This window comes from Ochotona curzoniae, unplaced genomic scaffold (assembly GCF_017591425.1).
Source record: "Ochotona curzoniae isolate NIBS_2020 unplaced genomic scaffold, NIBS_Ocur_1.0 contig_4792, whole genome shotgun sequence".
Taxonomy (NCBI): Eukaryota; Metazoa; Chordata; class Mammalia; order Lagomorpha; family Ochotonidae; genus Ochotona; species Ochotona curzoniae.
In genome coordinates this window covers 10,820,751-10,962,350 of record NW_024466389.1, presented here as the reverse complement: position 1 = coordinate 10,962,350, position 141,600 = coordinate 10,820,751, and the positions used below count along the sequence as shown (strand labels likewise).

General features: G+C 54.9%; 1 protein-coding gene across 3 annotated transcripts; it reads right to left on the bottom strand.

Moving 5' to 3' along the window:
* Positions 1 to 38,940: 38,940 nt before the first annotated feature.
* On the bottom strand, positions 38,941 to 127,392 carry PAX7 (paired box 7). Of its 3 annotated transcripts, XM_040987700.1 has the most exons (10): positions 127,233 to 127,317; positions 124,617 to 124,852; positions 124,004 to 124,133; positions 122,991 to 123,119; positions 76,344 to 76,543; positions 70,896 to 71,061; positions 69,535 to 69,737; positions 55,076 to 55,113; positions 45,565 to 45,848; positions 39,054 to 39,169 (listed from the first exon to the last, which is right to left on the bottom strand). In XM_040987700.1, exons 1-10 carry the CDS (start codon positions 127,315 to 127,317, stop codon positions 39,054 to 39,056), a joined length of 1,587 nt encoding a protein of 528 aa, XP_040843634.1. The 3 variants fall into 3 exon arrangements, with proteins under 3 accessions (XP_040843635.1, XP_040843634.1, XP_040843637.1); XM_040987701.1 differs by lacking the exon at positions 55,076 to 55,113 and having other exon boundaries at positions 38,941 to 39,169; positions 45,565 to 45,811; positions 122,991 to 123,125; positions 127,233 to 127,392; XM_040987703.1 differs by lacking the exon at positions 55,076 to 55,113 and having other exon boundaries at positions 45,565 to 45,811.
* Between the last annotated feature and the right edge of the window lie 14,208 nt (positions 127,393 to 141,600).

Sequence of the window (141,600 nt, the reverse complement as noted above, 5' to 3'; positions counted from 1 at the left end):
TCATCGGACGGAAGATCTTCCTCTCTGTCTCTTCTCTCTGTATATCCGCCTTTCCAATACAAATAAAAAATAAATCTTTTAAAAAAATATGTAAGTGAATAAATTCTTTTTTTTTTTTAAACAGAAAGTTCAAACTACTAGAGTTAGCAAATCACAAGACGGGACACTGAGTTATTCTGAATTGGAGCTAACAATGTTTGGATTGTTCTTTGTGCACTCCCCATTGTCTATTTGAAATGCTACAGTTTATCTATCCTTTCTACTTAAAGTTGTTCCTTGGGTGGGACCCAACCAAGACCTCCCTGTTGACCCAATGTACCCTAGCTCTGGCTCCCCAGCCATGTAGAACAGAGCCCCCAAGCCACCCCTCAGCTCAGTCTGGGTCCTTAACATTGGGGGAGGCGGAAGATACCTTCCCACCTCGAAGGCACGTGCAACCTTCTCTGCGCCCTGTGGATGGACAGAGGCCTGCCCCAGGAACCTTCTGGGTCCTGAGCTGGAAGCTCCCATGAGGCCAAGGCTCATGCTGGTATCTCTCTGGCTCCAGTCCCACCCCAGCTCTGCTCCTCTTTCCTTGCCTGTGACCTTGGCCAAATCCCTGTGCCCCTGCAGGTCTGTAGTTTTCTCTTTGCACAGCACAGGTGGAACCCAAGGCGGCAGCGTGGTGCCTCAGTGCAGATCACTCTAGACACGAGGCCCACGATGCACCTGGCTCCAATGCACCTTGCAGGGGAAGAGCTGGGCTGGTGCTTCTCATGGAGTGGTTGGCATTGTCCCCGTGTCTGGAAGGGAACAAAAAGGACTAATCGTGTGGAGGGAGAGAGACAGCGCAGGGCAGGGTGGGCGCAGAGGAAGAGCAAAGGTCATGTCCCTGGCACCTGGGGTGGATGCCCGGGATGGACAGCTGGGAGGGCTGCCCAGTCCAGCCCCTGCTGAGTACCTGCACAGTAAGCACTTCCGGAATCGGTGCCTCCCAGCCCACCGCAGCCACAGCCACAACCACAGCCATGGCCACACTGTGGAATTTCCAATTTTCAGCTAATGTGCAGGTCGTGACAGAAGTTCAGAAGCCCTGGTCGGACATAATGGCAGAAGAATTGTAAATGTCGCCCTGGTGAATGGCAATGTGGGCTGGCGGGAGGGGCCCGCTCGGCGACCACGCTGGTCCCGGGAATGCATTTTTCTCTCTGAGTGTGTCGCATTCGATTTCCAGAGGTGCTCGGGCTCCAGGTACATGTCATTAGTAACACTTTGGGCGATAATGAATCCTTTTATTTCTTTTCCTCACAGCTCATGAATACATAACGAAGCCCTTTGCTGGCGCATCTGGCCTGGCGCGGGTCTCCCCACAGCCTAATCTGTCCCTGCTCCAATATCTAGGAGGCCCAGCTGGGGCCTGCCTTAAAGGAGCCGCTGCTCTTTGCTGCCCCGGGGTACTCTGGGGCAACCCTGGAATCCAGATCATGAAGGAGGACATGGAGGCATGGCAGGAATGGGTCCCCACATCCCACCCTGTGACGCCTCCAGTGGGTGCCCAACAGTGGGTTCAGTGAGCCAGGGGCAGCCAGCAACCATAGAGCTGTTTGAAGATACCACGTACCCATCTCACTGAGCGTGGCTGACTGCTTTCACAGGTGGGGCTTTTGTGATCCCATTTTACAGCTCAAAAAACTGAGGCTTAACAGGGTGGGGGGGTTTATCCTGGCAAGACAGGCCAGCAGGTCGTAACTTAGGGAGCTCCCAAGAAAGCACATTGGACAAGTGACTTTTTTTTTTTTTAAAAGATTTATTTTTATTATTTTTCATTGGAAAGGCGGATATACAGAGAGGAGAGACAGAGAGGAAGATCTTCCGTCCGATGATTCACTCCCCAAGTGAGCGCAACGGGCCGATACTATGCCGATCCGAAGCCAGGAGCCTCTTCCGGGTCTCCCACACGGGTGCAGGGTCCCAAAGCTTTGGGCCATCCTCGACTGCCTTCCCGGGCCACAGGCAGGGAGCTGGAAGGGAAGCGGGGCTGCCGGGATTAGAACCGGCGCCCATATGGGATCCCGGGCGTGCAAGGCGAGGACTTAACCACTTGCGCCACTGCGCCGGGCCCGACAAGTGACTTTTAAATTTTCTTTTAATTTGAAAGACAGAGTGATAAAAATCTTCCACCTGTTGGTTCACCTCCCAAATGCTCTCATGGCTGGGGCTGGGCCAGGCTGAAGCCAGGAGCTGGGAGCTTTCTCCAGATCTGCCATGTGAGTACAGGGACCCAAGCACTTGGGCCATGTCCTGCTGCTTTCCCAGGTGCCTGAGCAGGAAGCTGGATCAGACACGGAGCAGCTGGGACTTGAAGCAAGAATTCCATTTCTGCAGTCACCATGCACCTGTTCTGCTCACTTACCTCACTGAGCAAAAGCTTAGTGGATGACCGAAAGGGCTAGATCAAAACAAACAAACAAACAAAAACCCAAAAAACCAACCAACCAAACAAAAAACCCTGTTTCCTGGATCTACACAGTCTGCTCCAGAATGAGGCTGCCTCCCCCTAGGGGGCTGGGCTGCCGGACCATGCCGACTCCAGGCAGCAAGCTCGGGACCCATGTCTCGGCCTTCAAAGTCCGGTACAACCTTGCACATGGGGGCCCATCTGGCCTTGGCAATGACTTCCTGACTGAACTTGGTGCACGGAGGCAGGGCTATCTGTGTTTCCTGATGTTACACTTGACCAAATGGCTGCTGCCTTCCAGAATCTCTCAGTGCCAAGAGCCAGAGGCCAGAGTGCCACCAGCACATGGCCTGGGGCCTCCTTCTAGAAACCATTTTCCCAGGCAGGGAGCCAGTGGCACAGAGAAGCAAGGGGTCACTCAAGGGTGCAGCAGATACATTCCCAGCTGGGAACCCAGACTATGTGGCTTTGGTATGTAAGTTCTTAAGAATCAGAGGGGTTGAGATGCTGGTTGAGAGACTTGTATTCCTTATCAGGGTACCTGGGTTTGAGATCTGGCTTCATTTCCAATTCCATCTTCATGCTAATATCCAGACTGTGGGTGATGGCTCAGGTGGTTGGGTCCCTGCCGGTCCCGTGGGAGACCCCGATGGACTCCTTGGCTCCTGGATCAGTCCCAGTATTAACCCCAGGCTGTTATGAGCATTTAGTGATGACCCAGTGGGCAGGCGCTCCTTCCCCCATCCCACCCTGTCTGTCTCCCTGTCTGGCAACAAAACCAAATCAAACTGAACCACACATAGAAACCCAGAGCACAATGCCAGCCTGTGACACAGCACATTAAACTGCTGCCTGTGGCACTGGAATCCCATAAGAACGTGGCTGCTCCACTTCCAATACGGCTCCTTGCTGATGTGCCTGGGAAAGCAGCAGGGGACAGCCCCAGTGCTTGGGGTCTTGCACCCACACAGAAGACCTGGAAGAAGCTCCAGGTCCCTGGTTTTGGCTTGGCCCAGTCCTGGGTGTTGTAGCCATCTGGGGAGTGAATCAGCAGATAGAAAATTCCTCTTTTTTCTATATCTCTCCTCCCCTATCTCTTGTCATTCTGTCAAAGAAATAAATCTGAAAAACAAAGAAGCCGACAAGCCCATCTCTGCAACAATGTGCCCCTTTAAGAGTACTTTCTCCACACCACTAAGCTCTTATGAAAAATCCTTGAATATTGCAGGCTGGAGGAGATCAGATGCACTGACGTGGAGTCGGGGAGAGCTGAGTTCAAATCTCGATGCTGTCACTTCTTGCAGCTATGAGATCAGGGCCACCACTCTCTCCTCCATGAACCCGGGGTGATCTGGCAGTGTCTCCAAGGCTGCTGAAAGCTGGTGAGCCAAGACAGACACCTCTGGGTACACAAGGAGGCTCCCTTGTTGTCGGGGGTTTTTCAGAATGCAGGAGGCAGGAGGGGGAAGGACCCAGATCACAGCCTCCTCACTCTGTTCCCCTCTGTTCTCAACACTTCCACCATCCTCCTTATCACCACCTCTGCCACCCCCAATGTCATTTCAGCCCTCACCCAGGACCCCAGTAAGCTCTGACCTGGGGTCCACAAGCAAGTTGAGAACACCTGCTGCCCCAACAGGATAAAGGGTGGTCAGAGGGCCCCAACAGCAGGCACTAGTCTCGGAGCACACAGCACGGGGCTGTCAGGACTCAGCATCCCCTGTGTTGGGACATGGTCACTGAGTCCAGTTTGCAGGCTCTGACCAGACCATGATGTCCTGAATACCTGCTTGGTGCCCATCCCCGGGCAAAGCCACAACAATTTACGGCTGCACGTGATGCTCTCCAAAACCTTCAAGGGAGACACTCTATTCCTAGTGTACAGACCAGGAACCCAGGGCTCAGAGAAGGTGAAGCATTTTGGCAAGGTCAAGCAGCAGGTGCAAAGAAGAGCCTGGGTCAGTTTGATTCCAAAGCCCAGGATCATAGCCAATAAGCAGCGGTGCCATCATCTCTGTACCCATGCCCGGGTCTTGTCCCTGACATTCCACCACAGCCCAGGAGGGGACGTATGCTCCTGCCACCATCTATGCCCACTTGCTCCAGGGTTATCTGGCACAGACTTGATGCAGGGCTTATTCCACAGAGCCCAGCATCTTGAGGGCAGGCTTGGCTGAGATAGATGGGAAAAGGTAAGAAGCTGAGTGCCAGGGCTTTGGTGTCCGGCTCTACCCATTCAGGTACCAACACCCTCGGTGCTGAACCAACCAGGGCTGCTGCCACCTGCCCCGTGAATTTGTTAGGAAGCAGCACAGATTGGAGAAACTCCCTGTTGGAGGAGCAAAAAGGCCCTCAACACGTAGCTCCATGCCCTTGCCTCCAGTGGGCTGTGTGCCTCGTCTCCTTTTGTACCCCATGGGATGTTGACACACAGGCTTCTCACGTTGTGACGTCTCAGCACATGGATGCTCTTGGTCAGCATCAGGTTGCAGTTGCCACGAGAAAGCTCGCTGTCTTTCCTTAGTGTCAGCGCACCCCTGTACTGGAGCCCATTCATTGAGGACGTGGCCAGCACGGCCCTCCCTTGGCTGCCTCCTGCCGTTCACTCTGTTTTCATCAGCCACTTTCGTGAGCACTGGACTGATGACCTTCATGATGACATAGCTCTACCCATGCCAAGGCCTTTTAAACAACATTTGGGGCCAGGCGTGGCTCAACTGGCTAATTCTTCACCTCCACGTGTAGCATCCCATGTGGGTGCCAGTTCATGTCCCGGCAGCTCCACTTCCCATCCAGCTCCCTGCTCGTGGCCTGGGAAAGCAGTCAAGGATGTCCCAAAGCCTTGGGACCCTGCACCTGCACGGGAGACCTGGAAGAAGCTCCTGGCTCTGGGTTGGCTCAGCTCTGGCTGTTGTGACCATTTGGGGAGTGAACCAGTGGATGGAAGATCTTTCTTTCTCTCTGTAAATCTACCTTTCCAATAAAAATAAACTTTAAAAAAACCTTGTATTTATTGTAAAGACAAAGTGGCAGAGAGAAAGAGAGAGAGAGAGAGAGAGAGAGAGAATCTTCCATCTGTTGGTCGACTCCCCAAATAGCTCCAATGGCCAGAGGTGGGCTGATCCAAAGCCATGAGTTTCCTTCAGGTTTCCCACGTGGGCTCAGGGGCCCAAGCACTTGGGCCACCCTCAGCTGCTATCCCAGACACACTAGCAGGGAGCTGGATGAGAAGCAGAGCAGCTGGGACATCAGTCAGCAGTGCTCATGTGAGACACTGGTGCCACAGGCTTACGCACAGCGCCTCGTGCCACGGCTTAACGTGCTGTGCCACGATGCCCGTCCTTATATAGGAGCTTTCAATGGCAGCCAGGGAGGGCCTCAAGACCCCATCCAAGCACTCACTGGCAGTCAAAGCTCTTCACCAACAGCCCCCTCTCCAGTCGGAATCCTTGCCCCCAGTGCCCTCCCCGCTGCCCTGCAGCCACACTTCCAGCAGCCACCCTTCCAGCACTAGGGCCATCTTGCCTCCTTGGTTTTGCTCATGCTGAGCTCCTCTCTCCTCAGATGCTGTCTCTACTTCCTGTCTTTTTTCAGATTCAGTTTCAGGTCCTCTCTGAGGAAGCTGCTCCTTCACTTGCCCTCTCTGAGCCTCAGTATTCTCAGCGGGCAAATGGGCACTTGCCACACCTATCTGCAGTGTTTTCAGGAAAGGCATATAGGGAGAGCTTTGAGAATGCACCCTCTGCGGGGGTTCCCCCGAGTCTGCGGACCTTTGGTCCCCCAGCACAGGGAGCAGCCTGAGCCCCAGGAAGCCCTTTGTCCATCCCAGGGCCTCAGGGGAGGACCCTCGACCTGCCTGACCCCTCCTGGCCTTGCTGTTACCTTCACCTGGGCAACCGTGACCGGCCTGGAATTTCAAGCTGAATTTGATTTGACTCCTTCTCCAGAGCCAGCCCCTAAACCGAACCACATTCCCAGGGAGTTCCTGGTGCCAGCATTTCCTTGAGACATGGGGAAGGACACGGCTGGGCCACTGCCGCGGGTCACTATGCCAGCTCCCGAACGAATTCCATAATCCCACCTCCTGCCAGCCCCCAAGCTCAGGAAGGGTCCAGAGGTCCTCTCTGATCCCACCTTCCTGCCAGGCCCAGATCTACATCCCCTCGCCTGCTTGTGCAAGGGTCCTGCATGGGTCCTGAAATTCATTTAGGTCCATTGCTTGGTTGGCTTAACGTCGCCACCCCCAGACTCCCAGCTAGGCCTTGTAACTGAATCCAGATGTTCCCTCCCCTGTCCCCAGGGTCCCTGGACTAATCCGTGACCATCAGGGGCCACCGGGGGCAGGCAAAGCTGCAGGGTCTGCTGGGACAGACCCTGCATGCTCTGTGTCCAGGACCAGCAGAGGCACAAGGGCCATGCCCCAACCTTGCATGCTCTGTCCATAGCATTCACCCTGCTCAGGGAGGTGTCCTCATCTACAGATGCCCAGGCATGCCTGCTGTGTGACGTGGAGTGAATTGAACCCATCTCTGAACCGCCTCTTCTTCACCCACTGACACCAAAATGCCAATATGGATATTGCAGATGGTGGCTTTGCCAGCTGTGCCACAACACTGGTCCCTCTAATTCTTTTTTTAAAATGCACTCCTAAGTTTCACTCCACCAGTATTTGTGAAACCCTTACCAAGATCCAGACCTAGGATCTGGACATAAAGTAAGTACTAGACTCTATTTTCACTCACTAATGAGGGATCCAGATCTCAAACCTAGTTGGCAGGCTGGGGGACCTGGAGGCAGGGAGGTAGGGGTCAGAGCATTTGTAGAGGAGAGGAGAGGTGTGACCATGCCAGCCTGGCTGCCAATGGGAGGCAGGAGGGCAAGGAGGAGGAGAGAGGAGAGGGTAGGCAGGATGAACGGGAAGGATGGATAAGGAGAGATCTTTTGTCTGGGCGAAGGGGCAGAAGCATGTGGGACAGAGGGCACAGCATGGGCAGGGTCTTGTGTGGTTGAGGAAAGGGGTACATTGTAGGTGGATAGGAGGAGCCGGGAAGGCTGGGGGCATGATGAGAAGGGCTCAGTGGGATATAGTTTCTTTTCTTTTTGCTTATTTATTTATTTAAAAGGCAGCGTGATAAGGGGAAGATAGAGATCTTCTCTCTGCTGGCTCACTCCCTGAATGCATGCAACAGCTAGAGGCGTCTCACAGGAAGTGGCAGGGACGCAAGTACTTGACCCATCATTTGTTGCCTCCCAGCTGCCCTTCAGCAGGAAGCTAGGTCCAAAGTGATGGCAGAACTCAAGCCCTGGTTCTGCGACACGGGATGGGATGTCCCAAGAGGCAGCTCACCCAGCTATGCCACAACACTGCCCTGGCAGAGAGCCCTGCTTTCCATTACGTATCTACCACACACTGGTTGGCAGAGATCGCCCTAGGCTTTGCCCATAGGAGCATTTTTGCAGTCCTTGCTACAAGCCCTTGGGAATGGGTATCATCACCTGTGTTTGAAGGATGAAAAACTGAATTCCCGGAAGAATCCCAGCTGGAGAGTGGAGGAGCCGGAAACCAAACTCAGGCTACCTTTAAAATCCCTCGTATTCTCCAGCTTGAGTGAGGACAGTGCCCCTTGGAAAACCACGGGGTGTTTGGCCACTTGTAAAGCTGTGGGCAGCCGAGCCATCCCTAAGGCCCCAATGATGCAGGTGCAGCTGGGAATGCACTGGGACATGGGCAGGGCATCCACCTGCAGGTGCCTCGTGGGATATAGCCAAAGCGATCGACTCCCAACTCTTTCTGGAGCCACTTGGGGGCGGAAGGAAGCCCCTCTGTGGTCTGTGGGGGGACAGAAGTGAGCTTACTAGAGGATGGCCTCTGAGGGAACAGTGGGCAAGAAAGGCCTTGGGGTGAGTGAGGAATTTTACAGCAGTGCTCTCGGGGAGGGCCTGGGAAGTGTGGGCCTCTGGATCCCAGCATGACAGAAGAAAGCAGGCTCATCTCTGTGAGCGCAGCAGCTCTCTGACCCATGGCGAGGACGTGGTGGCCACTCTGATCCCGTTTCCAGGGAGGTATTTAAAGGACGGAGACTTGCTGAGACTTCCCCCTATCGTAGTGTCCGCCTCCCGGACCTTAGACTCTCCCCCACTCTGCCCTGCCCATGGAGATTCCGTTGCAGGGCCTTTGCACTGGCTGTTCCTTCCGCCTCAGCCGTTCTCTGCCCCACAAACTTCCAGGTGGCTGTTTCCATTGTGTCACCACTGAGGCTGTCGGGCCGACACCGAGGGAAACCCTGCTCTCCCCTCTGTGCACCCTCCGCCCTTCCACTGTCCATCTGCCCCTGATAGAACGAACGGGAGCTCTCTGAGGTCAGGAGCCGTCGCTGTGTCATCCCCTGTAACACCCCAGCCTCCTGCAACAGCCCTGGGCACCTGCAAGAGCTGTTGCATGAACAGAGCAGACTCCTTAACCGTGCGCTTTTTTGTTGCTGTTAAACGTTCGCGAAGTCTTTTGCCTCTTTTCTTTTAAGCTTCCTTGTTCGAGTCTCAGCCGTTAAATACATCCCTGCCCTTGAACCCTCACAAGTGTGTGTGTCCTTAGAGGCTGTCTGCTATGTAAGCACGCTTTGCTGGCAGCAACAGAGAAGCAGTCTGGGTCTGGTTGAGCAGAGCCTGGTGCATCGAGTGCCTGGCAGAGCCTGGTGCATCGAGTGACTCCCAAGAGCCACACGTCCCAAGCTCTTGAACCTTTAGAATTTGTGAACTTTGTACGTTCAGTAGCCTACGATTCAGGAGCAAGAAGACAAAGACATCACTCTGCCCGTGAGTGGGGCCTTCCAGTGCACAGAGTCCGTGGAGTGGAGCAGGCATGCGGTTTTGAGATCTGCTACCTTTTTTTTTTTATCCTAACTGGATTTTTTTAAAAGAAGTATTAATTTTATCAGAAAAACAGGTTTACAGAGAGAAGGTGAAACAGAAAGATCTTCCATATGCTGGCTTACTCTGCCAGAGGGCTGCAATGCCTGGAACTGAGCTGATCCAAACCCAGGAGCTTCTTCCAGGTCTCCTATGCAGGTGCAGGGTCCCAAGGCTTTGGGCCATCCTCTGCTGCTTTCCCAGGCCACGGGCAGGGAGCTGGATGGGAAGTGGAGCAGCCAGGACACAAGCTGGCACTGTGCAGTATCGCAGTGCCTGCGAGGGGAGGATTAGCCAGCTGAGCCATCGCACCAGGCCTTATCCTAACTGGTTTTCTTTCCCTGGTTGGTTACGTATGAGCTGACGGCAGCAGAGAAAGGAGATGTGTCTTCTTGCTCTCAGGGCTCTGGTTGATAATTCCTAGGTCCCTGCCTAGAGTGGAGCTGAAGGCCAGAGAGACCACAGTCTGAATCCCAGCACTGCTACTAGCCCTGGGGCCAGCCACTAACCTGACGTCCGTGTCTACACGGGGACTCATCCACGCTTGCCACTGGCCCTGGGACAAGCCACTAAGCTGACATGCACACACAGAGGCCTGTCCACACCTGCCTGGTGAATTTTGATGAGGTGAGATGAGGTCCCTGGTGGCTCTGTGCCATGCACACAGTGGGTGCTCAGTACCCACCAGCTGCTGTGGCAACATCCTTCATTCTGAGACTAAACCTCACTGCCCAGCGCTGAGCTGGGGCATGGGGTCCCTGGAGGTGGGGACATGGGCCCCGTTGAAACTGAAATTTTCCACTTCTTTGTTTTAAAGATTTATTCATTTTTTATTGGAAAGTCAGATGTACAGAGCAGAGGAGAGACAGGAAAATCTTCCATCTGCTGACTCACTCCCCAAGTGGCCTCAACGGCCAGAGTTGAGCTGATCCAAAGTCAGGAGCCAGGAGCTTCTTCTGAGTCTCTCATGCAGGTGCAGGGTCCCAAGCTTTGGACCATCCTTGACTGCTTTCCCAGGTCACAAGCAGGGAGCTGAATGGGAAGCGGGGCTGCCAGGATACAAATTGATGCCCAATTGGGATCCCAGTGCATGCAAGGCGAGGACTTTAGCCACTAGACTACTGCACCGGGCCTGAATTTTCCATATTTAAAGAGTTGTGCCAATTGCTCAGCACCCGCAGCTTTGGCCCATCGTGGCAGAAAGGACCTGTAGGAGAGATCCACCCTGTACCATCGCCACCTTGTCACCCAGTAGCCTCCGGGTCCTCCATGGGGATCACGGAAAGGGCTGGGTTGAGAACACCCCTCACTGCTCCTCTGGCCCCGAGGCACTCGGGGTCCTGCGTAGGCCCTTCCTCCACTGGTTTTCTTCTGACAGGGGTCCCTTGTGCCTTCTCTGGGCAGCTGCCAGTGAAGATCTGGGCATTCTCCTCATCTTCCTTCCCATGGTGACAAGACATCTACCGTGTTTGGCCTTCGGAACCTCCGGCCATCACAGTAACTGAGCATCCATCAGGAGTGTCAGCGAGTCCTCCTAGTTCCATTCTGTGGGCAGCTCCTTCTGTGAGTCCACACGGCGCTGGCCGCTCCCTCTCCCGCTCACTGGGACGTCTGCGCAGTCTTATCCCAGAGCTGGTCTCCCAGGCTTGCTTCTCTGACTCCTCCTCAAAGCCAGCCCCATTTTCAGAGGTGTCAGGAACATCCGTCTACGTGGCTGTGCAGCAGCCCACTAGGCAGACGAGAAATACCACGTTTTCCTTGACTTGCACCCTACTGGCAACTCAAACTATCCCTTTGAGTGGACCGATTATTCCCTCTCCCGACCTCTGATGTCCATGGAAAGCGGGCTTCATCCCGACCTTGAGGATTGTTGGAACTCTTTTTTTTTTAAGATTTATTTTTTTTTATTGGAAAGTCAGATATACAGAGAGGAGGAGAGACAGAGAGGAAGAGCTTCCGTCCGATGATTCACTCCCCACGTGAGCACAACGGCCGATGCTATGCCGATCCGAAGCCAGGAGCCAGGAACTTCTTCGGGGTCTCCCACGCGGGTGCAGGGTCCCAAAGCTTTGGGCCGTCCTTGACTGCTTTCCCAGAATACAAGCAGGGAGCTGGATGGGAAGTGGAGCTGCCGGGATTAGAACCGGTGCCCATATGGGATCCTGGCACCTTCAAGGCGAGGACTTTAGCCACTAGGCCACGCCGCCGGGCCCTGTTGGAATTCTTCGACAGGGGAAGATGCTGGTAGACCTTGACCCCCAGCCGCACGTGGCCCCATCACCTCGCATGGGCTTTCTGGTCATGTCAGGGTTAACAGGTCCTGCCTCTGCAGGTCACAGCTCAGCCCTGAGAGACGTGAAGTTCTGTGTTCTCCAAAACATTCTTATGATCCCACATTCCAGGAGCATCGCAGCCGGGGCACCCAACTTCACAAGATATCCAGGATGGCCTGGGAGCAGCCAGTGTGGACGGAGAGCTGGGGTGTGGGCTGCGGGTCCCAGGGCCCGCCATCGACACCCACCATCCCTGGCCCTGTCATTTTGTAGCATGTGGTCTCCTGAGCCACATCAACCGCTTGGAGAGCTGGTCATTTTTAACAGCGGCTCACGCTTCCCCGGCGGCGTGCCGGAGTCATCTTCCTCAGGCCACAGCGCCATCGGTGCGTGCTGGATGTGCCGTTGATCACCTGTGGAATGTGGCAAATCACATTCTCCAAGCTTCAGCTTTCTTACCTGTGAATCAGGAACATTCCTAGTAGCCTGAAAACTGGGTGTGAGGGACAGATGATAAGAATGCTTAGGAACACATAGGAAATACCTAACTTGTATTAGCTATAAAGAATAATTACCAAGGGCCTGGCATGATAGGCTAGTGGCTAAAGTCCTTGCCTTGCACATGCTGGGATCCCATGTGGGTGCCAGTTTGTGTCCTGGCTGCTCCACTTCCCATTCAGCTCCCTGCTTGTGGCCTGGGAAAGCAGTCAAGGATGGCCCAAAGCTTGGGACCCTGCACCTGCATGGGAGACTCAGAAGAAGCTCCTGGCTCCTGACTTTGGATCAGCTCAGCTCTGGCCATTGAGGCCACTTGGGGAGTGAGTCAGCAGATGGAAGATCTTCCTGTCTCTCCTCTGCCCTGTACATCTGACTTTCCAATAAAAAATGAATAAATCTTTTAAAAAAAAATAAGAATAATTACCGGGCAGTCATTGCACTGCTGGGAGAATCTCACACAGCGTTGTGGGTAGCCATTTTGCCCCATGTTCCAGATGATTAAATGCATTTAACTGCATTCAAATTCTGCAGCAATAGAGGAAGGAGAGAGGCTGAGCATGGCCCAGGTGGCCCCCGGGGTCGCCAAGGGTTCCTGGGACTTGCTTGACTCTCCCTCAAGATGAGAAGGTGACCAAGGTCTGAGTACCTCTTGGCTGTGACCCACGACTTAGAGTCAGGCATTAGAAACAGGTGACTTGAAGAGTAAAGCCTTCTGTGTGGACTGGACAGGTGGAAGGCTGATCAGAAGTGGTGCCCAAGAGTTAGGATATTGGCAGAGTTAAGGGTGCACATACCAGTGAGTCAGAGTATTAAAACAGGAGCCAGGTGTTGTGCATGGTGCAATGGGTTAAGCCATTGCCTGAGACTCTGGGATTGGGCAGCTGGAGTCCTGGCTGCTCCCTGGGACAACAGTGGAGGATGAAGCCAGTGCTTGGGATTCTGTGACCCACGGGAAGATCCAGATGAAGTTGCCAGCTTCTGGCTTCAGTCTGACCCAGGTCCAGCTCTTACAGCCACTTTTGGATGGAACCCACAGATGGAAGATGTCTCTTCTCTCACTGCCTTTTCCATAAATTAATATTTTTTTTTGAATGTTGGAGTGGCTCTGTGTGTGGGTGTTATAAATTCAGATGGAGCAGTCTACTAGAAAAACTTTGGGTCAGAAGAGCTGGAAAAGGGAATCCGGCCTTTCATTGGATCTGTCACATAGGGAGCCACCACCAACATAAGGTCTAACTGTGCCGGGGAGGGTGTCAGTGGTTGTGGTTTTGCAGGGGAAGACTCAGATCTAAACTGCCATACTCCCATGGTGTCCTCACAGCCTCCAACTAACAGCTGAGAAAAACTCAGGCACAGCAACCAATTGATTTGGCCAAGGTTGGGTAGCTAGATTTTGAATCTCTGGCTATTTGATCCTACGCCCACTTTCCACTAAGCTGTCCCATTCTGTTCCCTGGACCAGCATGTGACAGGGAGCATGGAGCGTGGGGTAGGATGCAGTTAGAGGAGGTAGCTGGAGCCCCGTATCCCAAGGCAGTACCCCAGGAAGTACCTGGCTAACCAGCAGCTGGAAGCCATCCACTGGGTCTGGATACCTGCTTACCTCTTTTGCCAAGGCCGACGGAGGCCCTGGGGTGCAGGGTCCTCCTTACAGCGCAGTTACACCATGGGGGCAAGCTAAAGCCTTGGAGACACTTAGAAACCAAGTATGGCTGAGCAAAAGCCAAGCAAGCCCTGCATCCTGCCTGGATGCGTCATGGACGCGTCTGCTTGAGCTGTTTGTTCAGCTCAAAGAGAAAGCAGAAGGGAATCCATGCTGAAGGGGAGGACCAGACCAGGATGGGCCCCGAGGAAAAGTCACCCAACTGGCTCAGACAGGGACAGAGGCCACACAGCCGTCAGCAGCCAAGACCAGAGGGTGGCAGTCTAGGAGAGGGGTGCTGAAACCTGCTGGCCCATCAGGGATCAGAGCAGGAGGCCCTGGACCAAGAGCAAGATCCAAGAGAGAAGGCCCAGATCTGCTTCTAGACGCTCTAAATGCAGACCCAACTCCCAAGCTCAGCCCAAAGGATGGCTTGGGGTCTTCCAGAAGCAGGAAGAGATGGGTTAAGGTAGAAGTGACATCCATCGATGTCATCAGCTTGGGCAGAGGTTCAGAGACCTCCTTTCAGGGGCCCAAGACTTTCCACCTGCCTTCCTCCGTCACTGCTTTTGAATTCCAAAGTTCCTTGGGGTACAGGCAAAGGTTCAGGCAAGGACTGTTCATGATTTCAACTCCAGCCACAAAGAGGAGAGAATAGAAAAATAATTAAAAATAAGAAAGGAGGGTGGTGGTTGGGGGTAGTGGGTGGATGGGTGGGTGGAGGGAATGCTTGGGCTGCAGAGAGAGAGCCGAGGGCTGGGGGAGCGATTTCCAGAGGGGAGCGGTTGGCGTGGAGATAGCCAACAGATGCGATTCCGCAGATAAGCGTGGCAACTTAGATAAATCCAGGCTTTGCCGCCGGTCGCCTGCGTCCCCTCTCCTCTGTCTGCCTTTTTCAATTTTATCTCTGAGCCAGGGGAGGGGTAGGGGTGAGGAGGCGGGAGGCAGGGAGGCTGGGGAGGGGGCCAGCTTCATCTTCAGGGACTTCAGCTTTTCTTTTTAATGTGTTTTTCCCAGAAGGTGGGAAATGCCAACACACACTCGGAGACCTAGAAGGCGGCCTATGTTTTTTAAAAAGCGGTGGACAAAAATCAAAATATTTGAAAATGTATTTCATGGTAATTATGTCATATTTCATGGGCTGGTGCCACTACTGAAAGAGAGGCTGAAAGCCTTAATTTGTATAGAAATTGTAATCATTTGTTCATTTCAAGGTGAAAATTGCATTTTTTAATTTAAATTGTATCCTGCATGATAGTCTATTATCTAGTAAAATTGTCTGCATGTCTGAATGCCTTATATGCAGCTGCAATGCTTGTTACAAATCCACTTATATTCATAAAAGCAGGTGGACATCTCAGGAAATGGAAGCCGGTGTGTGTGTGTGTGTGCGTGTGCACGCGTGTGGATGCATGTGGATGCGGTGGCGCTTCTGGCCTTTCTCTCGCTCCAGTCTGCTCAGCACCCCGCCTCACCCCACTTCTGGATCAGCATTCCCAGAGATGCTTAATGAATGATAATTAAAATAAATGAGGAAGCTGCACGAATTGAAGAGCCAGCTCCAGACCCAGCTAAGGGCAAGCAGGATGCTGCCGTACACACACCTACCCCGTTGTGTGTGTGTGTGTGTGTGTGTGTGTGTGCGCACAGGGGGAGGCTGCCACCTTCACTGCTCTCTGGGCCTCAGTTTACCCCATCTGTAGTCAGATGCTTGAGTTCCTGCAAGCAAAGGGTCTGTGTTCACACAGCCCAAGAGTAGATAGGAGCCTGGCTCTGGGTTGTCCACTCTGAAGCTGTGTGATGCTGCACAAATGCCTCATGTTCTGAGGACTCCCTTTTATCATCTTTGAAATGGGTAACAACAACAACAGCAAATCTATGTCATGGGCTTGTCTCAAAGGCTCAATGGCTAAATTCTTGCCTTGCAAGTGATGGGATTCCATACGGGTACCACTTCATGTCCTTGTTGCTTCACTTCCCATTAGGCTCCCTGCTCGTGGCCTAAGAAAGCAGTAGAGGATGACCTGACGCCTTGGGACCCTGCACGCATGTGGGAGTCCAGGAAGCGGCTCCTGGCTCCTGGCTTTGGATCAGCTCAGTTCCAGCCATTGCAGCCACTTGGGGAGTGAACCAGCAGATGCAAGATCTTTCTCTTTATCTCTCCTTCTCTCTGTAAATCTGCCTTTCCAATCAAAGTAAATAAATCTTTAAAACAAATGGATTCAGTGCCTCATGCATCAGTCCCCAGCGTCTCTGACGGCCCAGGCAGCGTGGAGGGTAGGCCTCCCTGGCGGCCTTTCTTCAGTCCAGGCTCCCTTTGGGAAAGGAAATCTGCACGGACTGTCCTCTGACTGGTGACTTCATCTCTGGGCCTCAACTCACCCTTCCAAAAATGGAATCATTTTCCTCTGCTTCGTAAGATTCAAACAGATGGAGCCCGTCAGGTGCAAAGAGCCGCGGGGTGGTTATTTTTTAAAATTCTTGCCCATTTTATTGGCTTCTTATTTTAGACTATTTCAAATAACACAGAAACTCGTAAAGATGAATTCAAGGAGCACACAGAGATTTAACAATGTTTAGCATTTTGGGCTACACACGTCATGTAAACATCACAGCTGCACATACACATGCTAGTTTTTGAAAGCCAAGTTGAATACATACTATTACATAATATGAGATTCATGCAAAAATTGTAAAATGGAAAAAGAAGAGCTTATCATTATAAGAGGTATAATCGGCCAAGATAGCACTTATGAATATTAAATACTGCAGTATCCTCTCTGTATCTCTCTCTTTATATGTATGTATTTATTTACATGTATATGAACTTCCACATATGAAAGAAAACATATGACAAGCAATTGATGCTTTTTTAATTGGATTTATTTATTTGTGTGAGGGGTAGAAACAGGGAAAGACAGAGTTCTGGGGTCGCTGTTGTGTCACAGCCAACCAACTCCTCGCCCGTGGGCCGGCATCCATGAAGTCACTGGTTAGAGTCCCAGCTGCATCACTTCTGATCCAGCTCCCTGCTAATGGGCTGCAGAGGCAATGGAAGATGGCTCAAGTCCTTGGGTCCTTGCACCCACAGGAAAGACCTGGAAGAAGTTCTTGGCTCCCAGCTTCGGACCAGCCCAGCTCTGATCACTGCAGTCATTTGGGGAAGGAGCTAGTAGACAGAAGCTCTCTTTCTGCGTGTCCTGTAATTCCACCTTTAAAATAAAATACATACGTTCATACATACATAATAACTCCAGAAAAGCAAAGAGAGAGAGAGAATTCTTCCATTCACCCCCTCAAATGCCCCCCAGCAGCTGGCTGGAGTTAAGCTGCCTTGGGTGCAGGGGCCCAAGAGCTGGGGCCAGCCTCCGCTGCTTTCCCTAGCTGCTCGCTTCTGAGCCAACGGCCTGCTGATGCACCTGGCTCTTGTGTCTACCTGGAGAGTGAACCAGCAGGTGGAAGATCTCTCTCTTTCTTGCTCAACTCTTTCTTTCAAATAAATAAAATAAATCTTAAAAAGAAAAAAAAAAGTGGAGCAGCCAGAACTCTGATGTGGCATGTGGTTTTCCCAAACCACGACTTAACTCACTGTGCCACAACACCCACCTTGGCAGCTATTATTTAATGGTTTACCCTTCCCAGGAATCAGGTTGGAGACACCTGTTCCCCAGATCACATGGCTGAGTGCGCAGCAAAAACATGTGTACGTACAAATGTAATGTTTACCTCAAGTGTATATCCCAGGGCAGACGAGACACATGGCAAGTGATGTGAGGCCTCAGTTTCCCCATTAGCTGTACGTCAGAGCCAACCAGAAACCTACGCTGGTGATAATAACCACGGTGCCTGGCCCGCTCCAAACTGGCAGGTTTAGATCAGGGGCGGGGAGGGGAGCTGGGCACTGGCATATTTTTCCCTCCCCCACTGTGCCTGCACACTCCTGCCTCTCATTTATTGTTACTGCTTTACATTTTATTTTTGAAAAGCCGCATCATGATCTGCACATCTTGGTGGGGTTCCGTGCAGAGTTTCAGCACACAGATGCGATGTAGGGGGATCAGATCGGGCAGTCGGCGTTTCCACTCCCTTGTCCTTTGTGTTTGGACTCTTGCGCTGCTTTCCCTCCCTCTCTCGGGCAGTGGATGGTGTGTTTCCACACATGGCAGCCACCCACTGTGCTGGGGGAACACCAGGACCTGTGACTTCTCTCTGATCACCACTGGGTTCCTAACGGCCAGCCTGCCCCCTCCTCCTTCCCTCCATCCTTCTCCATCTCTAGCACTCCCTAGTCTATGTTCTGAGGAACAGTTTTAAATTCCACCCACTAGAAGGAATAGTGGTAGCTAGTTAACTTAACATAAAGACCATTTGGAGGCAATGTCAGAATGTCACTCTCTTGGTGGCTGGGTAATTTCCCATTGTGTGTATGGATCAAATTTCCTGCATTCAGTGGACACTAAGGTTGATTTTTAAAAATGTATTTATTTGATTTTTATTTGAAAGTAAAGTTATACAGAGGAGAGACAGAGAAAGAGATCTTCCATCCATTGGTCCTCTCCCCGAATAGCCCCAAGGGCTGGAACTGAGCCAATCCGAAACCAGTGCCAGGGGCTTCTTCTAGGTTTCCCACTTGAGCGTAGGGCTGCAAGAACTCGAGTCATCCTCCACTGTTTTCCCAGGTTACAATCGGGGAGCTGTATTAGAAGTAGAACAGCCGGGGCCCAGCATGGTAGCCTAGCAGCTACGGTCCTAGGGTCCTCGCCTTGCACGCCCGGGATCCCATATGGGCGCCAGTCTAGTCCCGGCAGCTCCACTTCCCATCCAGCTCCCTGCTTGTGGCCTGGGAAAAGCAGTCGAGGACGGCCCAAAGCCTTGGGACCCTGCACCCACATGGGAGATCTGGAAGAGGCTCTGGGCTCCAGGCTTCAGATTGGCACGGCTCCCGCCATTGCAGCTGCTTGGGAAGTGAATTAAAGGATGGAAGATCTTCCTCTCTGTCTCTCCTCCTTTTTGTATATCTAACTTTCCAATTAAAACAAGAAGAAGAGGTGGAACAGCCGGAACCAGTGCCCATATAGGATGGTGGTGTGCCAGGTGAAGTCTGCTAGGCCACTGTGCCAGCTCCTGTGTTCAGTTTTTTGAAGAATCTGCATTCGGTTCTCCCTAACAGCTATGGTAATTTGCATTCTCACCAGCAGTATTTTAGGGTTCTCTTTATCATTTGTGATTTTTCTTGTTGATAACAGTTACTCTCACTGGGATAAGATGGTACTTCTTGTGGTTTTAGTTTGCGCTTCCATGATAGCTAGTGATAACTTTTTCATATATTTTTTGGACATCGCATCTGTTCTTTTGATGATGTCTATTCAAATCCTTTACCCGTTTCTCAACTGGGTCATGTGGGTCGTCGTTGTTGCTGCTGAGTGGTTTTAGTTCCTTATCATCCGTCGTCAGAGGAACAGCGTGCAAGTGCTTCCTCCCGTTCCGCTCGCTGCCTCTCTGCACGTGACCGACTGTGGCCTTGCTGTTCGACATCAACCTATATGTCTAGTTTTGCCTTTGCTGCCTGTGCGTTCCGAGTCTGAACAAAGAAGTCATTGACCTGTCTCCTCTGTGTTTTCATCTAGAAGCTTCAGTTTCGTGTTCTTCACTTGGGTCTTTGGACCAGAGTTGACTCTTGTGTGGGATGAGAAGTGGGGAGTTGCGTTTCCACATTTTACATATAGGAATCTGATTTCCCAGCACCATTTACTGAGGAGACGATGCTTTCTCCAATGTGTGTTTTCGGTGCCTTTGGTGAGGGACAGTTAGCTATAGATGCATAGATACAACTCTGCAACATTAGTCAGTGTGTGTTTGTATGCTGGTACCACACTGTTTGGGTTATAACAGCTCTGTCATATGTCTCGATGTCAGATATTGTAATGTTTTCAGCTTGGTTCTTTTTATTCAAGATCTCTTTTGGCTGTTTCAGAATATTTATTTATTTATTTAATTCTCAGACTGAGCCTTAAGTTTTTAATGAATTATTTATTTTCATTGGAAAAACAGATTTATAGAGAGAAAAGACAGAAAGATCCTCCATCCATTGGTCCATTCTCCAAATAGCCACAATGGCCAGAGCTGAGCCAACCCAAAGCCAGAAGCCAGGAGCTTCTTTTCAGTCTCCCACATGGGTTCAGGGTCCCAAGGACTTGGGCCATCCTCTGCTACTTCCCTAGGCCAGACGCAGGGAGCTGAATGGGAAGTGGAGCAGCTGGGAAATGTACTAGTGCCCACATGGGATGCTAGAGCTTGGAGATGGAGGATTAGCCAGTTGAGCCACTGCACCAGTCTCTACATCAGAACTTTTATACTTCCATATGAATCTCAGGATTGTTTGGCCTCGTTTTATGGAGTGCATCAGTTTGGTGGAGATGGCATTGCACCCGTATAATACTTTGGAAGCTATGGATTTTTTCCAGTGTTGTTTGTTTTTCCAACCCATGCACACGGAAGGTATTTCCACTTTTTGATGACTTCTTCAGTTTCTCTCATTGTTTTACGATTTTCATTGTAGAAATTGTCCGTATCCTTGGTTAGATTTATTCTGAGAGAGTTTGTGTAGCTGCTGTGAAAGGGGCTGTTCTCATACTTTCTTCATCCCTGGGTTGGGTACAGGTGAAGAGACTGCTGCTGAGTTTTTTGTGTTCCTTGTGTAGCTCACAATATTCCTGGATTAGTTCAAATAGTTTTTGGCGATGTCTTTAGGTTTTTCTATGTATAGAATCACATCTTCTGTGAACAAGCATTATCTGACTTCTTCCTGTCCTATTTGTTGCCTTGCATCTTTCTCTTGACTCACCTCTCTGGCTTAGACTCCTGGTGCCGTATTGAATGAAGAGCAGGGAAAATGGGCATCTTTGTCTGATTCCAGGTCTTCCATGAGACGTGTTCAGCCATTCCCCGTTCAGTGGGATGCCTGCTGTGGGCTTGTCAATTAGAGCCTTTATGTTGAAATATATTCCTTCCAATCCTGATGCTAGGATTTTAAACCATGAATGGGTGTTGAATTTTCTCAGATAACTTTTCTGTGTCTATGAAGACAATCAAGGTTTCTCTAGTTTGTTCTGTTGATGAGACATATGACATGCACCGATTGTGTGTGCTAAATCATCTTTGCCGCCTTGGTATAAATTTCACTTGATTGTGTTGAGTGAGCTCTTGGACATGTTTGGGATGTGATTTGCTAGGATGTTGTTGAGGACAACAGCGACTGTGTTCATCAGGGATACTGATCATTGACTTGTTTCCATTGTTCTTGGGTCTCTGCCTGGTTTTGGAATCAAGGTGATACTGGCCCCGTTGAATGAGTCTATGGTAAGGGTGTTACACTACCCCAAACCCCATCAACTCCCCAGTGATGTAGATGAGTAAACACAGTCTCAAAGAGCTTCCAGAATTTCCACCAGGAGTCCACCAGGGGTGGATGTAGCTAAGAGTGGATCTTGAGCCTGCTAGGCCTGGAGCTGGGAGCCTGACCTTGGTTACCTTTCCTGGGAGCTCCTAGGCAGGACAGGAGGGGCAGGGCTCCAGTGATTCCCTTACAGCAGCAGGTGTCTGCAGGTGTGGAGTCTGCAGGTGTGGAATGTTCTTGACAACTTTCCAAGCAGGTTCAAGTGTGGTAACAATGACCATGACTACAGGCCTCCCGGCTCCTGCATGCTCTGCTGGGGGTACCTCAAGGAAGACTGACTCTGTGCTGGCTGTGCTGCCTGCAACACCCTTCCCTCTTGGGCTTAAAGATGTCTTCCCACACTCTCTCAATCCTGCTCTTGTTCTCAGTTTCTCTCACTGGATTCTTTCTAATCCAAAGGTTGGAAATCTCTGGCCTTGGCCCTCTGCCTCCTGTGTCATCCCTATTTCCCTTTCTCCTTCCTTCCCTCCCTGCTCCTCTTCCTGCCTTCCTCCCTCTGTCTTTGATCCCCACACTGAGCCTCAGTGCCAGACAAGCTTCCAGACTTGCAGGTGGACACCATCCTCTCCCCTATACCACAGGGCTGCCAAGCAGTGCCACCTTTCCCAGGATTCTGCCAGGGAGCTCTCAGCATTAACACAGCTCAACAGACCTGCTGCTTTCCTCTACTCCCTGCCTCTGACAGGTTCCTCCCACAGTTTTCTCCCATTTCCATAAATGGCCTCCAAAATAACTCAAGTGTGCAGACTCCATGCCCAAGGTTATAAGCCCTCCCCGCTTTCCTAACTCCCTCTCCATCACACTTCCTGAGTAGGACCTGTGACGGAATTCTCCTGCAATAGTCCTCTCCATCTCCTGGCCAGTACCTGGTCACAGTGCCCCGGTATGCCTGCCTCTCCTCTCCCTGCCCACCACCTGTTCTCCATACATGGCAGTTGACCAGTCTTCTCCTAACATAAATCAAGTGTCGCTGAAGACCTATGTGGCTTTGGTTCTGCCAGGGTTTTGAGAGCCCTTCATCATTTGCCCCCTGCCCAATCTCCTTTTCCGATCTCCTATCACAAAAGCACAATTGATTGACAAAATGAGTGAGTGAATGAACAAGTGAGTAGGGCAGAGCCTGAACTCAGAATGAAGGATCTTCTGGGACCTTAGATGACCTCCTCTGCCCTGGCTTGGCCTTTGCTGTCAGTGTTTGTTAGCTACATCCTCACAATGCCCTGTAGAGCCAGGATGGCCACACACATGGGTTACAAGAAGAAGGCAAGAACTCTTGGACGGATGGAGTTCCATGCCAAGGTCACCTAGTGGTAACTGAGGGAGCTAGGATTTGAACAGCTGACCACCTGGTTCCAAGGACCATGAACTCAGTCCTAAGCTTCTACCCTGAAATGCCTCTGGTCCAGAACTTCCTCCCCTGACTCCCACATGTCGATCCTGGTTAGGATGAGTAGCACGCTGGTCTAGAACTATGCACGTGCTCTCTCGGCCTGTGGAACCAATCCAATGCCAGCATTACAGGCTTGAGAGGAGACTTTATAAAAACGGAAAGTGTAAAAAAAATACAAAGTGTACCCCAGTGAGAATGGGCATCTGGCACATCTGGCTGGAAAGAGGCAGATCAAGTACTACTCACTCTGGTCCAGATAGAAAACATTCCATTCATTTCTTGGATCTGAACACAGCCTTGAGTAACTGAGAGAGTCTCCTGACTTGGGCAAGGAGCTAACCCCCTCCCCGAGTCCCTCCAGTCCAAAGCAGGCCAACTGTGGCACTCCCATGTTGTGCCAAAGCATCATGAGTTGTGGGAAACTGTCCTGTACGTCCCTGGCTTTTGCCCACTGGACATGGCACTGGCCTCTGGCTCAGGTGTGACAAGCATGTCCAGACATCGCTCAACACCTCTAGGTGGCCCTCAGCTGAGAACTGAGGCTGTGCTCTGGGGCCCAGCTGATCTAGACCTGTGTGTCTCACGGCAGAGACCCGCATCTTGTTTGGTGCTTGTCCACACGGCAGGCTTCTCACCAACCATACAGCAGGGACCTGACTTCAAACATGGACTGGCCCACTTCACCCATCAGGCACAACAACCCCTTGGGACTGGTGCTATTGTTGGTCCATTTGGCAGATGAGGTAACTGAGGTGCAAAAGGACCAGGTGAAGTATCCATAGCCAGGTTCTGTATTGGTCATGCACCCACATTCAGATTCTCTTTCAACCCTAACAATGTGGTGAGTCACAGAGCTATGATGCTTAGATTCTATAGCAGGCAACAGGTTGGCAAGGTTTCCTTGCGCTCATCCAGCAAAAGGCAGAGCCCAAGCTTCTGGCAAAGCTTTGCATTTTTCCACCACTCCTGACTGCTTGACTCCTGGCTTGAGAGGTCTTGAAAGAGCCTTTGCTTCTGCAATCCTACCCAAGCTTCTTGGACACTCACTTGGGGCCAGGCTCTATGCTTCAGGACTTGGGGTCTCCCTTAACCTTCCAAGACATGAGCCAGAATACCTAGAGATGAGATAATGTGAGGTCTGGAGTTTGCCCTAACTAACCCTGGGTGTGGAAGGGAGCCAGCTGGGAAGTGGGACTGGAAGTGAACTAGTAACTCTTGAAGCCCAGGAAAGGTTGTCATCGGGTGGTGCTGTCACAGCCGGTGGACATGGAGTCCCTTGTCTCAGCTCAGACTGGGGCTCCCTGAGGGGTTGTTTTTGCATCTCTCTGCACCTGTAAAGGGGGATAATGATGTCTAGCCTGACAGACTCTTGTGAGAGTGAGGTGAGATCACCCATGCAGAGCCCCTGCACACCACGAGGCCCTGGCCTGTAGCTGGCCCCTTGAGGTTCACAGAGCCTCCCCCTCACCCAGACAAGGATCTCACTGTGAGCTGGGGACAGGGAACACTCAGCCTCACCGCAGCATCATCCAGGGATCTCCTCCAACTCAGATTTCCAGGGTAGCCCTGGGCCTTGAGGTCGCCCCGGGGACTGATCTTCAGTCTCCTGTGGAACAGGATAAAGACAAAACTCCTAATCCCCATGAATCCGTGTGGGCCCTGCATCCCCAAGTCACAATGGAACTGAGTTCTTGCCTGCGCTTGCTGGTGACAGGGCTGCCAGGGAGGTCCTCGCCAAAGCTGCTGAGGAACTATTCCACCAGCCTCCCTTCCATCACTGCGTGGAGCCTGGCTCCTGGCGTCCTCCAGGCTCTCCGGGGACCCGTCTCAGCTGTGTTTCTGGATTTCCAAGAGTTAGCATGGAGTGTTGCCAGCCCTCTGGGAATTTCCGCCCCGTCCAGAACCTGGATGCAGTTGGCAGGTGATCTATTTGGTGCCCATTCACTGACTGTGGGCTGACAGAAAGAATCGACTCATGCTCAGAGGGTGGCTGCTTTGGGCCATTGCCTCCATCCATCAAATACTCATGTGCTTTCCTTTGCTTCCCAAATTCCCTTGCAGGAATGCATGGGATCTGTGGGACCGATTCCAGCCAAGAGGCTCTAAGAGGAAGTGGCTATGCAACTTCTGGCCTGGGTAATTGAGAGCCAGTGCTCCTCGGCCTCCCTTCTCTCCCCAGCTGCTATGACCTGAGAGGCCCTATGTTCCAAAGCTTGCAACTTTCATGGAGAAAACAACTCTTGGTTGTGCAGGTGCTGGAGATTGGAGTGAGCCTGACTGATCTGACAGGGCAAAACTCAACCTTGATCTCTGCAGACTCAAGGTCAGCCACAAAGCCTATCCACCATGGCCACCAGAGGAAACTCCAGGGCAATGCTTACGTGGCACTACTCTGTGTGGTGTCACACACACACACACACACACACACACACACACACACACACACACACACACACTGTCCCTGAGTCCACAGGCAAAGGTCAACTGGATGTTCTCCTGGGTTCTGCTGCCATGTCTTTTCCCTCTGCTGAATTCAGTCTGTCTTTTCACTGTAATAGATTGTAACCATGGAGACGGGCGTCATGATACAGCAGGTTAAGCCATCCCCTGCATCCCTGCATCACTAGAATCCTGGCTACTCCACTTCTGACCCAGCTCTCTGCTCATGGCCAGCAAAAGGCAGCTGAAATGGCTAAATACCACGAGGGAGACCTGGATGGAGTTCCAGGTTCTTTGGGGAGTGACTCGGTAGATGGAAGATCTCTCTGTGTCATCACCCGGCACCTGTCGAGAGGCGACCCAGGGGCTGGGCTGGGAAAGCAGTGATGAGGATTCAAGGCCTCCCCGGCGGGTGGTCTGCAGGGAGGGAGAACACCTGCAATATCTGGAACGGATGCTTCTCCTTCACCTCTCTGTCAGACCACTCACCATGTGTCACTTTTGTTTTCTATTCGTCCCTTCCTCAACCACCCTGCATAGACCCCAGCTCAGGCTCTCAGCCAAGTGATGCTTGATTGTGATGGTTTGTGTGTGGCTTGAGTGACCCCCAAAACGCCAGCCCGGGATGGTGGTGCAGAGAGGAGACAGAACTTCCTAGGGATGGTCCCGGCGGGAGGCAATTGGGTCATATGAGCAGCACTCAGGATGGGGTGGGACTGGATCCCTGGCATGAGTGGGTGCTTACAGAGTGGGACTGGCCATGCCTCCCAATGTGCTTGTCCCCTTCAGCACCTGCCTGCGGCTCTGGGAGCCCTGCTGAAGCTGGCGCCATGCTCTTCAGATCATCAGGTCTCCAGGACCATGAGCCTGAATACAGTCCTCTTTACCCAGCCCCCCAGCCTCATGTCTTCAGTCAGAGCCACAGAAAATGGATCAAGATGGGAATGAGCTACACTTACAGGGTCACACAAGGATGGCATTACTCAGGTCTCCCTGGCACCACCTGGTCAGGTGTTTTTTGCTTTTTTGCTTTGTTTTGTTTTGCCCCAAATTCAACTCCTAAATCCCCAGCTGAGTCTTGTGCTTTTATTCACATTGAAAGAAAAGTCTCTCTCTCTTAATTTCCAGGAACACCTGATGAACCAGGAAGGCAAGCAATTGCAGGTGCAGAAGCCTGCAGCTGGTGGCAGACAGTGTCTGGGGCCTTCCAAGGATCATTGGAAGTCCAAGTCCCAGTGCCAGTTCCTATGAACCTCATTTCCTTGAGGCTGCAACAGATTCACAGGCCCAGGACAAGAAGTCCCCTGAGCTGGGGAGTGTGACAGAAGATGGATAAGCCCTCCCCAGCCTAAGACCAGCCCCAGTGGTGGAGCCGCACCGCTGGAATGGCAGGTGTTACACACCGTTCCTTGGAGCTAGAAAGAAAACCTGTGTCCCTGGGCTACCAGTCCATGGAATGTGTGGGAAGAGGGCAAAGGTCTTCCCCCAATCTCTTATCTCTTGTGCTCAGGCCCAGTCTCCCACACCTGCACTGGTATGACTATGTGAGAGGCTAAAGCTCCAAGAGAACCCAGCCTTCCAGGACAGACTGACTAGAAAAAGGGGTTCCAAGGGCCATAGAGGAAAGGGATTGAGAAGAGAAATTGCTGATTCTGCATCTGGGCTGACACGGGTACCAGTCTTACCTTCAGTGGAATGTGCTTTTTTTTTTTTTATAAAAGATTTATTTATTTTAATTGGACAGTTAGACATACAGAGAGGAGGAGAGACGAAGAAGATCTTCCATCTGCTGATTCACTCCCAAAGTGGCCGCAACGACTGAAGCTGAGCCAATCCAAAGCCAGAAGCCAGGAGCCTCTTCCGGATCTCCCACACAGGTGCAGGGTCCCAAAGCTTTGGGCTATCCTCTGCTGCCATCCCAGGCCACAAGCAGCGAGCTGGATGGGAAGTGGGGCGCCCATATGGGATCCTGGTGCATGCAAGGCAAGGACTTGAGCCACAAGGCTATCACACTGGGCCCACAATGTGAGGGTTTTTTTGTTTGTTTGTTTGTTTGTTTAAAGAAACAAAGGTTTCCGGGGCTGGCATGTTGGCTTGTCAGAATAATCCTCGACCTGCAGTACTGGCATCCTATATGAGCACCAGAATGAGCTCCAGCTGCTCCTTTTCCAGTCTAGCGCCCAGCTAGACCTGAGAAAGCAGCAGAGGATGGCCCAAGTCCTTGTGCCCCTGCACTCATGTGAAAGACCTGAAAGACGCACCTGGCTTCAAATCAACTCAGCTCTGACCATTGTGGCTATTTGGGGAGTGAACCAGCAGAGGGAAGATCTCTTTGTCTCCTAGGCAGACTAGTGAGTGGCATTCATGGGAGAGACCTGAAGATCAAAATAGAGGGCTGAACCAAGCAACACTGTCCTAGAAGGCAGCCTGAGTCTTAAGTTCCAAAGCTAAACAGTTGACAGGTGGCTCAATACAACTGCTAGCAAAGCAAAGAAACAAGCACATTCAGTTCTCTAGAGGACTGCAACACAATCCAAGCTCTCCCAACATATTCTCCCAAATGTCCAAAATTCCCTGACCTATCAACAACCTGGAAACTAAACTCTAAACCAATTCTCAACGATATGGTCATTATACCATACCCTATAAGGTGCAGGTGGACATTCTTGAAATGAATGAAAAGAGAGAATTGTAGAAAATGAGAACACACCTTATCAACATTTTAAAATGATTGTGTGAGCTTAACAGAACAGAAATATCAGAGAGGGCCCGGCGGCTAAAGTCCTCACCTTGAACGCACCGGGATCCTATATGGGCGCCGGTTCTAATCCCGATAGCTCCACTTCCCATCCAGCTCCCTGTTTGTGGCCTGGGAAAAGCAGTCGAGGACGGCCCAATGCCTTGGGACCCTGCACCTCTGCATCCCATACAAGAGCGCTGGGGTTCGAGTCCCAAGTCTATTCTCGATCCCAGCTGCCTGATACTGTGCATCTGGGGAAGCACAGGTGACCCACAAGTTGTTGTGTCACTACACATGTATGGGAGACTGGAACTGAATTCCCTGCTCTTGGTTTTGACCCGTCCCACCCTGACCTTGTAAGGCATTAGGGGAGAGAGCCAACAAATGAGAGTTCTGCCTCTTCCTTTCTGCTGCCCAAGCAAATTAATGAAAGAAATACAATTTAAAAATAGACCATCATCTCAAGGATGTGCTTGACATCATAAGAGCTGACATTTCTGTCACGGAAATCTCTGAAAGGGAAGAGTTAGAGACAGATACAGAAAACATATTTACAAATCAATGGCTGAAAATATCCTGAACTGGGCCCGGCGCAGTGGTGCAGTGGTTAAGGTCCTCGCCTTACACGCCCGGGATCCCATATGGGCACCGGTTCTAACCCTGGCAGCTCCACTTCTCATCCAGCTCCCTGCTTGTGGCCTGAGGAAAGCAGTCGAGGACGGCCCAAAGCCTTGGGACCCTGCACCCGTGTGGGAGACCTGGAAGAAGTTCCTGGATCCCGGCTTCAAATCGGCATAGCATCGGCCGTTGCGGTCACTTGGGGAGTGAATCATTGGACAGAAGATCTTCCTCTGTCTCTCCTCCTCTCTGTATATCTGACTTTCCAATAAAAAAAATAAATGTTAAAAAAAAAAAGAAAATGTCCTGAACTTAGTGGCAAAAAACGTAAGGTGTAAGAGTTCAAGAGGTTCATAGATTCCTAAAGATGATAAACCTAAGGAAGACACCCAGACACAATGTTACCAAACCTCTGTAAGTCAGTGGTAAAGAGAAGTCTTTAAAGCAATTAGAAAAAGTATTCTTTACATTAAAAGAACATGGCTATTGCATCACACCACAGAAGCTAGGTGACACTAGAATATCTTTTTCTAAACCAAAGTAATTATCATTCTAGAATTCTATACTTAGCTAATGTATCCTCAGAAATCAACACAAGGATATTCTTGGATGAAGGAAAACCCAGATAGCGCCTAATGAGCAGATGTGTTTTTGAAGAAGAGCTAAGAGGAGTAGTTCTGGCGGAATGAAAGGTGATAGCAGAGGGAAGCTTGGAATTCAGAATAAAGAGAAACAGGAATCTTGGACGTGTAAGTAAGTATAGTAGGCTAGGAAGCTCCTCCTGTTCTTTAAAACACAAATGTTGGGGCTGGTGCCATGGCACAGGATGTTAACTCTTTGCCTATGGTGCTAGTTAGAGTCCCAGCATCCCCACTTCTGACTCAGCTCCCTGTAAATGACCTGGGAAGGCACTTGGGCCCCTGCTTCCATGCGGGAGACCCAGAAGAAGCTCCTGGTCCCAGATCAGCACAGCTCTGGGCGTTGCAGTCATTTCGGAAATGAACCAGCGAATGGAAGGTCTGTCTCTCTGTCACTTATTACCGTCCATGTAAATGGCCTAACCTTAGACATAGCAGTCAGAGATTCTCATATCCTGACCACGCTGTTCCCCAAAAAAAGTTGCCTGATAATCTATATAATTACACTATAAAAATTTCCAGAATGAGTATTATTCAGCTATTTGCCATTGCATATTTATCAAAAACCCAGTGTTTTAAAAGTCCTGTTAAGTATGGCTTCTCTTAGCGGGTTTACCCTCTTTATCTAAATCTCTCCTGAAAGATCTTTGAGTCAAGCGAGGTTGTGAAGGAATTCATTGTGAGATCACAGCCTGATCTCACATTGCGTTATTTGCCACCAGGATTACTTTTGCTAAATTTCTGCTAATGGGGGATGGGTCTTTGTCTCAGTGGTTACATCCTCACTTGGGACGCCCACGTTCCGTATAGGAATGCCTGGTTTGAGTCCTGGCTGCTCCACTTCTGATCCACCTGCCTGCTGATGTGCACCCTGGGAGCCAGCAGTGATGGTTTGAGTACTTGAATCCCTACCATCCACGTGAGAGACCCAGGTTTCAGCCTGGCCCAGCCCTGACTCTCTCAGTTGTCTTGGGAGAATCAACTAGTGGATGGAAGATCACTCTCAGTTTCTCTTTCTCTTGGCCTCTAAAACAAAATGAAAATTAAAACAATTAAATTGCTTTCAGCCTGTATTGAAGACTTCAGCAAGAAACAAGCCCACACTACACGTCTTCAGTCATTTCACTACTTTGCTCTGGGGTTGGTATTCGCATACATTACAGACTGGATGCATCTCCCCAAAACTGATGCCGCTGTTTAAACTCTGACGTCTTCATAGGAATGATGGATGTGTTAAGGAGGCAGACTTCTTCAACAGTGGGCTGATGAGACATCTTTGGGGTTGGGGTGGGCATATCCTTGGAGGGAGGGCCTTAGTTTGGAGTTGACTTTTCGAGTTCTAGTTCGGCTCACATTCTCTCTCTCTAATTCATCCTGTGACCCTGGTGCCTCCACATTGGCCCTAACCAATCTCCATCAGACTCTACACTGTGGGGCAGGTTGATCCTGTAAACTCCATTGTAAATAAACCTTTTCTGTCCAAAAGAAGTTCCTTTCAGGAGTCTTCAAGTAACAGAATGTAGACTCTTACCAAAGACCATATAGCATGTCCATTGTAGAAACACACAGAGAGAAATTACTTAGAACCTTCTAACCTTCCCTTAGCAGACTTGTATTTTCTCGCTGACAGCGGCACTTTGTAACCCATTCATTTCCTCTCTGGCTGCTAAGTAGCCCTAGGTACTTCCCTACAACGTTAATAAGGATGTAACAGAAGGTGCTCTGGTCAAGTACGTTTAGGACACTCAGGGATAGAGACAGTGAATCCCAATCCCCTCGGAGGAGGAGGCCAGCCTCGGCCAGCCTTACCGCTGATAGGCAGCTCGAGTCCCCAGACAAGTTCGGACACGTGTGCATCAGTATCTAGTGGGGATGTCCAGGAGAAAGTCTGCTTCAGGGTCTACTCTCTCACATCGTCTGGAAAATCATGCAGATGAAGCCCTTGGGCTTGGTCAGGACGCCAAGTAAGGCGCTCACATCCCAGAGCAGAATGGCAAAGTTCAGTCCGCGGCTTCCTGGGAGGTAATAGGGATGGCTCAGGGAGCTGGGCTCATGCCACTCCCGTGTGAGAGACCTAGAATGAGCTCCTGCATCCTGGCTTTTGCTGGGTCCAGTTCCCAGACATTGCACGCATCTTGGCAGTGAACTAACAGATGGGAATTCTCATCCTGATCTATCACTGTGTAGCCCTCTATCTCAACTGAAGCCGATTTTTTAATCAAAAAGAGCAGCCAATGTTGTGATATGATGGATAACGCCACCACCTGTGGCACCAGCATCCCATAAAAGAACCAGTTCAAGTCCCAGCTGCTCCATTGATGACCTAGCTCCCTGCTAATGCACTTGGGAAAGCAGTGGAGGATGGTGTGAGGCCTTGGGACCCTGCACCCACATGGGAGGATGGGAAAAAGTTCCTGGCTCCTGGCTTTAGACCAGCCCAGCTACAATCATTACCCATTTGGAGAGTACACCAGCAACTAGAAGATCTCTCTCTCTCTCTCTCTCCATCTCCTCCTCTTTCTATATCTCTGCCTTTCAGGGAACACAAATCTTTGTAAAAAATTTAAATAAGTTAAGTGCTTGACATGGATGGAATATTCATCCTTGCAGTGTGAACATCTGGACCGTTTGTCTCAAGCCTGCTGGCACAACACAAGAGAGAGCTCTAGGGTCAGGTGGTGTTGCCCAGCACAAGGTCACAGGGAAGCCAGCCACCCCCACCATATAGACAGCCACATCTGTTCTAGACCTCGAGGTGGGTTGGAAGGATTTCCCCATACCCTGACTTTGAGCTCGGCCACAGGACTTGAAAAAGAAGGAAGCTGACGTGGAGATGGACAAGAGGGAACACCACACCACCTTTTGACCTCTGAGTATCTTCTCCACAGACCACCAGGATATACAGTTAGACTGGAGCCTGGAGCAGAGTGTGAAATGGCAGTACAGGCTGAGTGGGTGAAGGCCACGCCCACTCATCAAGGTTCTCTAAGTGTGAACACAGCCTCGTTGAGCCCTTGGCCCAGGCTCTGTCCAGGAGTGAGTCCAGGGCTGGGGAAGACTCTGCTCCCAGACTCATCCTTACTTTCTTGGTGGCCTTTGAACCACCAAGAGGTGATCCTCTTGGCTCCTAGAGGAGCTTTATGTTCCAGCCACGTGGTGCACATCTTCATTTTTTTAAAAAAGTTATTTTTATTTGAAAGGCAGAGTTGCAGAAGGGAAGAGAAAAAGAGACAGAGATCTTCATCCACTGGTTCACTCCCCAAATGGCTACAATGGCTGGGACTGGGCCAGGTCCAAACCTGGAACCAGGAACTCTTTGGGTCTCCTACATGGATGGCAGGAGCCTATGCACTTGGGCTCTCTTCCACTGCTTTCCAAGGGATATTAATTAGCAGGGCACTGGGCTGGAAGCCAAGCTGCCAGGACTCGAACTGGTTCTCACATGGGATGACAACCAGGCAGCAATGTAACTTGTACCACAACACTAGCCCCAGTAGTGCTGTCCATGCTCACCACTATGCCTCCAAGGTATCTGGGTAACATTTTTCTAAAAGTGATTTGATTATTTTATTTGAAAGGCAGAATTGCACAGAGAAGAACAGACAGGCAGAGAGGTCTTCCATCCGCTGGATCACTCTCCAAATGGCTGCCATGACCATTGCTGAGCTGATCCAAAGCCAGAAGCCAGGAGCTTCTTTTGGGTCTCCCATGTAGGTACAGGTGGCCAAGGCCTTGTGCCATCCTCAGTGCTTCCCCAAGCCATAAGCAGAAAGCTGGAGTGGAAGTATAGCAGCCAGGATTGGAACTGGTGCCCATGTGGGGTGTGAGTGCTACAGGTAGAGGATTAGCCCACTGAGCCACCATGCCGGCTCTGCATTGTCTATTTAAGGCCAGCAGGTGAAGCTTACTGCAGGTGTCTGGGACGGAGACTCATGTACCCTAAAGCAATCATGCCAATGCCACTCCCATCACCTTTCCCAGACAGCATCACCAAGCCAAGGTGGCACCTGGGCCATCACAGCCACCTGCACTCTGGGGGTGGGAGTGTGTGTGTGTGGGTGTGTGTGTGTGTGTGTGTGTGTGTGTGTGTGTGTGTGTGTGTGCTGCAGGAGGCAGAACTGTGGGCATCATCTTGGAGTTCTGCTACCTAAGCCTATGTTAGCTGATCTTGCTTGGCCTGCAACCCCTGAGTGTGAGAATTAGCTCCTGTCATTGTAAGTCACCGAGCTTTGGGTGTCTTGAGTAGCATTCCTGTGACAGGAGCTGATGGTGACAGCTCTGTTCAAGCGGTACTGTCCTTCCAGCTCACAATGGCCTATGTACGACTTGGTCAGGTGGTCTAGTATGACAGGACCATCAGGATCGGCTGGGTCGGGGTTTGAATCCTGTCTCCTCCACTTTCTGGCTGAGGGGCTATAAGCCAGTCACTTTGCCCTCTGGGTGGGCGGACCCAGCGTTCCAGCCTCTGGGAGATGCTGAGACAGCGGACTGACTCCACGGATGTGGACACCAGGAGCACAGTCGTGGCTTTCCTCTCCCATGCTCCATTCATTTTGGGGGGTGAACATGGTACGAGCTCTTGAGGGGCCAGTGCATTGTGGATGCCTGTGGGCTGCTTGGCTGACAGACAGGGTGGCCTGCAGGGTTGTCTGTCCCAGGTGGCAGAGGGCGGCTCTGCCTGATTTCCATGGGGCAGACCCTGAGTGTTCCCCCTCACACAGACCCCTGCTCTACCTTCTACTGGTCACCTTTCTGACCCTTGACCTCCTTTCCTTGCGTGTCAGCAGGGTGTGACATTGGTGTGTCCTTGGGTCCACAGGGAGCGTCCTCAATGGGAGTGGGATTCTGTGGCTCCCCACAGAAGAGCACAGTGGGGAGCTGGAGTTCCGTGCTCACGTCCCCTCTGCATCCCCCACTCATCTGACCTGAGGAAAGTTGTGTGTATGTGTGTGTGCACCTGTGTATGCACAGGCACGGGGGTGCAGTCCCAAGCGATGCTCCTTGGAGCCTTCCTTCTCCTCCCAGTCCCTCCTGGATCCCTTTGAAGTGCAGCAGGGCCACGTGACTTTCTTGGCCCCTGGAGCTCAAGCAGGTGTGGTCCAGCCACCAACGGAAGCTTTCCTGCCAGCGGAAGTGCCAGCAGTGTCCAGTGGTACCCTTCTCCATTCACTGTGAGGAGGGCTATGGTTGAGCACGTGTCATCCGTGCGTGTGCTGGAGATGGACATGAATGGCATAAGGAGATAAGACTCCTGACATGGCCTGAGTGGCTTTGTAAGAGGAGAATCACCCCAGCTAGCAGCTTGCAGGGCCCATTGCTGAGTGTCCTTAGCCATGTGACGATGCACCGAAGAGGTTCTAGGCAGAGGTCAGGCAGACGCTGGTGCTACATTCTAGAACCTTCCAGCTATCAAAACCGTGAGGCAAACACAGTCCATTAAAAATTGCCCTGCCAGGCCTGGCACGGTAGCCTAGCGGCTAAAGTCCTCGCCTTGCATGAGTGCTAGTTCCTGTCCCGTCCACCCTGCTTCCCATCCGGCTCCCTGCTTGTGGCCTGGGAAAGCAGTCGATGATGGCCCAAAGTCTTGGGATCCTGCACCCACCAGGGAGACCTGGAAGAAGCTCCTGGCTCCTGATCGGCTCAGCTCCAGCCATTGCAACCACTTGGGGAGTGGGTCAACCACCAGCTCTTCCTGTCTGTCTCTCCTCCTGTCTGTATACCTTTCCAATAAAAATAAATAAATCTTAAAAAAAAAAGTCTGCCCTGCCTCAGGTATCTTATTACAGCAATAGTGATGCTTGGGCAGATAAGCTCTCCATGTGCCACCTGGGAACAGCCAGGGACCCTTGGTTGACCTGGTACAGAATGACAAGTCCCTCCCCCGTGCCACTTCCAGCAGGACTCCCCCTGACGTCCCAGCCTCCACCTCAGGGCTCTCTCTGAAGCCAGCCTCCAGGGAAGGCCGTGTCCTCACCTGCCCCCTCTGCTTCACTCCACCCTCCTTCACTCCCTTGGCTCTAAGAATTCACCTGCCCCAGAACCCCCGTGTCAGCCTCTGCTTCTAAGACATCATGGAAGCTTCTAGCTGAATTCCACTTCCAGGTTCTAAGTTTAGCGACAGGAAAAGTGTATCCTGGTGGGGAACCTACTATCCCCGTCTTCTCTGACACCACGTTGCTCTTGTGAGCCCCGAGAGGTTAAGTGATAGCATCTTCGGGTCAAATGCTGAATAGGCATCTATTACTTGGCTGGTGCTTGGGGAGAACCCCACTTTGTACCCTCTCCCTCCACTTAGGTCAGATACCCACCCCTATCCATCCCGCGTGGGACAGTCGTCCGATGATAATCCACTGAGCACAGAGAACCTTCCAGATGCTTTTAATTTCTTTAATGTGTAACAGTTACGCCTGAGTTACAGAGGAAGCACTTACAAGCAGCAGGTAGTTAAAGCAAATACCAGTTTCTCTTTCTAGTCTACTACTCCATATAGCTGAATAAATTATGGTGCGATTATATTTAAACACGCATCCTCACGCCCACACACACACCTCCAATCACACCCGCACACATTCACTTCCATGTGGAGGGCAATGGCTGAGAGACAAACGCGGAAGCAAACAAGCGGCGGCTACAAGGAAGAGGGAATGATGGGGGGCGGGGGAATGATGGGGCCATTTCCGGGGAGGGGAGGGGCCGAGTCCAAATGGACAGAAGCAGCAGGTGGCTGGGAGTGTCTCAAGATGGCGGCCAGAGGGCCCCCATGGGGTGCTTCTGTGAGGGAGGGAGGAGAGACCTGTGTGTCCCCAACAGCACATCCAGGACAGGACACAGTCAAGGGGTCAGAGCTTTGACCTGAGGGTGGCCACCACAGTTCACACAGCTCCAGCACCCACAGCCCAGAGGGCTGTCACAGCTCCTTGGATTTGGGTGGGGCCGTCAAGTCCAGATCCCGGCCTATTCTCGAGGTCCGGTCACTTCTCTCCTGGCCAGGCCACTCCCTCCCTTCTTCTCTCCTCTCCTTATTCCCATTTCTCTGTTTCTTCTGTTCTTTCCCATTCCTCTGGCAAAAGAACAGTCAAGCTATGCCAAGCAGAAAAGAACATAAAAACCTCGCCAGCCTCTTAGGCATCACTTTTGTGGTTTGGCTTCGTGGCCAAAGGGAAAATACCAGATGAAAACACAAAGCAACGAAATTCGGAGAACCTGGTGGAGCCTGGAATGTACACTGGGCAACACACGATACGCAGACAGATCCCTACAGATGGTCCCTGGCACCAGCACGACAGACACACACCGGGGGCTTCGCCTTGCTTCTTTAGCGTGTATAGATATAGATATATATATATTTATATATGTATAAAAAGTCGACTGCCTATAAACAAAGAGCACGTCACCACATTTCCAACTAATGTACAATGCGCTCCGAAGAAGGCCCCGCCCCGCCGTGGGCAGGACCGACAGCTACTTGCCACGCGTAGAAGGGAAGAATCTCTCAATTTGCTATGGACTCTATTTACAGGGATAGGGAAGGCGTGTCTCTGGGGCGGCCTGGCCCTTCTTTACCAGGCCATAGACACTAACCCCTAAGAGACAGAGGCCCAGTGCCTGCGGTCCAGCGTCGTCATCACTTCTAGTAAAACCCCAAAACGCTGACACGAGGCTGAAGCGGACAGAACAGGCTACTCACACTAATACGCAAGGTTTTAGGGACAACCTGTCCGAGTCAAGGACACCCTCCTCAGGAAGGCGGGGGGCTCCTCAGTTCTGGGACAACCTCAGAGGCGTGGGGTGAAACCACTGGCTTACTCCCAAGCAGGTCTCAGTTCCTTCTCTCCACGGGGGACAGACATTTGGGCTTGGTCCTCACATTGGAATGCTACCTCCTAGGGGTGAGGCTGAGCAGGGAAGGGGGAGGCAGGCTGGGGGCTGGTGCTTAAGTGGTTCTGATGTCACCCATCTGAGGTCCCCTGCTCCCAAATCATGTGGGACATAAACGGACTCAGACACTTTCCAAGCCAGGCCTCTCAGGGAAGGATGGGCCATTCAAGGAATGTGCATGAAGATGTGCTTGGTCCTCGGGAAGGGCTGTAACATCAACTGGGTTGCCCAGGGACATCACTGTCTCCCTTCTCATCCAGAGCCTGAAGAACCCAAAGTCTCCTAGAGCGGTTGCTCTAGCCGAGACCGAGGTTGAACCTAACGGGCCTCGTGTGCCTGTCTGTTCCCTATGCCCCATGATTCCACAGGTCCTTCGCAAGTGGAGATGTGAGCCACCGTGATCAGGTCCAGAACTGTCTGAAGATAAGAAGCAGGTGAGCTCTGTCACAGAGATGTTGTCCATGCAGACAAGTGGCTTTGTCCCCTGCCAGTCCAGCCTCCTGGGGGAGATCGCAAGGAGACATCGAGGCAGCAGCCCTTCCCTCTGGGGACGCTATGCTGGGCAAGGACAAGAACAGACTGAGCAAAGAGGTGGCCTCGTGTGCTCAGGTAGCAACAAACCATCGGGTCCAATGTCTGTGGGTTCAGCATGGAGTCCTCCATCCAAGTGCCCCACCCCCAGCAGCACTTGGTGAAGGTGATCCGAGAGCAGAAGATTGTGACAGCCACAACGAAGACGCATCCAACTGTGCGAAGCAGGTGAAAGCGGTGAGGAATTCCAAGGGAGCGGCTAACAGGGGCGTCCAGCTCTTAGACCGGGAAGCTTGAGGGGTGAAAGAAGGTGCCTCCCCCCTCTACTCTGGAACCTTTGGTATCAGGGTGATGGCTGGCAAAGTGGCCACGTGCTCTAGCTCAGCTGTGAGGCATCATGAAACAGAAGCTCCTTGGCTGGGCATTTGGCCTCACTGAGCCATGCCACTCTGCATGGGACAGCAGCTGAGGGGTTCAGGGGCCTTGCCTATGGGGCAAGCAACCCCTGCCTGGGCCCAGAGCTCAACTCCCAAGGTCTCTGCCCCTTGGAGGTTCCCCCCCCCCGCCCCCGAACTCCCACCATGAAAACAGGCAAACAGGCATGCACAGAAGGGGCTCAGCACTCTGTAGCAGGCTTTGTGTGGCTCAGCTCATGGTGTGGACTTGAAGATTGCAAGCGAACACCTTGGCTCGCACCCCCAAGCACAGGTCCTTCCGAGCCTGCCTTGGGCCCCCTCACTGCCATGTCCCTCTCCCCAGCCCATCTGAGGAAACCAAAAGGTTCCGCAAGCCCAGGCCCTCCATGGGGGTAGACAAGATTGGAGGCTGAGCTGCAGGCTGAAAGCTCTCTGCTTCCAGATGCCTGCTCTGGGGCTGACAAGCCCTGCTGTCACAGGGTCCTACTCCCTGATAAAGCCCCTTCCTGGTCTTTGTCCCTGGGCTGTGGCCCTCCTACAATACCCACCTCCAGCAGAGATGTGTGGGGATGGTCCTGAAGCCCCTCCCACCCAATCCCTGGGTGGAGGCCGGACGGTCACCCTGCTCACTCCGTGGTAAGAACTCAGGGCCAGGCCCCTCTACTAGGGCCCAGTGTCCATGGGAGGGAAGGGCTTTGCTTCTGATGCTGGGCCATGGACCCGCCTTGGAGGGCCAGCTCCCAGCCCTTGCCACTGACAGTGGCCTTGTGGGCTTCATCTCCATGTCCACCAGGGCACCCCTGCATCCAGAGCCTGAGGGCTCCAGGCCCTCGTCTTGGGGACCATCCTTTTTGGGGGGCGGGCAGAGGTGCTCTGTTCAGGGGAAGCCACAGAGTCCACTGAGGTGAGATGGCCAAGAGGCCACAGTCGATGGGACTGTGGGAGCACTGAAGATTAGCAGGACCCTCTGGGGCTAGCACAGGGTCGCACAACCCCAGGGGTCATGAACTGGGTCCATAACACAGGTGAGTAATTTGAGCTGTGCCCTCCAGGGCCCGGGTGATGAAAAGGAAAGGGTCTCCCTTCTGGGCCTCCTGAGGCTCCAGGCGCAGGAGGGAGCAGAGGCCGGGAGGCTCAGGGGTCAGGCAAGGCTGGGTGGGGCTGAGCCTGGGACAAGTCACCCCAGGGGCCCTAGTAGGCCTGGCCAGTTTCCACGGGCAGCAGTCCCAGCACGGCCGAGTGCTCCCCCAGCTTCATGCGGCGCTGTGTGGACAGGCTCACGTTTTTGGCCAGGTAGTCAACAGCAGCTGGGAAGAGAGAGAGAAACTCAGAAATGGAGGTTCTTTTTGAAAATTCTTCCATCTGCCTCCTCCCTCCCTTCTTCCTTCTGTCCACCCACCCAACCCATCCATCTACCCATCCATCCTTCCATCTACCCATCCTTCATCCATCATCCACCCACCCACCCTTCATCCATCATCCACCCATCCACCTACCTACCAGTCTATCCATTCACCCATAAATCCATCCACCCACACATGCATCCTTCCTTCGATCCAGCCACCCACCCACCTCTTCATGAAGCTCTTTCTTTTACTCTTGTTCAATCATTCAGCAAATCTTTACCTAACACTTACTTGCTCAGCTCTCTCATGGGTCCTGTGGGAAAGTACGAGAGTACATTCCCATTGTTGAAAAGGGAATTAAAATTCCTCTTCCAAACAGTCCTTGACATTGCCCTGCCATGGAGGCCATCTGGCAAGTCCTGCTAGTAACGAGGCAAGGTCCTTCTGCCTTGTCTGGGCCATGAGTTCCCAGGTGAAGCAATGCATGGCTGTAGCTCAAAAGCCACAGCAGCCAATGAGCTGAGTGCTCCATACAGAAGGAAGAGCAGGCTGACTGGCACACAGTGAATTGAGGCCCAGTTCTGGCCACCCAGAGGAGGCAGGGTTGTGTGTGCACATGTGTGTGAGGAGAGCGGGAACAAGATTATCTATGTAGTCACAATGAGCATGGATGTGAACATCACACAAGAGCAGCACTGCTCAAGCACATGCGCATACATGCAGGAGTCCTGCACCCCCTTCTGAGTAGACAGACGGGGGAAGATCTGTCATGTACCGACACTGCATACAGGTGAGTACCACCTGAGCCAGGGACAAGCACCTGTACAGGTGTATGTGCATGTCCGACACTGGTCCAGGTGCTTTCTGTCTTGACTGTCCTGATTGGGCCTGTTGAGGCTGCAGCATCCATCAGCCCTGACCAAGGCCTCCTGACACACAGGGCTGTAGACTCCAAAGCCAGGATCTGTCACTGTGGCCAAGCCAACACTCCAGGAGGCAGAGGTGGGCAGAAACACCACCATGCCAGGAATCCTGAGGCCAAGTTCCCCACCTGCCCTATCACCTGCCCAGAGAAGACCACGCTCTACATGCTGCCCCAATGCAGCAGGCTCCTGCCAAGGGCAGATGGGTGGCACCCCTGGGTGGTAAGCACAGCCTGAGGGTGAAGTCAACAAAGGCAAGTGGGCAATGCCGGTTCCTGGCCCACAGAGAGGCCTTGCGGTCTGGATGATCCAGGCCTGCCACTGTTGAGTTTGCAATCTGGAGCACACAGTGTTGCCCCTCCAAACCTCAGGGTTCTGGTCTGAAAAATGGGGCTACTCATAGTACTGAGGCTGCAGAGTCCCTTGGAGCTCCACAAGCCTGCCCCTGTGACCACGCTGTGCCTGGCTCATGGACAAAGAGTTTAAAGGCAGGCACAGGGATCTTAGAAGTGGGCTTGGTGGGAAAATTTGACCTCCAGTAGGTGCAAAAAGTACACAAGGTGGCAAATGCACAGGCTTGCCGTCCCAGCTCCTTCCTGCTTGCGTGGCTTTGCCCTTTAAATCTGTCTCCTTCATTTCTAAAATGGGAGAACCTAATCTGGCTTCCCTCAGCGCTGCTATGAGGAGTCTTATTTTGAGAAAATACTTTTTAAGATGGCCATCACAGGGCCCAGTGCAGTGGCTCAATTGGCTAATCCTCCCCCTTCAAGTGCTGATGTCTCATATGGGCACCAGTTTGTGTCTCAGCTGCTCTACTTCCCATTCAGCTCCCTGCTCATGGCCTGGGAAAGCACTAGAGCACAGCACAAGTCCTTAACATCCTGCGCCCAAATGGGAGACCCAGAAGAAACTCCTAGCTCCTGGTTTTGGATCGGCTCAGTTCCAAGTATTTTGCAGCCATTTGGGTGAGTGAATCAAAACGCCGATAATCTGTCTCTCCTTCTCTATAAATCTGCCTTTCCAATACAAATAAACAAATCTGTAAATAATAATAATAATAATAGAGATGGTCATCATAGAGGTTCAGTTGCCCTGATGCTGCCATGGTGTGCCAATGTCCTGGGGTTGCTCTGGAATGTCTGAGCTTTCCAGGCTCCGGGGTAGGGGAGGAGAGAGAAGGGAAGCCCTAGCTGAGGCCCAGGAGCCACCGTCCTCCCTCTGCAGCCACCAGATCTCCAGCTGACACCACAGAGATAGCTGCAGCTGGCCTTGTCTTGCCTGAGGCCTGTCCCTTATCCTGGAGTGAGGGCTTGAGGCATTCCCATCTCTGCCACCCATAGACAGACCCACCTGGGCACCAGAGTCCACCTGCCCACAGGCCTCCCTCTTGGAGTGAGGAACAAGAATGGAAAGAGCAGGTGCTAGCGTTTACAGAGTTCCTAAGTCCTTCAGGCTCATCTTTCCCTTAACATACGCGACAGTCCATGAGGCCAGAAGCACTGATATGCCCATTTCCTAGAAGCTACCCTGTGACTTGGGGAGGCTGTCTGACACTCTACTGCTAGCTGCTACCCAGACCTGCATGGAACAGCACCTGGGGTATGCATGGCACTGAAGCTGCACAATGGTCTCTGTACCTCAACTCTCAACGGGGCCATTTGCTCCCCAGGCAAGGTCGGTGATCGTACCCTCATCACGAGAGGCTGTTGTGTGCCTCCTCCCTAAGTCCTCCATGGGCTGTGCTTGTCGGTGGGGATGAAAGGCCAGGCTTTGGGAAAAATGTGCATGAGGGATGGGCACTCGCTGTGTGCCAGGTTGAGCTGATCCCATTTGACTCTTCCAACAGCCATGGGCTTCAGGCCTGAGGGTGCTCACTGTGCATGAGTGGAAACTGAGGCCCGAAGAAAGCCAGTCCAGAATCCTGCCCAGCAGTGCTGCAAGGAGGGGCTGTATTGGATGCTGCTTGCACCTCGCATCACTGTGTGTGTCCCCTCTCGTGCCTCTCCCAGACACCTGCCATGGCCCAGCACACACTAGGAGCTTATCTTGGCCCTGTCCGGGTACCTAAAAAAATCACCAGGAAGCCTACCTTGGCTGGTGACCCTGCCAACACCAAGGTGACACCACGGTCACAGGGCTTACCTCTCCCCACCTTGGAGAGGACGGGGTGGCTGAGGGCCTGGAAGGGGCAAGGCTGTGACATCTCTTATCACAACTACCACCAGTGGCTGTCCCTGTCCCTGTGTCCCTGCGTGTCCCCTTCTCTGCCTTGCACCCGTGTCCGGGCTCTAAACATCTCAAATTAGATTACTCGGGAGGTGGCAGGAGATACGGCGGTGATGCCAAGCGGTAAACAAACCTTGGCCGTCAGCGCCTCGTCAGTCCGCGGCCCCAGAGGGGGACTCTTCTAGACACAAACTCTTATTAGACTTGTCAGATCTATTAACATTCTCTTCACACTTCTGCGTCCCATCAGCCCCATCATTAGCACAGCCCCGGCCTCTGGGAACACCAGGGCCATACTAATCTGCCAGGTGCCCCGTCCCTGGCCCCCCGCCCCTCCCGAGGGCAGGCAGTGACAGACAGATGGACAGACAATGGCCAGGGCAGGAAAAGAAGGGGTGAAGTAGTTCTAGGGAACAGAGGGGCCCAGAGAAAAAGGGGAGGATCCTTTGGCCAGAGCCCGGCCTGTGTCTGCTCAGTCTGCGGCCCCATGTGGACTGGGGCTGCAGTTGTAGCTGCAAACTCATGGATTTGTGCTGCTATGTGTCCTCAGGCATGTGACCGCTCTGCGGGGCCCCTACTTCCTCAGCCGTGCAATGAGAGCAGCCACAGACACCGGAAGGTGCTGAAGTTGCAAGGCCAAGCTCAGAGTGGGTGTCCAGGAGGCAGGTGTCCTTGCTTCCACAACTCCTATGTTTTGTGTGTTTGAATCTTACACATCTCTACGCACACACACACACGCGGGTGAGGCTTACCTGGGACCCATCTGTATGTGCACCTGCATCCAGCTGCAGGTAAAGCTATGAGCACAGACCCACATGTGGGCAAGTGCAGGTGTCTCAGGGCAAAGGGTCTTACACAGTCTGTTTTGGCTGCAATATCAAGTGAGGGGGGCTCTAAGCCGACCACCCCTGGCTATGGGGCTCTGGGAAAGCTGCCCAACTCTCCTACAGTCTAGTTTTGGCATCTGTGGCCCTGGGCAGCCCAGAGTTTTTGAGAATCACAGCGATGAAGGCCATGTCTTTTGGCCAGTGCTCCTGGAGCTAAACTGGAGTCCAGGACAGACATAAGCAGGTGAGAGGGGGAGTCTGCACCTCTTTGGGAAACGTTGGAGGAAGTAGCCCAAGTGCAGCTCGGAGCTCTCTCTGCAGGAGCTGGGGGGCAGTGGTAGAGCTGGAGGAGAGTGAGAGGAAGAAGAGGGCTGGAGGAAGGTGCAGGAGGGGAGGGGAGCTGAGGCCCAGGAACTTGCGCCCTACTCCTCCAGCTAAAGGGAACAAACACTCCTTTCTCGCCTTCTGGGCCCCTTCCCTGTTTGATCCCCTCCCCCTCCGGCCCTTGCTGACTTTGGGGTTAATTTTATTTCCGAATTGGGCAGGCGCCGCTGGAGCAGGGCACGGGGCTCCGGGTGTGACTAACGCCTGCCCCAGGCCTGCTGCCACTGGAGCCACTCTCAGTCTTGATCAAGAGCATGTGTGTCCCGCTGCAGTCTGGACACATGGGCGGGGTCAGGGGGTCGCCTGGGCCCTCCCCCCCGCCGGACACACACTCATGCGTCCAGCTTTCAGACATGCGTGCAGACCTGTGCTCCCCCCGACCCTCACGCCCCTGCTGCTCGGGCTGTGCCTCTGCATCACTGCCCACAGTGCACCTGACCACCCACCCACACACACACACTGCCAGTCAACGCCAGCAGTGTGCATGCCTGAACCACATCTACACACATGCACATATGCTTGTTGTACACAGCTACACACCCACACCTATGCCAAGGACAGGCATATACGCACCCACACGCATACACCTGAAAACATTTTAATGCACTCCACTGCTGCATGTGTGCACACACACATTCATATAAAATCCCATAAGGACAACCTGTGTGAGCTATGTGATTATGCGTGTGCATGTATCAACAGTCTATATGCACATCTCTACACAGGATTGCCACATCCCCACACACACACGCTCACCTCTCTGCAAAGATGTATGCCAACACACACATGCTAGCTGCTCAGACGCATCATATGCACATGGTGTGCGCAGACACAAGTCACCATACATCCATAACAGACACCTCTCCGCACACGAGCAAGCATGCCCAGGCACAGGGAGGGTCCACACACACGCAGCTGGGCAATGCAGGCCCACACAGCTGGCTCTCATTTAGCCGTGGAGGCCAAGGTCATGCGAGGAAGAGCTTGGAGCGGGGTACAGGAAGCAGAGGTCACGGAGGTCAGGCCAGGGCTGCGGCTGGAGGAGAGGATCCCCCAGGCTTGGAGGCCTCTTCCCACTCCCCGTGTGCCCTTCAGATTAGTTTGACACCAGCAGGTGAGGCTTCACGGGGAGGTGGGGCAGGAGGGTGCCCTCTAGCTCCTGCTCCCCCATTGCAGGCCTGCCTTACTGCCCCTCCTGCAGCCCTTTGGTCTAAGGGGCTGCGGGCCTGGCCTCCAGGCTGGTGCCAAGCGCACAGCAGCTGGGATGAGCGAGCGAGGCCACCGCAGGGTCTGGGGAGATTGCAGGCTCGGGCAGTTAAGCACAGAGCTCAGAACCACCCAGCAAAGCTGAACCGGGGAGCGGCACCAACCAAACTCCCACTGTTTGTTTAGGTTGTTCCAATTTGAATTTTAAAGCTGCTCTTCAATTTAGCCATTTCGAGGTTGGCAAACTCAGAATTCTATTTTAGAAAAACTTGGGTGTGTCAATCTACTTTCCTGATTATACCGTTTATACAGTTTTAGTGTTGAAATTCAGAGTCTGAATTTCAATGGGCTGTAAGTGTAAAGCACACTGCTTGTCAAAGACACTCATTCATTTCATTCACCCAGCCAACACCAAGAGCAGTAGGTGAAGTAACTCATTCATGATTTCATATGGGAGTGATCACTTTTTGGATATATGGGATTAAATATGACATGTTAGTAAAAGTAACACCACTTGTTTCTTACATTTTGACATCTGCACACAGGAAAATGTGAAGTGATGATTCCACGGGAATCCAAATAAAAGGAAAGGGACCTGGCTGGGAAGTAGCCTTCCTGGCTGCCCAGCTCAGTGTCATCTTGGGCTAAGTCTGTCTCCTATCTGGATTTGAATTCCCCCATCTGCAAAACAGGCGCGCACACTCCAACATCAGACTGCCCTCTCTAGAAATAAGTAGGAGCCCTTTGAATGAGGGAGGGGAGTGGTCCACTCGGGGCCACAGGCACTCACTCTGGCCGTACTGGCCGTACTGGTAGCCAGCCACGGGGTCCACACTGTAGCCGGTCGTGCTGTAGGTGGGCGGGCAGTAGGACTGGGAGGTGGGCAGGCTGTCTCCAGGCTTGATGGAGTCGGCACGCTGGCTGCAGCTGGCCGAGATGGAGGTGGCCGAGTCCAGACCGCTGTGCAGCGGGGAGAGGGAGAAGTCGGCCTGCGGCTGGGGGGCCACGGCGCCAGGGTTGCTGAGGATGCTCATGACCTGCAGGGGACAGAGGGCCAGTGTCGCGAAGATGAGCCTGTGGACAGGGCCAGGCGGCCCCGAAGCAGGACTGGGCCTGCTTCTTCTCTTCAGGTCCCTGCAGTACGGCGAGGCCTCAGTTTATCTGTTCTGCAAATCCCATGCATGAGGCGGTTACTGGTCTTCAGCATTTCTCCTGCCCAAGTTCTGACCCGCGGGGCCCCCCTCCACTGGTTGCCCTCAGGTGCCAGACCCAATTCACCCCCTTATTCCCCAGGAACTGGCCCAAAGGTGCACCCTGAATGAACAAAGAAACAAATGCACTGCCTGCATGCATGACCTACATAAGTCTTGGTGACTTTGGCCTCAGTTTGGGAACTCTCCTAAGTCAGAGAACTGTGCCTCCTCCATCAGACTGGGGCACCACCCTCCTCCAACACACACATTAGAGTAAGATTCTGGATCTGCCTGGCTCTACCCATTTCCTGTACTAGGCTAGCCCTGCTCTGAGCATCTCCAGATGGGCAGCCTCCTACAAGCGCCAACACTAGGCCAAGGCTGTCCAACCACCTTCCACGATGCTGCCAATCCTGACGTTAGTGGCCATCAGACATAGCCACAGCCAACAGGATCGTGCCATCAGTAGTGGCAATCTGGCTGCCAGGCCAAGGCTCGTCTTGAGCAATTCATCTTGAAAACCAGGTGCTGGGACAGGAAGGCATGCACACAGGGTGACCGTGTCCTCAGCCTCAGACCCAGAGTCCCAGGGACTTCAGGAAGAAGCAAGCACACGCCCTGCTCTCAGTGGAGGAGCTGAGCAGATCCACATCTGGTAGGCGAGACCCAGGGGGTGCCCTCTGCCCATCCTGTGGGTTCAGATAAAAGCACCTGTAGGTGGCAGCAGCTGGTGAGCTTTGCAGGAAGGGTGTGGGGAAGACAGCCATGGCCATCCAGCAATGACACTCACTGCCCAGAGTTCCCTGTCCACGTTTTCCAGAGGCCTGGCCCGGTCAACATGGATTCTCTGGGGACAGTTGCTCTACTTCCTCTCTGTGGATACTCCTAGTATCATGGGGACCTGAGTCCCACATATGCTGTCGAGGTCTTCAACGTGGCGAGGTGGCAGTACGGTGAGGGGACAGCCATGCATGAGGTTCTGACGGCACTGGGCTCTTTCTACCATCTGCATTGGAGGTCCTTGGCACAGGAGGCTGCTGGAGCTGGCAGGAGGTGCGGTCTGAACGGGAAGGGGAAGGGGAGGGGGAGGATCCCAGAGGTATCTCAGTAACCTAATATCACCCTGAGGCTTAGGAGACAGGTTCCCAGGCTAGACCTTCCTTCCTACCTAAAGTGATAAATCAATACTCATGCAACACTTTGTCTCCCACAAATTCAGACCCCACCATCCACTCATCGGAGACCTGGGCCCTGAGAGCTTGGGGAGAATACAGGGGCCCCATTTCCTAGCCCTCGGGATCACGGGGCAAGGGCCTCGAACCCTTCCTCCATTTTTCCCTCCTGCTCATTGCCAAAATGCCAAACTTACAAGTGAGGAAGATAGAGGAATAAGGGAGAGGATGCAGGAGTTAGCTCCGAGACAGGCGGCAAGCAGTGCCCAGACCAGCACCCAGCCTGTAAGACGAGGACCATTATGGAGCTGTCGTCCAACCTGATCCCGTCCCTCGGGACTTACCAAGAACTCTTCTGAGCCTTCCATGAGGATTTGATGTAGTCTGCCTTCGCCTCCCACCCCAACCTCTGACCACCACCCCCAGCTCCACCTCCCTCCTCTGCACTGCATCTGAGCTGCACCAAGCTGCATGCTGCCTCCTGCACTCTCCTGCATACTCATTCAACAAATACCGCACGGAGGGTCACTTGCACCAGGCCAGGGACAGGGTTGGACCCTGAGTTCTCTAATGGCAGCGCGGAGCTGGGTTTCAGCCACAGCTGCAGCCTCACGATCTATGCTGTGTCTGCTACGGATAGTGAGCTCAGCAAAGCTCTGCCACCTTCACGCATATTCATGAAACAGGTGTTTGTGAGCAGGTTTGATGCACCATTGAACTGGTCACGGAGGACAGAGCAATGAGCAAGCCCAATTGCGCATCCTCCTAGAGCAGGAAGCTCTACAAATAAACGGCCATTTCTGATCCTGAAAAAATGCTAGGGAGGAAAAGTAAGGGATGTGGAATGGAGGGTTGGAGGGGGAGTTGAACAAGGGAGAGGAGATGTTCAGCAGAACCACAAAGAACCAGCCACAAGTTTCCAGGCAGGCCAATCAGCAAGTGCAAAGACCCTGAGAGGGGAAGCAGAAGGTCAAGGTTCAGACCAAAATCCTGGGCACTGCAGGCCTCCTGCAGTCCTCTGTTCAAGCTCTGGAGACCTTGGTCTTGGCCACCACCGGCCAGTTCCTAAAGAGCTCAGGCCCAGGGAGCCTAGAATGGGATTTGTTCCGTGGGATTTGTCCTGGAACACCCAATCAGCTCCACATCTGGGTCGGCATGAACGGAGATGTGTGGCCTAGGTCACGAGGCCTTCAAGTCCCCAGAGGCCTGAGGACACAGCAGCTGGCTTTCTCCCTACCCTCCTGTCTCCAGCCAGGGTGGCACCAGCAACCAGGGCAGCCATCACAGGAGACTGAGGCACAGGCTGGTATCACACAGCTGGGATGAGGTTGCCTAGGTGTTCCAGAGCCCCACCCATCCTCCCCACCCAACGCCATCACACCGCAGGCTGCCAAAGGCCGGCCCAGCCCCACAAGTCCCAGCGAGGCACCCACATCCAGCCCTTCTCAGGGTCTCTCTCTGCCTGCAGATGTAGGAAGCTTTTGGCCACGGGGAGGGGCCCAGCTGAGGTCTGGGGCCCGCAAACTTTTGAACTTGAGGAAGTCCTGGTCTGTTGCGGTCAGCCACCCCCCTCAAGAATGCTCCGGCCTCTCCCCGGGTGGGTCTGCGGTGTTCCCCGTGACCTTGCTCTCACTAATGTATTACTTCTTGCTATGTTACCGTTACTAACTCAAAATCAATACCGACCTCCACATCTGTAAGGTTTTATCAGAAGGCAAATCTCAGGCCTGTCCGTCAAGCTGACTGACAGCCATCCCTTCCTCTCCTTTCCTCCACCCACCCCCTCACCCAGCCCCCAACCCCTTCCTCCCGCTCTGCCGCAAATCAGTCCCAGCCTCAACCAGACTAAATCAATGAGGTGCCGGCCCCACCCTCCCTTCCGCCCGCCGCTGGGGAGAGGCTCGCAGGTTTCAGGGGTGGGGCCCCCCCTTGCACAGCCCCTGCTTGCCGGCACACTCCCCTACTTTAAAAGAAGGGGATGGGAGAAATGTAATTAATTTCCTCCATTCCTGAGCTGGCCCTGAGGGCCTGGGACCGAGGCGGCTGAGCTGCGAGATCTGCACCCTCTGTGATAACCGAGCGCAGCTCTGAGAGCACGGCAGCAATTAGAAGGGGCGATCACCATCACCAGGGCTCCGTGGCAGGGGCCAGGCGGGCGGGGGCCGCAGCGGGGTGCAGAGTGGGACTGGGGTGGGGAGCGGCGCAGGGGCTGGAGGCCATGAGGTCAGGATGGCAGGACCTCTAGGGGAACAGGGCCTAAATAATGAGAGCAGGGATGTCAGGATCAGCTGCAGGTCAGACTCGCATCCCGATACTGCCTAGCGGTGGGGGGGAGTGGAGAAGGGGATACTCAGGTTCAGAGACAGCAGAGGACACTGGGCCATGCAGTACAGATGGGGAGTGGGGATGTCTCGTGTTGGCATCTGCGTTCTGCCATTGACCAGCTGGGACCCTGAACAATTACTGGAATCTCTGTGCCTCGGTTTTCTCATCTGCATGATGGGAATGATTCTTGCTTTAGCCACCTATAACCTTACTATAAGGGCTAAATGAGCAGATGCACATAGAATGCTAATACAGTGTCAGTGCCACATTTGTTCCGATCAATGCCATGTCTCCCTTCCTCTGCCCACCCGAATTAGAGGGAGGGAGGAGGGGGAGAAGGCAAGGGGCTCAAGGTCCTGGCCTGGTCCCTGGTGAACAAGCTCTGGGGTCTCCTCGAGTCAGGGACCATCTTTCTCTTCCTTTCTTTCCCTAGGGGGAGTTGGCACCCAATGGGTGCTTCTGAATGAAGAACTACCCAGAACACAAACCCACATCGCTCCCAACCTGCTCCCCTACTCTGCAAAGGGAGCCACCAGGAATACAGGTCCTGCTGGTAAGTCTGGGACCTGTCCCAGCCCAAGGGCCAAGAATGTCCCCAGCTCCATGCCACGTGGGCACAGAGCAGCCGGAGCCAAGTGCAACGCAGGCATTATGCCTCCCGCCAGGTGAGCAGGCAGCTTTGTCCTGTCACCCCCACCGAGGGTCCTCATCACCCTTACATCTGCACCCCAACTATGCTTGAAACTCACTATGCACACACCTACACACAGAGACAGGCACAAACATGAAAGGACACCTGATACACATGTGAAATTGGGAAGACAACTGTGGGAACAGTCAGACACTGAGCGAGTGACTGCAGACTGGGGGCAGTATAAGCCCACAATGCCCTCCTGCCCCAGTCCCCAGCTGGGGCTCCAAGGATGCTCTTGCCTGCATCCACCCCTTGGTCTTTGGGAGAGAGGCAGTCTCCAAGCATGGGAATCAACGAAGGTGGCCTGGGTCCTGGGGCCTAGAGTCCATCCGGGTGCCCAGGACCCCACCCTGAATGACTCTTACTACATCATTACAAAGAGCTAGGACCCCTCTGCTGTCTGTGCTGGTCCTGGTTCCCGGCACCCACTTACCAGAGCTGACTTAAGACCCCCAGGGGGAAAAGAACGACTCCCCAGATATTCCAACTGCAGACAATTCTCAGAATCTCTATTTTCAAATCGTCACTGTTGTTACGCGTACACCATGGGTACACACACCTGTAAGAGCCATGACGTGCACAGAGACGTACACAAGCTGGCAGGAACACACAGCAAAGACAGACGCTGCCAAGCTGCCGCGCACCCCTCCCCATGTGCCACCAGGACCCACACCCCCACATGCAGGCACAGACACGACAGCCTCACTGTGCCATAACTTACCTGCCTGCCTGGATCTACCCTCCTGCAGCTCTGATACACTCTCCACACCCTCCTTCACACACACACACACACACACACCAGTCCCACCGCCTATCCCAGCTCCACGCTGGGATTAGCGCAAGTGGAGAAATCTCACAGCCAGGCAGCGGCCACCACCACTCCCTGCCTCTCAATTCTCCACTAAGAGGATCTGGGCCCCCCTCCCCTCTGCCTGCCCCCCACGGACAGCAGTAATGGGCTTCGGGTGCTGACTGGGAGCTTCCAAACAAGATTTCCTGCAGGGCTCCAGTCCCCAGCCCCTCGCCTGCCAGCTCCGCTCACCCCCAACCCATCCCCGCGACCCCCCACCCCTACACTGCCTGCACCAGCCAGTCTGGCCAGCAAGCTCCAACTCCCTTTTTACCACTGCCGCCAACCCAGCTCCAGCCTGGCTGCTGTTGTCCCCTGAAAGTTGACAGCATGCGGCCCTAGGCCTTACCACCACTCCAGGAAGTAATCACCCCGGTATCTGAATGAGGGAACTGAGGTTTAGGGGGTTCATCCAGAGTCACCCCTGGGAGGAGTGGCAGGGCCTGATCCCTGCCTTCCAGCCCACAGCTTTTCCCTGCATCCAGTAGTGGTCTTCATTTACCATGGACAGTTCATTCAGGAACTCACTGCATGTGTGTGCATGAACTCTCCACATGTGTAAGGAACACGGTGTGTGTATGCATGGGCATGTGGGAGTGCAATGTGGGTATCTGTGGAGGGGAGTTCTGCGCGTGCCTAGGAAGGGTTAGGCACATCACTGCTGAGCGCTGCCTAGGTGTGGGTGGTAGATGTACATCTGTGTGTGTGCTTGTCAGTCTGTGGACGGCTGAATGTGTGCAGGGGACTAAGCACAGCACACGCATGGGGCACACACATGTTCTGTACATGCTCTCCCAGGTGACACTCAGCAGAGATGGGTCCAAGCCCTCAGCTCAGGTCGCCAACCACCGTCTCCGACCAGCATAGGGTTCCCCACCTTCCTCTCAGGATGAGACTCCAGGGGCAAGCTCTGTGTGGGTGAAGGGATAAGGATGGACCATGTGTGGGTGTGCACCAGAGGCCTGGGTATGAGCCTCCTGGTGGGTGGAGGGAAAGACCTGGCTAAGCCGAGCGCAGACATCCCATCCCCAGCAGCTGGTCCAGGAGAACAGCGCAGCCTAGCCTCTGGCTGATACAGATTGTGCCTCATGCTGCGCCACTGCCTGCCAAGACAAACTCATGAGCGCGTGCACACACACACACACACACCACCCAGATCCTCTACGTTATACCCTATGTCTGACACCTAGCAGGTGCCTGACAAACATTCTAAGTGAGCAGATTCGTGAACGTGTGAAAAAAAAATGAATGAATGAGCAAATTCGTGAATGAATGAGTGAGCAAATACATAGATGAGTGAATCTATCTGAATACCGGGCACAGGGCCTAGCCTGCTCATAACCCCTCTCCAACTCTGCAACCCAATGGACTTCAAGGAGCTCCTTCTCCACCCCTGGGGCCTCCATGCCTTTGGGTTACAGGCTGTCTGCAGGTGGGGAAGGCAGGGTGGACAGAATGCTTTCTCACTCGCTAACACACACACACACATATACACACACAGAGTCACATATACTTCCAATGTTTGGTCTCCAAGACATCAATCTTTGAATATCCAGAAACATCTAGAAACATCTAGAAACATCTGAGCTCCTCTCCCCCCACCCACCGGGCAGATTCTGAGGTTGGCTCCAGCCTTAAGACGACCATGCCAGGATGGATCCAAGGATTCCAGGCCCCTGACGGGTGCTGGAGCCGGTGGGACACAGGGGGGATTCATAGCCCATCTCTGATGGCACGATAAACGCCGGCTGGGGATTAGAGCGACTAGAGCAGTGGCGGGGCTGGGGAAGGCAGGGGCCGATCGCCGGGAAAGATATGACTATTTAAAGATAATGATTGCATAAATTTAATTAGCACACTTTCACGCGGCAAATGGCCGTTTTGTAATTAATGTATCTTGCCTTACTAAGCATGAAAGAGCCCGTCTCCCCCGCCTTCCCCCTCTCCCCCTCCTATGCAGTCCTAATGAAAGACAGAGAGCAAGTGACAAAAACAGTTTGTCAGCGGCTCCAGGTGTCAGGGGCCTAATTGGCTGAGCCTCGGGAAGGAAGGGGAGGGGGACTCCCCGACTCTGGCCCCAGCCCAGGTTGGGAGGAAGGAGGACTGCGGGGCCAGGGCTCACAGCCCCCCACCCGGGATGGGGTGGGGGTGGAGGGGTCTCTGCCGGTAATTGTCTGAGATGAGGATGCAGATTACCCACGGCAGGAGCTGAGTGGTGGCAGGGAGGCCTCGTTAGTACCTGGGCACACAAGCCGGCACTGATCACAATGCGTTAGGGCCTCCTGGCCATGATGCCCAGACCCTGCCTGCCCACTCTGCACAATCAGCCAGTGCCATGAACAAATGCCTGCACGGGCCTCAGTTTCTGTAGGCATGAAATGGCCCTGGCACCTGGAATGCTTGCACGGAGTGAGAATCATAGCCTACTGTGTGCAGGGAGCACCGCCACCGTGTCTGAAGCACACTGGTTCAAGGATACACGTGCCCATATTTCTGAAACTGGAATGCTCTGGGCCTCTGTACCTGGTGCTGACCGGGTGACAGGAAGCTGGGCAAAAACTTCAACCCGGGCCCGGCGCGGTGGCGCAAGTGGTTAAGTCCTCGCCTTGCACGCCCGGGATCCCATATGGGCGCCGGTTCTAATCCCGGCAGCCCCGCTTCCCTTCCAGCTCCCTGCCTGTGGCCTGGGAAAGCAGTCGAGGACGGCCCAAAGCTTTGGGACCCTGCACCCGCGTGGGAGACCCGGAAGAGGCTCCTGGCTTCGGATCGGCATAGTATCGGCCCGTTGCGCTCACTTGGGGAGTGAATCATCGGACGGAAGATCTTCCTCTCTGTCTCTCCTCTCTGTATATCCGCCTTTCCAATGAAAAAATAATAAAAAATAAATCTTTAAAAAAAAAAAAAAAAAAAAACAAAAACTTCAACCCATACCTCTGACAAAAATTCAAGAAAGTACCAGCACCAAACTGGCTTGGAGTCAGAGAATGTGGCCATGATGAAAAATGTTCCATTGCACAGCTTGGGAAGCTGAGGCTTTAGGAAGCTGCAGAACATGCTCCTATCTGCACCAGCAGTAAGTGATGGGGCTGGGATCAGGACTCAGAGGTGTCCATCCAAAGCTGCTGAGTGTGGCTCGGGTGCTGCCCACCCTGTGCAGGAGGCCTAAGAAGCTTGACTGGCTCCACCCAAGCACCAAGTGCCAGGTGCCATGCTGTCCTTCCTGGAGAGGTGAGCAGGGAATGGAGTGGGCAGGTTTTGAACTGCACTCCCACTCCTTGAGCCACAGCCATGCTGGGATCACACCCAGGGTTGGCACCGTGGATCCCAACTTTCTGACAACGGTCCTCCACCATCAGCATCAGTTGCCTCACTGCCCTCTGCCAGCCTCAACCACAGGACCCTGCGGCCCCTGCCCAGTCTGCTTCATGGCAGGCAGAGCAGACAGGCCTTGAGCCAGCCTGGGCTGGAGGAGCAGGGCCCAGCCAGCCCACTCCCAGACCAAATTCAATTTCGCACTTTAATGACTTTGCAGAGGAGCCCAGGAGCTTGCTGATGCCACTCCTTACCGGCTGGGTGCTTCCCCGGCCGGGCCGCCGAGCGCGCAGCGGCCTGATCCGGGAGAGCCCTGGGCCCTGTCGAGAGTGGCGGGGGTGCTGAGCGAGTGAAAAATGTCAGAGCAAATTGCTCTTGACAGCGTTAATATCTGCACCTCATAGCAATAATTACATGTAAATAAATAGCAAAATCACACTCAGCTGGAGGCAGCTTGGGGAGGACAGGCGCGGCTAAGGACCAGCTGGGGACCCGGGCAGCTCTGTTCCATTCTTCTCTCTCCTGCTCGGGGTCTCTACTCCGCTGCTCCCCCTCCTCCAGGTTCCCACTGCAGCACAGGCCAGGAACCTCAAGATCCTTAGCACTCCCAGTTTAAACAGAAGGGAAAGGAAACTATGTGGGTCCTCCCCCCAGTTATGCCAATCTGGACCGAGCATCCTCCCAGCCCTCCCCTCCCCTCCTTCCCTGTGCACCTTGCTCCACCTCAGATTCTGCAGAGCAAAGCTTCTGAAAGCCACGTCTCTGCCCTCACCTCTCCCTGGGCACCCTGTGGCTCCTCCCAGCCTTGCTTTCCAAACAGCAACTCTCCTTGAGACCCAAGTCTTCATCCTGCCTTTCTGTTTCCATCACTGCTTCACCTCCTCATCTCACAGACTCAGGATGCCCCGGTTATCTCAGCTTTCCTCTGCATTCTTAGCAACCAGTTTGGGGCCTGCAAAGTTGCAGATTAAACAAGGCACAAATTCATCCTATTATGATTGGCCAGCATAGATGGCTCTGCCATGGCAAGCAATGCAAGATCTGTATGCGCCTCGAAGGAAATGCGGGAGCCGGTGTTCATCCCACCTCTATGCTCAACCATTACCAGGGGGGCTTCGAAGAAAAGTTTTGAGAAGCATAAGGCGCACCTGCCGGCCACGCCTTAGAGAGCATCCCATCGAAGGTGGCAGATGGAGATGTCGTTTCTCACGTCTCACTGCCTTGTCTGGGGGTCATGAAATCACTGGGTTGTGTTCAACCAGACGATGAATTCCTCAAACTGAAAAGGCGCCCCCATGGGGTGGGGGCTAGGGGGAAGAAAGGCAACAAAAAGGGAGTCAAAAGTAGGAAGGAAGGAAAAGAGAGAAGGGATAAAGCAGAGGCAGCTGGGTGACAGAGGTGAGACCATCAAAAGGACCTGTGTACTGCAGCCAGGCTTGACTCAGGGTCCCAGTCCCATCCTGGAGGACCCAAGGCCTCAGCCCCTGGGGTGGGGGAGGTTGCTGCCCACAGGCTGCCCCAAGGGAGGGTTCCTCCAGCCCCTCAAAACACCGTGAAACTCCTCAGCCGCCCCGCCTGCCTGGCCCGCACGGGGCAGAGAACACGGGTGCCATTCTTTGCGAAACAAATATCTTCTCTGGAGCAGCCCCCGCGTTCCACACCTTCTTGTTTAGCTCACCGACTAATCCACTTATCGAGGATAAAGCGCCTGTGAATTCCCCACTTGATAAAGGCAGCGACAAAATTAACAAAACCGTGCCCACGGCGCCAACGCACCAAACAAACAAGAGGCTGCGGACGCCACGTGGAGATGCTGTCGTGTTTCCGTCCTCCCGTGCCCCGGAAAGATGCGGGAGGAGACAGCGGCTTTCTGCTGGGGCTGGTGCCAGCAGCCGCAAAGGCAGTGCTGACCGTTCACCTGTCCCTGTCCCATACACACAGCCCCAGTCTCATCGGAGGTTCCTACAGCCGGCCATGTTTCCAGACGCAAGCTGTCTGCAGTCCCCTACCCGTGTTTCTTCAAGGCCAGCTCCATGCCCGCTGCTGTTCCAAGCCATGCAGCCCATGAACGCATGGCAAGTGGGTACTGCTGTCAGCTGCATCTCATAGAGGAATGCCCAGAGAGCATTTAATACTCTCCAATTCAATGTGACAAATCTAACTCCAACCACGGTCCCAGGCGTCCAGCCAGGCCCCTCAGCTTGATCTTGCTCTGGTCCCACTTCAGAACCCAAGTTTGCACCCAAGGTATGTCTTCATCAATGCCCTCATCACACCTGTGGGGGTTCCCTGGACACCCCTGAAGCCTCCCTGCTCTACCCCAGGGCACCCAAGATTGGACTGTCACCATCACAGGGTCACCCACACCATGATATAGGGCTGCAAGGCAGGAGCTGCCAGGATCCTTGGCCCCGGCCTCCGACCCTGCTTTGAGACAGCTCTGCTCTCAGCTTCCAGTGGCCAGAGCAGGGGGTCTGCAGGGCAGAAGACAGGCCAGGAGAGGATCCTGCACCCCTGTGCTGCCCCGCCACCCACCCACTCACCCAGCAGCCCTGGCTCAGGGAGGAGGGGAGGGTCCCGGGAGTGGAAGGGCAGGGAACTGGGGACATTAATCACAGGGGTACACCTGTCAGGGTGGCATCCGGGACTAAATGGAAACACTTGGCTAAAGGACAGGACTTCTCACCCCAGGCTCTGGGACCAACCACCACCACACTGGGGGGGCAGGGCAGCGGAGGTTCAACCCCTATGCCTGGGGAAAGGGCCCTACCAAAGACACAAGGACTCTGGGGAGAAGAGGCCGGAGGGGATGTGGAGAGAAGGGAGCCTGCCAGATGACTGGGGCCACACAGCCGGGACCCCCACAGGGCTGCAATATTTCAATCTGGGTCCTCAGGCTGCAGAGACAGTGCTGGCCTCCCCATGTGGGGCCTCACATCCCCTCTCTGCACCTGCCCAGCAGCTCAGGGGTCTCCCTATCCAGCCTACACTTCCGGGAGCCTCTGCCCACCCTCCTCGCCAACTGTATCTCTCCTGTTATCACCCTGCTCCTGTTTCTGTCCTTGGTCCCTTCTGGTTTCCTGTTCCCTGATTTCTCTTTTCTTCGGCCCAGGGCAGGGCTGAGCCTCCATGTCAGGGCGCTGGACCTCTCTCATCCAGCTGCTCATCAGCATTGGAAAGAGCCTGGCTGGGGAGCCCCTGGCCCAGTTCCCTGGCTCCCCTGCCTCCTGGTCTCTGGGACCCCTTCCTCTCTCCATTTCCTGCTGTCTAATCCCCCCGTGAGTCATAGCAGTGAGCTCATGGGGACACGTGGGAGGGAGGCAGATAGACAGGGCATGAGAGCTCCACCTCAGTTGGTGCTTTCAAAATGGCACTTACACACACACACACACACACACACACACACACACACACACACACACACGGATCTCTGGAAAGCATAGAGCTGACCTGCAACGCCAGGGTCCATCCTGGAAGAGGGCAAGGGCCTGAGATCCTGGCTGCTGTCCCTGACTGCTTACCCTGAGCACTATTTCTCTGAGCCTGCAGAAAGCCTCCCAGTGGGGGCGAAACAGTGAGTAGGAGCCACGATGCTGCCTTCACCAACACAGGGTCCCCAGCTGATGGCTGTGGGCCCTGTCCTGTGCACAGGCACAGGGCTAGGACACAGACCCGCTTTTTGGGGTCAGAGAAGAGGATGTTCTCTTTCCACCCACCAAGAGAAAAAGCTGCTTCACCCCAGAGTCCAAGAGAGGGTCTGGAGTCAGGGTCAGCACCCCCGGGACTCAGGAAGGGATGCCAGGGTCAGGGGGTGGGGGCATGATCTCCAACCAAGATGGAGAGAGCTCCTGAAGGAATGGGAGTGCTCAGGCGTTTCTGCTCCAGGCCACATGTCTCAATTTCAGCCTGGACATGTCCTCTTTGTGACATGGGTCACAAAGAGCCAGGGTCCTCACGGGACTGTCATCTTCTGATGCCGCAGGTCAGAGAGCCGCCGGGGTCTGGTGAGAGGTTCGCATTTATTAGGCTTAGGGCCAGCTCCACCCGGCAGTCCCCAGGGCGCCACGCTTCAAGTCCGCACGCTCTCTGCTGGCCCCACAGTGGCATTCAGTGGCACAGGGGGACAGGGACAAGAGCAGAGCCAGGAGCGACTCCCCCCTGGCATCACACACACTCCTCCCCAGTCCTATCCATCCGTGCTGGCTGCCTGTCTCAGGCTGTTTGGACCTACTTCCGGGGCTCATGCACACACAGCAGGGGCTGAGGCGAGAAAACGGTGTGCATCCGCTCTTTAAGCAGCCAGGCCATCGCCACCCCACCCTCAGCAAGGCCTTGCTGCCCACCCCCTCCATCTTCAGAGCTGTGGAAGCGTGGGTCACGAAGCAGGCATCATTTCTGCAGGAATATCTGGCTTCCCAACTGCTGGGGAGGAGGTCCCTGGTCACCAAAAACAGAACTTGCCCAGTTTAGATCTTGCTTTCCAAAGAACAGGTCTGGTGCCAGTGGGGTACATCAGGACCCCAGGGCGTCAAAAAGCTGAGGCAGGGAAGGGGGCGGTCTGGAGGGCCTCCAGCTTCCCCTTGGGGTACACGGCGGGGGGGGGGGGTGACCAGCTCAGAACTGGCTAACGCGGTGCTTCCACGACACCAGGTTTTGACGCACACACACCTCAGTGACTGCTTATCGGGGTGTAGCCTGGGAACTGAGGCCAATAGGCATTCCGGATCATTCTGACACAAGGTTTGGGAACTATGAGCTCTGACTGCCCTGCCCTGTGAAGAATGCACGCTCCTGGAGCCTGGATGGGGCGACCAGCAGTGTGCTTATAGCAGCCTCCGCCTGGTGCCACCACCAGGAGGCATTCCCTGACTATCAGGGTTGTCCCTTTTGTGCCAGTTGTGGCTGTGGACAGCCCTGCCTCATCATGGGCTGCACTGTGCCCCCACCCCATGACTTTTGATTCCTGCCCATGCTCATCTTCCCAGTACACCCACTGGCTCTCTCTGTCCCCAACAGCTCACCCAGAGCTCAGAGGTTGAGTTGCACTTCCTTTTGGGATCACTTTGCATACAGAGGTCTGCCACCCACCCAGGGTCACACTAAACCCCAGCTTGTCAAGGATGGAGGGGTCAGGGGGAAAGCCGCCAGGGACCCTGCCCAACCGTGGTGTCCAGAGACTGAGGGCCACATACCCTTCCAGGAGATAGCCTCTCCTCTGCGTAAATCGCCCGACTCAGGGTACATGGCCATGATCAAACGCACTGGAAGGTTCTTGAGACCAAGGGCCAGCTAGAGAACACCTGTGCCCTCAGTGTACCTGCCCAGGGAACAGAATGGATGCTGGGAGGTACCATGCCCACAGTGGCGACATAGCCCTTCTAGGCGCCAGGCTAGATCCACAGGCACCTGGCCCTTGCCTTCTGCACAGGGAGAACCAGATGTGAGAAGTTAGAGACCTGACAGCCCCCCGGGGGTGGAGGGCTCGGCGAGGCGGGAGGAGGGGGAGAACAAGGGATGCGGCTGCCTAGGCTTGAGGGTCTTGGAAGAAGGAACCAGAAGCTGAGTGGGCAGGGTGGGGTGAGAAGGTTCCAGGCCCGAGGGGGTACATGGAAAGCACAGGGAGTGGGGACGAGCCCCTGCGCCTAGCAAGGCAGCCACGGAGCTCACGCAACCCCGGCTGCGGCCCAGCCCGGCACGGGGACGCCAGGCCCGGCCGCGGGAATTAAGCGGCCGCCGAGCCGAGCGCGTCCTTATCTCGGGGAGACAGTTGTTGGGAATCACTTTGACTGAGTGGTTTTGTCTCCCCGCATTTTCCACTGTCAGGCGGCCTCGGGCCACGGATCAAAGGCGCGGCGTCGGCAGCAGCGGAGGAGCGCGGGGAGGGCGGAGCGCGGGTCCCGCCCGGCCGGTCCCCCCCTCCACGAAGCCTCCCCCACACTCCCTGCCCGGCCCCGGCCCTGGCCCCAGCCCGGCGCCCGCAGCCGCCGAGCAAAACGCGCGCGGGGCCAAGTGGGAGAGCTGGGCGCCAAGGAGGAAAAAGAGGAGAGGAGAGGAAGGAGGAGGAGACAGAAGGGCTTGCAGAGAGCAGGCAGGAAGTGAGGGCAAGACTGGAAAGTGGGGAACTGGGGAGAGGGGTTGTATAGGAATGAAAGGAGACAGAGGGGGTGGGGGCGGCAAGGTGTAGGAGAGGGTGGGTCCAGGGGGAGGAGCAGGAGGAAGAGAGGAAGAGAAACAGGAAGGAAGGGGCAGGGTATAAAATAGATCCATCAGTGAGCCCCAGGGAAAGTTTTGGCAAGAATGAAATGGATGCTGGCACTAAGGCCTGTCCCCAGGAATGGTCCCCAACCACGCCCCGAGGGACACCAGCCCAGTTCTCCCAGGGGACTCATCTCAGTAGCTGCCAATGGCCTGGACACAGCCCCCCCCCCCCCCAGGGTGACTCACACACCTGTGCCTGCTGACAGAGGGGTGGGGGCGCAGCTGGGAGAGGACCCCGAGGGAAGAGCACCACAGGGACTCAGGTGGAGCAGGGCTAGAGTCTGGAGAGGAAAACAGGAAGGCGAGCTACGGATGCTCAAGGTTGCAGGTCAGACACAAGGCTGAGGGGAATGGGGCTAGAGGACGCTGCCTCGGGAGGCCCCAGCCCGGGTCCTGCACCACCACACCGTGGCCTTGAGCCCATCCTGGTTCCTGCCTGAGTCTCATGGCATTCCTGTCTGCAAGGAGCTGCCTCTCATGGTGCCTGGGCCGCTCCACGTGCTTGTATGTGTGCACACACTCTGCATCCAAACCAACACACCCACTGCCCGGTCCAGCTCTGTGTGCGGGCACTGCCATCAGCTCGGCTTTACGCGGCGGGGTGGGGCAGTGGAGGGTGCCTGAGGCAGGGGAACTCTTATTTGGAGTCACACAGGTGGGGAGCGACCATTCTAGAAACCGCTCCCACCACCACACACTCCATGACTTTACACCCCGGCTTCTTAACAAATCACGCATGTGGTCAAACTTAAAGGTCAAGTTCCTGGTCCTTGGAGATTTCTCCAGCACTGGGAAGTGGAGCACACACGCTGGCTGACAGTATGGTCTCCTGAGCCAGACAAGTCGGGCGCAAGTCTAGGCTCTACAGCCTGTCAACCACTGACCCGGGATGCATTATGCAAACTTCCTCCCCAGCGACTGTTCGGAGAGTGAGGGAACTGATCCAGGCAGCGTACTGGGCTCAAGGAGACTGAACCTTGTTATTATGATCGTTATTTAGTGGTATTTGACAGGTGCTTTTGATAGAAAATATGACCAAATATACAGGGGAAAGCGTAGTTAACTCACCATGAGAGGGGAGGGAGAGGTGGCCAGGAAATGGACCCGAGAAGGACTGGGTTCAAGACAATGGCCAGTGGGGAGGAAGTATCCCAGGCCAAGGGAGTAGCAGGTGCAGAGGGCTGCTGGAGACAGATCCTGCAACTCGTCCATGCTGTTCCTACCTGGGATCTTGTCTGGCCTCCCAGGTCCACCTGCGTGGGCATCCCAACAGCCTCCCCTCCCAGTCAGGGACCCCAGGGATGGGCCCGTGTAGCTCCGAGTCTGCCCACAGTATTAATTGCTAATCTCCCTCATTTGCTTTCCCTCTATCTGCCAGGCCCGTTTCGTTTGCAGCCCTCGTGCTAATCAGAAAGAACAAATCCGAGATTTGAATTCTTTCCCAGCGAGCCAGGCAGCTTTGCCACGTTAAGCCCCAGGCCTGCCAGGGAGGGGCCCCCAGGAGGCAGGCAATGGGATGCAGCAGGACAAGGACCTGAGAGGCCTGGGCCCTGCCCACACAGCCGAGAGGCTGGGGCTCCTGTGTTGGCACAGGCCCCACAGACTGTGAGCCACTAGGACCGGGGGCGCTCTGCTCCCAGGCCACCTCTGCACTGCACAGATGGGAGACTGAGCCCCAGCACAGGCAGGCAGCTACTAAGATGGCACAGAGCAAGGAGGGGCAGTGCCCCAGGGAGCTCAGGTCTCCTGGTTTCCCACCCCAGGGACTAGCCCTGACCTCCAGGTTCAGAAACGCAGTGAAACCCAGCAAGGCTTCCGTGACCCAGCTTTTGTTTGGGGCTCAGAGAAGCAGAAGGGAGGGAATGGGCACAGGGTTAAGCTCCTGCTGTATGCCAGGCCTGGTCCTGGGCATTCCTCAGCCTCATCTACTTCTCACAGCACTACGTGCAAGGTCAATGCAACAGGACCCCACTGATAACGAAGAAACAGGTCCACGAGCTTGTGTCGCTTGCTTGTGATCACACAGCCCTAAGTGACCGAGGAGAATTCAAGCCCTGGACCATAAGATTGTTTTGCCGTGATGCCTCTCTACCAGCGACTGCTCTGGCATCCACAGCATCCCTGGCTTCTGGCTCCCCTTCAGGACTCCTCCTCCAGGAAGTCCTCTCCGGCCACACCTCCACCCCTCCACACACCCTCTGCACTTGCTTCAACTCTTCATAGCAGTTTCTACAACAGATCTTTTGGCGAGGCAATGTCTGTTTCCCCAAAATACACTTTGCAAGAGCTCAAACAGCCATGCATGTTTTCCAGCTGCCCTGTGTGCTGTGTTCCTCAGTGAATTCAAAGGGGCTCCCACGTGCTGACAGTCAAGTACAAACTGAACAACCCATGGACGGACTGTGTCCTCTCGGGACAAGCCACAGCTGGGATTCAACAGAGCTGCCGTGTGCCCGGGAGCTTATTGACAGCTGCTGCTGGCCTACTACGTGCCAGATCCTGAGTTACATGTCACCAGGATCAGTCAACACACACCAAGGGTGGTTAAGACCTGGAAACCTCCAGACGTGTCCCATGCCAAGCAGGCTCTTCTCCCTGCCTGTACAACTGGGCCTTCACTCTGCCCAGGCAAAGGGGCAGATCAGAGGTGAGTTCCTGCGACACCTTACCCAGGTGTGCAGTGAATGGATGCAGAGGTCCTGGTGGCCCAGAGGTGGACACTAAAAAGACTCCCCATCTCCTGCTCAGGCAATGGGAGAGGGGACTCAGACCGCCACTTCCCCCTGCCCCCGACCCTATAAGGAAGTAAGAAAGGCCAGCCTTGCCCTCCTCTTTCTCCTGCAGTGACCAAAGTTACCCAGTATCACCTCCACATCCCGATGTGGGCAGGGCCTGGAAAGTTCCCGCTCCCAGCCTGGCCATGCTGCCCAGAAGGAGCTGTTTCTCTCCGCACCGCCCCCAGGAAATGGGGGTTGAGGAAGCCAGAGACATAAACAGGGCTCCACTTTCACAGGGGCTGGGCCTCTCCCGCAGGCTGCAGCTGGAGCCTTGACGGACACCGGCAGGTGGTTCTGCTTGCTGGGGACCGCCGGGGGAAATAGCTCAGCCTTTCCCACCGAGGGAGGTGAAGCGTGGACAAAGGCGGTGCGGCCTCCAGGGCAGCATCTTGGCAGGCCCTATCCTGGGCGGGCTCGAGGATGCCCAGGGCCCAGGATGAAAGCCACCTCCTGGAGTCATCACTGCCAAGGGCAGCTCAGCTGTGACCTGGGGCTGCCTGGCCAGGAGCAAAAGGACAGGGATTTGGAGACCAGAGTGAACCGGGCAGGCGCATTCTCTGATGTGTGCCATGTTCAGGGCTGGAGCGGGGGAGGAACAGGGGCTCTGGAGCTGGACTCTTACACGGCACCGTGAAAGTGGCTGGGGAAGGCAGACACAGAGAACGGCCGCCTAGCTGTGGCTCCAAGAAAACTCAGTCACGCAGACCTGGCCTCTTCCACCAACGTGCCCTGACCTCACCCCACCCTCACCCCCACCAGCCATGGTGAGGATGGATAGCGTGGGTGTATGGGGTGTGGGCTCAGCGAGCTTCCTCCTGACCCTGGGAAAAAAATCACTCAGAGCCAGGGCCTTCGAGCCTGAGTCATGTCCACCTCGTCCAGCCCAAGGGTGGGGACAGCGAGGAGATCCCCCTCCTACGCTTCCACCTGCACCTCCACCTGCGGGCAGCAGAGGCCTGCATGGCCCAGGACAGAAGACCAGCTGGGACATTTCCCGGCATTGCGAAGAGGGCCACAGAGAGGAGAGGAGAAGTGAGTCAGAGTTAGGGGCCAGGGCCAAGATGGAGGGGGGCATAGAAAGAATGCACATTCATTATGCACCAGCTGCATCCCAAGCACTTTACTCAGACATTCCCTAGGTACTCATAGCTCCTCCTGAGAAGGAGGGAGTACCACCCTCATTTTCAGACAAGGTAAAGGAAGCCCAGAGAGGCTAAGCCAGTGTCCAGGGTCACACAGCAAAGCAGTCAACATGGCCGAAACCAGAACCCGGACTCCATGCTGCTGGCTGGCAGGTGCCTCATAGGTTCTCTTGCTCCAGGCTCGCTTCCAGAGCAAAGCCTGAGAGACAGGCCTCTGGATGAAGGAAGGGCTTAAAGGAGACCCCAAGAAGGCAAGCAGGCCGCCAAGGAAAGTCACCCAGGGAAGGAGGAACAAGTAAGACCGGGCGGGGCGCAGGGGAGCGCGGGTCAGGGCGAAAGCCCCGTGTTCCTACAACCTGCTAAGCCGGACAAATGAATTCTGATCCTTCCACAACCCAATCTTGGAGGATGTGTGCACAAGGGGTCTCCTTTCAGGGGGCAGGAAATCCCCTGCGCCTCCTCCCGACGCCCCGGTAATGCCAGGATGTCCCCAATCTGCTTTGAGGAATGCAGAGATTAAGAATAATAAAAAAATTGCAATAAAATATGTGTGAAGGAGGGGGTAATTGTGGACAAACGCAGCATTCAAATTCATTTTTCAGCTCTTTTACACACCATTTCAATCTTATTTTCTGCTTGTTAATGAGATCTTGTTGCCTGGGCTAGGCAAAAACCTTCCAATATCACAACGTAATTGCACATAATTTTCTCTCCTACCAATGATTTGCATCAGTTTTTTTAAAAAAATTCCGGGCTATTTAACACCCCACGATCCCCCTCCCCATCTTTCTGCCTACAAATCTCTCACTCCCTCCTCCTTCCTCGTCCCTGGTCCAGCAATACTCATTGTAAATGCTTATTACGGAAGCAGTGTCATCCTTTAATGGGGCGGGAACAAAGGAGAAGAGAGAAGAGTAGGAGGTACATAGGGACTCCGTGGTGCCCAGCGTGTGAGGGCATCACTTAGGGCCCCTCTTACCCTGCCAGGGGTTAAGAGATCAAGTGGATCCCAGCTGGCAGCATCGCACCCCTGCCACTCATGAGCTCTGTGGCCTTCAGCGAGTCCCACAGCCTCTTTGGGCTTCCTCGGGTGCAGAACTACTGTGGGCCTGAATGCCTGCAACAAGCAGGTGCTGATGCAAGATCCTGCACCCATGGGTGCGCTAAAACTGCCCCTGGGAACTCTCCAAGACAGGACAGTGTCTCTGCCATCAGACTTAGGGCAGACCCCGTGTCCTCCTGGACACATCTGCTATTGCCCCACCCCACTCAGAGAGTGTCCTGCTTGCCATTCCTGGACAGGGATTGGTATGCAGTGGTCAGTCTGCAGAGACCATGGTACTCAAAATATCCATGTCACAAAGGGCATCCTTTGTCCTCAGCTGCCCTGAGTTGCCTTCCAAGAGTCATTTGCCAAGCAAGCAGTAAGCCTCAACCAAAAGCAGAGGGAAGCGCATGGGACAGGGGCCGGGACAGGTCAGGTGTCAACACGGGCAAGCTGCCTTGCCTTGCTTTCTGTAGGGAAAACCAGTGCATGGACAGGGCTTCTCCACAGACGCAGCACTGGGTCCCTGGTCCCAGAAGGCTGCAGTGTGGGGGCTGTGGGGATTACGGGGCCGGGGGGAAGGGGACCGAGCTCTACCCCGTGACTCAACCATGCCCCTGGTCTCTCCCTGAAAGTGATGGAATGGGCTCCTCCCTCCACTGAGGTGAAAGGTCAGATCTGCGGCAGGACTGGGCCTCATTTGTGACCCTGTATGCGGACAGATGACCACTACAAAATGCTCAGAACCAGGTCTGGACACCACAGGACTCTCCCCTTGTTGACGTTGGCGTTCAGCACACTGGGTGGACTGCTTTGTGACCATGTTGACTGTCTATCCCGTGATGCCACTAGCATGGGAGGTTTTGTCTGATGTCCATGGACTTCACGCCAAGCACCTGGGACAGGGCCTGGCACAAGATACTGTAGGCACAGGCTCAGAGCTAAGGGGCTACATGCTTTTCCGACAAGTCTTGTTGGCCAGTCTCTCCTTGGACCCCCGAGGCTGAGCGGTATCTACTCCCCACACTGGTTTGAGACAAGGGCTTGAGGATCCATAAGCCGCTGTTGGGTCTTGCCAGGTGCTCCGAGAGCCCCAACTTCATACCCCCGGCTGCAGCCCCTCTTGGCTTTTACAAGAACAAAGTCTCCCTCAAGTTTCAAGGTCCAAGCTCTCCTGTGATAGTGTGGGCCGCTTGGAATCCTGGGAAAGGGATGTACCCCAAGTGCAAAGGCCATCCTGTTCCTGTCAGTCGCCCACAGAGGTTCAGGGAGACCCCTGCCGTTGGGAAGAGAGGATGTGGAGAGGCAAGGCAGTTGCTCACCTCCAGCTTCCCTTGCCCCAGTCATACCTGTGGCGGCAAACTCTCAAGGGTCCCCAATTCATCATGTGCAGCCAGCCCCCGGTCCCCGATGGGGAAGGGGGAAGTATCTGGGGTTAGGGAGATGCCGGGCATGGCAGTGCATGAAAGTCAGTCCCAAGAATTCCCAGACACAGCAAACCAAACACAGCACCCCACTCCGAAGCCTTCAAACCCCAAGATCAGGGTCCCTTCTCCCACCTCAATCCACCTGCTCACACCCATGTGTCAGTTTTTTCCCTCCTCTTCCCCCTTTATCCCCATTTCTAACCCCCACTCTGGAAGCCTGAGACCTCTAATCTAATCTTTCCTCTGCCCAGGGATTAAAAATCTTGTTTTGGGAAATAAACTGCAGACCACAAGGGGACAAGCTGGGAGCAAGGCATCCGCACCCTGGATAGCTCGCTCCGGCCTGGCCAATGTGGACCAGCGCTTGGTCCATTAAGGGAGACAGCTGCCCAAAGGGACTCAGCTTTGTGAGGCTGTCATTAGCTCCATACCACAAAGCCAGGCCCAGACTGTGTCCCCTCGAAGGTCAGCTTGGCCGATTCTTGGACACATGAGACAGAAGCCATAACCTTGAACCCAAAGAGACCCAGTCAATCGGTGCCACTGAGAAAACATTCTGGCCTGCAGGCTGTGCTACATGGGACCCTAGTGAGAGTGGGGGTGGCCTGGCAAGGCCAGCCAGTGGCATGAAGCGGTCACAGGGATCCCAGGAGGCATTGCCATCAGGTGCCCCCTCGGTGCCCAAGCTAAGACCTTCCATGGCTCTCCCTCTGGCGGGGGAGAGATGGCCTGAGTCACATTCCTATGAGTCACATTCCAGGGACAAGAGACCAAGGCACAGAGTGGAAGGAGCGTGCTCTAGGTCTTCCCACCAGGGACAGAGATGCAGCAAGCCCTCTGCCACATGGGCTCACCCTGGCAGTGAACAGCTGGCCCAAGAAAATACCGGAAAGTACAAGAAGGCAGTGAGCAACTCAGCCAATCACACAACACTTTGCACCAGCATTGGCACTGTTTTCCTCTAAGGATCAGCCTGTAGCTATTTCAGATTTTGTGCCCAAAAGGTCTCTTTGGGAACCAAGCTTGGTGTGAGAGCACCAAAGCACCGCTTGTGAATAGACCTAGCTGTACACCAATAGAACTTTATCAACAAAGCAGGCCACTGGTAGATGTGGCCCACAGGGTGCAGCTTGCGGCTCCCACTGGACTTTCTTATAGCTAGGCAGTGAATTTTCTAGATTAACTACGTTGTGCAGCAGGACGAGAGAGCTTTAGTTTGACTCTGAGTTCATTCAATGACGCAAACAGTCCTGGTTAAGAGGTGTTTAGCAGGCAACAAGCTGAGACCCTGCACAGCGGAGCTGGGACTGCACCCACCCCAAAGCACTCACGGGCTAGAACACGGCCCGCAGTGCACAGCAGGTGGTGTAGCCAGTAGCACACTCCCAACTGCACACATGTGGAGTTGGCAGATGAGGCAGGCTTGCAATTGATCTCTCACCCTCCCCCAGCCATTGGATCTTACGGACCCTGCTGGCGTCACATGAATGAGATCATCATCTCCTCAAATCCACCCCTGGGTCTGCTCCCCAAATGCACCAGTGAGACCCCCCCAAGTCCCAGAACCACCTTGCTGAATCCTGCAGGCAGGTCCTTGGGTTTCTAGAAACACCAGGAGGCAGTAAGCAACTCAGCCAATCACGTGCAGGGAACAGACTTGTAAAGATCCAATCAGAGTGAATCCTGACCGATTCCCTTTGGGCCTGGGCTCCACCAACAGACCCCGGCCCTGCCTTTACCATGATGGTCCCCTCCGGAAATGCAGCAGATGGGGCACAGAAAGAACTCGGCTGGAGAATAAATCTTTAAACATAATTGGTGTCAGACAGGAAATGGTGTGTGGCAGCCACCACCCATCTGAAAATGCCTGGTGTGCACAGACCTTACAGTCAGAGGTGGGCACTAGCCAGGTTTCTAAATGGGGTGCCATCATGCCAAGTGCAAGTTTCCAATATAATCTCTCTCTCTTTCTCTCTCTCTCTTTGCATGGTGAGAAATACGGATAGACAATCATCCACTTGGCAGCTTGAGGAAGACAAACTCAGAGCAGAGGATCATGGGTACAAAAAACTGAAGACGGAGGAGGCATCCCCACATCCCACCCAAACCTCTCCCAGGTATCAAGAGCCAGGAGCCAGCGTCACAGCTCATCATGTTAAACCTCTGCTTGGGACATCAGCATCACATTTCAGAGTACAGGTTCAAGTCCCGGTCTCTCCACTTCTGATCCATGTTCTGTTAATGCATCAAGGGAGGCAACAGAAGATGGCTCGAGTTCTGCTCACACAGGAGACCCTGAGAAGTCCCTGGCTCCTGGCTTTGGTCTTTGCCCAACCCTAACTGTTACATCATTTGGGAAGTGAACCAGCAGTTGGAAAATCTATTTCTCCTTCTCCTATCACTCTGCCTTTCAAATATATAAAGACATCTTTTTAAAAACTGTACCAAAAATCAATGGTTCCACAGGGACCAGAGAATTCTGAGGGGCACCTGTGTGTAATAGGGCTGGCCAGGCTGGCAACAGCGTCTGGTAAGGTGACCCAGGGTGGAGGGGCAGCCACCTACCTGGGGAGACAGGCCGTTGCTGACCGGATTCATGTGGTTGGAGGTCGCCGCCGGGTTCATGAAGCTGTCGGAGTAACTGGAGAAGCTGTGGCGGGCTCCGTAGGCTGAGCTGGTGTCAGCAGCTGCCGCAGCTGCAGCCAGCCCACCCTGGTGCATGGTGGATGGCGGGAGGGGCTGGGGCCGGTGCACCGTGCTGCCCCCGTCTGTGGAGACACCCAAGAGAAATCCTGAGCAAGGGATTTCCCACAAGGGCTGGCAAAGGCAAGCCACAGGCCTTCTCTGCCAGGCATGTGGGATGGGAGCGGCCCACTGGCAACCAGGAACTAGGGACTGCCTGGTCCTGCCTGGCAGCCACACAGTCACTGGGTACCCACTCATTGCCTCAATGCTTGGCACCCGGTAGCTCATCCGGAAGCCACACCTGGAACGGACAGGACCAGAGTTTGCACAGCTATTTCTGCTCCTAGCAGTCCGGCTTCATCAGAGCAGCAAAAATTGCAGAACATTATTAAAGTCTTTTTGTAAACTTTTATTAAGCACCAATTAGAGACCAATTTAATCTAAAATAATGACTCCATATCCTCTCACCACACACACACACACACACACACACACACACACACACACACACCACTCTCTCGTTTAAAAGTCATCAGGAGGGCATAGCTGTGCAGTGGGCTAAGTCAGTGTTACACCACTGGCATTTCATAGAGTGGTGCCAATTTAAATTCCAGCTGCTCCGCTTCCAATCCAGCTCCCTGCTGATTTGCTTAGGAAAGCAGCGAAGGATGATCCAAGTACGTGGGCCCCTGCCACTCACTAGGAAGATCCTGCTAAAAGTCCCTGGGTCCTGGCTTCAGCCTGGCCCTGCACCGACTCTTGCATGACTTGGGGAGAGTAAACTAGCAGATCTGTTCGTCTCTTCCATTCAAATCCACAAATGCATTTGTTTACACCAAAAGCTGTGACTCCATGCAGCCCCAGTGACCTTGAAGGACATTCTGATGGCCTCCTTGCATCCTTGGGCTGCTCTCCACCCTCTGGCCAACTACTGCGATCTTCACTACTCACACCATAGTCCCTGGACCCACAGCCTGGCAGAGTGCAGAATCCTGAGCCCCCCAGCTCCATCCCTAAACGCACACCAGCAATGATTCAATTCAATCCCCAGAGAGACCCTGGGCACTCTACAGTGTGGGAAGCTGGGGACAGAGAGGTGCACAGAGGCTGCCTCTAGTCCCAAGGGAGGGGCTGCAGTCTGTGGGCAGAGCCGTGAAATTCAAGGGCAAGGTTGCATCTTTTTGTCTGTCCACGCGAAAGCAGAGAAACAGTCATGGGCTTGGGAGGGGCAGTGCACTCACCCTGGGAGATGCTGGAGGCGGAATAGGTGGAGTCCGGCAGCTGGTATGGCGGCAGTGTGGGCATACCGGTGGGTGGGAAGCCTCCAGGCAGAAGGTGGTTGAAGGCGGCCAGTTGGTTGGCCCCTGCCTGCTTACGCCAACGGGCACGGCGGTTGCTGAACCAGACCTAGGGGGTTGGGTTGGGTTGAGATCAGACAGGACCGGACCCTCAGCCTGGCTCCCAGTGGAAAGCTGGGACCCAGCAGGATGAGTGCGCCAGGCCATGCCTCCTTCCCTGCCACAGCTTCGAGCAGCACAGGCGCTTGCTCTAGTGGACGCCATTCCCTTTGTCCTCACCCAGTGAGGAGTTCTTCCTATTAGTCCCACTCTAGAGGCAAAGAACCTGAGATCCAGAGAGAGAAGGGGCTTGGCCCTGGACAGTGCAAATCGCTGGTCCAGTGACATCTGTGGGCCTCGAGGTCCAGAGCTCTTCCCACAGCGCAGCTGACCACACCCCAAAGTGTCATTCCCCTACCTTCTTCAGGAAGCCCCCAGGGAGAAAAGCAAGTGGCACACCCAGAACTCACCTGCCTTGCAACTCAAGACGTACAGGGAGAGCCCAGGACTCAGCCTAGGGCCCCCTTGAAACAGGAAACACAGACCCAGGGGTTATGAAGCAGTGGCAGGAAAGCAATCCAACCTCTCTGAATCTCTCTCCTTACTGCACTGGGCAAGCACGCACCTGTCTGTCCATCTCCATCCTCTGAAATTCCTCTTTCTGGGTCCCATTGTACAGATGGAAAAACCAAGGCCAACCGAGACTAAAGAGCCTACCACATAGCTGGTCTGTGACAGACAGTTGAGGTTCAAGTCTGAACCATGCGGGCCTTTCTCCTGCCCTTCGCCCAGATGTGCAGGTCTCCTGGGTCCGGCCTTCGGGGCTCAGCTAAAATGAATCCCCTGCTTGGCTCCAAAATCTGTGCACCTCATTTAGAACCAGGCACATTCCCTGCCTTCTCCCAGGATGGTTCCTATTTTATGTTTCCTCCCATGAGCTCTTGGGCCATCTTCTGCTGCTTTCCCAGGTTAGCACAGAGCTGGATCAGAAACGGAGCAGCAGGACTCCAACAAGTGTCCACATGGATTACTACAAGGAGTAGCTTCGTGCACAATGCTGCAGCACTGGCCCCTGCCTGTTTTTCCCAGATGTCTTTCTTTATAAGGACGGCCTGCCAGTGCAAGGGTCTTCAAAAGGCTTGAGGTGAAACATTTGCCTATTATGAAAACCGCGTGCACAGACTTCTAAATATTTGCACCAAAATAAATATCGTTTTAATGTATTTATCCAAGGATTTTTTGTATCTTTATTGTGGAACGCACTGATTTTGTTAAATGTAACAATACAGATAACACTGGGATGTGGAACTGGTGCTGTGGTACAGCAAGCTACTGCCTAGAACACCAGCATCCTATATGGGTGCTGGTTCGAGTCCTGGCTGCTCCATTTCCAAGCCAGATCCCTGCTCACGGAGCTAGGAAAGCAGCAGAGGATGGCCCAAGTGCTTGAGCCCCTGCACTCACATGACAGACCTGTAAGAAGCTCCTGGTGTCTGGCTTCAACTGGCTCAGCCATGGTCACTGTGGCCATTTGGGAAGTGAACCACCAGACGGATGGCTGTGTGTATGTGTGCTTGTAGTACCATCTCTCAAATAAACAAATCTTGAGTTTGTGCCCATCAAGTGTTCCCGCCTGTGGCCCCTCTTTGCTCTTTGCAAAGAAGCAGCCTTCCTCCTCCTTCTCATCTTCCCTTGCTTTTCCCAACCCTCTCTTCTGTGTCTCTCTCCTTCTCATCTCAGAATCTTGCTGGTATTTTATGCTAAGAAACAGTGAGAACAGAGCGATGAGTGGTTTCCAGCTGCTGGGCTGTCCTGTGCCGGGGCACAGTGCACACAGCTGCTGGAGAAGTGCTGTGAGCTCAGCAGTGTCATGCAAGAGACCATGAGGAGGGGCTCCCAACAGCACCTCTCAGAATCCAGGAGGACTTCCTGAAGGAGGAGGTCCGCCCTTGGCTGCCAATTCTCCCTTCTCTTCCTCCACATCCTATTTCCCCATCGCTTCCCTCTCTCACCAAGTACAACAGTCAGTGCAGAGCAGGGACGCTGGAGCTAACTTCCTGGGTTTCAATCCAGCCTCTAACTCCTCCTACCCTGCTAAGCTATTGGCACCTCTTGCAAGCAGCCCATTTACAGATGGGGAAGCCGAGGCCCCAGAAGAAGCACACAGGCCCTAGAATCCTGCCAGAATCCCTGGTCAAGCAGGAATTTGTGGAAAGCCAGGGCGGGGTTTCCAAGTGGGATCCCAATCTTAACACTCAACTCGGCACGGGCCCAGCAGGCACTGACTGCTTACGAAGCTGGGGATGTCCCCTGGTCCTTCTGACGTAGCACAGAAGAGCAGAGAGATTTGGGTCCTGTCCCAATACGACCACATCAGACCGTGTCCCCAGGAAGCTACTTCCCTTGGTGCCTCTCAGCTCTCTCTCCCCACCTGGGCACGGTGAGCGTGGCTGAAGAGTGGCAAATTCAGCGCAAGCTCCCTGGGGCTGCCTCAAGCCTGTCTCACCAGCAAGTTCCTTGGCACTTGCCAAGTGGGAGCTTTATCCAGAGACAATAAAGAAGTTAACAGCAGGTTCCGAGTCGGGACTGAACTGGCATCCAAGCTGCAGCCCAGCTGCCCAACACCCAGGTGCTGAATGACGAATGAGGAGACCCCAGGACCCCCATGGCCTGCAGCAGTGGTTTCTGGAAGATACTCAACAGGCTCAGAACCACGGCACTCACGGCCGAGGAATCATCCCCCTCCAAGGAAGACACACACAAGGCTGGGATCATCCTCCAGCCCCTGGGGAAATGGGGGGCTTTAAAAAGGGAAAAGCGACATTGCCGTGGCATTGTAAGCTAAGTTTGCTTGCAGTGCCAGAATCCCATATAAGCACTGCCTGTCCACCTGCTTCCATGTCTACTGGAATGCCCGCTCCTCGATGGCAGCAGTGGTGGCATGCTGTGCCCAGTGCCCCCGACAAGCATCTGGCACACCGTGAAACCCCAATGAGTGGGCACCCAGAGCCGCCAAGAGCAGGCTGGGTTTTCATAGTAACAGCCCAGGGGCCAGCCCCCTCGTGGGCCAGAATCCCCTGACCTTCTGTGTGTGTGTTTGCATGTAAGCACTTCCTCCTTACAAGATGGGTGGACGCTGCTGTGATCCTCATCATTCTGAAGATGAGCACAGGCGGAGAGGGCCAGCAGTGAGGCTGGAGTCCACTCCGAGGTGAGGACAGGCGGAGAGGGCTAGCGGTGAGGCTGGAGTCCACTCCGAGGTGAGGACAGGCGGAGAGGGCTAGTGGTGAGGCTGGAGTCCACACCGAGGTGCCTGGCCAACTCCACATCATTCACCCACCCCCTCCACCTCCCAGGAGCCGCCAGCAGGCACATGCTGACACAGGACTGCCAAATCCCAGAACTAAAGAGCCAGCCATGCTGGGGTGGGGAGTGCAGCTCCGAGGTTCCTGCCCCATCTGTCACCCGCAGCAGGAATCTACTTTCCAGGATCCTGGGCCATTGAAACTGCCCTGCCTTGAACACTCCTGTGACTGGGATCTCACCACCTCACGGGCATCCCTGACAGCCAGCAAGGAAGGATGTTGTACACGTATGGGGTCTTGGTGCTCACCTAGTTACAGAAAAGGAAGCTGACTCGGTTCCCATGACCCGCCTGATCAGAGGCAGGGACCTGCAGGCTCTCTTGAACTCTCCAACAGGTGTGTCTCTCTACCCATCCCAAGGACAGGTCTCATCTCCCTCCCCAGGCTAAACGTCCTTGGCTTTTGTCTTTGGCCAGCCTTTGTTCAGTCCTTGACTTCTCCGTTGAGAAAGCTCTGTGGTTTAGCGAGCAGCCCCTGCCCTGGCCTGAGGTGGGTGGGAAGAAAGAGCAGGGAGGTGGGGGCGGGGGATGGGGTCCTCCACAGTGCAGAGGGTCAGCTTGGCCCTCAACGTGGCTGCTCTTCCATTCCCAGAACCCCTCCCCGTCGGGACCTCTAGTAACACCTGCTTCTGGGCCCCCAGGGCCAATAAAAGCAGCGGCCTGACAGCCAGGACATTTTACAAGAAGCGGCCAGGCTTCAAGGTGGTGGGAAGCCAGCTGCAGCTGCCAGACGTGGGAATGAGACAGAGCCCAGGAATGTGCCCGGAACAGCTGCATGGGGACCAGGGGAGGCTGGGGGCACGGGCAGGCTCGGATGTCACCCTCCAGAGTCAGGGATGGGGAGACTCTGGCTGCTACTGCCTGCCTTCTCCTCCCGCTCCCCTGCTGCTCCCTACCCCCGCCTTGGGTTCTCCCTCAAAAGTGGCCAAGGGCCTTCAGGCTGGGGTGGGGGAAGGGAAGTGAGAAGAGGGGTCGGCTCCTAGAGGGCTCACTGTCCCTTTCTTCCCAGAGCTTCTGGGTTCTGAGTCAATGCTGGCCTTCTGCGGATGGCCACATCCAGCTCTGCCCACCTGTAGCTCAGGGACATTCCTGAGCTGTCCTGGCCACGCGGTCTGACGCTCTGACCGGCCATCGGTGCAAAGCCCGAGTGCTAACAGGTGGCATGATCAGGTGCCCAGGCAATACGATTTCCCTCGCATGGCAGCTCCCCCAGAGAGCAGCATAGGGTGGTGCCTCTCAGTCTTGCAGCCCCATCCACCAAGAAGATGAGCCAAGAGCAGGTTCCCCAAGAGGCACTCATCACAAGTCATGGGCTCTCCCTCCACCCTCCACCCTCCCCAGCCTCAGCCCCTTCCACTGGCTGGGCTACCCCCAACCCTCCTACCCGCACAGACTTTGTAACCAGAGCACAACCAGGCACCTCCAGAAATCTGAGGGCTCAGCCCAGGGGGAGGGGAGAAGTCCAGGTTGGGGGAGAGGGGCGTCCCTGCCCCCAGCAAGCTCTGCACTCCCCACCTATGCCCCTCCCGTAGCCCTGCTGGTGCAGAGCCACACACAAGGCAGGGGTACGTCCAGGTCTTGAGTCTGCCCCTGCTTTTCTGACTCCTCAAACCCCCAAGATGCACCTGCCTGGGAGGCTTGCATACTTCTGGTGATGGGAACCTCATTACCTACCTAAGGAAGCCCGGGCAGTTAGAACATTTCCCCTCATCTCATCAGAAGCTGGAGACAAGACTCACACCCTTCCTAGACCCCTCCTCCCTCTGCCTTCCCTTCCCTGCCGCTGCCCTTGGACTGTCCACCTTCGCAGCTGGCCAACACCTGCCATCCGAGAACTCTTCATGAGGCACTGCTGGCATTGCCTGTCCGTGTGGCCCCTGATCACCTGTGGCAAGCATCCCCTCCAGGGGTCGCCCCCTGGACTCACCGACCCTGTCCTGGGAAATGTACCTGCAGCAGGAAACACCCCCCACTCCGGCACCCCTCACCTGGACGCGCGCCTCGGTCAGCTTGGTCCTCTGCGCCAACTCCTCACGGGTGTAGATGTCGGGGTAGTGGGTCCGTTCAAAGGCCTTCTCTAGCTCCTCCAGCTGCTCGGCCGTGAATGTGGTCCGGCTCCGACGCTGCTTCCGCTTCAGCGGGAGGTCGGGTTCCGACTCCACGTCTGAGCCCTCATCCAGCCGGTTCCCTACAGCCAGGGAGAGGGAGGGAGAGAGGGCAGGGGGCCTCGTGAGGGGCACACTGGTGCCCACTTCTGGGCCCTTCCTGGGCTGAGGAAGAAGGATGCCCACTACGGCACTGTTTACCAGCCTGGAGGCCAAGAACAGATCTCCACCCCTGGCAGCAGGGGGCTGCTCCATGTGCATTTCGTTCAGTCCCTTCAACATGCAAGGATGCTGCATGCCTCTGACACGGGCTGGGCACTCACAGAGAAGCAAGCGTGAATTTTATCAGAATTCATAGAATCGTGTTCTCCCAGATTGTCCTTGTGTTTTAACTCAAGCCTGAATTTGAGAACACATAATTTAAGAAAAAACGGAAAGACGGATCCCTCCTCTGGGGCAACCAACACACGCCTTTTTGTGGCACCTCCCTCCCTCCCCCCAGGGTGACAGGCCAACCCCCCACGGCGGCAAGGCTCATGTCTTCCTATGACACAAGCTTGTATGGTAGTTTTTTCCCATGATGCTCATCTAAGTCACAGTCCTTGAATTTTGGGGGAAATATTGCACAAACTGAGGCAAAGAAGGAGGAAACACAGGCGTGTGCCCGCAGCTGGCCCTCTGGAAGCTGAGCTGCCAGGCCTGGTTCTGCTCTCTGCCACAGGTGACTCCAGAGAGGCCATGCCCCTCCTTGGGCCTTTGTTTCCCCACTCGTGCTGTGAAGCATTTGGGTTTGCATTTCCACAGTCCAGGGTCCATGAGTGGCTGGAGGAGACCTCCCCCAGATGACCACACTCAGGGCCCTGGCCACCACACCTCATCTGTACACACAAAGACCAGGAGGCTGTCGCCAGCTCACGGCCCCACCCCGGGAGGGGACTGTCGGGCTAGGAGCAAGCTCCAGCCCAAGGGGCAGGCTGTGGAGGCTACAGCCCAGCCTGAGCCAGTTGTCCGATAGGTAGCACCCCTGGGTGCTGAGCTGCCTTCCCCCGCCATCCCATGCCTCCAGCACGACTCCCACACCACAGAGTGTGTCTGTAATGAGTTCCTCAGGCAGAGCTTTCAGGCTGCACCTTCAGCATTCCCCAAAGGAACTGGGGGAGCAGGGGGAGGGGCTGGCAGGAGAGGGAAGGAGGACCATCAAGGGCCAGAAGCGAGAGTAGACCTCAGAACACACTGCTTTCCCTGACTTCTGCCTTAATCCCCTCTCCTCTCTCTCCTTTGGAGCTTTGGAATTCCCAGAAGCCCTTAGATTTTGCTTTTCATTTATTTATTCATCTATTCATACCTTCATCCATGGAGCCCCTGCGATGGGTCTGTGGGGCGGGCTGTGCTCAGAGCCTCAAAGGTCAAGTGTATACGTGGTAGAGGGCAACACTGAGCCACACACCCCAAGGATCTCCGTTGGTATCCCTCTCTGCTCTCCTGACCCACCAAGTCACCAACCCAGTCAAGTTCCTCCCAACTTCAGCACTGCATACATAAATAGGACTCAGCCCCTCCTCTAGGGAAAGCTTTTGCTGATCCTGCCCCACCCCCCACCCACTCACAGCAGAAATGAATGGAGCCTCTTAGATGTGGAATGAAGGGAAGCAGGGACAAAGCAGGTGCAAGGTCTGTAGAAGGGCATGATGGGTCACTGTTGACTTCCACAATCACAACCAGGAGTTTGGGAGGTCAAACACCTGAAATGGCATCTAATCTCGTCCAACATCCCTCTGCCCCAGGTCTCTTTTCCTCTGTCCTGATAGCTTACCCGCTGGGAAGCCACCTGTGCATTGTACTGGCCACTGCCAGGCTATGCTCATGTGATGTTGTGCCATGCCACTAGGAGCCAATGGCAAGAGAGCCCTCACCATCGCCTTTCTCTTCTCTGAGGGCAGGGATCCTCTGTCCGTTCCCAGCCAGGACCGCCAGCTGCCTGTCCTCTCCCACCCTCGCCAGTCTCTGCGAGCGGATCTCAGAGGGCACACCTGGCATCTCAGAGCCCCTCGCCAGCATGTCTGGGACTGCAAGCCACATCCAACTCACCCTGCGGCTTCATTTCCTTGCAATTTTTGCTAGCCTTGATCGCCTGATGAGAACGGAGACCGTGAGCCAGTGGGGCCTCAAAAAAAGAAGTGGGCTATAGTGGGCAGGACCAGAGGCCAGCACAGCAGATGGGGACAGGCCCCAGGCTGGGTCCCTTCGGTGGCAATCCTGGGACTCAGACAGGAGCTGAGTGGGATGGGGAGCAAATCCACCAGCAGAGACAGACTGCAAAGCTGTGAGGTCAGCCAGGGGAGGCAGCCACAGTCTGAAGGACACAACTCTGTCCTGGGGACCAGTGCTCCAAGGCCTCTGTTCAGCTCTGCTCCAGTGCTGTCCAATAGAACTTTCTGCATTTGGGGGGTAAAGTGGAACATGTGGCGCTGGTCCCGTGAGCCCAGCACTTAAACTTACACTGCAACTGAACAGCTGAGATAATCTTATTCAAGTGTACAGAATCTCAGGGCTGACAGGGTGGGGAAAAGGATTAAGCTGCAGCCCATGACACCAGCATCCCCACATCAGAGCACCGGTTCGAGTTCTGATTGCTCTGCTTCTTTTTTTTTTTTTTAAGATTGATTTATTTTTATCGGAAAGGCCGATTTACAGAGAGAAGGAGAGACAAAGATCTCCTGTCTGCTGGTTTACCCCCTGAGTGATTGCAATGGCCAGAGCTGAACTGATCCAAAACCAGGAACCAGGAGCTTCTTCCAGGTTTCCCATGCGAGTTCAGGGTCCCAAGGCTTTGGGCCATTCTCTACTGCTTTCCCAGGCCATAAGCAGGGAGCTGAAAGGAAAGTAGAGCAGCCAGGATATGAACCAAAACCCATATAGGATTCCGGCGCAAGTAAGGTGAGGATTTTAGCCACTAGGCTATTGTACCAGGCCCTGCTCTGCTTCTGATCCAGATTCCCAGTAATGAGCCTGGAAAGCAGTAGAAAGACAGCCCATATGCTTGAACTCCTGCTACCCACCTGAGGACCTGGCTGGAATTCCTGTCTCTGACCTGGCCAAGGTCTAGCCACTGTAGCCATTTGGGGGAGTAAGTCAGGAAGAATGCCAGCATCTGCCCATGAGCCAAGGACCAACACTGGCTTGCTGCTGACCCCTAAACCAAAGTCCAGGGCAATGCTGCCATGCCCTCGGCTCCTGGCCTCTCATCCACATCTACTCTCTGTCCTGCAAGGGACTCCTCGCTCTCTGCACATCCCTTTGAGCTCCGTGTTTGTCCTAGACTGCCTGTCCCCTCCCATCGCCACATGTGAGCTGGACCTGGTTTGTCCCAGGCTCCCTACCCCTGCCGTCGCCCACCGAGCACGGCTCTACAGAGATGCCAGACAGAAGTCCAGACAGAGGCAGGCAAGGCAGAGCCCTAGGGTCACTGCTGACACAAGGATCTGGAGTGATCCTCTGGAAGCAGTGTTGCCATAGCAACCCTGTGGATCCTTGGTAACCCTGATGTGCTGCCCTCGGTGATCCACAGAGAGCTCAGGAGAACAGCGCCCAGTAGGGGACTTCAGCCCCGTGGAGAAGTGCTTCCATGGAGGTTGAGCCACCATGTGGGACACCCTGCCTCCCATACTGGAAAGTCTGGTTGGAGTCTGGAATGTTCTCCTGCTGCGCCAGCTTCCCGCTAATGCACATGGGAGGCAGATGACGGGGCTTGGTCACTCACATGCAAGACTGGGATGGAGTTAAGCCTGGCTTAGAGCCTTACATGGCAGGTACTTAGGGAGTGAATCAGCAGATGGAAGCACTCTCTCTGTCTCTCCCTCTGTCATTCTGCCTTTTGAATGCATAAATAAATCTAAAAAGAAAAAAAAAGCCACCAGCCCAGAGGCACTCCATCCCACCCCAGAGCAAGGAGGAAACCCAGCCCCTCCCTTGGGACTCTGCCAATCTGGTATCAGACAAGCAGCCTCTCTGCGTTAGGAAGCTGCCTGTCTGATGGAGGAGGCTTCATGCCTGCCCTGGACTTTCCTGATCCAAAGGAGGAAGCATCCAATACTCCAAGTGACAGGCCTGATGCATGATGACATGCAGAGCTGCAGGGAGGCCTGGGGACGGCAAGAGGGGCATTCAGCCTATCACAGTCGGGGGTCAGAGGGAGGGCAAGAGCAAGCTGAGAAGTCTCAGCAGCCCCCAGTCTCAGCCCTGGCAAAGCCACTAATGGCAGCCAGAGCATGCCAGACAGCCCCATATCCAGGCTCCCCTGGGGACTCCACCAGGCACCCCGTCCTGCAGCTCAAGGCTGCTCCTGCATCCACACCTCTGAATGCTGCTTCCTCCACTCGGAACCCCCCACTGCCTCTCCACCCCACACAGCACATCCCTGCTCAGCCCAGACAGGCTCCCCCAGCAACATATCCTGGGCTGTCCTAGAAGGGTCCCCACAGCCCTCCTGGGGCACCTAGTACTTCATCAGAGACACTGAGCGAGCGTGACTTGGGGTCTGCTGGTCTCAGTGGGCACAGCGGGCACTCTGTCAAGCATACAGCAGGCACTCAACAATGGCTTTTCACATAGGTAGAGCTTGGCAGCATGACCTCATGACCTCTGACACCTGCCACACTCTTGGCCCTGCACTTGTATGGGGCGCTGTAAAGACTGCAGTTTCCTTTGCTGCCCCAGCTAAATCCCTGTCACCACCTTGCAGGCTGGGGCAGGCAGCAGAACTTCCATTTCACACACGTTCCCTGGGCCCATGAGACTCCACTTGGCGTTCAGCATGCTCCTTGGTGATGGATGAGTCCATCTCTGACCCCCCTGCACTGCCAGCGTCTCCCTGCACCCCTCTTCTGCCAAAGGAACAGCCCTAACTCCAGATGGTCATGATTTTGGGTGTATCTGCCTCATACAAGCCAGGAGGAAGTTGACACCTCTCCAACCCCCTGGGTCCTTAGGAACAGCAGTGGTCCTGAGGTTTGGAGTCTTCCTCTCAGTCTCCCACCCTCTCCCAGGCTGGGCCTTTATTACAGTTTAACATAGCCCTGGCGTGGAGCTGCGGCACAGAAGCGAATCACATAATAGTTGATATGCGTTTTAATCAAGTAATTCTGGCAGAGCCGAGAGCTGGCGAGTGCGGGCCTGGTGTCCCTGAATACCAAGCAGGCCTGGGCGCTGGCCTCAGAAAATGGAAAAGTCATTTACAGCTCAGCTGGGGGCCTGGAGAGACGGGGGGCCTGGAGCACAAGCCCTCCCAGCCCCTCTGTGCAAAGTGTCCAACTGTAACCAGTGCGGAACACACCATTCGGGCAAGTGAGAGACTGGACTGAGGCAAGAGCTTGGGCCCCAAGGGCAAACTCCTCGATGGCCATGTAGCGGACCCTTCTCATCTACCTATTCTGCCCACAGCTCTGTGGGCCCCATCACAGCATGGGGCACTGCCACCCTGGTACATACGCCCCGCAGTCTCCATCCTGTCCCTCACACTCACATGCAACCAACGCAGCTGCAACATCAGGCGATTCTGTTACCCCTGTTAGGGAGGGGATCGCCCAACGGCCCAGCCCTGGTCTTCCTCTCTACTTCTCCCTGCATTCCAGCAGCAGCCTGCTTCCTGAAGGCCTTGGCAGGCTGTGCCCTCCCCCTGGAGCGCCCTGTGCCCTCCCGCTGGAGCACCTTGCCTACACCCCCACCCCGCCTTGTCCCACAAGCACCTGTATGTAGCTGGCAGCTGGCTGGACTGCAAAAGCCAGACATGGAGGTTCACAGGCTCCTGCGGACTCCACGTGCTTCATGCTGGGTCACAGCACAGCCTGCCCTTCCCAGGGCACATGTCACCACCCTCAGACATTCTGAGAACTCCCCTTCGTGTCTGCTCCCATACCCTCCTCCTATTGCCATGTGTAAGGGCATCCCTGTCTTTTCATTCATTGCCGACTCCTGAGTCCTGGCACAAAGCAAGCGCCCCAAAGACTGCCTGTGTGAATCAATGAATGAATGACTGATGTAGGAAGCAGCTTAAAATGCATGAAACAGGACTGGGGGTGGGGAAGTCTTCCTGGCAATGGAGCAAGGCTGTCAGCCTCTGGGTCACCCTGCTTCACCAGAGCAAAATGGACCCCCTCTTGATTCACCTCACTCAGTCCTCGGTGCCTAAGACTTCAAAGGTGACATGGACTCTGTCTAGCTCTGAAAGCATTATAGACAAAGCCTGAGTGAGGCTGAGTACTGAATGGAGCCCCAGCTTTCCTATTAGGGCTGCTGTCATCTCCGGCCATACCTGACCCTCTGTCTCCCTCCCGTCTCACGCACACACACACTCTCATGCACATAAGCATGTATGCGTGCACTCCCCTGTCCGAGGGAGCCAGGATCCCGGCCAGGTAAGCGGTCCCACGCCCAGTGAGCATCACCTGCATCTCCATCCCAAGCAGCTGGGAAGCCCATCAGCTCTCCAGGCCCCGCCTACCCTCCAGGGTCCCTGCAGGCCTCTACCTCCCCAACCCTGTTGGTGCAGCTCCTGCAGGCACTCATGCTCTGTGGCTGCTGGCCATCTGAGGAGGCCATTATCTACAACATTTAGACCACAGTCCAGCATCGCCCAGAGGAGGAAAGCGAGGCAAGGTGAGGCTCACGGTCTCAGGGTCCTGCACAGGACCACAGCCAAAAGGTGACAGGGCCAGGACAACCAGGTAGGGTTTCCTGGGAGTGGCAGCGGAAGCTCGGCCTGCTGCAATCTATCTCCCACACCTTCACCTCCTCCCTGGTCAGAGGACAAGGGGGAGGCACCAGCTCTGATGCAGCAGCAAACACTTCTGGCTCCTTCTCCAAGGGGCTTCTAGAAGGGACCCCAGCCCCTCCCTCCAACAGGATCCCACAGTCTCAGCCCAGACGAGGCTCTGTGCTGGTGTCAGGGACATCATGGGTCCAGACTCCTGCAGGGTGGCAAGGTGGCATCCAAATCCAAACCCTGTTTCTCCAAGCCCACCTCCTAAGCCTCCTGGGAACCCACTCAAGCTAACAGGCCCCCATTTCACACTCTCAGCTAGAGAGAGAGGAGGCTAAAGCTCTCACCTGTTCACTGGTTGAACTTGACAAACCTCTTACTCCAGAAAGTCAGCATCTACACCAGGAACTTCTGAATCCCAGATGCATCCGAAACACTACAAACTGTGAGGCCTGGGTAGGGCGTTCCGGGGCCGCCAGCAGGCACTAGAGGGCACTGTGCCCTTTCCTGGCCAGAAAGGGTCATGTCTAGGAAGGAGGAAGTAGTTCTGCCTGCAATGGTACTGTGTGATTGAGCCATTTGTTCTGATGATAGAGTTCCTCCTTGGGCATCAAGGCGTGACCACGCACAAGGTGCAGAAGGGAGAGAAGGGAGGGAGGACTGGATGCTTCTGAGACAAAGCTCGGGACCACCTGCCTCAAGGCATGAGGCCAAAGCTCCAGAGGCCGTGTGCTTTGTAAGATTATTTTTACGTATTTGAAAAAGCAGAGTCCCACACAGAAATGGACATACACACACATACACACAATCTTCCATCTGCTGGGCTCACTCCCCACATGACCCCACTGGCCAGGAAAAGCCAGGCTGAAGCCAGGAACCGGGACTTTCAGCCAGGTCTCCCATTCTCGGCGGCCTTCCCATGCAGCTGGATCCGAGCTGGAGCAGCAGGGACTAGATCAGGAACTCCAACAGGGGCTGCCAGCATTTGCAAGCAGGTTCCGGGCCAGTTACTGCAAGCATAAGTAGGCCCACCAAAAAGGATGGCCAGTTTTCATTCACTTCTTCCTTGGGCTACTTCAAATACTGACTCGACAGAATTCCCTAACCAGCAAGCAGGAGCTGATGGGAAACTACCACCTGTGACACCAACACGCCACTTGGATGCCAGTTGAGATCCTGGCTGTTTCACTTCTGATACAGCTCCCTGCTGATGGCCTGGAAGAAGCTATGGACGATGGCCCAAGTGCTGGGCCCCTGCACCCACATGGGAGAACTGGATGAAGATCCTGGCTGCTGGTTTTAGTCTGGCCCAGTCCTGGATATCGGGACCATGTGGGGAGTGAACCAGACAGTGGAAAATCTCTCTCACTGTCTCTCATTCCCTGTAACTCTGATTTTCAAAATAATCATAAATGCATTTTTTGAAAGCAAAGGCATGCAGAAGACTGGCTGGGAAAGAGTGCCGGGCACAGCTCACTGCACAGCTCCCAGAGGGTCCTGCGTCCTGGTGTTATCTCCCGGGCCATGGCCAAGGCAGAGGGGAGGGGCGGGGGGAGGCAACCCTGGGGGAGTGGGGGGATCAGAAGCTGCGTGCTCACAGGAAACTTGTTGGGATTCCAGATTTGTCACCCCAGCCACACGTGCAGGGATGGCAGTGAGCTCCTGAACCTTATACTCATTATTTCTTTGGTGGGAATGGGTGGGCCTTGTGCACAGGAAGTTGAGCATGGGGTAGCCACATCCACATCATAGCACCTGGTTTGAGTCCTAGCCAGTCCATGCTTCCAGTCCAATTCCCTGCTAATGAACTATGAAAGCAGCGGAAGACCGCCCACGCTTCTGGGTTCCTGCCATCCATGTGGGAGACCCAGATGCAAGTTCCTGGTTCCTGGCGCCAGCTTGAAGTGCTCCAACTGCTGTGGGTGTTTTGGGAGTGAACCAGCAGATGGATGCCTTCTCTCTCTGTCTCTCCATCTTTGGTTGTCATTCTGCCTTTCAAATAAAAAATAAATCTTTCAAAAATAAAATAAGGTTAGTGCTGGGCATCTTAAAGGAGAAGAGAAAGAAGGCAGAGGAGGCTGTAGTTCAAGCCCAGGAGGACCAGCACCCCTGGGTTACCCAATCACACATGGACTATCCTCCCACACCCAGTGGCAGGCAGCCTGGCAGGCAGGGCCCTGGTTTGAACCCTGTTTGACTGTGGGCCGGTTGTCCAGGAATCACCCCTCACCACCACCACCCAGCACTTCCAGCAGGACCAAGAGCTAGCTACCATCTGCCTGCACTCCATTGTTGGAAAGTGTGACAGATATGAAACGGTACACTGTCCTGCCCTGACTTAGAACAACCATGTCCCTCAACTCCCTCTTCCTCCAAAGGCACAATCCCAGCTCCAGCTTGCGGTTAGCACAGGGCTGCTCCGCAGCACACCCAGCGAGCCACCACAGCAGTCACAGCCCCCCGGGGTTGCAACTGGCACCTTGAGGGACGGAGGCCCTCACTTACCTTTGTATCCTCCAGCCACTCACAAGAGCAATGAACAGATGCAAGCACGAATAAATGAACAAGTGCATCCTTGCTTGGCTTTGCACAAACCCAGCCAGAAAACAACCCACACCCTGCCCCTTCTTCAGGGAAATTGGTGCCAGCGAGGGAAGGGAAGGATGGGAGCACCCAGCAGGTGATCCAGCTGGATACCAACACAGCAGGCACTAAGGAGAAAGAGCAGACAGAACCTCAAGGACCTGGGGCAGGAGAGGCCTCCGAATTGGTAGAGGGAAAAGCGAAGCAGCTGGATGCAGTGGCCAGAGGGAGCTGCCCCTACTTGATGACACATGGCAGCCTCACAACACGCCTGTGAAAGGAGCACACGCCTGAGAAGCCAAACCTTCCAAAGGCCCAACTCCCTTGCCCTCGCCCTGCCCTCCCCACGGGTGCATGGAGAGGCAGAAGGCGGAGAAAGCCTTCAGAACAGCACTGGGACACAGTGTCCCTGGCTCCTCTGTGCACTCCGCCCAGGAGTGCCGAAGTCTGGGCCCAGTGGCTATAGGCAGCCTCCTGCAGCAATGAAGGCCATGTGGGAACATCACACAAGCCCGCACGTGTGTGTGTGTGTGTGTGTGTGTGTGTGTGTGTGTGTGTGTGTGTGTTTGTGTGTGTGTATTGACCCTGTACCAAGTCACTGATCTCACCCCACCCCAGGAGCTCAGTGTGACTACCGGCCCATTTCCCAGGTGAGGAGACTGAGGCTCAGAGGGTCTCAGCAACTCAAAGCCAGGGCTGCCAGCCCCCACCTACCAAGCAAAGTGCCCTTGGGTATCTGGCATCGCAGGTCCTGTCTGTACCTGCTGGAACAAAGCACACCTGCAGGACTGCTGGCACCCTGGGATGCTGTCTTCCCACTCCTTCCTCCTGTGTCACTGGCACCTCCCAAAAACTCCCAGAAATGCCAGGGGCACGTACCCTTCATGCCATCCTCTCACTTCCTAGTGTCAACTCCTTTGGGAGACTAGTAATTACTGTTTTAAAATTACTTATTTATTTTCACTTTAAGAAAAGCAGCAAAAGAGATGGAGAAGAAACATTGGCTATGTACTGGTTCACTCGCCCAAATGCCCAAAACAGCTGGGGCAGGAGGGCCAGGGCCAAGCCAAGAGCCTGGGAGTCAACCAGTCCTCCCACATGGGGGGCAGGGACCCAGCCACTGCAGGTCTCGATTGCTGCTTCCGAAGGTAAGCAGCAGCTGGAAGCTGGTGCCAGAAGCACAGCAGGGACTCTGCCCCAAAGACCCCAACACGGAACAAGGATTCCCCATGTGGCATCTCAATTATGGCACCCAACCCTGATCCTGAAGGATGACCTTGGAATGGGTATGCTCTATTTGCCAAATACCAAACAGTTCATGGGGGGTGGGGGGGAATGAAACTAAAGGATATATCTATTTTGGCTTTTAAAATAAAAATCCATTATATGCATTCTCACGAACACTTTAAAGCCCCAGTTGTACGAATGCATTTCAGAAACTGTTGCACCAAAATAAACTTATCTTTTGATTCCATTTGTCTGCAAAGCTTTTGAAATGGCTCAATTACATCTTGTGATGCAGGGCCCAGGGGTTTAACCAAGCTTTCTGAGTGCAGGGATCAGAGCTCCCCAACAAACCAGGGACACCCCCACAGCAGAGATTCTGGCCGTGCCAGGTGGGAAATGTGGGGGAGGGTGTTCTGTGAGGACAGCAGCTGAACTTCTCCCGAGTGTCACCCTAGGGTGAGGTGACTGGGAATAATATGGTAGTTCCTATCATTCTAAAATCCTCTTAATAGGAACAGAAGCCAGTGTGAGGTCTGCCAGTGTGAGGTCTGACCGATGTGATTCCTGTTAACATACCTGGGAAGCAGGCAGAAGGTGGCCTGGGCGCCTGGGCCCCCCACACTGGCGTGGGAGACTGTGGACTCTGGGTTGACTTCTTGAGCTTTGCCTCTAACTTTCCCTCCAAGTTGCTGTGTGACCTGCAGTAATTCTAAGCCTCCTCTGAGCCCCACTTGACACCCCCTCCCTAAAAACAAAGTACCACCCCAGCCCCCTGATCCTCAGGATCAGGGAGTCTGGGCTGCCTGGGGCTTATTCATGACTTCACCACCAGAGCCTGGGACCAGGCCCCAGGAGGGCTGGCTCCCAGGCAACACCTGTTGCTGGAGAGGCAGGGTGATTGACAGGGCAGTCAGGAGGAGTTGCACAAGGTACCAGGATTCTAAGCTGGTGGCGCAGGGCCAGGCCTGGAAGTGGCTTGTTCACCCACCCTGAGACTTGTGCGGGGAGAGGGGAAGGGCTGACTTCACCACCCTCACACTCTGTCGGGGACCAGCCCCATTAGCCCCCATACCCCCCTTCCTCCTCAGAAGTGAGGAAAGCTTCTCCTCCCATCCCTTCCCCCAGCCTAGGGCCCCCAGCCCCTCCTCTGCCGCGGAGCTGCTGGCTGGACAGCGGAGGCCTTTCATGGTACATTCTGCCGCTGCCCCCTCCCCACCCTCTCTCCCCAGCAAGCCCATCCTGTCGTGCCCCCATCAATCTACAGCCACCGGGCCCTCGCCAGCTGGCCGAGCTGAGCCTTTCCCAGGCAGAGCAGGTCTGCAGTGGAAGGCGGTGGAAAAATGTGGACAAATTTCTGATTTGCAACACTCTGGGAAAGAGTTTATTGCCATTGTTTGCGGACGAGTGTATAAATAAAGCAAGGCGAAGATTGCAGGGGGAGTCTCATGAAAGGCAGAAAACGAGAAATTTTATGGCCATAAGAAGCGTACTCTAATGGTGATTTTTGAGGCACTGGACCATGGTGGTTACTTAGCCAAATGATTGCTGTGAAGCTGGGCAAGGCGGCTTATTGCTTAATTACTGTTACGTATTATGTCAAGCAGATGCCCCAGTCCTGGAAAACTTGGTCCTGGGCAGACACAGCCTTGCAGCCAGGTCCCAGTGCTGGTGGGCATCCGGGGGCACTAAGTGAGAGTACCACCTGCCCCTCGCTAAGCAAGCCCCCCATCACCCCATCTGCCCCACCTGCCCAAGCACTGGCCCTGGGAGAACCCACCCAAGAAAAAGAGAAAGACTCAAACTTCAGGCACACCTTGCTGGTTCTGATCCGCAGGACCCAACATGGCAGCAGTCAACATGGTGGACAAGCCAGGGTCTGAGCCAGCTCCAAGAGTGATGGCAGAAAACTTGACCCAGCCATCAAGCTTCGAAGCTATTTGCAAAAGGCAGGTGGGGGCTCCCTGGGTGTATGTGTGTGTGTGTGTGTGTGTGTGCGTGTGTGTGTGTGTGTGTGTAAGGGGCCAGCATGTGCACCTCTACAGAATCCATCCAAACCTCACCACCACCACCCCTAACCCAACGGTGGAAGGAGGCAGCAGTCGTAGGAAGGAAAGTGACTCCAAGATGCTGTGTCCCCCGATCCCCAGGGCTTCTCTGAGTGTCTGTGTACCAAAAAAGAGGAGGTGGCAGAATTGGTGTTGCAGTACATCAGGTTAAGCTGACACCTGCAACACCAGCATCCCACATAGGCATCAGTTTTAGTTCCTGCTTCTCCATGTCCCATCCAGCCCCCTGTTAATGCACCTAGGAAGATGGTAATAGAAGTGCTTGTGTCACTGCATCCATCGGGGAGACCAGATGGAATTCCAACTTCTTGATTTTGGCCTGGCCTCGCCCTGGCCATTGCAGCCATTTGGGGCTATTGCCAGTGAGGTTTGGGCAAGGGGCACCTGCAAGTCTCTATATGGTTTACTCCTGCTGGGAAATGTAGTGACAGAGGGAAGAAGGGGATGGCAGTGCAGTGAAGGTCTGGCATGACCCAAGAACTCAACTCTCCTTTCAGAGGACCCCCACCACCATGGGAGGGTGTTAAGATCCTTTGTAACATGCTCAAACAAGGCTCCAGGTGAATTCAAACAAGCTGGACACCAAAGCCAGTGTTGGCCACATTTGGCAAAGCAAGCTACCTTCTCAGCATCTCCTGGGCCCGACTCAAAACTGGACCCCACGTCAGGGTTTCTGACTCAGGAGGTGGAACCTGAGAGGTGGCTGCTGGGATCTGCAGCTGGGGAGCCACTGTGGGCAGGAACGTGGAGGATGGGAGCAGCCAGAGCTCTGGGGCAGGCACCCAGCTCTGCTCACCTGACAGCAGAGGGACAGAAGGTCCTCTTTCACAGGAAAGAGAAGGGAAGGAAAGGGAGAACCCAGCCCTGGGACTGGCATAGAGGGTGACTTCTGTGCTGCTCTTGCAATCTGCCATGGCCATCAGATTCTCAGCAGGCCACAGCCTAGGGCCCTGACCTGAAGCCCAACTGACCTCCCACCTGCTCCAATTTCTGCAGTCACCCTGTTTCCTTCCCTAGCTCCCCTCTGCCCCCTTCGTGCTCAGCAATCAGCTGTCTCTCCATTATGTGCGAAGGGAAGGAGCTGCCACTGTGGCAGGACAATGACCTTTAAAAGCCTGACGTCAGGGACCACACTTGGCACCTACCTCCCCCACGATCTGTCTGCTTGCCAACCTCCTGACGGGAGTCATCAACAGAGGCCATGTTTCTATCCCATCAAGACAAGGATTTTTTGTTTTGTTTTGTTTTTTTCATGGGTTCCGACTCCACTCCACACTGTACCCCACCCCATAGCCCAATGCCCAAGAAGGCGTGTGGCCTATGGCAAAAACTTGCATCCACAGATGCTGAAGGAATAAGTGAATGGTCTACTTCTCTATGCCCAGATCTTGGCAACAGCTTGTGCTGATCCAACCAACACTTATAACAGTTTGCTCTTCAAGGCTAACCTGACTGCTGCCGGGGATTTGGGGATCATCTTGCACAGTAATCTCATTAAAGATGCATTTATGCAACACCAGACACCTGCCCTGCGCTGAAAGCCCCGGTTGGCCAGCTGAACAGGTCTGAGAGGGCTGGAAGAATGACACTCCAGACACCCACACAAACACGCCACTGAATTCATCCAGCCACATCCAGATGTTGGGCCCATTCAGGGGCCTCCATACACACATGGGGTGCCTTGAGGAATCAGCCGGCCCTGCCCGGGGCACACCCCACTCTTCTTGGAAAGGCTCCCATGAAGGGCCAGGTGTCTTTACAAACGACCTGCTGGAGGGAGTCACTCTTTTTTAAAGGAGCTAAAATCCAATTTGATCCTGCTGCTTACGCTTTTTCTAGTTTGATGTGTTTTTGATAAAAAGATTTTTTTTTGATCAATAAAAATAAAATCTGTTTCTCGCAACCTGGAGCAATTATTGTTCTGAGCCCAGTTTGCTGAACTTGATGGAATGAATAATGTTATTGTCCCAAATGTGGCCAGCCACAGGTTTAGTTAAAAATGTCAGAGAGACATGCAACCTGGAACCCTCAGAGCACAGAAACCTTGCTTCGAGATGCTTCAGACTGGACAACATGCTCTCATTGCAGGAGGTGAGTGGGTAGCTGGCCCCCTGGCTGCAATGAAACATGTCACTGTCTCCCTGGAGACAGAATGGTGCTAAGGAACAGCTGGGATGCTCCTGCCTTGAGCCCGGCACCCACAGCAACAGAGCTGGTAGGTACTGAGTGATAGTAATCCATCTCTGAGGTTGAGGACCGGAGACGGCCAGTGACTTCCCCAAGGTCACACAGCTATATGGCTATTTCAAGAGATGAACCCAATCCAAACCCAGGGGATGGAGCCCCCTCTGCCACTTTACCCCTCTACCAAGTGAGAGTTATGGGAAGACCTGAGAAATCACCACACACACACACACACACACAAACTGCAGCTGCCGCCCCTGTCTTCTATACACAGCCTCCACCTCTAGCCCAGGCCAGGCCATCCTGTGTTTGCCCTCTTATGAGGACAGCATCACTGTGAGCTTGCCCCAGACAGCCCTCAGTGGGGCTGTGGGCAGGGGCAGCATTAGACGGGCTGAATACAGCAGGAGAGACATTGAGGCAAGCCGTGGGCAGGTGCTAGGTCCTGCATTTAGGGAAATAGCTATGGAAGGACCCATCATATCCATTGCCAGGCTGGTCCTGCTAAGGGGACAGGACAGGCACAGACCAGATGTGTATGTGCATGAGGGGGGGGCAGGGTGAGCACAGGTACAACTCTGGGGGTGTTTATAGTACGAGTAAACAAGATGAGTTTGTATTCAAAGAATCCAGTGTGCCCTGCAAGAGCTTGGGAGTGGGGGGTGGTGGGAATCGAAGGTATGCTTAGTGGCCTCAGAGGTTGGGCTACACCTTATTTCCAAGGAGACTTCCAAGGCACTCAGAGACGCAACCGATGGAAATGGGAAAGGGAAGATTTGGAAGCAAAGGGCTCACCACAGGTGCCTAGGATGCAAACAGCATTTACAGTGCAGGACAAGGCCATGAATTGGATAAATGAATAAGATAGACACCAGCACTCACTGAGTGCCCAGGGTGGGTTAAGCTCTGCACAACATCCTCTCATGAGGTCCCAACACCCACTGCCACAATGAGTTTCAGTACCTCCCTTAGAAAATGTTATTATTATTATATATTTTTTTTAATTTGAGAGACAGAGATACGGCAAGAGAATTCCTATCCACTCGGTTTATCACTTTCCAAGTGCCTCTAACGGTCAGGGCTGAGCTAAAACCAGGATCTGAAACCTCATTCCACATCTCCTGCATGAATGGCAGGGACTTGATTCTTGAGTCATCCCTGCTGCCTCCGCGCTCCACATTAGCAGCAAGCTGGAGTCAGGCGCTGGAGCAGGAATCCAACCCAGACCCTCTGGCACTGGACGACAGCCTCCTGACCAGCACCAAACACCTGCCCCATTTTAAAATGGAGCACAGGAGGCCCTAGGTTAAGCCACCAAGCCACAGAGCCAAGGCACAGTCCGGATCTAGGGTCGGACTCTGGAAAGCTGAGGCTGGGTGGGACAGCATCCCTGTGAGGTCACCCCACAAGGTCCAGCTGTACCCTGCCAGGGCCCCCCAACTCCAAGCCCCAGCTTTCATCCCCTCTTGCCCTCTAATTAGATTCTCCCCAAAAGAAGAATGCATTGTACACTCCTGCTAAAGCCAAATGGATTTTACAATTTCTTTTCTTTCTTCCTCTTTAATCACTCGTAATGTCTCAAGGAGGTTTTACTTGGGGCCTGAACACTGGAAAATGACTCTGTCTTTCATGCGCTCATTTTTTCCCCCTCAGGAGGAAAATTGAAAACTGGATTTTCCCTCGATCACTGCCCGCCCCTCCTCCTCTGCTCAGAACATCCAAGTCTTTTTCCCCCAAATTGCCAGCTTGGCTGCTGTCTACCTGGAAAGCGAGGCGCCCTGCCTTCCTGCCCCACAGCTTGGAAAGGCTGGCACAGCTGAGCTGATCCTAGGAACGGTGAAGGATCCTTCCAGAAACCAAGGGCTCAGTGGTGAGGAGAAGGGAGGCCAGGGCTGGGGAGAAGGCCACTCTGCTCCACTTTGAGGCATGTTTGCAGCCAGAGCCCTGGACTGGCTCCAGCACTCTGGGGCAGGGGCTGGAAGAGTGCGGAGACTTTATTGGTCCCATCGGTTCCCGTTACATGTCAGGGGGTAAATCATAAACAAATGGGTCCCATTTCCATTTCTGAAGGCATCTACAGCCCTGCCCAGCCCGCCACATTCAAGGATATACATCCTCTTAAGTGGTGCCTGATGGGACCAAGAGCCAGGTGCACCCTGTCCTACAGGCCCCAGCTGTCTTCTGCATAGCCTGTGGCCCTATTGCTGGCTGACACTTGCCCTTTGGGCCCTGGAGCCAGACCCGGCCAAGTTTCCCATGTGAGGGATGCAAGGACAGTTAGGGGCCCTGCAGGGCTGCGGGGCTGGGCCCTGAATCAACAGGTTTAATGAATTAAGGGTTGATCTCTGGCCCAAGGGGAAGCAGGAGGGTGGAAGAGGGTGCTTGCTAGAGCACAAGGCTGGGCTGGGCTGGGCTGGCAAAGCTGCAGTCATGAGCTGAGAAGACCGGAGGGGTGCAGGCACATGCTCTGGGCTGAGAACCAGCAAAGTATGGAACAGAACATCTTTGGCACCCTGAGCAGGACACCCAGAGGCCACCCCAACCCTGCACTTCCCACTCCAGGGCTACGTCTCTGACACTGGGGCTTGGGAAAGCGAACTTGGCCACACCCCTGCAAAAGTAATTGATTTTACAAGAACTGGGGCCAATTGCCAGGCACCCAGCCGCAGGCGCTTATTGTCTCATTTAATCCTTGCAATAGCTCCACAACGTAGGTACCATTATCCCCAAGCTGTAGACACGGCTCTGAAGTGCAGAGGAATCCTTATCAGTGTTAATTACAGCTCACAGGAAGCTGCCTCTGTACCAAGCACAGTTAAGGGCTTTTTGCAGATTAGCTCATTTAACCATTGCAACAATGTTGCAACTAGTATTCTTGCATTTGCAGATAAAGCCCTCAGAGAGAAGCTAAACTACCACACAGGATTGAATTTAGGGCAAAGACACTGGCACTTGTTGGGGATAGGCCACGGGAACCCAGTCTCAAATGTCAGTGATGCACATAGCTCAGTTTAAGTGGAGTGAAAATTTAGTCCTAACTTACTGTATTCCAAAGAAAGGAAGCCCAGAGAGACGATGTTGCTTGCCAGAGGTCACGCAGCTCAGAGTGGTCCCAAGCCCAGGTTCTGTGCTTCATTGTTATTGCCCAGGGCAAGTCACCTGGCCTCTCTGAGCCCAGCATCTAGGAGGCGCAAGGGTGTTCAGGCAAAGCAAGGGTCTGAGAAAGCACAGGGATAGGAGAGACCTCTCCCCACCAGCTCCATCAGCTCCACCAGCTCCCCCAGCCCCTCTCAAGGGCCCCTGAGGAAAGCTGACACAGGATCTTGCCACATCCTCGTGGGTTCCGACACGCTGCTGGGGGAAATCCAAGGCTGGCTGGGGAAGGCACTCAGGTGTAGCCAAGACGGCTGAGTCACTGTTTGCCGAAGGTTACCTAACATGTGCCCAAACAAGCAGCAGCCGGGGTCCTGTCCCCAGCCTTCCAAACCTTGACAAAGGCAGTCCTCCAACCTCAGAACCCATTTGTAACCACAGAAATGTGTATGTAAATGTATGCAAAGTGCCTGGCCCCAAGCAGCTGCTCCAAAACACAGCAGCTACTAGGATGCTTAGCAAGCATCTAACAAGCACCTGCTAGGTGCCAGGCACGGGCTGTCTTTGCTCTCTTGAGTATGCCTTCCAATCTGCCACTATGAGAGGCCCCAGCGTGCCCCTCGTTCAGGGAAGCTTGGTGGTCAGAGCTCAAGACACCTGTGCGGTTACAGCATGTACAGCTCCAAGTCTGGGCAAGAAGCACTCACCTGGACTGTCCGCCACTGGGATCTCCTGATGCTTGCCCCCTCTTTGGGTACCACTGATCTGGAGCTCTGATGTTGGACAAGTCCTGTGCAGGCTCTGGGCTCCGAGCTTAGCTCAGAATCAGCCCTTCTCCCATTCAGCTCCAGGGGCAGCCCACATGGCTGAAACACACGTACTTAAAGGGACAGGCCTGCAGCTGCCAGAGGAATGGGAGGGATGGATGCTGGGGAGAGAAGTCAGGTCCTGCTGGCCATGGTTACTCTGCAGGTAGACACCCTATCGTGCCCTTTCCTCATCCCATGTGTGGCTTAGCCTGGCTCAGAAGACAGGTCTCAGCCCAAGTCCACAGGTGCTGGGGTGAGTGGCCGTTTGCTGCCTCCCACCATTAGTTCATGCTGAGTTTGTCCCATCAGTCCTCAGATCCGCCCCCTACCCCACTCACCCTTCCCCACAAGGATTCCATGCTCCTATTCATTCACACCCCAGGCCCCGCCCTCTGCCACATCCCCCAGCAGCCACCTGCTGGGACTTGCCTTCCTTGGGCTCCAGGGCAGGAGGACCCCACTTTCTGGGGAGACAACCTGTCTTGGGGGTTTTTCTGAAGAGTGTGGGTAAGGCCCAGCCCCACAGTGGACTTCTCCCCATCCCTTCTACTCACGTACACAGTGAATCCTGGCCAATAACTCCGAACGGGATGATATCATCCCTGCCCCCACCATTTCACAGATGGAAATGGCGGCACAGAGAGGTAAGTCAGCTTGCCTGGCAGCACACACACAACTCCCGTGGGAGAGGCAGCATAGAAGCTTGATGTCCCAATCTGTAGCTGAGATGGGGCAAGTCAGATCAAAGGAAGAACTGCCTGGTCTTGGCAGTCCTAACTCAATTGCTCCCGGAAAGTGGTAGAATAGGCGACTCCAAAGGACCCCTGGCCTCAAGTCTACATGGAGGTGGTGCCCAGCCCCCCAACCTGTTTCTCCCCAGGTGAATCAGAGTGGAAATTCAATCCTGTTTCCTTTTCTCTGAATTTGCCAAAACCTTGTTTACTCTGTGAACACAGGGAGGCCCATGGGGCCTTGGCATCCTCAGTTTCAAACAATTGATTTTCAAAGCCTATCCCGCAGGGATCATTGCCACACACCTCCTGGGTGAAGGGCTGGGCCCTGGGGACTGTTCCAGGGGTTGGGGTGGTGTCCAGGCTCTGTGATTGGCCATATCCTTTCCCTAGCCGTCCCGGGGACCCCCCAAACCCTCAGCCCCACCCCAAAGCTGCTCCCACAGTCCCTGGCTGGCACGGCCTCTGCTCACATCAGGAACTGAGATGGGCGAAGCCAGCTAACCCTGGAGGAGGCTCCTGGGATAACGCAGCATGAACAGGGGTGTTCTTGTACCATCAGGCTTATTGAGGCTTTGAGCAACTCCCCTAAAACACTGTTGGGGGGTCCTTGGAGTCCCCACAGGTCACAACAAGCCCAAGGGACCCCAAGACCGCAGGCAGATCATGGAAAGTGGGTGAAGGGTGGCTTTCAGACCTGCGTCACGAAAGGGTTTTCTCCACTCCTGAGGGAATGTCTATTTCCAACGGCCCAAGTGGAGCTGCCACCAGCCCGAGGGACTGGGTACCAGGGCACTGCCTCCTTGCTGATTTCTGTCCAATACTCAGCATTCCTGCAACTCGGGTTCCCAAGCCAGCCCAGGGCCACGGCCCTGCTCCCCCAGACACAAGCCTATCTCTGTCCAGAGAGTCCTACAGGACACACAGAGGCAAAGCTAAGAGGCTTGGGGTCTGGGCCACCATGTCCAGCCTTTCTCACTAGATCCTCATGAGAAAACAACAAACCACTACCTTTCACTGAGCACTAAGCTTTGGGGCTGGCAGCTCAGCCATCCACAGGCACGTGTGGCACCACTGAAGCCTCCCAATGGCCCTCCCACAGGACTGTGTGTTGTGCGTAAGGAAGTTGAGACACCAAGGACTGACACTGTCTTCGTAAGGACACGCAACAGGGTCAGGCTCAGAACTCAGGGCCAGCTGGCTTCCTGCAAGCTCGGCAGCCACACAGCCCTGCCGCGTCTACCATTGTCTCAGGCTGGCACTTACCAAGAGGATGCTCTCTGGGCTGGAACTGGGGTTCACCATCACACTCCAGGGCAGCAGGCCCCAGAAATGACAGTTCCTGCCTGCCTCCCTCAGGGGCTCATTTTCCTCTATTGTAAAATAAGGGTGGGAAGGGAGAGACAGAACTAGATGGCACTAGAGCAGGCCCTGTTGCACAGTGGGTTAAGCCACTTCCTTATCAGTGTGCTGGCTCAAGTCTCAGCTGCTCCACTTCCCATCCTGCTCCTTGCAAATGCTCCTGGGAAGGTAGCACGTGATGGCCCAAGTGCTTGCCGCCCACATGGGAGACCCACAGAGAGCTCCTGGCTCTGGTCTTGGCCGGGTTCAGCCCAGGCTATGGCGAGCATTTGGGAAGGAAACCAGCAAATGCAGCTCTCTCACTCTCCCTCTCTCTTTCTCTCTCTCCCTCTCTCTCTCTCTCCCCTCCCACTTCCTTTCAAATAAGTAGATTTTTTTAAACAAACAAACAAAAAGAACTAGATGGTCCCAAAGCATGTAACCCAGCCAGAAGCTGCTCTGTCACTCACCATGTGATTGTGTGCCAATGTGTGCCAGTTACCCAGAGTCAGCCAAAAGTCTCAATTCCCCTGTGAGTGAATGAAGGCTGGCAGGGAGGCTGCTCCCCCTGGACTGAGGGTGAAGCTCCCAGGCCTGGGGCAGCATTGTAAACAGCAGAGTGCTGGAGCTGCACAGGGCGGCAGCTTCTACCCGGATGGCCAGCAGGCTGGCCTCCCCACCAGCCCAGCCCTGGAGCAGCTCCCCTCCGCACCCTCCCCCATCCCAGGCTTTATCCCCTCTTTTCCGGGTCACCAGCTCCCCATTTGTCATGGCTCCTGGCCGCCTTCAGGCTTGGAAAACTTTCAACAGTTTGGGAAGGAAAAACCCAGATGTGACCGTGGGCCAGGCGGGGGCCAGGGGAGGGGTCGGCACTGCCTCCTTGGAGAAGTGAGTTTGCCTTTCCAGCAAGTCAGCATCCATGCCTGCCCCGCTGCTAATTAGCCATGTGACCTTGGGCAAGTCACTTAACCTTTCCAGGGGAACCTCTGCCCCTGCATCTGTGAAAGTGAGAGGGTCAGGTTGGGCCTTTCAGAGCTGACATCCGAGCAGGGACTGATGGAGGCAAAAGCTCTTTGCAGCTCCAGATCTCCGTCTCTGGGCCAGAGCTGTGGTCGCTTTGCCAAATTCTGGCCCAGGAAAGAAAACTGCAGCTGATACTGCACCCTCTCAGCGTAGGGGTGTGCAGAGCCTCTCCACGCTTCCCCTTCTGCTCTGGACTCTCTCTCTCTCTCTCTCTCTCTCTCTCTCTCTCTCTCTCTCTCTCTCTCTCCAGGACAAGGGGAGGACAGCTATACCAGGAAACCACGTGGGACATGCAGGGGGGCAGCAGGTTCCCTACAGGGTTATGATTGTGACTCTGCCATGCCTGGCCTGTCCAGGGAATGCTAGCATCACATGTCTTTTGCCACTATGCCAGGTTGGGCTGCAGCTCCTAGCTGTGCTCCATTCTCTAAGTTGAAGAGTGGGCCACCTGCCCTACCGACAAGAACATCTCAGAAGCCACAAGACTCCCAAGAAACCTGCCCCAGTGCAACCGAGATACCTTATATAGCAGGAGACCTGAGAAAACCATTCTGTTCTCTGGATCTCAGTCTTCTCACCCACAAAATGGGCCAGCAGTAACTTCCTGTTGTACAGGTGAGTGACCGATAAGCACAGGGCGAGACGCCTGTGTCATATCCATCAGACAGTGACTGAGAGTTGGAGCAGCCTCCAGAACAAACACTGTCCTAAACCCTTGGAAACTCTGAGGGGTCTGTCACGCAACGCTGACTTTGCCAAAACAAACAAGCACACAGACATCAGCATGCTCTTAGAGAAACATTCAGATCAGATGCCCAAAGCACTGATCGTCTCTAACCCCGGGGAAGAAAAAGCAGAGGAAAAAAAGCTACTTTCTATCCTCTGAATGTGTTTTGATGCTTTCTTTAAAAATTGAAAGGCAGGGGCCCGGCACAATAGCGTAGCGGTTAAAGTCCTCACCTTGCATGCCCGGGATCCCATATGGGCGCCAGTTCTAATCCCGGCAGCTCCACTTCCCATCCAGCTCCCTGCCTGTGGCTTGGGAAAGCAGTTGAGGACACCCCAGGGCTTTGGGACCCAGCACCCACGTGGGAGACCCGGAAGAAGCTCCTGGCTCCTGGCTTCAGATTGGTTCAGCTCCAGCCATTGCGGCTGCTTGGGGAATTGAATCATCGGATGGAAGATCTTCCTCTCTGTCTCTCCTCCTCTCTGTATATCTGACTTTCCAATAAAAACAAATAAATCTTTTTTAAAAAATTTGAAAGGCAGTTACAAAGTAAGACATCCTCTCCTCTCTCATTCTCCCGATGACCATCGACAGCAAGGGCCAGGCTGAAGCCAGGAGCCTGGTATTCCATCTGGGACTCCCACTTACATGGCAAGACCCCATACACTGGGCCATCCTCCCATATACTCTCCAGCACATTAGCAGGAAGCTGGATCAGAAGTGGAGCAGGATTCAAAACTGGTGCTTAGATATGGAATACCAGTGTGGCAGGTGTTGACTTAACCCACTATGCCACACGGGCCCCTCTGTGGAATTCTTTCAATTTCTTACAAAGAGCTGCTCAAGTATTTCTGGATAGGAGAGACCAGCTTTCTTCTCATTTGCCCTGATGCTGCAGGCGTCAGCGTGAGAGATGAATGAGTGAAGGAATGAGTGAATGAACAAACTTGAAAAGGAACAGAGGAGTAATTGCACACCTCAACCCTTCATCCAGGGACCCTAATGGGACCACATTAGTGCCAGCCACTCTCTCGTCCTTCTAGGGGCAGGGTCATCTCCAGAACCGTTCTGAAGAAGATCTCCAAAGCTCTGCCTGGATAGGTGACTTGGTGCAGGCCCTGCTCACAGAGTTCCTGAGTGGCCAGCTCATGCCTGGTGGCACTGATGCTGCCTCCTGTGGTCCCTAAGCATCCAACCCACTCACAACAAAGCCCTTACCCCCACAGTCTAACACCAGAGCAACCTTGGAGGGCATCCAGCAGGGACCAGACTAAACAAAGCCACTCTCCCTGCTCCGAGCACCGGCTCTGACCCCTCCCCAGCAAGGGTCTTTGATTTCCAAACAGCCTGTGCCCACAAACAGGCTTAGCTCAACCTCCAATGCCCTCCATCCACCTTCTGCTACTTGAAGGTTCGGGCAGAGGCTGGGCTCTGGACTGTTGTCCCTGGGGAGTTCACTGCAGAAGTCACGGGCTGCTCGAAGAGGCCGTCCTGGCCTCCAAGCCCTGGGTCTCGGGTGCAGCCAGAGAAGCAGCATGTGCTCCAGGCCCCTCTGGCACTGATACCCACTCTGAAGATCTCTGGCATGTTAAGCCTTTGGCTTTTCCCCACACTGTGACTTGGGTGGTGTTAGCCCTATGCTACAGATGAGAAGACTGAGGCTCAGAGGTCGCAGGTCACAGAGCATGCCAATGGGCTGAGTGGGGACAAGCCCTTCTCTCCTCTCAGCTTCTGCATTCCCATCAAGGAGATGGGGGCTAGTGGACAGAATTCTACATCCAAGGGATGTGGCCACACCCCCAAGCAGCTAGCTTTGGGGTGGGTGGTAGATGGATCAGGAAATTGCTAGAAACTCACAAAGGCAATGGGAGTTACGTAAAACAAAACCTCATCTCCACCATCTGAGCCCCAAAGCCTGAATCTGCCATTGTCCCCATGCTGCCAGCTCCCCTGCCCACGCTCACACCAAACAGGGAGGTGTCTGCCCATCTGCCTGCCTCCCCATCAAACATAGGGGCCTTGTACCTTCCTGTCCAGTCACAGGGCTCGCTCATGCCCAAGAGGTTCCCAGATCAACCAGTAGCCAACAGCCTCTGTTGTGATCTCTCAGTCGACTGTCCAGCCCCTCCCCACTGTGTGCTCCCTGCTTAATCAAGCGTTTTCACCTGTCTGGCCAGCCCTGTTGAACTCTTACAACTGCTGGCCAGGCCCCTGGAAGCTACTCCCACCAAATCGTCATCAAATCCCTATCAGGAAAATATCTGTAGTTCCATTTTATAGGTCACAAAACTGAGGCACAGAGAAATGCCTTCTTATTATTTTAGGGGTGGCTGTGAGATTTCCACTTCTTCCCTCTGCTCGCCCCCATCCAGCTCTCTCTCTCTCTCCAGTCATGATCCTCCTTCAGGTCCTCCTGTGCCCACCTCCAGCCTCCTCTTAGCCTCTTTGGACCCCACCTCCCAGCTCCTGTCTGTTTTTTCGTTCAGGATTCCTGAGCCCAGGCACTGAGCTTGTTTATAGCTCCACTGGCCCTGCTGCCTGAGTCCGGGGCTCAGATCAGCTCTCTGGGGCTAGGACGGGCTTTTGAAGGTGTTAAATGCAGGTTACAGGGTCAGAAGTCACAGCTCCTCCTGGGGGGAAGGGGGGAAATTTTACTTGACTTATCACATGAATGAGTCACTTTTATGGGGGTGGGGAGCAGCCGGCTCCCTAAGTTCTGGTGGCCCTAATAGCTGCCTTCCTCCACCCCTTGCCCTGCTCAGCACCCGTCCCCGCCCCCAGCCTCTGCGGTCCGTCTCTCCTGGTGGATCCAGCATCTGGATTTCCCATTTTCTCCCTTCTACGTTCTGTCCTGAGGCCAGAGCAAGCAAGCAAGCGGAAGGCAGGCAGCGAGCAAGGCAGGACCTGGACTTTGTGCATGGCCCCCTTTGCTCTGGGCAGCAAGGGACTAGGAGGGATTCACCTGCCTTCCAGAGGCCCGCGATGGATGAGCTGACCCACACTGCTGAGCCACAGAGGGACAGAGACAGGATCTGACCCTGAGCTGATCTACATCAGAGGCCAAAGTGGCCAAGTCAGGATGGGTCCCCTTCCATGACCACAGGCTGGGAGTCAGGGCCGCAGCACCCCAGAACCTGCCACTGAATTCCATATCTGCCCCCAACAACCTGTGCCCCAACTCCTCCAACCCCCTTACACCAAGTGCCCCCAGCAGTCTTCCCCTGAGTGGCAGCCAGATCCCTTGCAATCACTTCCCTACCCACTCTGCCTGCACCAATGGAAGTGAGAGGCTGAGACCTTCGGGGGGGAGGTGATGGATCGGAGCCTGGTGAGCCTAAGGTACAGGTCTCCTCGTCCCAGAGCGCAGGATGACCAAGAATATCAGTGTGCCCAGGACTGCAGGCTTCTCTGGGATGTGGGATGCTCCATGCTAGAGCCAGCCAAGACCCAGGCAAGATGGGACAGCCAGCTGTGCTACCAGGGCAGACACCTGCTGATGGTTCAAGGCCACCTTCCTTCTACCCTGGGTCCCCTGTCCCTGGAGGTGAAAAGCCACCATGGAAGCAAAGCCCCCCTCTGGCATCCCAGGAGCGAGGCTGTTAGGAAGATGAAGGTGAATGACAGGGGTCAAATTCTCTACTGTCCCTCTCCCCTCCAGCGCTCACACATCTCGGGAGAATTCCAGACCTGGGGAACAGCTATTCTGTCTGCAGCTTTGTGCCGGTGCTGAAGCTGGGAGAGCGGAGCGGACTAAAACCCAGGAAACGAACCCTTGTCCTCCAAGAAAGGTCCTCACCCAGCACAGAGGTAAAAACACGGAACAAAACTCACCGGGGCAGCCCATCTGTTCTGCCTGCACGTACAGGTATATCAGGTGCACACAAGGGCAGGGACACACCTGAGTGTGTGAGTATAGGTGTGCACACATGTGCATGGACACACTCTCACGTGCAGGTACATCCACGTGTTCAAAGCACACCTTCACACACGTGCTCGCCCAAGCTCAGGGAAAGGGAATCTGGATTCTTCCATGGCGGTGACTTGTCTGAGCCATCCCAGTCTCTTCCTTAGCATTAATAACTCAGATTCTCCCAAGGCAAATGCATGTCCCTTCATGTCAGCCTGTCAGATCTCCCACAGCCTTACTCTGCCATGTGTCCCAGGTGGGCGAGACGGGCCAGGAGACAGGCTTCTACCAGAGTCCCTCCCTCCTTAGGACACAAGCTCTGAGGGGGTCAGAGCCATCACCGGCCCAAGTGGAAGCCCAACACAGAACTGGAGCTAAGTAAGACCTGCTTTGGGCCTCACCCTTGCCCCAAATACAGCGAGCGGCAGGGCAAGGCCTCTGGACCTTAATCCAGACTTGGAGCTCTATCTCAGTGGTCTGCCACATCAAGCAAACTCCTCTCCCACCACGTTTCGGTGACTTGGGGACCAACAGTCCGTGCTGTGATGTAACAGAGGGCAGGGGCAGTGACAGACAGGTGCTCGCTGAACCCCTGATACACAGTAGCAGCCCAACGTGGGGACAGTCTGGAAGGCACAGAGGCTCCTGGGTCCTCTTCTCTCGTGTTTCGTCCAGAAATAGCCACCCTGGGGTCCCTCCAGGACATTAGCCAGGCTGTGCTGGGCAACATATGGCTCCAGGCCCGTTGCTTGGGGAGGTGAGGGCAGAAGGGGGTAGGGGCGGGAAGGGGAGGGCAGAGGGGCAGCTGGGGGCAGGGCCGAGGAGGAGGAAGGGCGTATCTAAGAAAACAGAAAAACCCACACAAACCCCACTGAATTCCAGCCGATTATTCCTCCCACTGCAGCTGTACATCAATGCGGGGTAGGGGCGGGGGGTGGAGGGTGGGCTGCAGGCCGGGCCAAGAGAAACAGCTCGCAGTTCCCTTTTAACAAGCCGTTGTCTGGCTTGATCTTGTCACTCTAAAGAGTGCCATTGAGAGGTATTCATGCGTCCGCCCCGGGGGGACAAAAGGGCCCAGTATATATACTGACTGTTCAGTTGGCCGCAGGCCTCGGGCCCTTTGTCTCTCCTTCCCTTAATAAACTTTTGGGAAGAGTTCATCAACCCGCCTCAATAGCTGATGTTCTCATTTTCAGAGGGACCAAAAAAATAGCAAAAAGGCTGGCGTCTTTTTTTTTTTTTTAAGGGAGCATGAAGGAGCTGGGGGTGGGGGGCGCAGGGAGAGCGAGGGAGAGCCTATAGACACCCCACTTTAAAGGGAAAAAGAACATACCGCAACTTCTGTCGCAAAGCCTAAAAGGGAGTTCAGACAAAACCGCTATTCATCGGGCCCTGCATTCTGCCTCCCTTGGGGAGTGGCTGGACCCGCGGGAGCTGGGCTCCCCCGGACGGCTGCCTGGAGAGGCGGGCACGGGACAACCCCTGCGCAGGGAGCTGCCGTGTGCAGGCTGAGCAGGGGCGTCTCAGAAGGAGCCTGAAGCTGGGCCAGCCACGGCAGGCGGCCACCCTTCCAGCAGAAGCCAGCTTCTCGTTCGGATCCAGGTCACCAGGGCTCCTTGCCATCCAGGGATTTTTGTTTGTTTTTAAACCCAGAAATGTCCTTTCTGTGGTATCAGGCAGGCAGGTCTGGGCTTCCAGGAATACACAGCCTAGGGGCTCAGTGCACACCCCTCCGTAGGAAGTTTGCATTGTCTCCAGAGCTTTAGCTGGGACTCTAAGAAGGCAGCCCCGTTAAGCACTCACTGGGGCTCCCCAACAAAGGAACGAGGCCCCTCCAATTCCACCAGCAGCCAGTTCAGTAGAAGCAATAGACAAAAGACAAAGGAAAGGTGTTCTCCATGCCCCAACCACGACAGAGTTCACCGTGTTAACTCTCTTCTCTCCACAACTCTTCCCCCACCCTTTTTAAAAACAAACAAGAACCCCATGCACTGTATCTTCTTCATTTGAAATAGGGAAGCCAAGACTCAGACAGACGGCATGGGATGCAGAACCCCACAGTCAGACGTGGAGGTTCAAAGTGGAGTGCTGCCCGATCCAGACATTGTGGTTCTGAACACAGCTGCCCCCCCCCACTCGGAATGACAATGCTACAACACGTCCCAGTGGTCGTGCTCTCAAAACATGCTGGGCACATCGTGTGAGGCGATTTCCCCAACTATTGTGATGCCCATATCACAGATGGGGCAAGTCAAGTCATGCAGCAGAATAATGTTGACTGTAACAGACGGTGGAGAGCCCAGGCAGCTCCACCTGACGCAGCCTCTCCCATCCCCACACCGCCCTGCCTCCCCTCCACTGCAGACTCAGGCAGGAGGCAGCAGAATGACCGGATGTGATCTCTGCCCTTGCCACGCTGGGTCTCCCAGGGCCTGGTCTGACTCGAAGCACACATTCCCCATCACAGGCTATGCACACACACACTCCAAACCTCCCCAGTGGCCCTCGTTCAATGTTTTACAGGCCTAATGAGTGTTGACAAGTTTAATGAGTTTGTTTTAAAGAGGGGAGGGGGAATCTGGTCAAGTTGAGATTTCCGAGTCAAATGAATTAGGGGAGGCCACCAAGACTGCAACTGACAGTCCTGGAAGCTCTCCCGCCACGGCTGCCTGCAGCCACAGACCCCGGGTCCCCTCCACTGTGGCCAGGCCCCACGCGAGACCCTGGGGATTCTGCAGGCCTCCTCCAAGCAGCCCTAGAGTGCCCAAGTGCCCACCGAACCCTGACTCTTCCGGTCGCCGCCCCCTTCCTCCCTCCCCAGCCCATCCTGGTGAGGCCCCCCTCTCTCTCTCTCTCTCTTACTGGACGCTCCTCCCCCCATGGAGTCCCCAATGAGAAATTTGATTCAAACCCAGTTTGGCACTTGTTTGCATATTGATTGCGAGGTAATTAAGTGGCTTCATCTGCGGAGGGGACGAGCCACCTGCATTCCTCAGCGTTGTTACAGTCACAGAGCTGGGACCACCACAGCTCTTGTTTCTGACCGTGGAACGCAGGATCCAAAGAGACCAGCTTCCGTCTGCTGGAAGGCAGTGACGTCGCCTCGCCTTAGCACAGTATTTATTTTCATTTCTTTTGCAATCATCAGATGAATGGAGAAGTTTATGCAAACTCCACCGACTCCAAAAAAGCGGAGCTCAAAATCAGCGATAAGGGGAATACACATGTGTAGGGAGAAGGCTGCGAACTCTTGGCACCAGCTCTCCCTCTGATCTGGCCCTCCAGAGCTACCCTGGGGGCGAGGTGTGGCCCAGCTCCTGTACCCAAACACCCCTTCCACCTTTTCCTCTAGACCTGTGACCCGGAGCATGTGACCAGGCCTCATGGAGCCTCACTCTTCCCGCCTTTAAAATGGGATCGATAAAATCTATGCCCTACCCCGGGGTTGTAAGGCTCAATGCCTCCCCACCCAATTCCAGGTTTGCCTTCTAGAGTCACGTCCCCAGTGGAGAGGGGCGCTGGCCATTCACCCCTAATGATTACAGCCTTGCCAATTAGGACAGGCTACCTTCCAGCCTGCTCCAGGGATGTCCCTGCCTCCCCTGCACCACCCCCCCAACACACACAGCCCTTCCAGCTCCGGGGGAGCCCACTATGAAGGTCTCAGGTAAAACCTACCACCCCCGCCATCACCAGGAAGAAGTGGGCAACATCCCTGTGCCTTGGTGGTGCTTCAGCACGCCATGCGCAGAAAGAATTGATGCTGAGGGGCCTGGGGCTGGGTCACAGCGCCCAGCAGGGGATCTAATCACCCCGTTCCAGTGCTCCCCACTGGACATGGGATTATTTATTGACTATTTGCCCCCAGGAGGTGCCCCTCTTTCTCTGCAACTTACCCCCTCATCTCTGGGCTCAGGCAGGTGGACCTATGCAAATGGAGAATTTCTGCGGACTGTGTATAGTTCCGCCCCCCCCCCCCCCGCATGGGACAGGCGGCTGGGGGCGGGGCTGGGGGGAGGGGGTCACATAGTGTCCTGCAGCCAGCATGTGAACGCCTCTTTGCACAGGGCCGGCCGTTCTGCTCCTCTGCTGATTTTTTCCTCTTCCTGGGTCTCGCCATTGTTCGGGACTGTAGCCAGCTGCGGGCGTTAATCTTTGGCGTATTTGCAATCCTCGTGTGATGGGGCCGGGCTGGGGGGCCCAGGGAATGGGGCAGCGGCTGACACCAGAGTGAAGAGGGAGGACCCGCATGTGACTGCACACACGTCCACCAGGTCCCGTGACCGACGTGGCGGCACTGCACGCTGGCATTTAAATCTTTTGTTCCTTAAAGCCTTCCTGGGGAGTAGGGGAAAGTGGGACTGACTCTGAAGGCAGCTACTTTTTTTTTTCCTGTGCAGACTCAGCCCTGGGGCCAGCTGCACTGCACCAGTATGGGCTGAGAGCGCCACTCCTCCAAGCCTCAGTCTATCTGCAAAATGGGGGCGTGCAAATCCAGGGCCATGGCCAAACACACAGACCTGCAACCGGCTACAGAAGGAATGACAACGATGTCGTTTGCACAGACACACCCCATTACCACTGCAACCCCACATTCCCAGTAGCTGTAACCCAAGCAGTGACCCCTGAACACATGCTGGCTAGGACATGGCTCACAAGGACGTCCATCCCCCCAGCACACACCAACAAGCAGCAAGAGGCAGGTCCTAGCTGCCCAGAGGTGACTTACCTGCAGCACAGGCTCACATCACTGTCACCACAACAGCTTCCACAGCATCCAGCGAAGATACCACCCCTCCCTTGACCATAACTTCGACAAGTGTCTTCTCACGCACTCCCAAGGCCCACCGGGGCCCCCTAATCCACAGTCTCACCTCCAAGTCAGAACACAGGCTGGGGACCCTGTCAGAGGAAGACACTAGCCAACCCTGTGGACGGGATCTCCAAGGGACAAACTCGTGTCCCTGGAGGAGGTCACCACTCAGGGACACCGGACGTGATCGCTGGCTTGGCCCGTTGCTAGCTGTGTGGCTCCAGAAAACTCAGTGAGCTTCTCTGAGCCCTGCTTCAGCCAGCAAAGCAGCAGGAGAGAAGCCCAGGGGCCAGCTGGAGTGAAGTGGGATGAGGTATATCCACCACCCAGGAAGGCTGGGAGCACTGAGGCAGCATTGCAGTTTGTGTCCAAAGGGCTGAGGCAACCCTGAAGACCTCAGTTGCTGTGCCTATAAATGGGCTTCTTGCTAATCCTTGGCAAGAACTGAAGAATTTACTCCTGCAAAATGCTGGACCCCGTGCTGGAAATAGAACCACCTCTGGTTACTGTCCTAAGAGCAGACATTTTTCAATAAATGGCTACCTCTTTTTTGCTGCCCAGATCTTGAACCGAACACCACCTCCTCCAGGCAGGCCTCCCTGATAGCACACTCACACCATCAGTCACTTCCTGTTACGTTTCTACCATATACGCTTCCAACCCTCCTCTACCTTCTGAAGATATTTCCTTATTTGCAGACCTGTTCTTGGCTTCTCTTCCCCCACTCCAGAAGCCCCTGTGTAGCCAGGTCTTTGTGCGGGTCATAGCTCTTGGAACCAAGCCTGGCACACAATATAAAAAATACATTTTGCTGTGAGAATGAAATGACAGCTCCAACTCCACCTTCCTGAGCAAACGTGGAGGGGGAGGGGAAAGAGGGAAGTTGAGGTTACAGGTGGGGGAGCCTTCTCTGCACACACCCCTCCCTCCCTCTGGAATGTGATTCCCTGTCTGTGCAGTGGCCCAGCCTTTTCCGCAGGCCGCCTCCTGCCGGGGTTTACCTGAGTGTTAATCCCTCAACAATCCCCCCCCCCTCGCTTGACCCAAGAGGCAGTCCCCATTCTTGTCCTGTGTCTAATTAAGTGCCTGAAATGCCACTTCCCCTTTCAAACCGGTTACTATTCTCCTAGGCAGGCAGGTAAAGCCGAGCCAGCTGCTTTGAAGCAGAGGGGGCCCGGAAGCTGAAGCAGGTGCACAGGGGGGGTGCAGGGGGAGGCACTGAGGGGCTGGGAGGGAGGGAGGGAGGGAGGAAGAGGGCTTTGAGAGGACAGACACCTGCAGATTTTCTAACTAGGATGCTTGACCTTTTGGGGACCCTGGGCTCCAGAGTACTGGGTCAACTAAGGATCCAGGAGTGAGAACTGATCATGGTAGTTCATGGTCACCCCCAGAAACCTCCACAGTGCCAATGTTAAGCTATTATGGTACCACTTTAAATAGAGGAGTCAGCGCTGTGGCACGGTACCGTTGCCGAGACAGCTACATCATAGGTCCCAGATTCTCCCTCCAGGCCAGGCCACTGTCCTTCCAGCTTCCTGCTAAGGTCATCCTGGAAAGCAGGAGAGGATGGCAGAGTACCAGGTCCCTGCCTCCACGTGGATACCTGGATCCTGGCTTTGGCCCCAGCCAACCCTGGCTGTTCAGGCGTTTGGAACATGAAACAATCAACAATCAATCAATCAACCAATCAATCTCTCTCCCCCCCCCCATGTCAACTCCTCTTGACTTTTTTCAAATAAATACATAATTAAAAAGAAAAGAAAAAAAGCAAATTGATACAAAGCTGCCTCCAGAAGTCGGTGGAAATGTATCTGGTGGAAAACCCAGGGAATGGATTTCAAAACTATTTTGCACCAAACTAAACGTCTTTTTATGCCGTGTGTCCCACCAGCTTTAGGTACTCAGACAGGTGGACAGACAACACAAAGCTCAACGAGGTTACTGCACAACTGGGGCATGCCTGCTTGGATCCCATAGCCTTTTTATGACCTGAAACTTCACAAGTCCATGTCAAGACCCCAGTCTTCTAAAAACATAAAAAGAACTACAGGCATGTCAGAGCCCTCGGCCCCCCTGCGTATCAGGCCTAGGAAATCCTCACCCTACAACCCTTCTGAGACTACCCTTCAGTCCTAGCCAAAGCACTTCCCAGAAGCCTCACACCTCATATTCCTCATCCTCTGGCTGTTTGCCTGGGGGAACTTTGCTGTGTTTCAGCTCATCGGTTCCCTATGATCTTTATTCCCATTAGCTGGATGAGCAAATCAAGCCTGAGATGGGGAGGGACCTTGTCAAAGGACCCCCAACAGGGGGCGGGCCTGTGACTCAAGGATTCCAAGCCTAGGATGCATTTTTTAAAATTAATTTATTATTCTCTTTCGAAAGGTAGAGAGATAAGAGACAAAGGACTCCTACCTGCCAATTCTCTCCCCAGGTGCCCAACAAGAGCCAAGGCTGGGGTCCAGCTCAAGCTAGGAGTGAGGAACTGAATTCGGGTCCTGCATGTGAGTGGCAGGAACCCAAGGACCGGAGCCATCACTGTTATGAACAGGAGAGGAGCCAGGGCTGAGCTGAGGGCATCCAAAACACATACAAGGATACAGATGGATCTCTAAGACACCAGCCCATGGCAAAAGACAGGGGTTGGGAACTAGGGACAGGGCTCTGTCAGTCTCGTGGCTCCCAGCACCGTGTATCTCCTTGGCAAATTAGACCCTCAAGAGAGGCAGGTGACAGCAGTAACAGGTGACAGCAGTAACCTAGCAACTGTGAAAGAATGCTGCATTCCAGTACCGCCTTTCCAGTCTGGAGATGGGCACTACTCTCACAATACTCTGCATGTGCCATACACCAGGTACAGCTTCTGTCTCTCTCTCTCTCTCTCTCTCTCTGCCACGGTCTCCCCACCTGGAAAACAGAATAGGACCTGGGACTCCCTGCCAGGGTGGCCATCAAAACAACCCCAGAAAAGGACCCCAAAGTCAGTGCTATGCGATGGGAGGGGTCAGGCACACACACACCCTCTTCCTTTCATCTCCTACCGTCTGCCCTGACTCCTCCTTCCAGAACCATCCCAGCAGAGTGTCCACTCCACCCTGGCCTCCAGGGAAGTCCGTGCAGTTAACTGCCTCCCTTGATGGCGCGACAAGCTGGGCAGGATCTGAGAAGCCAGGTGCCAACATCTGGACAGCAGCCCCAGCTCCTCTAAAGAGACCTCCCAGCCAGCAGGAGAGAGTTCCCTACTCAGGGCAACACAAGGGGAGGGAAATCATTTGTCACCAGATAAGCACTATCACCTTATCTCTGAAGACCAATAACCACAGCCCCAGGCGCTGATTCCAGGCCAGCACAGGCTTCCTCTCCCTCCCTCTTTCCCCCTCCGTGCAGCGAGCAGCACTGGACAGTAGCAGTCCTGTTCTGGAACACAGCCCCGCCTCACCCAGCTGCCCCTACCCAGGAGGAACACCACTGAGCCAGGAATCTCGAGTTGGGAAGCCTCAGGTTGATCGACCCCACCCTGCCACACTTCTGACAAAGGAGAAATGAAGCGGCCCAGCAGCTGGGCTGAGCCCGAGCTGGAGCCCTGAGCTCTGCTTGTGGCATCTGCAGGAAGATGAGGATCCAGCTACCTAATGTGTGTCCCTCTGAGCCTGCCTTCCCTTGCTGTTCAAAGAACGTTTCCCACGAGGATGAACAGACCCTTCAACACAACACCAAGTAACCAAGTCTCTAGACCCCTGCAGGTGCCCAGGAGTATGGGGAGTGACAGTAGGCAGGACTGCCTTGAGCTCCAGTCTCCTGTAAGTGGTCCAGAGACAGGTCAAAAACAGTGCCCTTCTGGCCTCTTGGAATACATCTGTCAGCACCTAGCAGGCCTGTTAGGAGACTTCACGCTATCTCCCTGGGCTCACCAAAATCTCCATGTCCCAGTATCCCTGTGCAAACAGGATTGCACAGCATTGCACAGAGGGAGACTGCAAGGATGGAAAGGGACTCTGTTTCCCATGGTCACCCCAGAGGTGAGACTTCAACCGGCTTGTTTTGTTCAGCACAAGCGCCAGTGGGCCAGAGTGATCAGTCTCTCCTGTGGGCTCCAGACCTCAGTTTTTCCATCTGTGGAATGGCCAGGTGACCTTCCAGGCCTGTTGGCATCTGACTCCGTCCTCTGGCATTTCAGCCAGGAAAAGAATGGAGAGGCCAGTGGGGGAGGAGGGTGCAGGTGAAGGAGAAGCAGCAACCTTGACCTCAGGTGGGAGGACAGTGGAACAGTCCTTTCCCTCCTCCTCCTCTGCAGAGGTGGCCACAGCCCTAACCTACCCCCTCTTTCCAGCACATTCTCAGCTCAGTCCCTCCCTCCTCTGCAGAAATTCCTCCCTGCCCCCTACTGCCCAAAAAGGAGGTCCTCACTTCCTACTCAACCTTCAAAGGGGGGTGTGACCTTCCTAGCAAGACATAGAACAAATAAGCGAACATCTGATGGGCCTTCAGAGACCCTTGCCCACCCCGCACAGGCCAGCCTGTGTCACCACCATCCCCACATCTGCCTCCTTTATACCGTCTCTTTCAACCAGCAGCTAGAGTATCCCTCATAGCCCCCCCAGAGCTGCCAGAGTCTACCTGGGATGGGACAAAAACCAGCAGGAGAGGGGCGCCCTCGCCCAAGCCTCCCAGGGTACCACCCCCCCCCCCAACACACACTCCCTTGGAATCAGGTGGAGGTCGACAGCCCAGGTTCAAGGCCCAAGACTGGGGCTGGGGTTGGGGGAGGATCTCTAGATTAGAGGAGGAAAGGTGAGGCAGCGATGTTTATCCGGCAGCGCTTTAACCAACTCCTTTGCTCCTGCCCGTGAACCAGAAGCTGCCGTCCACCCAACCCACTCCACCGAAGTGCCCAGGAGGCTCCCGAGTCGCCCGTTTCCAACCCCCAACGTACGCCCCCTAACCACCCCTTCACACACCTCCCCCCGCCCCACGCCTAAGAGGAGTGGCCCTCAGCCGGGACAGACAGCACGCAGGGAACGCCAAAATCGGGGACGCTTTGGGGACCTCGGGACGCAGTTCATGGGGGATGAGGCTTGAGGGGCAGAACTGCCTGAGGAAGACCCCCCCACCGATGCGCCCCTCCCCTCCCCCTCCGCGACGGGGACGCGGCTGCTGCGGGGGGCTCGGGGCGTCCGAGAGGGGGAGGGGGCTGGGGCGTCCGGGGGGGGGAATCGGGGCGTCCGGGAGGGGGCTCGGGGCGTCCGGGGGGGGGAGGGGGCTCGGGGCGTCCGGGGGGGAAGGGGGCTCGGGGCGTCCGGGAGGGGGCTCGGGGCGTCCGGGAGGGAGAGGGGGCTGGGGCGTCCGGGGGGGGCTCGGGGCGTCCGGGGGGAGGGGGCTGGGGCGTCGGGGGGGAGGGGGCTGGGGCGTCCGGGGGGGTAGGGGGCTGGGGCGTCCGAGGGGCTCGGGGCGTCGGGGGGGCGGCCCCGCCCCTGCCCGCCACCCGCTCTTGACTTCATCCGCTAAGTCAATAGCCGGGCGCGGGCGGCCGTCCCCCGCCCCCGCGCCGCGCCGCCCCCCGGTTTTCTTCTCGGGATAATGGGGGCTCTTTGTGGCCTAATCAGCCTCCTGAGGGGCAGCGGGGCCGGGAGCGCTTCCCCCGCGGCCGTCGGTGGAAATGAAAGCCGGATTAGGCCGGGCCGCGGCCCACACCACAGTAAAGCGCCACCAGGCATTCGCCCCTTCAAAGCCCCTTTCGGGGGTTTGGTTACTTTATTTCTAAAGTTGTTTGTATTTCTAAAGTGGCCATTGAGGCGCGAGCCGGGCTGCGCCCAGAGGGCGGCGGGCAGGGGGGCGGCTGGCCGGCCGCGGGGCGGAGGGGAGGCTCGCAACCTCCCTCTCCTTGTGGCCCAGTTTCTGTGGAGCTTCCCCCGACCTCGCTCTTTTGCCCAGGCAGCCGCCCGAGGCTCTGTCCCCGCTAGGCAGAGAGTGAAACAGGGCGCAGGGCCCTGGAAGCTCCCCGCACCACGGGAGGAGCTCCCCATTCACACCACGAAGGGCACAGATGGGAGTGTTTTAGGGGTGGGGGGTCCCTGATGGAGCCCCCAGAGCAGGGCCTCTGCCAAGTACGGGCCACCCAAGGGAGATTCCCCAGCTCCAACGCAGTTCTAGCCCCAAGAACAGAGAGGAAGGTTGGACTCATTTACTACAGAAAGTTCTAGAACCATTCACTAGAGAAAGTTGCACAGTCTGTTTACTTAGGGTTTGATCAGAGCACCTCCAAAACTGCCAGAATCTACACTAATTCAGTCTTGACATTGGCAGCCGGGAAGGGAGCGTCAGAGCAGGGAGAGGAGGCAGTTACAAAGCAGAAGGAGTTGTCTTTTCATTAAGCCCCTTCTCTGTACTTCCCCCACAACAACCGGAAGAGCAGGCCAGGTGGAGGAGAGCCAGGATGTGAGGTGCTGGAAGGGGTGAAGGTCCAGGCCGGAAAGTGCCAGCGTGGAGGGCATGTGAGATAGGTCAGGGGTCCCTGGAGAGGGCGCTTCTACCTCCACTGGCATCCATGGGGTTCCACGCACCTGCTGGGGACTCCTGCTGACCAATGGTTGCCCCAAAAGTATCACTGTGGAGGACAAACTTGAACTTGTATCTGAATTTTGCATCTATGCAACTCAATACATCTTGAGGCTTGAGGCTCAATGCAGCTTGAGGCTTACCGGGTACCAGACCCAAAACTGTCCATGACAAAGTTGGTCCCCCAAATGCAGCCTTCTGCCTGCCTGTCTTGTCCCACAACTTAAAAACAGGGGCAGGATTCAAACTGGCCCTCACAGCCGCCCTTCTCCGAGAACTGCTACGTGCAGACATGGTTGGCCAAGGAGGTGGACTCATGAGTTTGGGTTCCATGAAAAGGATCCCAGAAAGACTTCTACCTGCCAAGCCACCCCAAACTTTTTCTGTCCCAGGCGGGGTGGAGAGGGTGATCTTCAGTCTTCCCGCAACTTGAGGATGGTGGGGCAGGGGGAGGGGTATTGCCACCTGTGCAATTCTGCCGGAATCCCAAACAGGGGTAGCCCAGCCAAGAGCTGTAGATGAACCCTCATCCCTGCCCTCCCCTCCAGGCCTTGGAGGGGCTCCTTCTGTCTCCACCTCCTGGTTCTGAACATCACAAAGCTAGGGTCCTTATAACACAACGTCTGGCACCTACTGGGGGTTCTGCAAATTTCCCAAACACAGAGGTCTTGCATTCCCAAGGAGATTTTTATTTACCAGTGATACAGACATAAAGGGAACACAGCTTGTGTGTTTATTTCTGCATCTAAAGGAGGCACACTGCCTCTGTTTGGGGAGGCAAGGAGGCACCTGGGCCAGGGAAACCTCTCCTGAGCTCCCTGCTTCCTGGCACCAGCCATTGCCCCTGCAACCCAGCATCCCAGAGATCTGCCCCAGCTGTGGACTTGGCACTGGGACCCCTGTAATACTCTGCAAAATTCTACTCGGTGGATCAGTTGTTTGGGTTTTTATCCGGTTCTCAAAACGGCAGCAGCGGTGTGTGTGTGTGTGTGTGTGTGTGTGTGTGTGTGTGTGTGTGTGTGTGTGTGTGTGTGACCTTTGTCTAAGTGTGATTCCGAGTCTGTCTCAGGCGACAGGCTGTTGGACTGACCTGCAATAAGGACACCAGCCGCCTTCCTATGCGCAAGCTGCCCCTCCCAGATACCTCTAGGCTCGCGCACCTGAGATGAGACGGGCGCGGGGAAAGAATGAACTCGCGGTGGCCCGGGGTATGCAAGTACCCAGCCTTCAGCTCGCCCAAGGCTGCAGCCTCTGCCTTGCTCTTTCCAGCGCCCAGAGCCTAAGCGGGACCAGTCTCCCGCGGGCATTTCTTTCCAGGGCCGAGAACTTGCCAGCGGTGGCTGCTTCACCGGAAAGCAGTGCAACCTGGCTGGCTGTTTATTTAGCGAACGAGGGTCCCCCGCCCCCTAACCCCGCGTCCGGATCTCGCCCGCACGATTTCTTCCCGGCGCCCGAGGTTGGAGCGCGGAGCCCGGGCCCCCACCCGCCCAGCCGGCCCGGCTCGCTCGCCTCTAATTACGCGGCGGGGTCGCTGCGAGCCGCCGGGACGCGCTGTAATATGATGAACTGCCTTTGTGCCCGTGTCACCGAAAGCGCTCCCGATAAGGGGAAGCCGCGGAGGATCAAAAGGGAGGCAGCGGCTCGCCCGCCTCCCGCTTGCCCCCCGCCGCCGCTCGGCTGTGCGCGCTCGCCCTCTCGGCCCGCGCTCTCCCGCGGGCTCCGCTCCAGCCCCCGCCGCCGCCGCTGGCCAGCCCGTCCCAGTTCCAGCCTTTCGGGGCTTCTGCGCCTTTGTCCGTCCTCCCGAAGCCGAGCGCCTCCCCGGGTCCCTCCGCGCGGCTCGGCGTCTTCCACGCTCCGCGCAAATTCCCTTCTGGCTCGCTCGATTCTTCTAGCTCTGTTAGCCAGCGCGATCCCCGCCGCTGCGGCCCGCAAGGCAGACTCGCGTCCCACCTCGGTGACTCCCCCATCGCCGCAACCTCTTTCCAAACCCTCCCTCGGTCTCCGCCCGGGGCTCGGGCCAGGCCCACCTCCAAGGCCCAAGTAATCAAACAGCCCTCCAAGGGTCCACGAACTAACCCGGGGACTCGGGGAAGGCCGGGTCCCTTGCAATCTGCACTCAGTCTGCTCAGCTGCCAAACAAGAGACCAGACACGCGCGCCCCAGGATCCCCAAAAAGCCCCCTTGAGGCCTCTGAGGTGCTGCCCTTGGTGTGCGCAAAACTTCCCGCGGCCCCCTCGAGGCTGCAGCGGCCCGCGGACGCCCTTCCGCCTCCTCGCCACCCCCGCGAGGCTGCCGGGACTTTGCCTTCGACCCCAGGAGCATCCCTTTCCCAACAGCCCTTCCTCTGGCCCCCACCTCCCCTTTGCCCTCGACCCCAGCTCTTCCTCCTCCAGACCCCTCCCCTTGGCCAGCTCGCAGTCCCCCCACCCCCTACTCCGCGCCTCTCCCCCAACCCCACTTTGAAGTTTTGGAGAGCTCGATCTACTAATGGCGCAGTTTCCCCCTTAGGTCACCGTTCTGCCTTGATTCGATTTGGGCCGGCCGAGTTCTCCCGCCTCCCCCTGCCCGACCCCAGCCGGGGCCAATCCCCCTGGAGCAGGTCAGAAAGCGCTGACCCCATTTCCACCTTTTCCTCCTTCACTCTGAGTTGGGGGGGGGGGTTGGGGAAGGAGAGAGAAGAGGGAAGGCCGGGGCGCCCCGTCTTTTTAGGGCTTCTCACCCCTTGGCTCAACAGTTTCCTAACCGCCCCAGTAGCCGGAGTAGGAAGGGGAGATGAACAATTTTTTTTTTTTTTCCAGATTGGCTACTAAGTTTGGGCCTTCAAGGTCCAAGGTTCTCTTCTTTCCGCTTGGGGGTCTCCCCTCTGTACACTGGGATTTGTGCTTTCGGGGCGGACTTTGGATGTGGCCGCAGCGTCCTGGGGCGCAGCCAGAACCTTGCGCTTGCCTTGTCCTTTTCTTTCGCGCCCTTTCTGTCCTCAGCACCACCGGACGAAGCCCAAAGAAACGCAACACCTTGGCTCGGGAAAGCTGGGTGGGGACAGTTCCCGAGGAGTCCTAAGACTGAACCTATCCTCTCTCACTCTCTCTCTCTATAAAAATGCCTCTATATGCTTTGTAGACTGTTATTGATATATCGTGTCGTGTGCAATAAATATCATTTTCAGAAAAGCATTCTTCAAAAAAAAAAAGCCCCAATAATCACCTTACTGCTTTAAGGCTACTGTTATATATTCCTTCAAATCCTTCCATGTAAATTCCACTGAAAATTTGGAAAGCTGTAAAAGGGGAGGGGGCGATGGAGGTGGGGGGAGGTTAATCCGGGTTTAGCGCTGCCACGTAGTCCCAGGACCAGGGTTAGCGTGATTGCGTTATCTCTGCCCAACATTTGAGACGACCATATTTTACCCAGCCAAATAGCTCCGAGAGCAGCGCAGATGGCTGCCGTGGTCGCGCCTCAGGAAAATGTGTTATTAATATCTAAATAACTTCCCAATACAGTCGGGTAAATCTCCCCTCCACCATTCCAAATGATGAATTCGTTTGAAGTCTTCCCCCAGCCTCGCCTTCGCCATGTCTCTCTCTCTTTCCTCTTCTTCTTAGCCAGGCTTATTTCAAACTGGTAAATATCTAATTCCTTTAACCGCCGCGCCGTGCACCCGAGTCTTTCAGGAAGAGACGGCTTCAAACAGGCGGTGCGCGGTGCTGTGTGCCCCGCGGCGAGCGCTGGACCCGCGCGCCCTCGCGGCGGGAGCCCCCCGCCGGCCTTCCTTCGACGGGGCCGCGCGCGCGCCGGGACGTGGTGGGCTGCGTGCGCCTCATCCCCCATTCCTGAGCCAAACTCCTCTCCTCGCGCGCGCCCCTGGAACCCTCGCCGGGTTCCCCGCAGAGTCCCCCAGGCGCCCCGCCACCACCGCGCAGCTCCTCCGGGAGCCGCGTACCCCTTCCAGCCCCGCGACGGCTTCCCCCGCGCGCTGGGGCGGGTAATTACCCTGGGCTCGCCTGTTCGCCCTTGTTTAAAGTTTGTTTTCTAAATGTCTTCTATTAGATTACGCTCGTTCATTCCTCCCTCCAAGCTTATCTCCCTCTGTCTCTTCTCTCCTGGCCCGTCACACTCGATTTAGGCGCGAGTTTATCTGGCAAACACTTTGCCGACTTTGTTTGTTTACCGCGGGTTCGGGGACCCGGAGCGCGCGCCGCCGCCGCCGCGCTTTGCACGAGTTATCTCCCCTTTGTTGCTCCTCGTTCGTCCCGGCTCCCTCCGCCCCCTATCTCCACTTTCTCTGCGGCCCTAGTGTTTGGGGGGTGGGGAGGTAGGAGGCGCAAGGGAGAACCGGGGGAAGCCTCGTCGGTCACGGGTGGACGCACGCCCTGGCCGGGGATCCCCTGGTCGGGGCTCCAGCCGGCTCCACACGCGCCCCCACCCCTCCGCCCCAGCCTCGCTCGCCCCAACCCCCGCCGCGGCCTTCCGCCAGGACGCCCCCCGCCCGCCTCCGCCCTTTCTCCCTCAGGTTCTCACTCCAGATTCGCCGCCGAGCGCTGTCTGCAGCCGGGGGAATTGCCTGACACCCTCCCCTCTTCCTCGGAGCCCCCATTATGCGAAGCTGATCCCACTCTGAACAGCCTCAAATCCCGCCTGGGCTCTGTTTGATTAGATTGCCAACCCCGGGTAATCCTTTGATTTGGTAGAGTGTCAATTACCTTTCTCTAAACACACATTTACAGAGGAGCGAACTTGTTGGTTTAAATCAATGCAGACTGCTCCTTGATCCAGGGACGGTCTACGGCCCCTCCCGCGTCCCCTGGCCCTCGGCGCCCCCTCCCCTCTCGTCCCCTCCTCACCTAGCCCAGACTGCATCCCTTCCAGGTGTGTGAAGGTGGGCGGGAAACAAATAAACAAAACAAAACAAAAAAGCCCGGTGTAGGCTGAGGGGAGCCGGTGCCCCCTCCCCCTATTCATTCGCTCCCCGGAGCCTAATTAAATTTGGCAGGTCCTTGTACACACAATCAAAACAGCTTCCTCCAGTGTAGCCAAGGACCGAAAACCGCATTAGCAGCTATCGGGCCTGCCAAATTAAATTGTTTCCCACCTCCTTTTACAAGTGTCTAAAACCCACACTTCGGGCTCTCCCTCCTTCTCCATCCACCCCTCCGCCACACTCTCCCCCCCCCCCCGTCAGTTCCCTTCCACACCTGTACAGCTGCTACTGTAAAAAGGATCAGAGAACAAGTACAGAAAAAAAAATAATAATAAATTGGCCTCCCTGGCCGCCCCTCCCCCACGTCAGCTTCAGATCCAGAAAATTTCTCGCACTGGTCTCTAACACCCAGCACCACCTTCCTCCTCCTCCCCCTCCTCCTCCTCCTCTTCCTCTCTCGCAACTTTTTCCCATATTGAATTCTAGCCCCCACAGGACTTTCTATCCCAAAGACCCAAGAGGGGGCCTCCGGCCTCTGATCTGGTCAGTTTGGGCTTCAACTTGGATTGTAGAGGGCTGGGAGGCCGCAGCGTCCCTAGCGTCCCTAGCGTGTTGCTATTGTTATTTATATTACTGCTGCCTTTCTCGCGTTCCCGCCACAGGCTCCTACAGAGAAGCGATTTGACCCTTTGCAAGCCCCTATCCAATTCCCCACCGCACTCTCCCCTCTCAGATTCTGATAAACCTTCCTCCTTTCCTCTTCTCCTGGAACCCTTCCCATTTCAGGTCGCCGGCCCCTCTGTGTGTCCCCCCCCCCCCCCGGGGACCCTGATCCTTGGAGAAAAGGGGTGAGGGAGCTGAGCCTGGCCAGCGCTCCCGGCCGTCGGCAGCGATCTGGGGAGACTTACCACCAACAATCGTAATAACTCAGCCTGAACAAGGATAAGAGCAAAAAAAAAAAAAAAAAAATGCGCACAGACTCATGAATATGAGCCCAAGGGGAGCAGGAGTGAGCTGTACAGAGATGAAAGTGCACAGAAATAAAAGCTCAATTTAATCTGCTTTAAAACCCTTCAACTTAACGTTTGTGCTTCAAACTCTGAGAGTGAGGACTGATTGCGGATAAATAGTTTCTTACCATGCCTGGAAGCTATTACACCCCTCTCCAACACAGTTTCCTATTCAGCACTCCCAGTTTTCATTACCAGCTCTAATAAGTCTTAACATTATTAAATGCCAAGCGGACGATAGGGAAAAACGGACTCAGGGAGGAATCTCTCTTTAGCACTTAAAGAGGAGAGCTCTTAAAGCCCTTCTTTGGCGGCTCCCCGCCACGAGAGGGGCACCCCCCGGAGAAAGCATTTGTCACGAGCGAGAAGCCAAAACCAGTGGTGGGGGTACACCCCTCCCTGTGGCCCAGCCTAGCCCACCCTGCAGGCCACCTCGGGCCCTCCCGGCAACGCGGACACCTCAGCTGTCCGGGTTGGAGAGGGGTCTTCACCTCTTTTCTTGGCCACAAAGTCTCATCTAGGTCTAGGGATGGAAGGCAGAGCCTCATTCAGGATGCCAGCAGGGTGAACGGCCCCAAGGCACTTAGGTGCCAGGGCAATTTGTCGGCAAAGGGACGGCCACCCCCTTACTTTGCACCAGCACCCAGCATACCCGCGGAGGAGCCTCCCAGCCTGGACGCACAGCCCAGGGCACTTCGACCCCAATGCCCTGGTAGTTGGTAGTCACATCTGGAGGGGCAGGGATACACGTGCACAGCTTGGGGGGTCGGGGGGCACCAACCCGGGGGTATATTGGACACCTGCCTTTTTTTTTTTTTTACCTCTCTGCAGGCCTGCACCTGGGACCTCAGTTTCCCTCACCTGGAACCTTCACTTTCCTCCTTCCGAGACCTACAGTTTGCTGCTTTTGTGGTCAAGAAAACCTCCATGCATCGAAATCACTGGTAGGCCAATTTGGGAAGCCCAGGACCCCCCTGGAAGACCTTGAATCTCCCCTCCCAGAGTCACTGGAGGGTGTGTTGGGGCGGGGGGGGGTAGTCACGTGACCGCGCATTCCCGCCTTTCTGGGGACATTTAGCCATGTGTATTTCTTTGCAGATGAAGCAGACAGACCCTGCCACACTCACACACACCTGGGATCTCTTCAAATCAAACTAGGCCCCCTTCTCCCTGGCTTGGATCACTCTGAAGAGGTGTCCGGCTGCTGTGCAGTTACTCAGGAAAAATTACTCAATCATCCGTTCTGTCCAGTGGGAACTGGAGTAAGGACGGGGGTCGTCTGTCCCCCCCCCCCAACCTCCTCAGCAGGGGTCTCAGCAGGGCTGACTTGGCTGGGGCAAGGGCTACTTGGTAGTGCAGTGCCATCTCCCCCAGCAGATCCCAGGCCCGTCCAGCAGGCCGGGCACAGCAGGGTGCCAGGCACAGCTAGGCTCCTTTTCTTCCTCTGCCCTTTTGTCCCGAGCGGGACTGCCTCTCCGCTCCGCTAGGGGCCCTGAATGTCAATAGCCCGCCCCTTCCCCAGCCGCTACAGGCTCAGCTCACTAGGGCTGCCTGGCTCCCAGTCCTTGCCCCCAACGACCTGGCTGCTGGAGGTTTTGTCAGTGACGTTCACCTTCAGGGTTGGAGTGATTAGAGGACTGAAGAGAGAGACCTGGGCTAGGGAGTGCTGGGGACAGAACAGGAAGGGACACCAGAACGCCCTGGAAGACCAGTCCTCCACTCCGTCCAGAACCGCGTCTCTGCACGTTCCCAGAGCGGCTGTCTTTCCAATTCTCTCTGCCAGCCACCTCCGGGCCCCTGCGTAAGGAGTGGGGCAATCTCTATGCTGCCAGTCTCCCAATTCTATCTTTCCTTCCCCTTGGAGTCCATACCGAGAGAGTTTCAAAGAGAATTGCAATGGGAGGGGATGAGAGGCAGGCTGGCTTGGCACCCCCCAAAAGTCCCCGGGGCCAAACACAAAAGCAGTATCCCTTCCCCAACCCACCCTCCGCGTGCAGGCGCTTTCTACCGCCAACACCTCCCTGGCTGATGGCAGGCGTGACTGCCGGGCTCAGACCCAAGGCTGCCTGCTGCGGCAGGGAGCCGGTGCTAAAGGAAGCGCGGGCAGAGGCGTGGGGCCCGTGAATCTTGGTCCCACTGGGGTCCTCCAACCCTTGGCATCCGGGAACTTGACCTCAACTCTCCGCCTCTACAGTGTGCGCCAGAGAGGAAGATACCCCCCACTCCCCCACTCCGGCAGGCGGCAGCCCCCGGCTAATTTTTATTGATTGCGGAGGTCAGTCAACTGTCAGGCAGGGTTTCAAGGGACTGTTTAGAGAACGTGTGCGGCTCCGGTTAACAAATTCATTTAGGGAGCCGCGGGGCCGCCTCCTCCTTCCCCCGACACCCGCCTCCTAGCCCAAGTTTCCTATAAATAATTGATCGACACCGGGAAGAGCAGCCAAAACGCCAGCCCCAGAGGACTCGGACCTCGGGGTACGCGGGCAGACACGGAGCTCAGGTGCAAGGACCGGGAAGCCCTGCGCGCTCTGGAAGCCCGGTTGCCCCTAGGGACGCCGGGGCCCTGGGCGCAGGGGCTCCTTGGCGCCGGCTCCGTGGTTCGCCAGCGCCTGGGTTGGGGGGGCTCTCTCAGCCCAGCTAGAGGGGCTGCTGCTCCGCGGCCTGCGGAGCTCGCCTCCCACTCCTTCGTGGTGGCACGCAGCTGAGGCCAAGCGCGCGGCCTGCAGGCTGGGGCGCGTGGAGGCCGCAGCAGGCTAGGCTCCCACCGACCGCGGTCACATCCTTACCTTTGTCGCCCAGGATGCCATCGATGCTGTGTTTTGCCTTCTTCTCTCCGTCCTCGTCCTTCTTGTCGGCCTCATCTTCCTCCTCTTTCTTCCCGAACTTGATTCTGAGGACACGGCTAATCGAACTCACTAAACCTCAGAAATTCAAAGTCAAAAAGAGCGCGTGTAAGTCGGGGCAGGGGCGGCCTGCACCATCCCAGCTCCCGGGGACAAAGTCATCAAGCGCCCTTCTCCCCTACACTCTTCACTTCACCACCAGACAATTTAGCTTTGGCAACCCACTGGAGGACAGTCGCCCTTATGCACTTGGGACACTGCGGGAGCCACCGGCTCCTCTGCATTCCTAGGCGAGTTCCCGCACACCTGTAGGTGCCTCCGGCTGTACCCCCGCAAGCCTCACAGCCCTCATCCCGCCTCAGGAATCCCCCCACCTGTCCTTTCAGACCCACACACTCAGGTGTGTGGCCCAGCTCTACACACCTGGAGACAGCCCCCCCCAAACACACACACACAGGTCATTTTCCCCTCTCACGGATGACGGACGGACGGGAAAGCTTGAGGCATCAGAGAACCTGGGGACCCACCAGCTGGCTGGTGGTGGCAACCTGAAGAAGTTGGTCCAGAGAACCCTATGGGCATCGCCCTCTCCTAGGACAGACCCCTCTCTCTAGGTGGCTTCCAGGTGGTCCTGAGGGTCTTGCCCTATCACATAACCTTTTGGGTTAACTTCCCGCCTGGTCCTGCCAGCCTGCTTGGCCAGCTCTCCCCTACCTCCACCCACACACCCCGTTCTTTCTTCCTCAGCTCCTTTTCGCTTCTTATCTAACTTCCCCCCCCCATCCTTTTCTCAACTTTCTCTGTTTTAACACACTCCCACCTCACTTTCTTCTTCCTGACTTTTCTTCAGGTTCAACCACTATCTGCCCTGGGGTCCCCTCCCTGCTCCAGTCCCGCGTGCCGGAGTTCTGGTGGACTCAGGCTCAGCCACGGTGCCAGTTCAGCTGCCTTCTCACCTGAGGGCACCGTGCTGCGATCGCAGTGTCCGTCCTTCAGCAGCCGGTCCCGGATCTCCCAGCTGAACATGCCCGGGTTCTCTCTCTTGTACTCCTCAATCTTTTTCTCCACATCCGGAGTCGCCACCTGCTTCAGAGGTGGGAGTGGAGAGATGGGGTGGGAGGAGGGAGAGACTTTTAATATCAACCTCCCAAGAGCCCTAGGCTAGGTACCCCCCTTCTGAGCCTGGCTTGAGCTTTTCCAGCGACCCATTCCAGGTTCCCAGAAAGGCTGCCCGGGGAGCAGAAGTAGCTAATAAAAGAAAACCCAGCTGGGATCTCCAAAAGTTCCTTCCCCCCTTCCTGTTTCTGATCCCGATTGGGGATGGAGGCTTGGGACAATCTTGAGTTGATTCTTCGACCTGCAGATCTTGGCCAACCCAACACCTCAATTCTTCCCCAGTTCTGAGGATTTTAAACAAATGGCAGAGGGGGTGGGGAGTGCTGTGTGGAAGTAGTTGCACTCTCCCACAAGACTCGCTACAGAAAACAGATTCCTTGAGGGTTATTGGGATAGGTTGTTAGCAGCCCAGGCCACAGGCCACGGGCCAGCCTCTGTGGCAAAGACACTCACTCTGGGCTTGCTGCCTCCGATGGCCCCAGGCCGGATAGAACCGGTCTCCTGGTAGCGGCACAGGATCTTGGAGACACAGCCATGGGAGACGCGCAGCTGGCGGGAGATGACACAGGGTCGGATGCCGTGGTGGGCCATCTCCACTATCTTGTGGCGGATGTGGTTGGGCAGCGGTCGCCCATTGATGAAGACCCCACCAAGCTGATTGACCCGGCCTTGGCCAAGTGGAGTGGACACTGCAGAGGGGAGGGGAAGGGAGACACAGAGGTGCAGGGTGAATCTTTGCTGGGACAGAGTACACCCCTGACTCCAGTGTTGTCTGAACTCCCAGACCCCAGGCAGCAGCAGAGCCCTGCCAGGGTCAGGCACCCTGGGCCGGCACCCTGGGAGCTCTGGTGGAAGGACTCCACACCAGAAGCTGTGTGGGTGATGAGAGGGGTCCCAGCTGCAGGAATCCGCCAACTCCTGCCACTCCACAGGGACCAAGGCCACCGTTGACCCTCCCCTCCAAACACACGCAAGGAAGACCCAGAGAGGGTCCAGTGGGCAGAGCTGCTGCAAGGCTGCTGGAGCGGCAGACTTCAGCAGCTGAGGCTTTCTGCATACTGGGACTGGGACTGCCTACACACCTACCCAGGACTAGCAAGGTAGGGCTCCCTGTGAGCAGCCAAGGTAGATCCCTTTAGAGAGACCAGGGAGCCCTGGCTGATGACACTGGCTGATGACCACCCTGGCCATGACCAGGGCAGGCAGCAGTGCTGTCCTCCTGGCGGTTTGACACAGGGCTGGTAGCACAGGGCTGTGGCCGCTGCGGGCACCTCTGGCAGTCCCCCTAGAGACCCATTTGCTTGCAGTCACTCTCAAAGTTCTAATTTCGTTTTGGGAATAATTTGGGGACACATTGTTGGCAGCAAGTTCCTAAATCAAATGCCGCACTCTGGCTCAGAAACCACCAGAAAGGCTGGTCCTGCAAACTGGTCCTAGTCTTGGCGTGTGGAGGGGATTTGGGGAAACGGGAAGCCAGGCACCACCAGGACCTCCAGCTTCCTTCTCCTTTCCCCACCGACGGGAATCAGGGAGGGGAAGAGTGCTTGGGCCGCCTTAATGCAAAGTCTACACAATTTCCTCACGGAAGGTTGGGGGGGGACACCCGGTGCACTAATCCAGCCTCGATCCCCCCAATTTGGGGACTCAGCGGCTGCGGAGATCCCTAAGATTAGAGCGATTTCACAGCAGCCCGAGCGGAGGGAGCTGATGGCGTAATTGGAAGGCAGGAGGCGAGAAGAGGCTCGGACGGCCGAGCTGTTCCTGCCGCCCCCTCCCACGCTCTGGCGGGCCCCCCCATCTCTCTTTGTAAAAGTAGGGGTCTGAAGCTGCCCTCGGATTTAATCAGAAATCCTGCGGCGCCGAGTCGGAGTGACTGGGTCTCCGTGGCGGAATATGCCATTAGCGCTGGAGAGCTCTCGAGTGCCCAACTTTATATTCAAGAGCCTCTTTAGCGACCGGCGCTCGGCTCTCCTCAGTATTCTGCGTCATGTTGGGCAAATATTGTCCTAATCCGCCGCGCGTCCTCAGCCGCCTGTTTTACTCGCTTTCGCTCCAGGAGAGCCGAGGCAAATCCCCGGGCTTGCCGCGCTCTGCCGCCTGCGTGGCTGCTCGCGCGCACTTGATCACGGAGCCGCTCTCTGCGCCTCGCTCTCCTTCGGGGACCCGACGCCCGAGGGGACCCCTTCCTCTCCGGATCGCCGGCTGCCTGCCGGCCTGCCAGCGTGCCTGTTCACCCGCCCACCCCCTGCCATCCCACCCTCCCCTGCTGCACGCACGCACGAGGGAGCTCAGAAAGCTGCAACCGAAATCATTAAAAAATAAAATCGCACATGTGTCTAAGCACAAAGCGGCGCCCCCAGAAGCCGAACGTTCCCTCGGCGACAGTTTGGAGGTTTTCCGTGAGTCCCAGAAGATTGCAAACAAACGCAGGATGGGGACTTGGTGCTCCCGGCCCGGAGGGCGCGGATCCCGGAGAGCCACACGTTACAAAGTAACACCCTCCTCAGTCTGCAGCAGACCAGGTCCTGCGGCCGCGGCCACGTTTTCTCCCCGGAGGCTTCCAGAGCCCAAGCGAAAAAGTTTTTTGGGGGCAGACGGAAAAATATTGTTACTTTTTCTTTTCCTTTCCTTCCTTAAAAAAATTTTTTTTTAGTTTGTCTCCAGGCCGGGAAGCGAATAGCTTAGTAGTGCAGACTAGTCAAGGACCATACAGGTCAGAATTTCGAAATAAAAGGGACCGGACGAGCATCCCGTATTCGGGGAGAGCGAGAGGCCCACGTGCGACAAAGTGCCAGGCGAAAAGTATATGGGAAGCACAGAAACGCACCGGGACCCGCCAAGTACCGGGATCGCCCCCGCACCTCGCCCCTGTCGGCCGGGAGCTCCAAGCGGGAGGTGCAGGCCAGCCGCGCCCGCTCCGCTCGCGGGGTGAACCCCACGGGGACGCGGACTAGTGTGGGTCCCAGAAACTTCACCCAGGAGAGCAGGGAGCTCTCCCGGCTGCCGCCGCTCGCAGGCCCCGGAGCAGCGGGCGGACGAGCGGAGGTAAGATCGCCGGGCGGCGCTTACCTTCCAGAGGGAATCCCGTGCGCGGGTAGTTCTGCCCCGGAGCCGGCCGCATCATCCTCGGTACGGCGCCGGGAAGGGCAGCCATTCCTGCGCACGCCGGGGATGCGTCCGGAGTCGGCAGAAGGCGCTGCCCGTCCGCTCCCTCTACCCCTGCTGCGCTCTTTCTTTCTTTCCTCCTTCTTTCCCCCCCCCCTCCCCAACCTCTTCCCCCTCCCCTGCACACCCACTCCCTCCCTACCCCACCCCCTAGCCCCGGCTGCTGTCGGACGCGGCCAGGAGCTCCGAGGGGGGAGGCGGGGGCGGAGGCTGGGGGGCCGAGGGCGGGGAAGAGGGAAGGTGGCGACGAGGAAGTTCACACAAACAAACGCTCGCCAGGGCCCCGAGGCCGCCGCCTGGGCTCGGCCGGCCGTGGGCTGCGCGCGCTCGGGCGCTCGGCAGAGGTGGCACCGGGCACCGGGCACCGAGGGCCCCTGGTGGGCGCGGGCTGGACAACCTAAGTTTGGGAGGCGCGAGGCCGCCGCTCTGGGTACACGGTCGAGTTTATATCTGTATTGGGAGTCCTCGCTCCTCGCGCCCTCCCTCGGCACCCTGGACCGCCCGGGGAGGCTTCCCAGGCTCAAAGCTTACGCTCCCGGATCTCTGGGACAACTGGAGGAGAAGGAGGAGGAGGGAGGAGGAAGAAGGTGCCTGCCGGCTCCGGGCTCGGGGTTCGTGGGTAGGCGCCAGGGAGGGCCGGGGTTGCGGGGAAAGAAGAGGAGAAGCGAGGGGACGCAAGTGATCCGTTGGGTAAATTGTGCAAAAGTGCTCAAGTCCGGAGGTGGGGGAGGAGGAGGAGGAGGAGGAGGCGGTCAACGAGATCTGATAGGTTCGGACTTTTCTTTTATTCATGAGGAGGGAAGGGGGCCTGAGCAGAAGGGACCGTAAGACCAATCACGAATAATAAAGAAAAAATCGCCAACGAGTTTTCTTTTCTTCTTTTTTCTTTTTTAAATCCCGGGCTCGACCTCGTTTTGGGGGAAGAATCTGAACTGGCCGCGCCGACGGGGCAAGTGCAGCCCGCGGAGTGCTAGGTGCCGAGGAGGGAGGCAGGAGTCCCCACTGGGTCCAAGCAGACGTCCAGGGGGCCGCGTCCCCGCGTCCCCGACCGCGCGGTTCCAGGACCGCGGTGGCCACAGGGGTCTCTGGGCGCTCGCACCCCGGCCCTGGCTTCCAAAGGGGCTCGGCCCGCCCGATTTCGTTTTCTCCCGCACCGCGTGCTTGCGGGCTCTGAGAGTGGCTCTCCCCGGGGGGACAGACGGAGAGGGTGCAGGGCGGGTCTGCAACTTTGTCCGGCTCCAGGCTGGCTTCCCCTGACTCTGAGATTCCCGGGACACGGCCTTCCCAAAGAGATTTGGAAAATGTGGTCTATTCGGAGCTGGCCACCGCATCTTCCCTTGGCTCTGCTCCCGCACTGGCCCACCTGCAGCCGGTGCGGACACCGCCTCCCTGATATCCACCCCAAACCCTCAACCACAGCCCCGGACCTCTTTTCCTGCTGGTATCTGGGGACCCAGCCGGGGCTCCAGAGCTGACCGGGCGTGAGGAGGGAGCTGGCCGGTTCCTACGAGGTCCCCAGGGGTGGCTACCAGAAGGGGGTGCCCCGTCAGGTCATCAGAAGCTGTGTGTGTGATCACCAGAGCTCCCAACAATTCAGCTCTCGGAGGCTCGGAGGCTGGAAGTCCAAGTGACCGTAGCCTCCGCCGGGGGACAGGGAGTCCTGGGGCAGCGGGGAGGCGGGAACGCCCTCCCAGCGGGGCAGGACGCCGCGACCGCTGGCCTTTTGTCCCCACCCCCCCTTTTCTTGTCCCCGTCCCCCCCTCCAAAAGCCCAGCACTGGAAGCAAAAATCCAATCGCATCCGCTCAGCGTCCGCCCTCTCCCTGCCGGCCTCGGGCTCTCCTACAGCAGAGCTCCCGGGTCCCTCCGCTTCTCTCTGCCAGTGACCCTTGTCAGTGTGTGACAGACCCCTTTTCTCCTAGCACCAGGGACTCATTAGACTTTTGGTTGCTGGGGGTGGGGGGAGAATGAGGGCCCTGTTGGAAAAAACCTGTTCCACTCACCCTCTGATAGCTGTAGAACTTGAAAGGGCCGGGCCAAGAGGCTTTAGGATAGGAAGAGGCAATGGGAGTGGGGTGCTTACCTTCCAGCTGCTGGGCTGTCTGCATCATAACCTTCTCCCCTCACACCCCCACAGGTGTTAGAGGACAAAACTTTGAACCAGAGTCTGTGTGTCCAGGGAAGATGGTCACACCCCACCTTACACACTTCACTGGGAGAGGGTTATGTCTGGACAGCACTAACTACAGAGCTAGTTTACAACTGGTGTACACACACACACACACACACACACACACACACACGTATATGAAAACCAAGGAACCGAAAAAAGCCCATGGAATTCAAGTTTACTTCGTTGCGAAAAAAGGAAAGCAAAAAAAAAGATTGAATGCATGCATTAAAGGAATCTTTGAAAAGTTTCTGGGAAATGAATATCCTGGAAGAAGCAGGCATGCATTTCCAACATTTTTGCAAAACAAGTGCATCTCCTGGTTGCATTTTCGACGTCCCCTTTTGGACATTCCCTCCTGTGTGTCTGAGTCACACCAGGTTGCCTGGGTCTCACTCTGGAAGGAAGGTGAGTGTGTGGTTGATCTCTTTCCCAGTATGAAAACCTGGAAGGTACAGGCACTTTGCAGCCCAGCCGGATGGGCAGGCAGCTGGTCACCCAGGCTCAGAGTCCATTCAGGCATTCTGCACTGGGGCCACCTGGTGCATTGCCCATCCTCCACCCCCTTCAGTTGTTCCCGTGGTGACAGGGCTCCCCCAAGCCCCCCTCCTCAGTGTGGGCAACAGGCTTGGGGAGTCTGAGGGCCCCAGGCTGGGCCAGTGCAGGGGGAAATGAAGCAGGCATGGAGATGGTGGGGGGGTGCCTGTCGGAATGAGTGAAGCAGTTCGAGCCTGTTGGAGACCAATTTCACAAATGATTTTTGCAACAATTAAGAAGTGTGGCGGGGTGAAATGGCGATTTCACATCCAGCTGGGGGAAAAGGGGATTCACCTGGGGACTGGGTCGGCTGCAGCTGGGGAGGGGGAGAGCGACTCCCCTGCCTCTCTTCCCCCCCCCCCTTACTAACCCTTGGCCCAAATTCCCTCCCAGGGCGGTCATTCATCAGCTCCTAAGACCTGGTCTCGGTGAAGTGAGGTGGAGGGGCTCCGGTCCACATTGCCAGAGCTGGGCTGGACTTGGCCTGGAAACTTCTCCCAGTGGCCCTTCACCCCCTCTCTCCTTCCTCCCCCTCCCTGGCTGTGTGTCTCGGTCTCCCGGCCTCACCCCTCCGGCTTCCCTCCCTCCCCCCCGCCCCACCAGTCTGCGGACCGCTCTCCCCACCACGTTTTGTTTTGCCTTTTCCTCCCTGACGTCTCCCCAGCGGGTTCCTCTCAGACTGTCTTGTCCACCCCCTCCTCATCTCCATGGTTTCCTGAGGCATGCGCGGGCCTCTGCTGCTGTCTGGGCTGTAACTCAGACCTGAATCCTGGGATGGACGGATCCTTTGGTCCACAAGGGGCTGGGCAGAGTCCTCTCCGCCTGCGCTATATTTATAGGTGCATTTCTGGGACCAAGCCACCCCCTCCCCCGCCCCCAACCCCTAGGAATAACTCTCGCTTTCGAGGGCTGCCTGACTTGGACGTTTGGGGCACTTGTCCCCGACCTCCACCTCTCCCTGCTTGCTTCCAAGTCTCTTTCTCTCCCCGTACACACAAACACCACCACCACCCCTACCCCCACCCGCAGGCAACAATGCTCATGGGAATCTTTCCTCCCAGGCTTCCACACTGAACCATCCTAACCCAATCAAAGGGAAGAAAAGGATGCTGGAGGATCTAGGATGCTGGAGCAGGGACACCCAGGGTTGAGTTGCCCTCTCTCCTCCCCTGTCTCCCCAGATGGAAGCGCTGAGAGGAAGCGGGGGCGGGGGGGGGTCTCCTATCTCATCACCTCCCAAGTGGCCAAGTGGGCCCCTTTTCTTCACCCGAGGGACTGGACACTCTTAGTTTCAGGCCCCTGTGCAAGCGATTACCCAGGAAGTCTTCCTTTAAAGGGTTTGGGGCTCCACTTGGAAAACTAGGGGTTTAGGCTTCCAACGGATTCTATCTTTAAGGAGAGGAAGGGTGTGTGTGTGTGTGTGTGTGTGTATGGGGGGGAGGGGACCCGAACAAGGGGCTCCAAGAACAAAGCCCCTCCCAAGGGTGCCCTCAGGTCCCCAAATTCCTCTGGGGAATAGAAAGACACGGACTCTTGAAAACCAAGCACCTCTTCCTCTGACCTTCAATTGTGTTCTTTCTTCTTTGACCAAGTCGTGCTCTTCTCAGCATGACCTTGAAATATCTGGTCAAACCGGAATAGGAGGAAAGGAAAATGGAGGGTTTTAATTTTTTTCCAGAAAAAAAAAAATGAATTGCCTAGGATTCCAGTTCTCCAGGTAAAGACCCCCCTGAGAACGGCAGGAACCGGGCTGCGTAACCTCAGGTGGGAGTCCTCCCCTCCCGGTCTGCCTCCTCTTCCTCCCACTTCTTCTCTTTCGCTCCCTCTTCCATCACCTCTCTGTCTTCTGCTCTACCTCTCCTTTCTCCCACCTCTTTCCATCTTCTCCCTTCTTCTTCTCAGGCTGGTCCTGGATCCCTTGAACTTCCTGAAACTCTGGAGATAAAGAACTGGGAGGCAGGGAGATACTCTTGCAGTGCACTTGACATTGCTGAAGCTGTCCTGGCTTAGCTGCTGCTGCGCCTCTGGTTTTCAGAGCCCTGGTCAGGGCCATGCTACAGGGTGGTCCCAGATTTGTAAAAATAAAAATAAATAAAGAATCCTTTTCTCTCTCTCTTTCTCTGCCTGAGCCTAAACATTTGTGGAGCAGAGAAAGGGCCTGTGAGAGGGGATGGAGATGACCCCGAGGGTAGATTGGGGAGGCTGAGCCCATGCCAGGGTACCTCTGTACGTCGGTGTGTGCGCACGCACACACACCAGTGCAGTGGCCACGAGGGGGGTTTTGCCACCGGGACTCCTGCTTCTTGGCACCGTCTGAGAGTCTGGGAAGCCTCCTTTAGGGCTCCCAGCTGCCTGAACAAAAGACCAAGTGTCAGATGGCGCTGGGCTGTTTGCCCCGGCCCCTTTAGATCACTCTCCCAAGTTCAATTTGCACTGAGTCCAGCGTTAATGGGTTGTAGACTTTGCCCTTGGACAATTACCTATCACAACCCAGCATCTATGGAACCGGCGAGTGTTTTCATTCAACAAATCAGGGGGAGGAGGGGTGGTGGCACCCAGCCCAGCTGGCCTGTTCAGGGCTACATGCAAGATCCCAGGGACGTCGCTAAGTCTGGACTCAACTTTCCCCGTAGATCTCATGTGCTGTGGAGAAGGCCAAGGGGTGGAAATCAGACAAAAGGAGCTAACATGCCCTGTTCTCCACCTCTCACCTTGCACTGCTCAAGGGAAGCAGGTGGAATTGGGCTCCTCTGCCCCCCCCCACCCCCCCCCGCTTGCTGCTGCGTTCTGTCTGTAGGAGACCCCTGCTCTCAGTAGGGAGGGGTCTTGCTCTCCCAGGTGCAAAAGCGAAGGACACACGTGACACTTCACGAGGACAGAGGTGCTTACTCATCCTGGGTCTTGTGGCTGTGTCCCAAGTGCTGTGCTAGATGCTAGGTCGGTCTTCAAGGAGTGAATGGATGAATGAGTCCAACATCAGCAGAAGTTCCAGCTCCTGGAGGCGGGGGAAGTTGGGAGACAAGGTCTGAGGTCTTTGCAGTGTGACATCAGACATTTGCTGTAGCTTTTGTGTGCCCAGCTCTGCTCAGAGCATCCCTGCAAGCTGGGCCCTTGGAGCTGCAGGAGGGTGAATAGCTGCATACACTTGGTAAATGATGATGAAACTGAACTCTTAGATCTGAACGGGCCTTCCACACCTGCCGGCTCCCCCACGTTCTGCCTCCTGTGTGGTCTGCCACCAGGACCTTTGAGTATTCATCTTGACAGTTCTAGGGCTGAGCTCAGCGTCTGGTGCATGCTCCATCAGGAGCTAGACTGAGGGGCTGGCGATTTATTTATTTTTAGTGGTAAGTTGGATCTACAGAGAGACAGAGAGAGAATAATCTTCCATCCACTGGCTCACTCCCCAAGTAGCCGCAACAGCCCAAGCTGAGCTGATCTAATGCCAGGAGCCACTTTTGGGTCTCCCACATGGGCACAGGGTCCCAAGGCTTTGGGCTGTCCTCTACTGCTTTCCCAGGCCACGGGCAGGAAGCTGGAAGGGAAGCAGAGTAGCCAGGATGTGAACTGGAACCTACATGGCATCCTGGCACATGCAAGGTGAGGACTTTAGCCACTAGGCTACTGTGCCGGGTCCCTGAAATGAAACATTTTTTTAAAGAGCTAGGTTGCATGATCATGCTGTTCTTTGACCTTGGACTAACAGCCAGCATTTGGGTTCACACACTCTACACCAGGCATTTCATAGCAATCCCATTTCCTTTCAGATCCACCTGGTAGGACAAATGTCGACCCCTCTGTTTTACAGAGGAGGAGGCTGAGGCCCAGAGACTGGTTCCAGGTCAGTGAGCTGCCCGGGAGGGCGTAGGGGTCAGTGATACAGACAAAAATCTGTGTTCTTTCTATTGCAGCCTCCGTGTCTTTCTCCTGTAAGGCAGACAGTCTCCAACACCGAGTGCAGACATGGGCGTCCAGCTGGTTCTTAGAAAGCGTTACTGAGTGCACAAAAACTTGTAGAAGAAGCACTGGGCAGTAAGATTCCATACTGCCCGGGGTGCCCTGGAGGGTGGGGGACGGGGAGGCCCAGAAGGCGGAGGCTGAGAGGGAGTCTTGCAATGACCTTGTCCAAAGTCCTTGCACCATGACAAGCCTGCCTGATTTCTGGGGGAAGCCAGGAGTGCTGGGTGTGCTGGAACCCCCGCAGGTGCCCAAGCCTCATTGGCATGTCTGGGTGGAAGGCACTGCGTATTTGTCTAGGTGAATTAAAAGCACAATCCCCATTTCCCAGAGGGAACAGTTGGTTCATATTTATACATTTAGTCTTACAGGTGTAAAATAGGTTTCCTTTATGCTTATATAATAATTTTTCATTTGAATTTCAAGGCTTTATTCCCTTCTTTGGATTCAAGTCTTCCACCTGAACTTGATTCTCTCCACAACCATTAATTCCTTCATCATAAAAATGAATTCCATCTAATTCTCTATAGCAGCAGTTACAGCAGATCAAAAAGCACCCGGCAAAGGGGCTCCCCCCCCACCTGCCCGCTTCCACCATTGTCGGCTCCGGCTCACTCACCCCAGCACCCCATCCCCTACTCAACACCGAGGCTCAGAAAGCAAGGTGTGAAGCAGGGAAGCTTATTTCTCGGTCTCAAGAAGCGGTGTGTGTGTGTGTGTGTGTGTGTGTGTGTGTGTGTGTGCATATTCCTGCACATGCAGGGAACGCCCCCTCCCGTTCACAGGAGCAGCCATGAACAAGGTCACGTGTTTGCCAGAAGCCAGGTGCTCAGCTGGGCAGCTTGCATGCATCCTACTGTCGGATCCACCCACCAAGCCATGGGAAAGGTGCTGGAGTCCTCGTAGTGCACAGGCAGGGGCAGCCCAAGCGGGGACGTGCCAGGGCTGAACGTGAAAACACAAAATATTGCTTGGGGCTGGGGAGGAGGGGGGCGCAGTGAGACCCAGTGAGTTCAGCTCTGGCTTGGGAAGCCTGCATTCCGTATGGAATGTCAGTGGTGGTTTGAGTCCTGGCTACTCCACTTAGGATCCCGCTTCCTGCCACTGCATCTGGGAAGGCTTGAGGCTGTTAGCTGCATCAGTTGGTAGAGGAGTTTTTTTTTTTTTTTAAATTTGTTCTTGATTCATTTACATGTCTTCTTGTTTGTTTTTTTTAAGATTTTTTAATTTGTATTGGAAAATCAGAGCTGCAGAAAGAAGGAGAGACAGAGAAAAAGATCTTCCATCCATTGGTTCACTCTCCAAGTGGCCACAACAGCTGTAGTTGATCTGATCCAAAGCCAGGAGCCAGGAGTTTCTTTTTGGTCTTCCACTTGGGTGCAGGGTTGTCCTTTTTTTTTTTTTTTTTAAGACGTTTCTTTCTTTCTTTCTTTTTTTTCCTCTCTTTTTTTTAAGATTTATTTTTATTACAAAATCAAATATACAAAGAGAAGGAGAGAGAGAGAGGAAGATCTTCTGTCCAATGATTCACTCCCCGAGTGAGCTCACTGGCCGGTGCTTTGCTGATCCAAAGCCAGGAGCCAGGAACTTCTTCTGGGTCTCCCACATGGGTGCAGGGTCCCAAGGTTTGGGCCGTCCTCAGCTGCTTTCCCAGGCCACAAGCAGGTAGCTGGATGGGAAATGGAGCTGCCAGGATTAGAACCGGCGCCCATATGGGATCCTGGTGTGCTCAAGGTAAGGACTTTAGCTGCTAGGCCATCGCACCAGGCCCTGGGCTATCCTTTAATGTAAGGCATTCCCAGGCCACAACCAGGGAGCTGGAAAGGAAGTGGAGCAGCTGGGACAGGAACCAGTGTCCATATGGGATCCTGATGCATGCAAGGTGAGGTTGAACCACTAGGCTACCACACCAGGCCCCAGTCAATATATTAAGAAAAAACTTACTTAGATAGGGCCTGGTATGATGGCTTGATGGCCCAATGGCTAGATCCCCATCTTAGAAGTGCCAGGATCCCATATGGGTACTAGTTCATGTCTGAGCTACTCCACTTCCCATTCAGCTCCCTGCTTGTGGCCTGGGAAAGCAGCAAAGAATGATCTAAAGCCTTGGGGTCTGTACCCGTGTGGGGGATCCGGAAGAAGCTCCTGGCTCTTGGTTTTGGCTCAATTCTGGCCGTTGTGGCCATTTGGGGAATGAACCAGCAGATGGAAGATCTTTTTCTCTGTCTCTCCTTCTCTCCATAAAAAGAAAGAATTAAAAAAAAACATTTACTTGACTGCTGATTGCATCTGAATATCATTTTGCTAGATGCCTTGATGAACTTTTTTTTAAAAAAGATTTATTTATTTTTATTGGAATGGCAGACACACAGAGAGAAGGAGATATAGGGTGCAGGAGAAGCGTGCAGAGATGGCTTTGGGCCATTCTCAACTGCTTTGCCAGGCCACAAGCAGCGAGCTGGATGGGACCAGATATAAACCAGCACCTATATGGGATCCCAGCACTTGCAAGGTGAGGACCACGCTGGGCCCAAAATAAGTAAATCTTTTTATGGAAAGGAGTCGGCTTCTCGGGCCCGCATGGGTAGGTCTGAACAGTGTCCTTTTTGCTTCTGCAGGGTGCTCTGCTTAGCAGAGAGGCAGCTGTGGGGCTGCCATGTTCGTACACGGCACAACCACACTCGCTTTGCCTCACCCCCCCAGGCGTGGGGTCTCAGGTGCACGCAGATCTGTCACACGTTGCAAATGCCGGGCTTGGCAGGGACCTGGCTTCCTGTGAGCTCAAACACTGAAGAGGAAAGCTCACGTGGAGAGGAACGTGCGAGTATGTGCTTGCCTGTGAATCCCCCTGGCCGCAGACACAGCCCTCTCTCCCCGAGACCCCAGGACCGGGGTGGCTGTGAGTGTGGGAAGGGTTGTTGGTCCAGGCTGGTGCTGGCTGTACATCACTGATAGGAGCCGTGGGTGGGAAGTGGGCAAATGGCTCCATGATATGAATTCATCTGAGCTGATGCCACGTGTGCTTCCCTGATCGGTTCTCCGGCTCCTCTTTCAGAAGTTCGAGTCTCACCTCCATCGTTTCCGGAGGCAATGTGAGCTGCAGAGGAGGAGGGCTGGTTCAGCCAGGTGTTTCTGGGCTCACAGATGGAGCGATGAGACGGAGAATGGGGCTCACCAAGGGGCTGCAGCTTGCAAGCCTGAAAGCTTAGCGTTCATCTTGACTTAAGTGCTGGGATTCCTGGGACAGGTTCCTTAACCCCTCCGAACCTTCCTTCCCTCCTCAGTGAGCAACAGCTCATGGGGATTGCCGTAGAGATTTTTCATGTTCAGTGGCCAGCCCTGGGCAGGCCTCCATAGGGGCAGCTTTTATCTCTGATCCCCAATTCAATTTTTGTCTTCTCTTGCAGTCCAGGGCTATAACCTGCATTCCACGAAAACTTTTCAGGGAAATTTAGCCAAGGAAGCAGTCAAACCAGTTGGCTGGCATCAGCTGATATCACCAGGGGGCTCGCCTTATCCCTTTTCTGGGGGGTCACTGGGGCGTGATGACCTGTGACCTGTGACCTATAAGACAGCCAGCAGGGGTAGGAGCCCAGTGGATTTGGGGTCATCTAAGACTTCTGGAAAGACTTGCTAGACCACTTTCCAGTCTGGGTTTTTTCATTATGTAGGGGGCAGCAAATCAAAGGCACTGCCCCAGGCTGTGAACTTAAAAAGGACCTGGGGCTGGCAGTGAGGATGCTGAGGAGGGGAGGCTGTGGCTTCTGGCTCAGCGCCAAAGGGATTTGAGGGGGAACAGAATGACACAGGATGGGGGTGGGGGAAGGAACTCGCCAAAAATACAACTGAGAGCAAACAGCCGGTGGGGGGCGGGAAATGCTGGCAACAGCTTTCCTATGAAGGCTGACATCTCTGCTATATAAAGAGTTCTTGCAAATCAATAAGGACGTTGAGCTGTGTCTGGGGGAGGGGCAGGGACAGGTAATTTGTGTGAGATGCTTGAGGACCGGAAGCGTAAGGAGCACCTTGCCCGCCTCCCTGTGAAAACAGGCTGGCAGTTGAGAGGAACATAAGCAGATCTCAGGAGTGTGGACAGTTCTAGAAATTGCAACTCGCATGTGTGTATGGGAGAAAAGGAAAAAACCCACTAGTTTTCCTGGGCATGATTTGGAAAATCTGTTTTACAGGCTCTGGAAATGTCTTTGTATGGCCAGGAGAGTATGTATGACTCCCATGTTTGAAAGTCCCTTAAGAATGTATTTTAATGGCAAACTTACAGGAATGACACAAAAGACAGGAAACATTAGAAAAACAGTCATTAGCGGAGGGATGAAATCTACTTCATGAGAAAATGAGGAAAGTGCTAGCGACACGCTTTAGTTCCTGTCAATGAGAGATGCACTTGTTTTTAAAAGTCCTGGCATTTTTTCTCTTTTTGTAGCAGGTTTATTTTTAATTGTTACAAAGCTGTACTGCTCAGACCTGCTGCTCACTGAAACATTTGATGTGCATTCTATTAAACTATCCATTAAAATGCGACACACGGGGAAAGGGGAAAAACTGTGGGTGCCTGAGTTGCATCCCCTGGTTGTCAATTCGCCATCCTGTACTTAGGCGTATGGGAAAGAAAATATCTAACATGCAGAACTATCAGTAGCAGGAAGAAGGAAAGAATTTGGCAAGTGAAATATTTCCAGTCCTTGTGCAGACTTCAGCATGTCCTGTGTATGCTAGCTGGATGCCCTGGCATGATGGCTGCCTGCTGGGCGTGGGCACACAGGCCAACCAGCTAGGGCTCACGTGAATCCTACCAGGCACTGGTAGCCACACTTTGCAAGCGCAGGACTTGTGAGCAATTGCTTGGGGCAAACAGATGCCAGCCGGAGAGCCAGCAGCAACGTGGGCTCCGGGCTGGTTTCCCGGAGTGCCAGAGTACCGGATCGGTAACGAAGTGGCATCTTCGCCCCTCCAGGAGAGGGCGCACTGCTGTGAGCGACCTGCTTCTTCCTCCCCTTCTTACCCAGAGCTTGATGAGTGAGAGGTGTCCCAGCAGAGGCTGCAGACACCATGCATGATAGATTCCCCTCGCCTTTTTTAATAACAGAGAAACCAGGAAAGAAGCAGCTAACAGGAAATTGACAAATATACGCTGAAACATCCTATGACAGAACGTTCTGAAACCCTGACGGAGTGCATAATAGCAGGTAAAGTTTGTGTGGTGTTCTGTTGTGTGCTGAGACCATCCATGCTAAACACTTTATGAGCCAGGACTTGCTTGATCCCCGTGACAGCTGAGATGAGCATCAGTGTCATCATCCTAATGGGATTGCCAGGGAAACTGAGGCACTGAGCCATGACCTCTGCCCAGGTCCCTAACCTAGTAAGTGACAGATGTTGGCATGAATTCACACAGCCTCGCTCCAGACAGCAAAATGTACGGAATAATTTTCATTGTATGTGAAGGGGCGAAAGATAGAGAGGTACCTTCCTTCAGTACTTTCCCTTGGGAACCTGGTAGAAATACAGATTCTCGGGCCAGGCGAGGTAGCCTAGTGGCTAAAATCCTTGCTTTGCAACCACTGGGATCCCATATGGATGCCGGTTTGTATCCTTGCTGCTCTACTTCCCATCCAGCTCCCTGCTTGTGGCCTGGGAAAGCAGTCGAGGATGGTCCAAGACCTCGGGACCCAGTGGAAGACCCAGAAGAAGCTCCTGGCTCCTGGCTTCGGATCAGCTCAGTTCCAGCTGTTGTGGCCACTCGGGGAGTGAACCACTGGAAGGGAGATCTTTCTCTCTGTATCTCCTTCTCTCTGTGAATCTGGCTTTCCAATAAAAATAAATAAATCTTTAAAGAAACAAAAAAGCAGATTCTCAGGCCAGGCCCTGGGCTGACCGAATCAGACACAGTGGCTGGTGGGAGGTTGGAGACAGGGAGCTCCAGCTTGTGTTTTTCCACAGCCTTCCAGAAGATTCTGGTGCATGCTAACACTCAAGAGCCCTTCATTAGGAGGTTCATTATGCAGGTCTGGAGCGTGTGAGGGCGTTGGAAGCCTTTCTCATTGTCTCCCAGGCCCTCAAAGTGGCCGGCTCTGCTCAACTCCGCTTTGAAATCCTGATGACCGGTGCTGGGAAATGAGTCTGCATGCCCCTCCCTCTCCACGCGGCTGACAGCTGATTAATGCGGAGTGACCCTCCACAGATTTCTTCACATACATTAAGGCAAAGAGACACTTTGAAAAGTTTTCTGCCAATTGTGCCTGCTCAGATTCCCTCCGCTGGTCTCCTCAGGGAGGGAGCACTGATCGGGGTCTCCTGGGATTTAGACAATGATCTCTATTCTTGAATCTTCCTGGGCAGTGCTGGGCTCGGACCCCTGAGGCTCCAGCTCGGATTTGCCTGTGTGACCTTGACCAAGTCAGTTCCCCTCGAGCTCTTAGGGTGTTTCTCCATGGGGTCAGATGTTCCCCGAGATCCAAAAGCTGGAATTTTTATTCTGGCCTCAATTTTTGGAGCTGGGTATTATATGGAGATGATTCACGGAGGTGCGATTCCATATTGATTACCTTGGGAACCCGTGGAGTTGTGAATACTGTGTGTGTGTGTGTGTGTGCGCGCGCGCGCAACACTGAGGTGAGCTCGAGTCCCTAGCAAGTAAGAATTCATGCAGATCGAATGTATTCCAGTTTTCTTTCTTCCCCAGGACATACGCTAGCAAACATGTCTTCATCCACTGATGGGCACCCTGGCTTTAATTGAAAGCTGTGGATCTACGTGAAAGCTGAGTCTCCTTGGGATGAGCTGGAAGTCCTTTAAAAGCCTTTCTGACACAAACCCGTACTTTCCCTTTGAGTAAAACGTAAATCCTACAGGGGCCACTGTGGTGGTGCTGCCCGTTATTCTACTGGCTGCTAATCTGGCATCCCATGTGAGCCCTGGGTTCAAGTCCTGGCTGCTCCTCCTCTGATCCAGGTTCCTGCTAACGTGCCTGGGAAAGCAGTAGAAGCTGCCCCACATACTCGGGCCCCTCCTGCCCATGTGGGAGTCTGGGATGTAGTTCCAGGCTACTGGCTTCCAAAAGCCCAACACTAGCTGTTGTGGATATTTAGGGAGTGAACCAGCCAAAGGAAAGTCTGTTTATCTCTGTCTCTGCCTTTGAAATAAACACATGAATCAAAAAAAAAAAAAAATAGGAAAAGGAAACCCTAGAGGGTGGGGGAGGGATGCCTCCCACGTCCTGTGATTAGGTCTCCTGACCCTGTAACACAATGTGCAGGTGGAGGAGTGAGCTGGCTGTCACTTGCCTTTACCTGCAAATGATCTTGCCTAGCCCCAATAGTATCAAATTTGATGTGTTATGGCCACTTCAAGGAGGCACTAGCTGCACTCGCTCAGTGGGCTACATCCCTGGTCTACCCTAATGCTTATGCTAAGCCAGGAAAGGTCCGCTGACTGTAACTGAGCCATGTGGCCACCAGTTCACAGCTCTGCCTCCCCTGTGGCCTCTGCCTGGGAAAGGGAGACCAGGAACTAACTGCTCTGGTCTTCTGCATTGCTGCTCTGCCATAAACAGGAACCAGGGACCAAGCTTCCCATTTCCCATGGACCCCTT

Coding starts and splice junctions, on each gene's coding strand:
- PAX7 (XM_040987700.1), bottom strand. CDS start 127,317: ATGGCTGCCCTTCCCGGCGCCGTACCGAGGATGATGCGGCCGGCTCCG. Junction 69,738..70,895: donor CGCCTCCAGCATCTCCCAGG/GTGAGTGCACTG, acceptor GTGTCTCCACAG/ACGGGGGCAGCACGGTGCAC. Junction 39,170..45,564: donor GTACGGCCAGTACGGCCAGA/GTGAGTGCCTGT, acceptor CTCTCTTCCCAG/CTGCTGTTGACTACCTGGCC.